Genomic DNA, 144,179 nt, shown 5'->3' on the forward strand with positions numbered 1-144,179 from the left:
AGGCCTTTCTACTTGTCTTGGAGCTGTAGCAGCTTCAGAGAAGGCTATAATGGCATCCAAGGATTTAGTAGGATACTCCCCACTCACCCTGCTGGTCCCACATGCTGTGTCTATGATGTTGTTGGAACAAAAGACATCTCATTTGTCTGCTGCATGATGGTTTCGTTATCATGCTATTCTGTGGGAAATGCCTAACATCACTTTGAAAAGATGTAATGTTCTAATCCTAGCTACTCTTCTTCCAACAGAAGGAGATGGTGAACAACACAACTGTGTAGTAACAATAACATAAGTTTGTTCCTCCAGACCAGATTTACAGGAAACACCTTTGCAGAATCCAGACTTTGAACTGTTTGTGGATGGATCAGCATCTTGCAGTTCAGACACAGGAGCAAATCAAGTTGGTTTCTCTGTGGTAACAGCACATGATACATTGATTGCATGACCACTCCCTGCTTCTCTGTATGCACAAGCAGCAGAGCTCACTGCTCTCATTGAAGCATGCAAGTTGGCTAAAAGAAAAATGGTGAATATCTACACTGTAGACCAGGGGTCAGCAACCTAAGGCACGTGTGCCATCATTGGCACGCGGCACCATAATCATTGGCACACAGGCGATTTCTTATTAAAGAAATGTTCAAAGGTTTTGCCATCACGCAGCCTGTATTATTTAGCTTGATTGATGTTAACACCTCCCAGCCACTAGGTGCCAGTAATGCGCCATAGGCTGGATGCCAATCGCCATTAAATAATAAGAAGAAGAAGCCTCCCAGCCAGCGCTACTCGCTTTTTCCCACATGAATCTCCGTGAAGTGCAGCCGTTCAGGTGTATTGGTGATGGCATGCCCGCTGGCATTTCAGCCCTCATGGGCAGAAGACTATGGCTTTGTTTTTCATAAGGACCATTCTGTGTGCACGTTATGTTTTGAAAATGTTGTGTGCCGAACGCTCAGTGTTAAGCGCCACTTTGAGACAAAGCACGAAAGAAGTTTCAAGGATCAGGCAGACAAGGGAGAATCAATCAAACGTTCAGTGTCCAGGTATGGGAAGCCAACTCTCTCAAAGTCTTTGCCACTGCCAAAAACCATGCGACTGAAGCAAGCTTTTGCAATTCTGAATACGAGTGTGGTTGGTGGGGTTAATGACAAACTTATTATTGCAATCATAATGAGATAAACATGGTTCTTTAAAGTGTTGTTCTATATATAGCCAATATGGATGGAATAAAATGACATGTCTGTTGGAAATATTAATGTGGTTCAATAATAAGACTTAATATAAAAAAATGTTGATATGGCACACTAATTAACAAGAAAATGTCACATTGTCAGAAAGGTTGCCGACCCCTGCTGTAGACAATAGATATGCATGTGGTGTAGTACATGATTTTTGCACGATTTGGATACAGAGACAAACCAATTGCACATCATGCTCTAGTGTCTCAGATGCTTGATGCTATCCTCCTCCCCAAACAGGTTGCAGTATGTAAATGTGATGCTCACACTTCTAATAATGACCCAGTGTCACAAGGTAATGCCAGAGCGGATGCAGCAGCAAAAGCAGCTGCTCGCCAGCCACTACTTGCCTCACACATTCTCTTACAGGTCGACTCAACCGCCCCCACTTACAGGAACTCCAACTTACAGGACCGTACCAGAACCTGCTAACAACACACACAGCAGTAGAGGTCGCTGAAATGACAACGTGGATTCCAGTCACTGCAAGAGAGTTTTGTCACCTGTGTGGGTTTACCAATGATGTAAAGAGCCTTTAACAACAGGCCCTTTTCACAGCAGCCATTTTGACATGTCATTGCAGGGCAAACACATATGTAATTAATAACAATAATTATTGCCCTGTTCCATTTAGGTTGGCCTGTGAAACACTCTTAATTTACCTTTAACCTAAAAGAGGGAAGTTTAACATACAAGAAGGAAAATTCCTTCACAGGCATGACTGACAAAAGTAAGTCTACAGCATTCATTAACACAGTACCACATCATGCACAAAGAAGACATTTAAACTCAAGCACTAGTGAAATAATTGACTTTTAGGGAAGAGCTTACCATCTTCTCCAAAAGGTGCCAAAAATTCAATGTTGCTGCCACAGGAGCCACAAAAACGTCCAATACGTCCAACGAATTCGGTTCCACAATATGGACAATACATTTCCTGGAGAAAAGGAAGAATGTGAATGCTAAGTGCTGTAAATTACTCACAAACGGGGTTGCTTGTTAGCACTGTTAATTCAGTTTAACAGGAAAAAACAGCATGTCTCTTGTCATGACGCTCGAAAGACAACATGATATTTGAGATCATATATGGCCCAGTGGGTCTCAGAGGGTTAACAGTAGACATCTGCAGTAATAAAGTTTATTATTTATGAAAATAAACCAAAAACACTTACAGTTTAGCTAATTTTCCAAATTCACTGAAGGACACCGGCTTTAACAACTCCAAACTGCGGCAGCAACAACAACCGGACGTGTTCATCACTTTTAGGTGTCCCCTGGAAACACTTCCGTTGTCGTTTTCTGTAATTGCAGCGCGTTTCTGTAATGTGTCGTGTTGTCAAATTGATGAAGATGTTTTCTTACTTTGCAAAGAGGTTTTCTTACTTTGCTTGTGTTTTGTCTACTTGCATGTGTTTTCTTAAAGGGGACATAGCATGCAAATTCCACTTTGTTAGTGCTTCTACATGTTAATGTGGGTATCTGGCATGTCTACCAACCCAAAAACTCTGGGGAAAAAACACTCGCGCGTTTTGTTATGGTTCCTCTAAGTCAGAAACGTCATGCTTGAGTGACTCGAATGAGCTTCCTGGGTTTTGTGTCGTAACAATACACTGGAAGTCTCCCTACATGGCCTTGGCCCACCCCCCACCTCACTTTCTCTCTCTGTCTGTCTGCTTGTGTGCTTGTAGTGGATGGGCAGAGGGGGACATTTAATTATGTGATTGGGAAAATTAAAACTCCAGGACAACAGAAGGAGAATACAAAGTATGGGATGCATATTTGATAATTTATATCATATAAAATATGTAATTTATATCGTTTAAAATCATGGGGGGAGAGGGGGAGGGGGGAGCTGGCTCATTAGCATTTAAAGGAACAGGCACTCAAAACAGGTCACTCTGTGGAGGGCTGTTTTAGACAGGGTAAAAAGGGTGCTGTTTTAAATTATCCTTGTGGTATTTTGACCAAAGTATGTTACAGACATTTCATTAAGACCCCAAGGAACCATATCAACTTGTGGTAAAATGGGCATGCTATGTCCCCTTTAAGTTGCAGTGCGTTGAGCTCTCAGGGCCACCGTACTGGTAGATCTGTTGCTATTGGTCACCCTGGGTCATTATAATACACACGTGGGTAAACCCCTCCCACACAATAATAATAATAATTAATATATTTATTATTACTAATAATGTATTTATTAATATTAATTATTAGTAAGCCTATACCAAAAGCATTGCAGTTACTGAAGACTAAACATATATTCATGTGATGCTTGATGTTATATGTTGTACATATTGTAGAGGGGAAAAAAACATTAACAAGGTATATGTTGAGTCAAAGCTTTATTTACATACAGCACAAATATTGTAAAAACACAACTGGCCTAGCCAGTGAAAAGAAATCAGGTGAAGCTTGAAATGTCTCTTTGCCACCTCTGGGTCATAAGTTCTTGGTGGCAGTCTGTCCAAATCTGCTCCGGTGTGTAGACGTCTGTGGTGTGTAGCTGTGAGATTCAGTGTAGCTTCCAGTCTTCTTTGAAGTGTGGCACACAGGTCGGTGAGCTCCTGGCTGTGGAAGGATAGATCCATGTCATCTGTCCCGCTTCAATCAGTTGTAAAAACAATCAGTACAATCAGCACTATTCAATGACAACATACACCATACGTGTAACTGAAAAATGATCTAATGAATCTAATCTTACCCTCTTTCTTCTGTGTCGACTCCTGAACTTTCCAATGCTGCTGCAAGAGCTGCAAGGTCCGGTGTACCGGAAGTTCCTTCATACTGGCTCATAGTACGTCTTAGTACGTCTTACAGGCAGCTGGAAAACAACATGAGTAACATGAGTATATTATTAATAAACGGAAATAGCCTCCCTAATTCATCGTTGGAAGATCCGCAGTAGAAAACACAATTACTAAACAGTTACTTACATACAATGGCGTCATTTTCCACACTACAAATCCGGACTTGCAGCAAGAGCTTCGGCCAAATGTGCAGTGACTGCCTGGTTGTGGGGGGAAGTTCAGGCTGTGAAAACACAATGATGAAATGGATCAGACTTCCGGTGACGCCATGTTTTGAGAAAGTCGCAAGGAGTTAACACTCGGTGTTAAAATTCAAAATTCGGTGTGGCTTGGCTGTTTGCGAGATTATAATAATATTCTGACGATAAATGGGATAAGTTTAGTCCTAGGGGAAGACATGAGCACGTCCAGAGATACAAGAAACACAGGGAAGCAGCAAAAATCCCAAGAAGAGGCAAAAGGAAAAAAAGGGCCACTGTTTAACGTTGCCCCAGGCGAAGCTAGCGGAGAAGAAGGAGCAATGAACATGGCGGAGATACTTAGAGAACTGAAAGAATTAAGGAAAGAAAATCAGGAGTCGTTTACCGACACCAAAGCCTCGCTGTCTAGACTGGAAACGTCGGTAACGGATTTAAAACAACGGATGGAGAAACTCGAACAGAGGGTTGAAGAGACGGAGACCAGAGTTGGCGCAGCTGAAGACACTAGTCAACGACATGAGCGGGTGCTCCGGCACCTGGTGAGATACGAGGCGGCCCTCACGGACCTATGTGATGACCTGCAGAACCGAATGCGCCGCAACAATCTGAGAATCTATCAAGTCCCTGAAGAAAGTGAGAAAGGAGATATGGCTGGTGTTGGGCCATGGTTTTGTGTGAAACCACACTTCGGCCTACATGTGCCATCAAAGCCGGAAGCAGCATGTCCCTCCAGGACTCCGTCTCCCAGGGGCCATTAAAAACCAGAGCAAGGAACTCAATGTCCCAGAGGGCATCAACTTCACACAGAGGGGTGGAAACCCCCCCCAGGGACACAGGTTTCAACTCCCATTGGTCACTCTGGACCCCATGACCTGTGAGGTCACCGGGCCAATATAAGCTAAGTTCTCCAGCTTCTCGCTCGATCTCTCTCTTTCTAAACTCCCTCAACGGAGAGAAGGCTGTCGAGCCTCTCCTGCCTCTTCCTACGATCCTTCCACAGGAGGGAAGGCTGTGGAGCCTCTTCTCCAGCTCACATCTTCTCTTCCCATCCAACTCTTCGAGAGGAGCACAAAGGTGCAGCTTCCAGCTCATCTCAGCAAGGAAACCTCCTCGCCCTCCAAGCTCTACCAACGTCCTAGCAGCGATGCGATGTCCTGCAGGAAAACTTCAGCCAGCAACTGAGCTATACCGCTCAACCGAAACCAGCAAGACGACACAAAACTGCGAACTGCACAGCAACTTCCTTTTTCCCCTTTCCACGGACTGGTAACACAACTGGGCTTAATAATTATACTAGGCTAAGCAAGACTGTTTATTCGATTCTGTGTGAGGTTTATAAGTTTGATTTGTGGTGTTGTGATATTTTGGGTACAAGTTATTGAGAAAGTAATGTTAGTCTGTTATGCTCTTCACAGTCTTTCGTTGCATCCAATCTAGTAACTTCCTCTAATTTGGCACAGACACAGACACACGCATAACTCTTCACCTCATTATCTCTACAGGTCGTAAACATTCCAATAGGTGGGGGACGGGTGTTATCTCTTTGGCCAGCCACCATCTTGAAAGCACGCTGACTCACACAGACACACACACATGCATACTCACATACCTATCTTTGTTTAGCAATTAGACCGTTAGTAATTTGTGTTTTTATACTTTATTATATTCATAATAAATGTTTTTCTTTCACAAATGTTTTTATTAATGTTGCATAAGTGAATTTCGCCAACCTCTACACTGTCAAGAACCCCATATCTTTCAACTTAGCTAACTATCTATATGGTAATTTTGGTTATAGTTATTAATTTAATTGTTAATCAGAGTTCCAAAATTTGTAGTTAGAACCTTAATCTATGAGACTTAATCAATAAATTGGCTATCTTTTCCCTTCCTTTGAAGGGTGGTGCCCCGAGGTAACTTTAATCAATTAAAGCTATTATTTAATATTAATAATAAAATATTAATATCTAATATTTTATTTTGATAACCAAATTTATTGAATGCCGAAAGGCACACCATTTTATGGTATCACGTTTGATGCATTATGGCACAACACTGGATTTGTTAAACAACTTATTAAAGCCACGCTGCAGCTGCCGCCTGAAATTAACGTACACATTGAGAGGGCGCACAGATCTTTGGGGCTAAAACCAGACAACACCGCACCTCCGCGCTCCATCATTGTGAGATTTCTGGACTACACAGTGAAAGAAGCGGTGCTACGACAAGCCTGGACGCAGAAACAAGTCCAGTTTCAGGGAAAACTCATATACTTCGACCAAGATTACTCTCTTGGTCGAAGAGAGTAAGGTCGAAGGTACAGAGGAAAAGAGCGCGGGTACATGGAGTTATAAAGCAGCTGAAGGAGAAGGGGATTCGGGCCGGATGTCGCTTCCCTGCGCAGCTGAGAGTCACCTTGGAGACGGGAGTGAAAACTTTTCCAACGCTGGTCGAGGCTCTGCCGACTCTTGGGGAGTTGGGCATCGTGGTGCAGGTGAGTGAGAGAGAGAAGATGGAACGGGAGCTTTCGAGGGTGACATGGCAAAGGCAGGAGGACGGGAGGAGAGGAAGAGGAGCCGCATCTCTGAGAGACACTGATTTACGGTCTTTTCTGCAGGATTGAGAAAATGACATCTGTGCTCAGGTAACGCTAACAGACTTTTGAAAGTCGGTGCTAAGTTTAACGGTCGACAGGAATAAGACATTATATCTATCCCCTCATATGACACTTGAAACAGCTAGCCACACTGAATATAAGTGATGAGTATATGTGAGTGATATTAAAGGTAAGAGGGAGTGAAGGGCTCCCATTTTCTTTTTTATGATAATACCCAAGATGGGACGAAAACCTCACCAAGGAATTGGTTATTTTCTTTGGTCTGTGGTTTGGTTGGCACTTTGTGCATATTCCCCAGAGAGAGTTAGAGGTCACAATTCTCTGCCTATTATACAACAGGGGCTGGTGGACACATTTCTTCAGCCAGCTGGGTTTTTGGAAGTCAAAGGTGTTTATTTGGTTTATTTGGTTCATTTAAATGTGTTTGTTCTTAGTTCTTATATCCTTGACATGTCTGTTAAGTCCACACAAGTACATGAGGTAATTTTTGAAGTAAAGCTTTTTATTTTAAACACAGGGGATTTTAGGGGAAGGGAAAAAAACGAGAAAGAAGATTATTTATGTCTGATTTAGGGGTTGTCAGTTACAATGTTAAAGGTATCAATCATCCCATAAAGAAGAAAAAGAGAAAAGAAAAAATTCAATTGTTCAATAGGGTTACTACAGGAAACTCACCTAAATGAGGCTGAACACAAGAAATTGAGAAGAGATTGGGTGGAGCAGGTGTTCTATGCATCTTATATCAAATAGCAGAAAGAGAGGAGTGGCAATTTTGATTAGTCGATCCAGCGGACTTGCAGTACATAGGGAAGTAAAGGATATTCAGGGCAGGTATATAGCAATCATAGGAAAAATAGGTGGAATAGACCTGACCATCATGAATGTTTATGCTCCGAATGAAGATGATCCTTTGTTTTTTAAGGACATTGCATCCATATTGGCAAGGGAAGCTAAAGGTACCATAATTTTAGGAGGAGACTTTAATTGTGTCTTAAATGCGAAATTAGACAGATTACCCACAGACCATGGACCCCTAGCAGGAAATCTAAAGCTGCAAAACATTTGTTGGAAGAGTTGGGGCTTGTAGATGGCTGGAGAGCCAAGAATCCAACGACAAAAGATTTTACATTTCTGTCTACGGTTCATGGGTCATACTCCAGAATTGATCTGATTTGCATTTCAAAGCAGAGCCTTCATAAAATTAAGGAGTGTGTTATAGAACCTATTACTCTATCTGATCATGGCCCAGTAAGACTGAAATTGAACTTGGGTTTCGAAAGGCATTTTAAATACTGGAGATTAAATATCTCTTTGCTAACAGACCCGATAACCCAAGAACAATTAAAACAAACTATAGAAGAATACTTTGCAACAAATGATAATGGAGCAGTATCCCCCTCCACCCTTTGGGATGGGGCTAAGGCTGTGCTGAGAGGGAAATTTATTGAAATAGACATTAAATTAAATAAACAGAGACTTGAAAAGGAGAAACAATTGGAAAGTGATATAAAAAGATTAGGACATGAGCATAGAGTAACTGGGGACAAAAATATATTGAAACAACTACAGGAGTGTAGAACTGCTCTGGATGAATTACTTACACGCAAAGCTGAGGGAGCGCTCAGATATACAAACCAGAGATATTATGAGATGGGGAATCGAGCAAGCCGGCTACTTGCCTTTCAGTTGAGAAAAGAACAGTCAAACCGTATTGTTCCTAAAATAAGGCATCCAATATCCTTAGCTGAGGTTTCACATCCAGTAGAAGTGGCAGAGGCGTTTCAAACTTTTTACAAGAATCTTTACGATACACCAGAGGAAGCACCAAGCACGGTGAAAATGGAGGGAATATTTAAAGATCTTAATTTAGTAAAGCTATCGGAAGCAGAGGCGGAGGAGTTGACAGCCCCAATTTTAGAAAGTGAAATAGAAGGAATCATCAGGTCTCTGAAAAATAACAAATCTCCGGGCACAGATGGTCTGCCTGGTGAATTCTACAAGACCTTTATGAAGGAGCTTGTGCCTAAGCTTTGTGGGGTCTTTAACTATGCATTACATGAAAATGACCCACCCAAGAGCTGGTCAGAAGCCGTAATAACAGTCATACACAAAGAGGGGAAGGATCCACTGGAGTGTGGCGCCTATAGGCCAATTAGTCTGCTTGGGAGTGATGTAAAGATTCTTAGTTCTATACTGGCGAATACAATGCAGAAATACCTAAGGAATTTAATCAATCCTGATCAGACTGGGTTTATACCGGGCCGTCAAGGTGCAAATAATATTAGAAGAGTTCTAAATTTACAATCAGTAGCAAGAGACTCTGCCTGTCCTTCAATGCTTCTCAGTCTTGACGCTGAGAAGGCGTTTGATAGGGTGGACTGGTCGTATTTAAATGATACTATGGAACGAATGGGATTTAATTTGACATTTATTAGATGGATTAACACTCTAAATAAAGACCCAATATCAAGAGTTAGGGTTAACGGACACTGCTCTCAATTCTTCAAACTTAAGAAGGGGGTTCGGCAAGGAAATCCAGTGTCTCCTATTTTGTTCGCACTGAATATCGAACCGCTGGCCGAGTTAATAAGGGGTAATGATCAAATTGAAGGTATAGCAGATGAGGGGGGCATGATGCATAATATATCGTTGTTTGCGGATGATATTCTTTTGTTTATAAGAAATCCATTGTCATCTATTCCAGCGGTTATGCATTGTTTGAGGAACTATGGGGAAGTTTCAGGACATAAGGTTAACGAGGGGAAATCGGAAGCAATGATGATTACAGGAAGCTGGCCTACACAATTGGACAGACTTGTGAGATTTAGCTGGTCGAAGGGGGGCTTTAGGTACTTGGGGGTGATTTTGACTCCTATTTCTTCTAAATTATACAGCGCAAACTATGACAAACTTATTTCCCAGATCAAAAATGACTTGGAAAGGTGGGAGATGCTTCCCCTTTCTTTGGTTGGGAGGGTAGAAACCATTAGGATGAATGTTCTGCCAAGGCTGTTATTTCTCTTTTGTTCTCTTCCTATTGTTGTCCCGGTATCTACTTTTAAGCTCTTAGATAGGCTGGTTTCCCGATTCATATGGCAGAACAAGAGGCCTAGAGTGAGACTCAAAGTTCTTTGCTTACATAAAGAGAAGGGCGGCTTATCTTTGCCTCATTTCAGAAGTTATTACTGGGCAGCACTTAGAGTACTGGTCTCCTGGATGAGATTGGATATGGATACAAAATGGGTACATATAGAGCAAAGTTCAGTAAACACATCACTCTCAGCCCTCCCCTATCTGACGACAATTGCATGGCGTAAACTCAGGATACAAAATGAATGGGTTAAGTATACTTTAAAGGTTTGGAAGAAAATAAGACAGGTATTAAACCTACCGTTATCTGTATCTGCCTGCTAAATTAGACAGTGGTTTTAGTAGATGGGCGGAGAAGGGTTTGACCACAATAAGTCAATTATTTGAAGGAACGACTCTCAGGGCTTTCGCACAACTTCAAGCAAAGTATGGTATTGAAGCTAATGATCTATTCCGATATTTCCAACTTCAGCACTATTTGACCACACACAAGGAATGGGACAAAATTAAGTTAACACCAGGCAATTTTGAACAGTACTGGGTGGAGATAGCTGAGTATCTAATTCAAACAAAACATATAATATCCTGTTTATACAGTATAATTCATATGGATACATCTATTGACACATTGGATATAAAAGGTAAATGGGAATTGGAGGCTAACACCATTATTGCAGATGATGAATGGGAAAGCTCTTGGGTGTCCTGGCACAAATGTTTAAGTAGTCCAACCTGGAGAGAATTTAGTTGGAAGCTAAGAATGAGATATTTTAAAACACCCATAGTAATAGCTAAGTATGACAAGAAGTATTCCCCTCTCTGCTGGAGAGGTTGTGGTCTAATAGGGGACTTTTCTCACATTTTCTGGGATTGCCCTAAATTGCAGAGGTTCTGGGAGGAGGTGAAGAGGGAGATACGTGAGATCTTGAACTTAGACAGTTCGATTGACCCACAACAGCTGATTTTGGGAACTACACCTTCAAGGGGGCTAGGGAAAAACGAATTGTATATGATCAGAGCTATGATGTTAATTGCCCACAAAATTATCACAGTAAACTGGCTCAGGCCCCACCCACCTACCGTGGACCAGTGGACCCAGAGGCTCCAGGCTGTGAATTGCATGGAAAGTTTAACTGCAAGCCTACGACTCCAGATGGACATTTACTTAGCAAAATGGACACCTGTTATAATGTATCCGTTAAAATGAACATTCTGTTGACATTTGACTGGACAAGCTGGATTGAATATGAAACTATGTGAACCCATTGGGATAACCCTTCTGCCATTTGTGTTTTCTTTTTATTTGGTCTACACTTGTAATATTGTATGACATGCTGTGTGAGACTCACTGTCAAGGAACTTGTTCTAATAAAAGTTTTTAAAAAAAAGAAATGGATCAGATAGAGTAAACTTAGAGAATGTTTTTTACACAGCACAGCGCGTCTCTTCTTTAATCTTACCCTTGCTCTGGTTCGTGGCGCCTGCCATTTGCCTCAGAGGTGTGAAGACGATGCAGTTTCCTATAAAATACAACAGGACAAAAAGTCACGTTTATGAAAAAAACTTAACGAGAACAAACTCTTAAGTCTCAGCAGTTCGTACATATTTAAACATACACTAGTTCTGCTCAAGCACTCATTGCTCTCTTCTTCTTTTAGCAACTTTCTCGCTAATCCCACAGTTGTATACACGCTATTCAGATACGCGCGTTAGTTAGCTTAGCAATTAGCAATGGCTTCTTTCTTTAGCTTAGCTCTTACCGTAATTTGGGGATTGTGCGCTCGTCTTTTCTGCTTTGACTCCTCCACACTGGGGCCGCGGCTTTGCTTTCCGACGCAGTCATCCCCTCCTCCAGGGAAACAGTGTGGTGTTGACTCCAGCCAGTGTTTTACACCGAAAACCGAGTTTTGCGTAGTTCGATGAGAACTACGCAAAACGACAGCCTGGAGTTTTTTGTTTGCGGGAGACAGACGCTTCATTCATGAGGCTGTGATTGGACGAGCCCTCTGATGTGGCATCTTCAGGAATGGACATATTCACGAGTGTGATGTTTTCAGAGTATGACCTTTTCACTTTTGAAGCAGCGGTTATAACAGTTTTTATAAACTGTAAAACATCAAAGCAGAAAATGGCTCTGAACAAGAGAATACAAAGATGGTTTTGGTTGGTTAGGAAGAACCCAGTCTGGTTCTGACATGTTAACCACATAACAGAGAAGCTCAGTGTACTTTTTAACCAACACATCCCGCAATCAGGGATTTAAAAACTTTAAAAGGATTTACAAGAAATCATAAAGAAAAAGGGGTTTTAAAATATGTATTTACATGAAAGTCACCTGTCACATCATGGATTATGGTGGAGAAGGGTGGTGTTTGAGGGACACACTGACTCACAAGGTAGTCTGGGCCAAACAAAACATGAACTGGCTTTAGAATGGCTGATAATTACCGTGTACAAATTTGAGTTTGTTACTGCTGATTATTCCAAGTGATATACTCAAATGCATTGAACAATTTATATAGGATGAGTAGGTGACTGAGGACCAGTTTACTCTTTCTGGTGTTAAGTTAATGTAATTACATGATTCTTGCTGATCTAGCTTTGTACCCTCATAGATGAATGCATTTATTGTAAGTCGCTTTGGATAAAAGTGTAGAGTTTTTTAATTGAATACTGGGAAAGTTTAATAGCAACAATAGGACAATTGAAGTCCAAATTATTGGAGTCAACAGCTTAGTATGCCATGGACATGTGAATATGGTGCTGAATTTTTTCCTGTAATTTTGGAGGACAAATGTTTGGGATTTTGTCACGCGATGACACAGCAGATATTCTTTATATGAATCACAGTGTTTTGGTATCAGCAGAAAGACTTCTTAGAAAACTGTACAGTGGTGCCACTCTCTCCATTCCAACAGATTTTCTTGGATGAGCTTGACAGACATGCAATGGTAACAATGTATCATCAGATGTAGCCTGGAAATTGTATCACTGATAACACTCATTATAGCATACTTACTTATATAAGGCAAATCTATTCAAGCTACAATTTATGATTCTATAATTATACTTGCCTGACGTATTTATAGGAGAGATTTTCTTAAAAGGGAGTTAGTACCTTTTAGAAAAAGGTGTAACCTCTGCACCACTGAGTGAAACTATATTGATTTGCATTTGTAATTTACATGTGAAAGCCTCCCCTAGACCTAGGAGCAGGGGGGGTCAGCTGCTTCTCAGGCTTGTAAAACTGCCCGAAACTGGAATCCAACGTCAATTTCCGGCAGTTTTCTGTGCTGCCTGCAGATTCCTGTGAACAGTTGTTAACCTGAACTTCCACAGAAATTTACAGGGGCATTAACTGACAAATTCTTCTTTTCATTCAGTGAAAATACTCTGAATGCACAACACAGAGCGGGTGAGAGCTAGAGACTACCACTGTAGTGAGGAAAACAATCTGGCGACGACTGGAAGGACGACCAGGATGGATATACTGCCGGTAATGACCGAATGAGCTGCAGTTGTGGTGACTGTAACGGTTCTGTACAAAGCTGGGACTCAGATGCAGAAGGAAACAACGGAGACCAAAAATTAAGTTCAAAATAAAACTTTACTTGAATAATCCAGGGGTCATACACGGGTAGGCAGTCAGAGAAGCAAACAAGTACATTCAGGGAAAAGGCACAAAATCCAAAGTCCGTAATCCAGGCAGAGTCCAAAGCCAGATAAGCAAACACAAGGAACTTAACGCTGGAGAGCATGTACACACGAAGGAGACGATGGCAATCTGGCAGAGGGTGAGTGGAAACACAGGGTATAAATAGGGCTAGCTTAATTACAAACAAGGTACAGGTGTGTGGGGAAACCAACAGGAAGTAAAACTAGACACTAGACACAAGAACCCTGACAACAAAATAAAACAGGAAGTGAATACAAATAGAAACAGACTGAACAGATTCTTACAGTACCTCCCCCTCAAGGGACGGCTCCAGAAGTCCCCGGTTGGTCCGGGTGATGCCGGTGGAAATCCTTAATCAAAGTTTTACCATAAATGTTCCTAGAAGGGACCCAGGACCTCTCCTCGGGCCCATAACCCTCCCAGTCCACGAGGTACTGAAGTCCACGGCCCCTGCGGCGGACCGCCAGAAGGCGCCTAACTGAGTATGTTGGCCCCCCCATCAATGACCTGGGGGGTGGAGGGGGTCTGGAGGAGGGAGCCAGCGGACTCGTCCTGACGGGCTTGACCTTGGAAACATGGAAGGTCGGATGGACCCTCATGGTCCTGGGGAGCTTGAGCTGCACCGCCACAGGGTTTACCACCTTTGTGATGGGGAACGGACCAACAAATCTGGGTGCTAACTTGCGGGACTCCAGGTGGAGAGGAAGGTCCTGGGTGGACAGCCAGACTCTTTGGCCAACTCTGTAGTGCAGAGCTTGAGACCGACATTTGTCAGCCACACGCTTGTATCGGCTGGAGGTGCGGAGGAGAGCCGCCCGGGCTCTTCTCCAAGTGAGATGGCAGCGGCACACCAAGGCCTGAGCAGATGGCACCGTAATCTCCTCCTCAAGCTCAGGAAACAGGGGTGGCTGATATCCATATACACACTGGAAAGGAGAAAGTCCTGTGGCTGAGACAGGGAGAGAATTATGAGCATACTCAATCCAGATCAAATTTTTGCTCCAAAGCGAAGGATTTTGTGACACCACACAGCGGAGTCCTGTCTCCAGCTCCTGGTTGTAGCGTTCTGTCTGGCCGTTCGACTGGGGGTGAAAACCGGAGGAGAGGCTGGCTGCCCCCGGTCCGACACCACATCCTGAGAGAGTCCGTGTAATCGAAAAACATAACATAACCTCTGCCGTCTCTTTGGCAGAGGGACAAAATGAGCCATTTTAGAAAATCTGTCCACAATGGTGAGTATAACTGCGTTACCTTCTGAAGGTGGCAGTCCAGTAACAAAGTCAATGGAGATGTGCGACCAGGGTCGCCGGGGAATGGGCAAAGGGTGGAGCAGACCGTAGGGCCCCTGCGAGAGGTCTTATTCTGGGCTCCTGGACATCCTCCCTCAGCGTGGACCACCAGAAACGTTGACGAAGGAGACTGATGGAGCGGGCAACCCCTGGGTGACAGCTGAAGTTGGAGGAGTGTCCCCACTGCAGGACCTGCGGACGGAGAATGGGCAGAACAAAAAGACGATTCTCCGGGCAGCCTGCCGGGATTTCTGCCCCCTCCAGCGCTTGTCTGACCCTTTCAGCAATCCCCCATGTCACAGCTCCAATGACGCACGTACACGGCAGGATGGTGGCGTGGGTTCCGGGGGTGTCTACACGCTCAAATTGGCGGGACAGGGCATCAGCCTTGATGTTTCTGGAGCCAGGGCGATAGGACAGAGTGAAATCAAATCGATTAAAAAAAGTGCCCACCTGGCTTGACGAGAGTTGAGTCCTTTAGCAGTCCTTATGTACTCCAGATTTTTGTGGTCGGTCCACACCAAAAACGGCTGCTCAGCCCCCTCCAGCCAGTGTCTCCACCCCTCCAGAGCCAGCAGCTCCCTGTTGCCCACATCATAATTCCTCTCAGCAGGAGAAAGCTTCCTGGAAAAGAATGGAAAATGTAATGTAATTCATAGCTCAAAATGCCCACGACAGTGAATGTTTTGCTATGTTACATGTGACTGAATAAAAACTAAATTGATTAATAATTACTTCTGAATACAACAGGCAGCTGGAATGTTCTATTGTTTTAAGACTAACATTCTATCTTTGACAAGCAGCCCTCCAAACACAATCAAATTGTCAATTCTCATTGTCTTCAGTTTTCAGATGCATCTGTCAGCAGTCCTAAATTCAATTTAGAAATCAGTGCCTTCCAAAACCATTAGAAATTACTGTTACACAAACGATTGATAGGTCTTTTATCCATCTAAGCTGTCACTGCTATGGTTTCGATTTGTAAAGGACCAGGTTGAGGTGGGGAAAATGTAATTGTTAAAAAAAAGATTGTTAACAAGTCAGGGTCCTGGTTTAATTACCAACTGCTGGCATGAGATGGGAAAGCTAAAATACGTGTGTCACTGCCGCTCTGAACAGCCGTTACTTGAACTAATCCTGTGAGATTTAAGAGTTCCATTGGCAGACTTTGGAAAATAATTAGAGGGTTTTAATTCATTGGGGAAGAGATTCTCCATCAATAGTCAATTTGGTATAGGTGTTTTGCATGTTTTAAACCTGTCTCCTGTGACCTCTCCAATAACTATCCATCCATCCATCCATCCATTGCATCAGGCACCATATCTTCAGGACATAGCTTTACGGTGGAATTGTAAGGTGAAATATGATTGAAAGTGGTTTGAACACCTGTTTGATTAATTTAAATGTTTCTGTGTCTGCAAACAGATCAGCAGTAATCCTTACATTAGATTCCTCATACAATTCATGTACATTTCTGATATGAAAATATTTTAGGCTGCACTGTTTGTGGTATCTTGAAATTTGACAACAGGTTTAACCGGATTCAAACAAATGTTTTGTTTGAGGGCATATAATGTTCATAGCCAAGATACTAATCAGAAACTACGAAGCAATATAAAGTATTATGTATTCAGCAGATACCGTATTTGACAGTGACAGTAACTAACCTAAAAGAGGTACTGTACTTATACTTGAACACCCGTGTGTTATTCATGTGGATTGTATTACTACATTAAAACAAAAATTGTAAAACACAACGTAGTTTGTCTTGTATTTGGTTTAATTGAACATTTTCTAGTTGGAGAAGACATGACAAAATGTCACAGATTTGTTAAAGCCCCTACAAGTAGTTTTTAACTGGTTATGAAATGGTCTAATTTTAATATTGCTGCCTCTTTATGACCTACAACAGCAAATGAGACAGTCAGGGAGAAAACTGGCTTTTTTTCTATATTATTTTGTGGCAGCTGTGGCTGAGCGGTAGGGTGGTCGTCCTCCAACCAGAAAGTCAGCAGATCAATCCCTGTCTTCCCCACCTGCATGCCGAAGTGTCCTTGGGCAAGATGCTGAACTAGAAGGGGAAAAAAAGTGCTGTTAATAGATGCAATGTATGAATGTGTGTGTGTCATCAAGACTAGAAAGGTGCTACATAAATACAAGGGGACAGAAACGGGGGGGAGCAAGCAGGGCTACTCACTTTGCTTAAGGCTAACCCATACTGACCAGTGCTCCCGAGTCTGCTCCTCGTCAACTCCAGGTCTCTTACAAACAAGATGGATGTGATCAGAATGGGATTACGCCTCATTTTGTGACTATCATCCCTCGCTGAACAACAGCATCCCGGACGATCAAAGTATCTGGCTGCTCTGTTTACAAAGCAGGCAGAATGAAGGACTCTGGGAATTGTGCGGCTTTAGGACAAAATGAAAGATTTATGAAAGCAGTCATTTTTTTATTTCCCGTAAAAGGGGCTCAAATTTCAACCCTCACCAACACCATTATAACTTTAAAAGGTATGAACAACTTTCCAATAAACAACTCAATGAATTATACACAACTTTTCCTCCTTAATATGAGACAAGGGCCCTGTCACGATATACAGTGCACCATCAGGCCACACTGGTTTGGCAATATGACTAACCTCAAAACCTCTAGTCGAAAAGGTCACCGTCCAATATACCAACCAACAGACACACAGAGGGGGAACTGATAAGTCTTCACATCTGATTGCTGCTTTAATTACAAACAGAAAAGTATTTCTCAAAATGTAATGTACATGATAACAAATTAATAATTTTGTCCCTTTTATGTGTTCATTCTGCTAGTGTATTTGTGTGCATATCTGCAGACACACTCTCTAATCCTCTAGACAATGTCAGCCAAATGATGTTTATTAATAACCCAACTGGAGCATATGGAGCGAAATAACTGACATCATCACCCTGCTGGCACTGTATCCTTTCCAACCCCAGGAGAAATCCAATTATAGGCATTGGAGGCCAGGTGATGGAATAGGGTTACAGCACATGGATTCCTTGCCAGTGTCACTTTGTTTTGTGTCTGTTCTATCAGACAACTTCTCACCCTATCACCAACACAGTTCATAGAAAATCAATTATTAAAATACGATGGAAAAACAGAACAAGAGCATCATGACAGATATTTCTTACATTATTCAAAAAATATGGTTTGAGTAATGAATTCCAGCACATTTCCTAAATCATACCCATTTGTCTTCCAAGGCAATAAAATAAGTAAAGAGGACTTTCATTTACTGTCAATTATAGAAAATATTGTCTTGTACTGTGAAATGTATAAAATAAGCAGCCTACGACAAACATTTTGAACTAGCTTTAAAATCTTTTTTTTTTTTTTATGAACTCTGGATCAAATGACCATGAATAATATGACTGCAATTCTCATACATACATGCAGTTTCTTCAAATACCACCAAACATGGAAAAAAAGACTGATGAAGATATTTTAATGAAGAAAACAAAGCTTAAAGGCACAGGGTTGAAAAACAGTCTGGCAAACTGGAACAGACAACAAAAGTCTAAATTGAAGAAACACAATGGAGCATTATTGGCAACAACAGCCGATGATCTGATGAAAACTTGGGCAAAGGGCTGGAAATAAGAAGTGCAACTCTCATTGGGAATGAGGAGCACGGGCAAGGCAGACAGGTTAATGGAAACAAAGAGAAAAGGAGATGAGCAGAAGGAGGCAGGGGCAGGTAGAAGAAAGACTAGATTTGTTTATTAAATAGATGAATCCATTATATTACACATGCTGAGATCAAAATTGTAATTGAAAAACCTTGCCTCTATTAACAGGGATCAACAGCAATAATGCTTTAATGTATGTTACTCTTAATTTAAATGGTTATGAGTCACTGAATGGCAGCAAACTTCATAAGTTATTCATGAGTTCATAATAAAATAAATAAATATAGAAAGATGTTGTAGTATATTACAAGTATATTAGATTACAAGGATTAGTGAATTTCTGTGAGATCTTTATAGGAATCAAATGTTCCTGGAACATGAAGAAAGAACATCAACTGAAATCTGATAATTACACTTTAGACTTGTGTGACCAACAACCTTTGTATGATTTGTTATTTGAGCAGTTTCTATCTGTAAGAAAAAGACAAAATACCTTTTTTTCATATAAGATAAACTATGTTGATCCATGCAGGGAAATGCAAGTTATCAGTCCTATACATTGTCATTATTTATTTTAAACCAAAATCAGAAGGAAAAAGCTAAGACTGTTACAGTAGATCTGCGGTAACGTCCCTAAGAATAGAAACACACAAACAAATTTTTTTAGCATGCAGGTTCATTTGTTAATGTGTGTGTGTGTGTGTGTTTGTGGGGGGGGGGTAGGGGCTCCAAAGTGGGAGTGTCCACTCCTCTGTCATATAAATGGTCTCCCTCTATCTTTGACAGAGTTTGGCATCTCTACCAGTTTGCTAGGCTATAAGGCCATTTGTCCTGCTCCCATTTGCCTCCCCCTCTCTTCTAATTGTGTGAGGTTGCAGAAACCCCAGTAAACAACAGCCAAAATGGAGGCCATCAAAAAGAAGATGCTTATGCTAAAGCTGGACAAAGAGAATGCACTGGACCAGGCTGAACAAGCTGAGGCAGACAAGAAAGCAGCTGAAGAGAGAAGCAAACAGGTGGGTTATGAACACAAGTGCAAATCACCTGTCAAAAACCTAGAAGAGCAAATTTTATCAACAAGCTTATCAAACTGGAGTAATTCTGTATATGAGTTTTGGAAACTGCAGACAGTGATGTTTTTTTTTTAGCCATTCATGCTAATGATGCCTTCAAGTGAGGCTTTTTCTAAAATTTTCAAATTAAACTCCTGTACTGTATAGATGCATTTAGAGCAGTTTGTCAGAAATTTTTTTTACGCATTAATTTATTTTGTGGTCAGAAAACTGACTACCTGATATATATTTGGAGAACTATCTAAATATAGGGTAGATTAATGTTCCTATATCATCTCTGGAAAGTATCTTCAAACTGTTTTACATTATCGCTTTGGATGATGACAATCAGATGATTCTAACAAATAGTTTTCCACAGGCCTAGAACTAAGACCTGAACCGAGTCTGTGTTTGTGTCTCTAAGACCGATCTTGACTGAATCCAACTGGTACCTCTGTATTTTAGATAGATTGTTTTATACTGGATATATAAAATCAAAACATGCACGAGGTTCAGCTTTAACTGTGTGAGCATTAGATGTTGCAAAATGGCAGGAAGTGGTTTCATGCACTTTTAAATCATTTATACAAAATATTTGGTCTTACTGTACTAATTGCTTTTACAGCTGGCTTTACAGCTAGATCTGTTCACACTAAAATCGGCATGTATTTAAATTTGGCATTATTATGGGGTCTGAAACTTCACTTGGATCCACTGGTCCACTTGACATATTGACACATAGACCTGTTTCCTGCTACAACAGGACTTTACCTGATTCATTCAGAATAAGAACAAATTGAACATGGCACAACTCAAATCCTAGGTCAGATCACAGACACAAGGAGCTGAGTTGACCCCTGAAGATTTCAGTGGCATGAGTCAAAATGTTTTCAGATCTGACTTAATTTTGCGCAACACAAAAGTGTAATAGCTACGTTTCAAAAAGTGTGTTCTTAGAGTTAAATGATGGTATTATTTTATTCATTTTGCTTGGAGTTTATTTAATGTTTAGAAATATTTGCACGGTGGTCATGACGCTTGATTTATATTATTTCACTAGTTTATACCTATTGCACTTTACTTGCTCTAGAAAGTGTTCCATTCAGATAACAATAAGTTGCATGTTATTATAGGCAGAGGAAAACCAAAGCAGTTTGCACTGATGGAGTGAAGATTGAACATACGGTCATATTTACCTCCTTAAGTAATCAATTGGGTTGAAAGGAAAGAAATAGAGGATTTCTAAGTTTCTAAGCAGCAGTTTCCAAGTAGCAGTCATTTTGCTACTAAATTCATTGTTCAAACAGAACAAGGACTGTGAATTGTGTCCCCTGTCTGTGTGACTGGAAGCATGTCACTAGAGAATAGTGCCTAATGGTCAATATGAAAACAATAAATAATTTCAGCAATCATAAACTGCCTAATTGAATATGGTATTGAGTTTAATAACTTTCTTACCATGTCTTTACCTGGGATACATTGACATTATTATAACAGAACACTACAATCCCTGCATTAAGTATTCAAAAATCTTTCAATACATTTTCAGTGTCATATTGCAGCCGTGCAAATTTTGTTTTTGATCTTCCACACCATCAGCATGAAGATGAAATTCTGCAAATGCAAAAGAAGCTGAAGGGGACGGAGGACGAGCTTGACAAATATTCTGAGGCCCTGAAGGATGCTCAGGAGAAGCTTGAGGTTGCCGATAAGAAGGCTGCTGACGTAAGTGACAATTCTAAAAGTGCAATATGCAGTAACTGTGGTTAATTCAGAGACTTTGACATCATATTGTCTATTCTTGACCAGTAATTCCAGAGAATAAAGCATACTCCGCATACAACAGGCCCAGATATACTGTAAAAGGCACATGACAGAGGGGATACAGTAGTTGGTTGTACACCTTTATTTCTTCTTACTATGATTTTAATATAAATTATTATAACTGCAGCACATGGTAAACCTCTAAATATCCCAGACTCAGTGCCTTCTTATACTAGCATACAGTATGAGGCTTGAACTGAGGCTCTGTTCAAAGCTGTGATAATGCCAGTGTAAACCAATCCTGGCTGATTCATCACTTCTCCATTGCATTCCATTCTCATCATGCCCTGCATGGACCTCTCAGCTGTCGTGGGGATTCAGAGCCCTATTTTGGCCATGATGTTTGCCATTCAACCTTGACTGTGAGCTTAACAATGGTCCAAGTCCATTTTAGGTATCATCCATTCCTCCTAGGTCAACTTACCCCCCCTTTGGAGGGTGACTAAATTAATAAATAATTCCCATTTGTTCGTTTTTATTCTTAAACACTGGGTTAATTCTGGGTCATCTGTCATTGCTGAAAAATTTACGTTAGGATTTACACCCTTCCATCATGTACTAAGTACAGCAGTAGGCATATAGGGCACAGTTCTGCCACTGGAGAATGTGTATACATGTCCAGGGCAAACAAGCTTACAACTAGTAAATGTAACACTCACCTACATATTAACTAATTATGATAGCACAACTAGAACTTTTGATTTTCATAAAATCATGTACAAAAAATAAAGGTGTATCACACCTTTGATACAACAGGAAATCAACAAAGCCAAACAGTAGGGGTTGGGATCACCCCTGCTGGAGAACAAGGCACTAAACTCTAACATAAAAAAGATCCTTACTGATCAAGTATTGTTTTTGTTTGAATGCTAATTTGAATGAAAAAAGATTACCCTAATAATAACGCTCTGTAAAGCATGCAGGTTTTATTACAGGAACATACGTAGATGTGACCCTTTCATTTTATTCCCTGATATTACCATGGATGTTACTAAAAGCTTATCTTATTTATTGTCCTACTATAGCCTAGATATTTTTAACTAATACACTTAAAGAAATAAGTGCACTGAATACCTTAACTGCTTTTGGCTCCAGCCAAGTCAAACAGCTGACTGTATTTACTGTGGGGCTACACTGACTCACTTTCTTAAAGTTGCAGTGTGTAGAATTCAGTGACATAAAGTGGTGAAGTTGCATGTTGCAGCTGAATATACCTCACCTCATCCTCCCCTTCCAAACATGAAAGAGAACCTGTGGTAACCTTCAGTTTTCATAAAAACCTAAAGGGTTTTTAGTTTGTCCAGTCTGGGCTACTACAAGAAACATGCCCCCCCCGATGTAAATATAAAGTATTTCAATAAAAAGGGCTCATTCTAGGGTAAATAAAACAACAATTTGTATTATTTAGATCAAACACACTCATGAAAACATCACTAGGATTATTTTATATAAAATTTCTGTCAATAGATCCCTTTCACCTAAATCTTACCCACTGGACCTTTAACGTTCTCAGTTTTGCTGTTGTATTTTTTGTGTGGAGTTTGTATGTTGTCTTTATGTCTGTGTTAGTATTGTCTGTTTATTCCAGGCGTATTACCACAGTCCACAGACATATACAAAGGGGTTGGGTTAAATGGAGAATCTAAATTGACCATAAGTGTGAATGTAAGCATGAATGATTTTATACCTCTCTCTTGATCTGTCCAGGGTGTACCCTGCCTCTTGCCCAATGTCAGATGGGCAGCTGAAATTTTACCTATACTTTACTTAATCAGTCAGTCAGCACCATGTTTATCTGTGTTCAGGCTGAAGCAGAAGTAGCTTCCTTAAACAGACGTATCCAACTTGTGGAGGAAGAGTTGGACCGAGCTCAGGAGAGACTGGCAACGGCTCTGCAGAAGCTGGAGGAGGCTGAGAAGGCTGCTGATGAGAGCGAGAGGTGATTCTTGGCTGTAACATAGAAAATATTAACAGTTTTTAACACAATCAGCATAGTAAGACAAGAGGTAAATGTACCCTAAGGAACAATCACACTGTATGTATATTCCATTAATCTGTTAACAATAGTCACCTATTTGCTCCAGGCCAGTTCAAAGCCATGTTGGGATAATAAACTTAGGGGTAACTTAGCAGCAGGCTGAAAGTTATGGTTGATCAGTGTTTAACCACATTAGTATCTTTACACACCTTGCAGTTGGATGGTTGGGTGTGGTCAGAATCAGTAACCATACCAAACATGACCTGTTAAAAACTCAAGCAAAATATAGGACATTTTTGCTCGAGTACTTAACTTCTTTATGTCTCTTGCACATCAGTCTCTGAATGTACATTATCCCTCTAGATAAAGAACTCCCGAAAAATACTCGAAAAGTTATGCTGTTTCGGAGTTTACTGGAAACATAAAAAGAACTGAAAGAAAAGCCACTGGAGTCGTCCAAAGTCCATTGAATGTATGTCCGAATAATGTTCGGACATACTAAAGAAAATATGTTAAAACTAGGGCTGTCAAACGATTACAAATTTTTATCAGACTAATCACAGGGTAGCTGTGATTAATCACGATTAATCACCATTTCTAAATGCCCGAAAAATCCCCATTTTCTCTGTATATTGTTGTGGGAACGGAATAATAAGTGACAGAAGGCGGATATATACATTTAACATTAGTTTTTTTATTGATGACAAGTCCAAATGATAGTTATTAAGATAAAAAAATAAAATAAAATAAAACTAAAACATACCACACCTCTTTGCTATGCCTCTGAGCAAACAAAGGATGATGTTATTAAGAACATGTTTATGAAATCAAACTCAAAGATATACAGCTTTATCCTAAACAATTGGGGCATCTGAGCCTTTGCTCTTTTTTTTTTGCAAATAAAGGATGGTCTTTTTTAAATCAAACAAACCACCAAACCTTTACACAATTAAATGTGAATGTGAAATATGAATCTGAGCCCATCTGTAGAAGCAGTGTTGAGCCAGTTCACACTTAAAAAGAATGAGTTCCAAGTTCAGTTCATGCAGATGAAAATGAACTAGTTCACATTCATAGTTAATTTTCTGTTGGGATGATTTAGGTGACAAACGTACGGTCATGTGTTCGGTTATGAATCGATGGTGTTGGATCATGTCTGCGTGTCCTGACTGTGAGCGTCACGTCTCGTGTTGTACTGAGCTGAAAATGTTGACGAGTCATTTTCATGATGTTTAAATGCAGCCTCAAAAACTCTGGAGCGAATCAAACAAACACTAAGTTACTTCATGTACTGATCAGGTCCTGATAACTAGTGATGAGTGTTTATTAGTTCAAGTGAGAGCAGAGTGGAGGAGGACACAGAGACTCCAGCTCGGTACAAACCAACTGCAGCTTCTGCTCTGATCATGACGCAGCGGCGCTGATCACTGAGCAGCTGTGACCAGAGAAACTGTGTATATCACTGTTCTTCTACAAAGTCACTGACCGGCTGCTTCACGTGAACGAGCTCTGATCTCACTGCATGTGTCGCTCTGAGCGAGTGAGTGGGGCGGGTATGGGTACATGGAGCGGGTCATTCTGCGCATGCGTTAATGCACAGAAGAATGTACAAATTAATCATCCCGCGGGTTAGGGTTAGTTAGTTCATTTTGACAGTCCTAGTTAAAACATCATCTTTGATGCAGGGGGACTCTTGTGGAATCTCCATCCATTTTTTCTCAGGTGTTATTGATTCGAGTCTCTCCTGATCGGTTTTGAAATCTGAATGGTTCTTTTGGATACCAGCATAATGTTATACTGCTGAGACAAAGAATTGGTATAATGTTACACTGCTGGGATGGGTCTAGTAGGTTTATTTTTTAGATCCTCAGGATGACCTTTGTTTGAGAAAGGGGGGACCATTACGGGGCACAAAGAGCATAGGGCCTCTGTTGAGCACACAACTCAGATGAGTCCCAAGGCCGTGCCGCCTCTGTAGATACATAGCACACGCTTACGCATTGGAGACACAGAAGAGGCGCATCATCTGCAGTACATAGCTTGCACCAAAGAGGCGCTTGAGGAGGCATCTACAGGGCACCCCGTGAAGTACACACCTGGGGGACATCGACTGAACACACTGCCTCTGCAGCATGTAGCACTCCTGAGGATGCCTATTACAGAGGGCCCTCACAAATGTCTTAGAGACTCCAGCAGAGCACACACAGTCTCTGCTGTAACTTTTTAGAACCCAGTGCAGACAATAAAGTAACTGAGTATAATGAGGTTTTATTACACAGTGACTGATGAGGTAAATTTGTATTCAATGACATATAGTATAATGGTGTAAGTAAAGAAAATAGAGCAGTAAAGGCTGTGGAGGATGTGAATGAGTTATAATACAAAAATTATCACAACAATAACTGCAGTTCAACTGGCTGCCTCAAGGATCGCTGCCGTCTGTCATTGTTATACAGAGACTAGTTTCAGTTCATGGATTGCCAACTCTGAAACAGAAGATTTATTCTTGGAGAAAATCTTTGCTATTTGGCAGCTTTTGTGTGTGGGCCAGTTTTGGATACCAAAACAGTTGACAAAGTGCACTAGTTTACTTCAGTACATTTGAAAGACTGTCACAGTGTAGAGAACAGGTGGGCCCAAAAATGCAGGAGCGAGTTCAGTATCAAAACTAAAAGTGTCCTTTAATAAAAGGCAAGGTTCTTACAAAGGCTAAGCAGAAAAAACACTGGGAAGTCCAAAAAACTGAAAAAACACGGGTAACTAGAAAAGACTCAAACAAAAAGGCTAAACAGAAAAACACTGGGATCAAAGGAAACACTAGGCACAACGGATAATAGAACACATGAGGAACAGGGACAGAGCATGCAGGCTCGGGTAGATAGCCCGAGGGATAAAGGCTGGTCCTCACGTGGGGCTGAGCAAGAGGGAGCTGGCAAGGACAGAACCTGTTTGGAGGGTGTGTAGGGAGCCTCTGGCGAAAACTGAGAGGTGAACCACAAGCCAGTGGTGCGGCAGCAGGTCTGGGGACTGGGGGCTGCTGCCTTTCTGACACAGAGGGCTCTGGAGAGGGCAGCTGCAGTTCTGATACAGGGGGCTCTGAAGGAGGCAGCAGCTGCACAGGGGAGACTGGAGACTGCTGCACAGGGGAAACTGAAAGGGGTGTTGGCCAGACCGCCGAGTGTGGAGCAGGAACTGGAAGGGGCGTCAGCCGGACCGCCGAGTGTGGAGCCGGAACAGGAGTGATGACTGCTGGGATCCCGCACGCTGGAACAGGAGTGACGTCTGCCGCGACCCCCACGCAGGGACAGGAGTGGTGTCTGGGCTGGAGGTGGCTGCGACCCAGCCAGGACTGGAGGTAAATGCCTGTTAGCCAGCCGAAGAGGAGATGGGTTGAGGCTGGGTGGAAAAAACCCTCTCCGATGTCTGACATGCACACCCGAGCTTTGCCAGAGGCTGCGGGGTCCCCCAAAGGCCAGACAGTTGCCGAGGTATGAATTCACAGAGGGAATTGACTCTGGGATGGCAGGCTAATTTGCAGAGGCTTGGATTTAGAAGAGTTTGGACAGGTGAGGAAGGTGTTCAGTCTGTTCTGGACCACCACTAGGTGCGGTACAAAATGGCTCACCCAACGTCTTTGTCAACTACAACTTCTTGAACCATGCATGTAGGATTGAAATCCTCCTGAGGAGCACCGCTTGTTTCTGGGTGTTCGAGGAAATCAATTCATCCACCACTGCCTCGAATTCACAGACCTTTTGGAAAAAAAGGCGAGGCTATGCTTAGTCCATGTCTGGTCAGTTCGTTCTATCACAGTGTAGAGAGCAGGTGGACTCAAAAATGCAGGAGTGAGTTCAGTAGCAAAACAAAAAGTGTTCTTTAATAAAAGGCAAGGTTCTTACAAAGGCTAAGCAGAAAAACACTGGGATTAAAAGGAACCACGAGGCACGACGAAGATGTGTGTAGGGGAATGACGATGAACAGGTGAAAGACGACAAACTGACGAAGACAAAGAGAAGCACAGAGACTTATATCCAGAGGGGAGGCACGGATAATAGAACACATGAGGAACAGGGACAGAGCATGGGGGCTCGGGAGGATGACCAGGGGGCCGGGCAGAGACAGAGCACGGGGGCTCGGGTAGATAGCCCGAGGGATAAAGGCTGGTCCTCACGTTGGGCTGAGCAAGAAGGAGCTGGCTACGACAGAATCTGTCTGGACGGTGTGTAGGGAGCCTCTGGCGAAAACTGAGAGGTGAACCACAAGCCAGTGGTGCGGCAGCAAGTCTGGGGACTGGGGGCTGCTGCCTTTCTGACACAGAGGGCTCTGGAGAGGGCAGCTGCAGTTCTGATACAGGGGGCTCTGAAGGAGGCAGCAGCTGCACAGGGGAGACTGGAGACTGCTGCACAGGGGAAACTGAAAGGGGTGTCGGCTGGACCACCGAGCATGGAGCAGGAACTGGAAGGGGTGTTGGCCAGACCGCCGAGTGTGGAGCAGGAACTGGAAGGGGCGTCGGCCGGACTGCCGAGTGTGGAGCCGGAACAGGAGTTATGACTGCTGGGAACCCGCACGCTGGAACAGGAGTGACGTCTGCTGGGACCCCCACACCGGGACAGGAGTGGTGTCTGGGCTGGAGGTGGCTGCGACCCAGCCAGGACTGGAGGTAAATGCCTGTTAGCCAGCCGAAGAGGAGATGGGTTGAGGCTGGGTGGAAAAAACCCTCTCCGATGTCTGACATGCACACCCGAGCTTTGGCAGAGGCTGCGGGGTCCCCCAAAGGCCAGACAGTTGCCGAGGTATGAATTCACAGAGGGAATTGACTCTGGGATGGCAGGCTAATTTGCAGAGGCTTGGATTTAGAAGAGTTTGGACAGGTGAGGAAGGTGTTCAGTCTGTTCTGGACCACCACTAGGTGCGGTACAAAATGGCTCACCCAACGTCTTTGTCAACTACAACTTCTTGAACCATGCATGTAGGATTGAAATCCTCCTGAGGAGCACCGCTTGCTTCTGGGTGTTCGAGGAAATCAATTCATCCACCACTGCCTCGAATTCACAGACCTTTTGGAAAAAAAGGCGAAGCTATGCTTAGTCCATGTCTGGTCAGTTCGTTCTATCACAGTGTAGAGAGCAGGTGGACTCAAAAATGCAGGAGTGAGTTCAGTAGCAAAACAAAAAGTGTTCTTTAATAAAAGGCAAGGTTCTTACAAAGGCTAAGCAGAAAAACACTGGGATTAAAAGGAACCACGAGGCACGACGAAGATGTGTGTAGGGGAATGACGATGAACAGGTGAAAGATGAAAGGGAAGCACAGAGACTTACAGTATATACACAGGGGAGGCAGGGATAATTGAACACAGGCGAAACACAGTTAAGCAGTTAAAACAGTTAAGAATGCTATAGACACACGAGGAGTAAAAACATCAAAATAAAACAGGAGACTGAGAACTCAGGGAGAAACAGCTTAACACAAACCTCAACGAAAGGACACAGGTAAAAGTCCATCAACCAAAATGTCCACAAAGAAAAGTGTCCAACAAAAAACAAAAAATCTTTATCTAAGAGTTCCAGAGTTGTGACATTCCAATTGTGCAGATGCACATGAAACATCTTTAAGATTGAAAGAAATTACTTTAGTTCTCCAATTTGCTAAATTTCCCTCCAGATCTTTTCCATACTCACTGACCACTAGATCAGAAACACTTGCTCACTTCCAATCATCTAATAAGCAAATCATGTGGCAGCAGTGCCACTGTTTTTTGAGTTTATTCAGAATGGTGCAAAACACTAAAACTAAACATAAAAAACATCCAGTGAGCAGCAGTTCTGTGGAAGGAAACACCTTCTTGATGAGAGAGGTCAGAGGATAATGGTCAGAACGGTTAGAACTGACAGAATCTCAGAATGAATAACACATTCAACATTGAGGGATGGTCTACAATACCAGAGACCACAAAAGGTTCCACTGCCAAAAATAGAAATCTGAGGCTGCAGTGGACAGTTGAAGACTGAAAAACAAGCCTGAATGTGGATTTCTACTGAGGCTGCGGATGTTACGCTTAGGATATATGAATCGTTCCATGGAGCCAACCGCCTTCTATCTGGGTGAACTTCTCCTGATTGAAAATTTGTTTACAGATTGTGATTCAGGGCATGTTTAAAGGGATATAAATTTAAATTAACTCATTATCTAATCACCACTATGCTGACGGAGGGTTAGGTGAAGTGTTTGAGTCCACAAAACACTTTTGGAGTCTCAGGGGAAAACAGCGTTGCAGCCATATAAAGTTTTACCATCCATCATCCATTCATACATTGCATCTATGTGCATTATATCTCTATCATACATCAGTCATACACTGCTGGCACAGAGGTCAGGGGCAATCTGGGGTTCAGTATAATGTCCAAGAACACTTTGGCACGTGAAATGGGGGATCAGCCAGCTGACCTTCTGGATAGTGGACGATCCGCTCTCTTACTGAACCACGGACAAAATTAGCTCAAAATGACTGAAAATGTCTTGCCTCTCCTTTTTTCCTGTTTCCTGAGATTTTTAAAATATATAATAATTTTTAAAAAGTTAAAACACTTTTCATGATTGTGTGTGTAGAGGCATGAAGGTGATTGAGAACAGGGCTTTGAAAGATGAGGAGAAGATGGAGCTCCAGGAGATCCAGCTGAAGGAGGCTAAACACATTGCAGAAGAGGCTGACCGCAAGTATGAGGAGGTAAGCTTCAGTTATTGGCCTCTGGCATCTGCAGTATCATTCTGTCTCAAGGTGCTGAATGGGAAGCTATAACAACCAAGTCTCAGAAAGGAGCTTTTTTCTGCACGTACTGCTGCAGTGCTCCCAGCAGTATTGACAAAATTATAGCCATATAGGCCTAACTGGTATTACTACTCCACAGGCCTCAAATAATTGCCATAGATAATTGTTAAGTAACATTGATAACTGCCCACATAATAACTTGGTGGAGTCCAGAGTGAGTGAAGATGTTTTTATATGTGATGTATGAAATCTAATAATATACATCATGCCTTTGCCCAGGTGGCTCGTAAGCTGGTGATTGTAGAAGGAGAGCTGGAGCGTACAGAGGAGAGGGCAGAGCTGGCTGAGGCGTGAGTATATCAAGCTGCTTGATAGCTATTGACAGCTGCTTTTGACACTTCAAGTCTTAAAACATGAGTATAGTAGGTCACAATAATACACAGACATTTTCTTTTTTATTTATATATTTATGTTGCTGTTTGCTTCTCAGTCACAGGTCAGGCTGTTAGTCTTCACTTTACAAAAGAAAATGTTTATGTTCTGCTCACGTGGGATATCTCATTTAAGATGCATTAAATGATTTGTTTAGCATTTTTTGAATTTTGTAACATTTTCAACCTGGGTATCATTTCCCAGTGTAGATTGCTCACCAATCCAGTGATTTGGAAGTGTTTGTGGGTGGGCACATGAAGGTACATGCCTCTGTCCCAGCTGCATGTATCTCCTAGTGCTTGATGTATGCATTTTTTCAGCAGTGGATAAATTGAGATCTAGTAAACACACTGGCATATTTTTTTTTGTGTCTATTTGCATGTATCATCTTAGTAAGCATTTCTTTATTAAGCATTCATTGAATGCTAGTCTACACTTCGGCTCCAATACATGTATATTTTACTTGTTACCCACTTGTCACTGGTTGCTAATCACTTTGCTGAACAGCTTATTAAAAATATTCTGAATCTGTCCAACAGTGGATAAAATAGTTAACAGCTCAACCAAGACCATTGCATTAAGATGCTGTGTACATGGATGTTAATGCACTGATAATAAGAGGTGTAAACTCGAGTCACAGAACTTGGACTTGAGTCGGACGCAAGTCAGGATTTTGATTACTTCAGACATGACTCGACAAATAATAAATGACTTGCAACTAGACTTAGACTTTAATATCAATGACTCGAAACTTCACTTGGACTTGACCTCATTTACTTGTCATGACTTGACATATTTCATAAGTAAAAATACAGTGGAAACTGGCTATAGTGATCCCAGATAGGGTGACAGAATTGTTTCTATACAAATGCTGTTTAAATGGTTATAGTAATCAACTAGTCAGCTTACAGTGTTCATTTGGAGTCTTTTCACACATGTTTGGACCGTAAAAATGAATTTTTACCAGCTCTGTCAGTAATTTACTGCTCCATTCTATGCACTGCCAACGGAATCGAGCGAAACCGAGCATGCCACGCCACCTCCTCTGGCTCTCCATACATTGCCCTAAGTTTACAAATTATGTTGTTTTTACCCAGTCTTAATTACAGATGTTTCTGATGACACTGTTTGTGTGTGTGTGTGTGTGTGTGTGTGTGTGTGTGTGTGTGTGTGTGTGTGTGTGTGTGTGTGTGTGTGCACGCGCGTGTGTATGTGTGTAGGGTTAGGGTTAGTATCAGTGCGAGAAAGAGAGTGTGGAATAGAGCAAGCAGAGTCAGGATGAGCTAAATGACTGAATAAAGAATGAATCAGTCTTTATGATACTTCACCAAGTTTGTTGTGCTACTCGACTTTGTCGACATCACTCACATTGTTTTTTTATCAACATCCTCAGTCTTCCCCTGGTCGTTTGCCTCGTATGCAAAATATCCCAAAGGCACTTATTCATTTTCGACTAAAACTGGTCTCAAAGGCCAATCAGCAGCAGCCATATTAAGTTAGCTTTATATGGCTGCTGGCTGTGTGCCTGCATGTCTGCAGCGGTGCTGTTGGTATCCATACTGTTGCTAATTAATATCTTATCCAATTCAAATTTGTATTGATTAGTATGTGAGTATTGATTTTTTTGACAACCCTAATGAGTAATAAAAAAACTGTCTAAAAACTTTACTTGTGCTTGTTTATGTGCATGCTTGCATGTGCATGTGTGTATGAATGCCTTTGAACTCTAGACTGAGAGAAGTCCAAATCCAAAAATGAACGTCTAATTGTACATTTGAGGGTGATTTGTTCATGTTTACATTTTTAGGCCATGTTTTGTGCATAACGTAAGTTAAAAAAATGTTAAATATCCATCCTTGCTCAAATTTTTCTCCATGGTGGGCAGTTTAATGTGACAGCTCTCCAATTCTATATATTTAGGAATAACTAAAGACTAGGATTTCCTCTAATTTCTGCTGTCTTCTCCTTTGCTCTGCATTTCCACCCCTTACCAACCTCCCTGTAAATAATATGCCTTTCAATAAACAGGGAATTCATAACACATGTCATTCATTCACTCACCCACTCTTCACTTACGCACCTCACTCACCCACCCACTCAAATCAACTTGCTTTATTAGCATGACTGTTAGGATAAAGTACCAAAGTACGTATTCAGTAGTGTTCAGAAGCAGTATTCTATTATTATTATATCTAGTATTATCAGTGTTTCATTTTTAGAGTTTATTTGAAAATTATACCCATTGTAAAAGTTATTCAATATTTGTGTTAATTCAGTGCACTGTGTCTTACTCTGTAGCCATGAATGCAAAAGCAATTAATTAGTTGAAGAGTGCACAATCACTTGTTTAGGACTTGAAAAAAAGGTTAAGCACTTGGACTTGACTATGGACTTGGTAATCCTTGACTTGGGACTTCTCTATCTTTACTTATTACTTGACTCAGGACTTCAATGTTACCTTACTTGTTACTTGACAAACAATGACTTGTGTCCCACCTCAGTTGATAATTATGATCATTCATTGCTACAAGCTGCATAACGAGTACATCTAGTTTTAAAGATCCAGTAGAGTACAGTATATATTTAGCTGTTATTCTTCTGTTTAGTAACATTTTGAAAGCAGGACTCTTACACGTAATGTACTTTAACTTTTACTTACTTTCACTAAGGACCTGAATTTTGCTTCCATCACAATCTGTTTTTACAGTGGTCACTTAAACTATACACTTGTCACAGCTGTTTTGAATATTTTCCAAACTAATCAGATGTTTTTTCTTCTACATGCACCCCCCAACCCTCCGCCAAAATAAAATAAATAAATAACAAAGTAAATGTGCTGAACTGGAGGAGGAATTGAAGAATGTCACCAATAACCTGAAGTCTCTGGAGGCCCAGGCTGAGAAGGTAGGACAAGGAGACCAGCATGGTCCACAATGCTTTTATTATTCTGTGTATACTGGTGAGGGACAAATTAAACAGTAAATAAGTGTATTCAATTTGAATTGAATTACCTGAATGTAATTTTAGCTGGAGTTATTTAGTATACATAACATTACATAACATTTCATTTAGCTTATGTTTTTATCCAAAGCGACTTACAAAAAGTGCATTCAACCATGAGGGTACAAACCCAGAACAGCAAGAATCATGTTAGTACACTAGCTTCAAAAAAGCCAAACCACAAAGTGCTACATGTAAGTGCAATATATAAGTGCAACTAACTTTATTTTTACTTTTTTGTTCAAAATCAAATTTTGTTATAACTATTAAATGGAGTTAGATGTAACCCAGAGAAAATATCAATCACTATGGTTGTATATGTGCCTAACTTGGCCAGTTAGGTCACATCAAGTGTTTTTGTACCAAATTTTTATGTTGGTTAAAAAAATCCTAAGAGATATGTTTTAATTTAAAAAATGATACTGTACATGGATTAATGTCCTGTGGCTAGCAACAAAGTATATATTAAGGATCTGCACAGTGCCTGTTTTACAATATTATAAATTAAATACAAATAAAATATTTCTTTAAAAAAATTAAAAAAAGACTTACAAGTTTATGAAAAGATGAATATGGACGGGACCAAGAATCACGTTCATATTGAATGCAGCACACAATTCGTGTCAAGTGCCAGTGTTGTATTTGTCAACAGAAAGTTGTGCTTTGTGAAGCAAGGTGTCAATGTCATTGTGTGGTGAATGGGTGTGTGGTGCATTGACCTGAATTTGTCAGACCAGAGTTCATGTCGTATTTGCTGTTTGGAACCAGAAACCTTGATCCCTCTCTAACCTTAAACTCATAATCATAATCCAGGGCTTTTCAGAATCATATGACATGAATACAGGTTACAGAGATGTAAATGTGTGTTTAATATAGAAATTGATATGGAGACTAGTGTGGAATTGGTTTGACATAGATTTGAATGTAAATACTGTTGTGTCTCACCACAGTACTCTCAAAAGGAGGACAAATATGAGGAAGAGATCAAGATCCTGACTGACAAGCTGAAAGAGGTGAGTTGTGTCACTCCTAATACATGTTTTAAGAGGATTAAAAAAAATGTTAAGAACATTTATTGAATCACTTTTGAAACTATCTATTTATTTCTCAGTTCATTTGAGTTCATTCAGTTGCAAGTAAATGCGCAGGGATATATTTACCCATTAAGTTATGAAGTAACTCATTCAAGTTATTAGATTGTGTTATGGGCGGATCAGGAATATACCGAGACACATGACTTAGACCACTAATGCCAGTATAATAAAAGTTTGAATGTGATTAAGTTAGTCATAGTTAAAGGTGACAGGCGCTGGAGATCTCTGGTATCAGGGCTGGATTGGCCATCTGGAACTTTTGCCGTGTTTTCATGAGTTTTTAACTGGTAATGAAACGGTCTTATTTTAATATTGCTGCCTCTTTATGACCTACAACAGCAAATGAGACAGTCACAGAGAAAATTTGCCTTTTCTATAAACTATTCTTAATGTCTGTGGTCGGGTCAGATTAACCGAAATCAGAGCAACGATTTACGGCAGTAAGGCTGGAAAACCCTATATTTAGGGAGAGGAAACAGAAGCGGGGGGAAGCGAGCCAGGCTACACGCTTGGCTTAAGGCTAACCCATGTAGACGAGTGCTCCCAAGTCTGTTCCTCGCCAACTCGAGGTCCGTGCGCCCAGGATTCGCTCTCTCACTTTGCATTTGGAGATGAGAGAGACAGTGGTCTGAGAAGAAGATGTAAAATTATGCAGTCCTTGTTTTGTGTTATATCATTCTATAGTCTTTATGGTTTTCAAACAACTATATAGAAGACTATAAAAGACAGTAGATGGCGGTAATGCATCTTGATGTTGGTTGCCACGCGCCAATATACCAAACAGAGAAGAAGAATGAGTAGATTACAGTAAAAACAATCCAAAGTGAGCTGCAGTGTCACAGTGTTTTCCTGGTGTGTGTCCTGAACTCGCTACATGTGTTTCTTTTTTTCACTCCTTCAAAAATAACAGACAGTGGAAACACTATCGCGTCATTAAAAAATGAATCTGAAAAAAAACCCAGTTAGAGGAAAAATGGAGAAGAAATGCAAAGGGGGCGCAGATAAAAGACAACAGGCCCTTCAGGCAGATACTGCCACAGTTTTGTGCCAATTCCCACTTAAAAAGAACGAGTTAAAAAATACCAACAATTATAAACAGAGTTTGGTGTGTTTGTCATACTGACAGCATGTCCAGTTTCAGAAGTCAGGGATCGTGTGAAATAAATCCACTGTTTGTCTTCAGAGTTAGAGTACTCATTGTTTGAGTTGCAGTCAAATAATTAATCATTCAGTGGATTCATTTCTTGAACACTTATTAATGAATTTAGTCTAGTGATTGAGGACACTAAAAATAACTGATCCTAAACCAATTCTATTTGCGCATTGGATAGTGAAAACAAACTTAATGGGTTTAAAGTCTACAATGTAAACCCTCAATTTATATTATGTGTTCTAAATGTAAATCCATCCTACACTCCAAATTTACACACTTTTGCGTATTTTGTTTGTATGATGTATTAGCATGTGCTGTGTTATTTCAGGCTGAGACCCGAGCTGAGTTTGCTGAGAGATCTGTGGCCAAGCTGGAGAAGACTATTGATGATCTGGAAGGTACAGCTTTGATTTGGATAGTTGTGTACCTGTACTTGACATAATCTATAGCAACACAACTATATATCAGAATTTTAGATTTGTTGTAGATTGGATGAGAGTGCAAGAAAAGTGACAAGTAATGTTGATAAATGGAAAAACATGCTGTTCAATGGCAGTTTAGTAAAATTCCTTTTTGCTAGTGAATGTAAATTTATTCACCTGACTCACCTGGAAAATTATAATTATAGTAATAATATAATGTGATGCAGTGGTTAGTATTGTCGCTGCACAGCAAGAAGTTTCCGGTTCAAATCTAGGCTTTCTGTGTGTAGTTTGCATGTGAATAAATATAAAATAATAACTTGAATTTATATATCAAGAGATCCAATGATGCTTTACATGTTCCATCTGTTACTGCAAGGGTTTTCTCCTGCTTCCTCCCACTGTCCAAAAACATGCAGGACAGTGTTATTTTGAGACTCTAAATTGTCTGTAGGTGTAGACGTGTGTGTGAATTATGGTATTTTGTCTCTATATGTTAGCACTGGGATACACTGGTGATTTGTCCAGGGTGTACCCTGCCTTTCCCAAAGTCAGCTGGGATTGGCTACAGCTCCTGCTGTGACCCTAAAAATATAACTGATGATTGGATGATATAGATCATTAGATAATTGGATGTATAGATGGATGGATTGATGAAATTGATTATTTTTACATCTTCCCTTGGTCTCTGTGTGAACGAACAGATGAGCTTTATGCGCAGAAGCTAAAGTACAAAGCCATCAGTGAGGAACTGGACCACGCCCTCAATGACATGACCTCTATGTAAGTAGTGATTAAGTATATGTCATTTGTAAGTGAGTAGCAGGCCTATTGAGCCATACATCACAATACCAACATTTTATGCCCATTTGAAGATGAACTTACACAAAAGTTAAAGATCTCTCTCTGGTTATATGTTGTAGAAAGGATGTGTTATTTCCATGCTCTGACCACAGACACACCAACTGATGTCACAGAGTGTCAGTACACACCCTCAGAAAGAAAAGTGTCTCCAGTAAACAATGTCAAGTCAATCAAAAAAAGTCGATTAAAGTTTATTGACTGGACTTTATTGAACTGCTGTATCTAAAAAGCTAGAGTAAAACAGGGCTCATGCATCTGATCTGCTTTGTACAGAAAAGAACAATCAGGAAAACAAATCAAAATTCTGTAGTTTTCAACCAAATCAGTACATCCACTGAATTTGAGGCAGAAGGGCTGATCAGAAATGTCCTTGTGCTGTTACGGTGTGATGTAAAGGTGTTATGAGTCGTGATTAGTTAAGACATAATCCTCAAGGTCACCTTTTCCTTCTTGTGTTTCCAGATAAAAGTCCTGACGCTCTACCATTCTGCCAGGTTTTGCTCCAAGACTCATCCTTTTACTGCTGAATGCCATCTCTTGGCTCATTTTGTTCTCAGTCTGCAATGTCCGCCCACCACCCCCTACCTTTTTGTCTCATTTATGTTGTTTTATTCCTCAACATTTATGTGTGCCTGTTGTAATGTTTAAGCTACTTTCTCAATGTCTCTGCTGACCTTGCTCCTTCTCTGATCAACTAAATGCTGTCATTCAGTGCATTTCTCTTCACTGTTCTGTACCAGTATTAAACAACAGAGAAAAGAAATGTTTCAGTTAATGAATCTCCATGGCTGTTTAGTTACTCTATATTTTATACATCCTTTTATTTATTTTTTTGTTACAATTATAACAGTAATATATGAAGGAGTATTGGGGCCATATTTAAATTTTTTTTTAAAAGGACATTGTCCACTGCCACCATCAGGATCTACTATCAGCTGCCACCTCGATCGTGGTCCACCACCACTATCAGATGCCAACACGATACAGGATCCACCATTACGATCACGATCTCTGATACGCGATCCACAGATCATAATCCATGATGTGGCCGCGGCCCAGGATCTGTGGACGATAAGGCAAAGGGACTCCGGGGAAGAAGTGAAGTTAGTAACATGTATTGATGAGACATTCATTTCTTTGATGTGATAAGGATTGAGAAGAGGAAGGAGAAGCTGGGAAGAGAAGCTCCGTGTGTCATGTGTCCCCCGACCTTCTAGACCTATAGCAGCATAACTAAGAGCAGGTCTAAGACAAGCCTGGACCGGCTCTAACTATAAGCTTTATCGTAAAGGAAGGTTTTAAGCTACTCTTAAACGTACAGAAGGTGTCTGCCTCCCGAACTGAAAGTGGGAGATGATTCCACAGGAGAGGAGCTTGATAGCTGAAAGCTCTGGCTCCTACTCTACTTTTAGAGACTTTAGGGACAACAAGTAAGCCTGACTTGAGGTACTGCAGGGGGGTCGCGAAATTTTTTATTTTATAAATGGAGGCAGAAGACGTTCTCTTTCAGTCAGTAATGCACACATTCAGCGACACACAATAATAAAAACATGAATATATGAACCTGTGTATTATTTGAATAGCTTAGTATTGAATGCACAATAACAGGGTAGCTATGTTTATACATGGCACTTGGCCCAGTTTAATATAAAACACAATTTTATACAATATATATGGTAGGGGGTCCCTGCTCCATCTCTCCATCAGTTTGGGGGTCCCTGGCCTGAAAAACGTTGAAGACCCCTGCTGTAGTGGGTTATATGGTACTATCAGCTCTTTAAGGTATAATGGTGTCATATTATTAAGGGCCTTGAAGGTGAGGAGGAGTCAGAAAATTACTGCTCCTCTCTGTGTCTCAATTATTTCGCGCTGCGCACTGCCAGCCAAAACGGGCCAAATAGAACACGCCCCACCATCTCCTCCAGCTCTCCATACGTTGCCCTTAGTGTACAAATTCTGTTGTTTTTACCCAGTCTGAGTTTACAATGTGTCAGATGATACTGTTTGTGTGTGATTGCGTGCGTGCGAGAGGAAGAAAGCATAAACGTCAGGACGAGCTAAATTAGTGCATGAATGCGGGTAGATATGAAGAATGACATGAAGATTTTATTCATTTAAGAAAAGTATCTATCAATATGTGGTGATCAATGTTGATGTTGTGGTGGTCATTTCAAACAAATTTAAACTGTTGCGCGTCAGAGACGCCAGCTTTGTCGGTGTGTGTGTCTGCGAGTCCGTGCAAGAGAGAAAAATAGAGAGAATTAAGTGTGTGTGTGCGACGGCACACATACACAAGGTTGCAATATGTTAACTTAAAAAACGGTTACCTTTCCATCAAGGTCTGAGACGATCATACACGCAATTCGGTTATAGTAATCAACCATTTATAGTCAATTTGGCCCGCACAAACGTGATCCCTGTGGTGGTTTCCACTGTACTTGCAATATTTATCTAATTTTGTGATAAACTTCATGTCAGCAGCTAAAAGAGCAGCAACTATAAGAGCCCACAGAACCACAAAAGGCAGTTAGCCTTTAACTACTAGTGCTAATAAATTATCATTTGGAGTTAGGACTCTAAAATATGTTATGCTATATCTTTGATGACATTGTGACATGACAGAGGCCCAGGAGTTCCTCATAACATTGATGGCTCAGTTCTGTATATTTTAGAAAATAGGACTAGATGGAGAATGTTTGAAGGTCTACCGCACTTATTAAGATGCCAAACACCAGTTGATGTTAGCCGATGTTTGCAACCACAAGCGGATGTTTGGGACATATCTTCAATTGTGTACCTTAGTGCCATCAGGCATCAGGTGTTCTGGGGTTTTAATCGCACGCATTCATGCATGTCACACAAGTGTGTGAGGTTCTCTTAATTTGATACCAGCAACAAAAAGTGAATTCCACTGTTAAGAAAGGAAGCACCGAAGGAGGTCATTGAAAACTATTTATTCAATGTCAATAAAAGATCCAGACTAAAAACAAAAGGTGTTAAGCTAAAATAAATGAAACACAAAATAATAAAAACTCAATGAACACATCAAAAAAGGTTTTAAAAATGGATATAAAAGTAGCTAAAAATCACTCAAATGTACCCGGTAGATATCAACCAGCTTCACTTTATCCACACAATTGATTGCTCTTTAATGTCGCTGTGCGGTAATAAAATAGTTTGGGAAGGGGAGTGTTCTACTTAGGTCATGGGGGGCGACCACTGTGGGGATCCCGTGTTGATGTTGCGCTGTTTCCTCAGTCCTGGATCTTCTGGGTCTCGTCCTTGCTCGAACCGCTGGGGAGGAGAAGGAAGCAACCTGAGTCCCCGGCACACACAACCACCGGCTCACACACACACACAAACACACACACACACACGTCACATTTCCTTTTTTAGTTTCCTTCACTTAGCTTTTATCAGGTGTTGAACTCTTTCAGCCTCTGCGTCACGTCTGACTCAGTGGTCCTCGTCTGGTATCTCGTTTCAGGTTTGGATATCTTTGCCATCCCGTTTCTCGTGAAAAACTTCCTCAGCGTCAGTCTTAACCTTGCGTATATATATATATATATAAGTGTGTATGTATATGTCTGTTTCGTTGAGAATTTTGCAAGTCTTCTATTTTTTCTTTTATCTCTCTCTGACAATTCTGACAGAGATTTAACAACACCCTGTAAATTTTTTCCAATACCTTTCTCTGTCTTTTCAGAGGAATTCCTTGTATTAAAGTGGATCTGATTAAATCCTTTCTCTATATATTTTGACCTCTCTGCTGTCCTGCCCAGATGTACAAACAAGTGTGAGGACAGGTCTCAGGACCCATATTCCAAACCCAACAGGCGGTCAGTCGTTTTGGATTAAGTGGTCACTTTTGGTGATTCATGAACATCATATTTTCACAAATTCCAGCTAGAGAATTAATCAGATCAACTTAAAATTTAGTCAGTCCAATCTAAACGACTTGATGATGAAAAGTTGTGTTCTTCCTGAGTTTTTGTCAGAGGGGGCGTGTCTGTGGTATGGCTTTGAATTTCAACATGTATGATAATCGGTAGAGTTAGGTTTTACATGTACAGCCTTACAAAAAAGCCTCTTGGACCCATACCATAAACTTAACAGGAGGTTGGCCATTTTGAATGCAATGTCCAATTTTTCCTTGTTTTTTGCCATTTCCATGCATTGTACTTTAATGAACTCAAAGAGGATTAATCAGATAGACTTTGAGTTTGTGAGTTCTTGTCAGAGGCCATGTCCGTAGCGTGGCATAAAATTACAATGTTTCACTGTGAAACAGGAAATTGTTGTAATTTCAGTGTACATTATCCATTCCGCAACAATCTTCATTTGTGTGATAAGGTCCCGTCTTGAATTCGTCTTTATACCAATATAATAGTCACAGCTTAAAGACCTGTGACAGGAATTACCATGTTTTATAGTTTGACATGCTACGCTTAGCTTTTTCATTTGAGTTTGTCGTGGAAATTTGACCTGTTGAGACTTCAGAAATAAAGAGATCTGAGAATAATAGTCTTTTAAGTATACTTTATTCCTTGCAAGGAAGGTCAGACAATCATACAGCATGCGAAGAGCAACCTGCAGAGGGAATGACAAAGAAACATTCCCAGGCATGTGCTTTTATGCAGATTTGGTGAAGGGGTGAGATGTGTGTGTGTGTGTGTTTGTGAACCGAGTGAAAAGTTAAATCCCAGGAGATAAGACAGACTGTAGGCCTCTTCGATGTCTTGGTGGGGGAGACGAGCACAGTCTCAGATTTGTGGCTCTGATGTCATCTTGGCAGAAATGGTATACATGAACAGAGATAATATATAATATATTACATTGGTATAATTTTCCATTACAATCCACCTCAAAATACTTCAGGGAAGTCTTGAGACATTGGTGATGCCATGTTTTGACACTTAAGCCTTTATGTTGACTGGCGATGGATTGACCTTCTATGGAACGCCAACAAACAGGAAGTACAGTCCCTGACAAAAGTCTTGTCGCTTGGGTACAAGTTGACCTTAAGTGCCCCTCAAATATATTTGTAATCAATTTTTTTTTACAAGAAATGGCTAATTTCAATCCCAACAGCTTTTGAAATAATGTTTTGGTGCCAAACGAAACTGCTGAAAAGCATTCTAACGTTCACAGCTTGGTAAAGCCCACTGAGTCAGTTTTTGCAAAGACAAAAGTCTTGTCGCCTTGTCATATGATGCACCCAATCCTAGATTACAGCCTCACCTGTGATCAATAATTGATCAATCAATTAGTGGGTGTGTATAAAAAGAACCCCAGCACACCAGACCTTCACATCAACTGCAACTTGACCTCTGACAACATGCCTAAGATTCACCCTGAGACCAAAGCGTTGATTATCAAGAGGCTGAAGACCAAATCCACTGCTGAGGTGGCTGACACCTTCAATGTGTCTCAGCGTCAAGTACAAAGAATAAGAAAAAGATTTGAAGAGACTGGAGATGTTTTTGACAAGCCCAGGTCCGGCAGACCCCGCAAGACAACTGCTCGGGAGGACCGTTTGTTGGCTCGAAAATCCAAGGCCAGCCCCTTTTCCACTGCAGCAGAGCTCCACCAGGCCTGGTCACCTCAAGGCCCCGTGTCAACCAGGACAGTTTGTAGAATTCTGTCTCGAAATGGCCTCCATGGTCGAATCAGTGCCCAGAAACCAGCACTAAACAAAAGGCAATTAAAAAAACGTGTGGCATTTGCCAAGGCCCATAGCCTGCTAAAAGGATGGACGCTGGAAAAGTGGCAGAAGGTGGATTTCTCAGATGAATCTTCGGTTGAATTACATCACAGCCGCCGCAAATATTGCAGGAGACCTATTGGAGCCCGCATGGATCCGAGATTCACCCAGAAAACAGTTAAGTTTGGTGGCGGAAAAATCATGGTCTGGGGTTACATCCAGTATGGGGGTGTGCGAGAGATTTGCAGGGTGGAAGGCAATATCAATAGCCTAAAATATCAAGAAGTATTAGCTACCTCTTACATTCCCAACCATACAAGGGGTCAAATTTTGCAGCAGGATGGTGCTCCATCGCATACTTCCATCTCTACATCAAAGTTCCTCAAGGCGAAGAAGATCAAGGTGCTCCAGGACTGGCCAGCCCAGTCACCAGACATGAACATCATTGAGCATGTCTGGGGTAGAATGAAAGAGGAAGCATGGAAGACGAAACTAAAGAATCTTGATGAACTCTGGGAGGCATGTAAGACTGCTTTCTTTGCTATTCCTGATGACTTCATCAATAAATTGTATGAATCATTGTCAAACCGCATGGATGCAGTCCTTCAAGCTCATGGAAGTCATACAAGATATTAAATATGGATCTCACAGCACCACTACTTAATTCACTGATGTTATGCAACATATTATTGTATTTGAAGTGAAGATTTGTTCAATTTTCACATTACTCTCTGTAGGCGACAAAACGTTTGTCTTGCCAAAATCTGACCTTTCTGTGTTCATTAAATGATCAATCTTTCTTCAGTGAAGCAAATTTATTTTAGTATATTAAACATAATTTGGGAGGGTTTTAGCTTTCATATGAGCCATTTCTAAAACCAATGGATAAATTAAAAGTCAGGTTATAAGCTGTTGTTTCTACAAAATGGATAAGTGACAAGACTTTTGTCAGGGACTGTAGTTGTAACGTTACTACAGATGCTTGAAAACTCACAAAAGTTCGCAGGTGCATCAGGTCTGGTGACAATGTTCATATATTGACAGTATGTGCTCAGGAAAGTGTGTCTAAAACTGGCTTGAAAGCTCCCCCTACAACTTTTCACAAAGGGTCTTCCAATTCATTTACTTTTGAGAATTGAAATTTGGCGCACAAAAAAAATCTTCTTGCCCTCTTCACCATTTTGGATTGAACATGCAAATTTGGCTTGATTGTTGGCATTTTCACATATGCCACAAATTCCTACTCCTCCCACAGATTTTATTCAATTGACATCACATTTGGTAGATGTCATGTTAGGGACCTTTCGATTGAAAGTTGTATTTTCTCGAGATTTCGAAATTCGATGACTCGCCAAAAAACAATAATATATACAGTATATATAAATATAATAAGTACTACTAATACAAAAAAAATCTATAATAAAATAAACATTTGCATCTATATGGGATACATATATTGGATTTAATAAAAAAAAATCTAAAATCTAGTAAATAATACAATATATATATCTAGCCATAGCTTTTTCGTGCAGAATGTTTAATCAAAGAGTTTCCCAAAATCAGTAAAAATCCAAATACACCCTTAAACAAGCATCATTAAAACCACATATTAACAGTGTTTACAGTCTATTTTCCTGAAGGTCTTTCACAAAGAAATACTCGTCAGACAAGGTCTTGCTCACTTCTAAAAAACTGTTTAATGCTTGGAAACATGCAATTGTCCATTTCACTAGAACAGAGTAAGAGAAAAACTTTTTCTTCCATCCTTAACCTCTCTGCTGTTCTGCTGCCTCTCTCTGCTCAGCTCTATGAGCTGCTGCTGAGTCTTCGACGCAGCATAGAGGCAGGCTTGCTCTCTGTGTCTTCCACGTCGCTTTCACATTGTCTCTGAAAAAAATTGATCATTACAGTACTCATTACAGTACTCACTCACATATGTGTGTGAATGGGTGAATGGCAAAAAACTGCACTGTAAAGCGCTTTGAGGGTCATCAAGACTAGAAAAGCCGGATATAAATACAGACCATTTACCATTTACAGTGGGATTTTGATCTGATGCGTGCTTACAAAGTGGCTGAGGGCAATGTGTGTATTGCCACTAATCCTCCTGCTTATGGACTAGTAGAAGTTTAATATATGTTGTACTAGTTGGGTTCTGTGCCATATTCTGTGTTGGTTCTGTTGCCATTGTCAGAATAGTTTTCAATTATTTGTGGGGAAGTGTTTTCAAAGTTGTACTAACTTTAACTTTGGAGAGGAAATAACAGAAATAAAGCCTCAAATGTAGCAGTGCCAAGCAGATGTGGCCGGGTCACATTGCAAGTATTTAACTTGCATTTGCCCCCCAAAAAAGATGTGTGCAAAAATAATTTAGGAGCACAGTGTGCGAGTACAGATTACAACCATAAGACTATAAGAAAGGCCAGAGTGCTTCTAATTTGAAACTGTCAGAGAAAAAGTCGGCCGACAAGCCAGTCACCAAAGAGTTTCGTGGATAAAAAGTTTTGATGCCCTATGATTGGACTATTCAACTATTGGCTATGGCTTTAAAATGTTTCTACAGCCTGTAAAGCCTGCAGATTGGCTTGCGTCTGCGTATGAGAAAACGAAGGTAAAGCAGCCTCTTTTTGATCTGCTCCTGTTCCAACACAGATTTTCTTCTCTCCGCCACACAAACTCTAATACAAAATTTGACTGAAGCGAAAAAAAGTAAAAGGCCAATTGAGAACTTAAAACCCCCTGTTCAACAAACACAGTGTGCAAGAAACATGATTTACACCAACACAGTGTGCTGGTTAAGGTTATGAAAGCTGTCTGTCTGTAATCTTAGTGATCATGTTAGTGTGACATCCTCTAGAAACAGTATTAAGTTGTCATGTCAGATCCTCCAAATCATGTTTTATAAAGTTAAATTGTTTCTCAAGGTTTTCTGCCCTCAGACACCCTACGATGCCATACTGTACATTATTGTGGGTTGAGACCCCTGTCATAGCTACTTCAATCAAAGCCAATGAGTCTTAAAGGCTCAACGGCATGATGGATTCGATTTTACAATGTTCATCTTGTTTTCAACAAGACAGTATTTACCATATTTACATAAAGTTGCTGCACATCATAAACTCCTTACACCTGATTATCCATAATACTTTATACACTGTTGTGTTGTAGTTAAGCCTAGATTTACAGGTTTTATGAGCCTATGAAGGTGAAATGTATATAAGTATAAGAAGTCTGCATCAAAGGGCTCATCGAATAATGTTGCCAGAATTTAGACAAAAGGACTAGAATCCAACATATTGTTTGATTATCGCACACGCACACGCACACACACGTTGTATAAATATGTATGAAATAAAAAGTAAATAGTAAATTTTGTTTATTTTCCCACTGTGCTCCTAAATTTCATTGAACACTCCTGATTTTTTGTTTTATTCAGGACCATGCAGAGAGAGGCGTAGATATGCAGAAACAGGTCATAACAAACCTATAGTCAGAACCTACATTACTATATACCTTAGGTACACAGTTATGTTATGAAGGTCATAGCCTTGAAAATATGAGTGTTTAATAGTTTGACCATTGGTGACCAATGTACCAACATTGTTAATCTGATGAAGATCTATTTAAAATTCAGATTACAATTTCTTGCCATGTTTTAAGAAATATAAAAAACAAATCACATGTGGATTTTTGTTTTTATCTTAGTTAAGTGAAGTGATCTTACCTGTAGTGGATCTGGATCTGAGCTGCCCTTACACAGCACTTTAAGCTGGATGAGCCGGTTACACATTAGCACCATGTTATAGGACATCTAGAGTGGAGTAGGGGAGTGAGGAGAGAATGTCAATACAGCTTGTCAGCTAGTCGTACAACCAACCAGAATGCTTTAATGTTCAAGGAAAGTACTTGGATGGAGCTGACAAAGACCAACTTTGTGATATCTAATGTTTCTATTTAACTTGTTTTCTAAATAGGACATGAAGCTGGTACGTATATAGCTAGATTTTGAGGAACTAAAAACAGGTTAAATATTTTGTAATGTAAAATTCATATGTACATGTGCAATGTGTGTTCTCAAGCTGTCTTTCTGAAACTGTAAAAGTGACCTACAATAATCAAGCCATGGCAGGTAAAGACCGGCTGCCGGTCTGAGTCAGCAGACCCCTGAAGTTGTGCACAAAATGCTGTTCACCTGTTAACTCAAAGTTTGGTGAACCTCAACCCAGCACGCAGATCCCCAAACTGGAGAATCAGTTTTTTCCCTTTTCGTGGACGTGCCCATTGTGAACACGCAATAGTTTTGATCGACATTACTTATATTGATGAGGCCCAGCCAGCACTGCTATATATTGCTGGTCGCCTGTTTCTTAAAAAAATAATTAATAAATAAGTATAGCCTGTCAAATTGCACCAAATTCAACCCTGCACTTCCTTTGGCAATTGACAATACACATGTCAAGTGTTAAGATGAACGGTTATTGGGATATGCAAGCCAATTTCAGATACAGCCAGAAACTCTTAATGATTAGACAGAGTGGTGAATATTTTAATCTTTTAATTATTTACAACACAGAGGCATTTACTTAGAGGTCCCATATTTTACACCTTTCTGGGTCTTAATTTGAGGTATTGGTGACCCTAAGATGATATATCAGTGGTTTAAAGTCGAAAAAACTGCTGCAATGTGTATTTCCATGTCCTCTCTTCTGCCTCTCTCTGGAGCTGCAGACAGAACAGGCTGTTTTCACCTGCCTCTTGAGCCCCTCCTCTGATTGGCCGACTGAACTTTGAGTGACACGCGACCAGTCTTATCACCGGTCTCATTCTGGCGCATTCACTCTGGTAAACACAGCTGAAAGACACGTTTTTATGTTTGGATACCGCTATGGAAGACCAGCCACATATTCACAGTCGGTTATAACAGGATGTTTCTGAACAGTAAGTTACACCGTCCTCATGTTTGTTCAAGTTTTAGCAGGACAGTCGGCCAATGTAGGAGTAACGTCCCAAGTTACAGTACGGAGTTTCACAATGGAGTTTCAATACGGAGTAATGTAGACTTTACGGGAGCGGGGTTGGTGGGTTTGGAGACTGTCTTTCCAGTTGAGTAGGATAGTTTTTGGCAATATTAAGCGCTAATAAGATGAAAGTTTTGGGATGCTGTGAGAGGAGAGATCGCCTAAAAGGAAGATGGAAGGAGAGATGGGGATGCTTAGATTAAGGATCTTGGACAGCTCTCCCATGACATCTGTCCAAATTTGCCGGACTAGTGTGCAGAGCCAGAATGCATGGAAATGGTTGTGGAAATGGGACAGTTTGTGCAGGTGTTGCTGTCTTTGACTCCCATGTGAAACATCTTGTGAGAGGTGATGTGTACTCGGTGTAATTTTGGAATTTAATGACAGAGAAAGTGTTAGGGTTATAACATATAGTTTGCCAGTCGAAGTCTTAATGGTGTATTTGCAAGTCGGAATTTCAATTTGTCTATTGGTATTGAAACTATATTGTCATGGTAAGACAATAGTTTATAAATCTGTGAAAGTAGTTTTTTGGGTTGGAGTTACAGATGGTTGCATGTGTAACCCTACACATTCCATATTTACGGGGGACTGACCCCAAGCCGGCAGCTGACGTGGATTACTCTTTAAGACACATCACCTGTGGTGGCCGCTTCAATTCCTCTGATTTCCACGGTAGCAGACAGTCAGAAGTCAAACTCAGTTGAGCTGTGAATGTAAATTGTGTGTGGGTTTTGACAGTGTTGTCCACTCACCTTGTGGGTTAGACAGCTGGTCTACAGGCCCCTCTCTGGAGTGTTGCACTGCCTTTAAAACACAAGCTGGCGAAGGCATGGCTTTTTGCCGGCCAACCAGGATCTAGCCTCCTGCATTAATTGTTTTATTCTACCAGCTAGAGTGAGGGAAGCTAGGGTTCTAGCTGTTTCTCGCAAATGGCCGGCCACTTTCATTGGGTAGCCTCAACAGAAAATGAAGCAGCCGAGAGTATTGGTGTGGAATGACCAGGTGATGTCTCAATCTATTCCTTATCTGGGTATCGCTGTCAGGAAGGGGTTGGCAATACCCTCCCCTGTGGCTGCCCATACCGCCCAATCCATGACCCAGCTCCCAATCTCCCCATGTGGACCGAGGTGGCTTCATAAGCACCACCCGTGCGTGGTTGCTTCAATTACCCTTCATTGGAATGCGTTCCTGAGTCTCTCCACTCAAAGAACCTGGGTTACACATGTAACCATCTGTCAAGACTTGCTCTCCACCCTACATATTCCATATATACAGGGACTCTGTAAGACACCAGAAAGGAACCAAGCATGCCCAGCTGCGGGAGCTTAGAATGGCAGTTGAGTTAAAATTAGTTGTCAGCACAACTAAAGTTATCACCCATGCGCCTGAATAAATCTGGCGCCAAGGATGGCTGCCACCACATGCACTGTGGCTGCCATCAACCCCAAAAGGCAAAGACACAATTTCCAGGTTACAGGACTCCCCAGACAGAACTAGGACAAGCAAGCACTGAGGTTGACCTGTCTTCCAGGAGTTAGGGAAAGAGTTCCTTCTCCGGCACAGTCAACAACTTGCAACGTAGGGTTATCAAGAACTTGTTGAGCCCTCTATAATAAAAAATCGGTCTGAGTCTCCCATCTTTCTTGGGAGTGAGGAAGTACTGTGAATAGAACCCAGCCTGCTGATTGAGACCTGTATGTTGGGCTTTTTGGTCAGAAAAGTGTATATTGCTGGCGCCAGAACCCCCTTGCGATGAGTGTCTGCTACCACTGAAAAAGTGAGTGACCTTATCAGTCGAAGACGGGCGCTGAAACTGCAGACAATAACTGAGTCATGCTGGAAACCACCCAGGGGTCCACCCCAAGAGTCTCCTGTGACCAGTGTTGTCCCGAGAGGCAGCGAAGGGGGGCTGGGTTTTCTGAACTTTCCGGACTGTGGGGAAGCATTGGATGGCCCCCGGCCTCGCCCTCTCTGTTGACCGCGTTTTGCCCTACCACCCCAGTTGGTCCAAATGAACCCTTGGGTACCAGAAGCCACAGGCGCTACTGGGATGGCCCAGTCTGTGGGACTGTCAAGATGTGCTGTCCAAGATATCTCCCGAGCACACAGGTGGGAGTCCTGGGCTTGCTGGAGCATTTTGTGTGCATTTGGCCCAAACATGGCAAATGGCACCACCTGAGACAGCCAGAGGGAGGCCAAAGCCCTGACCGTTGCCAGCACTTGCTCCTTTATCAGCCTTGCTAGAAGAGGGGACACCTGCTGTACCTCAGCAGCCAGGTCGGAGCCCCTGTCTTTCAGCTGCTTGGCCAGCTGGCACTGATAAAAGCTTAAAATAGCCCCAGTGTTAAGCAGTGGTACCTGGATTGCCACAGCACCATGCAGTCTGTTGAGCATACCATCCCTTATCTAATGTCCTGTCCCAGTTCCACTCTCTTAACTCTACCCCTAGATATGAAGTGCCCCTTGCTGGGAGTGTCCCTCTCCAAAGGGAGCCACAAGGAGTGGGGCTAGAAAATCTTCCCCTTGGAATTGGGACAGCACTCACTACATCATCAGCAGCCAACCAATGTTGTTACAGTGACGAACATCATCAACTAATTGTATTATGTTAACAACCGTTGACACATCTGACAACTGCAGGACAGATAGTACAGATTGATCTATTGATCAATACATAGTTGTTCAGTGTGTTAGTTCTGTCCATAAACGTCTGCCCTGCACTGAAATGTTATAACATGAGCGAGGACGTTTTTTTCAAACTTTATATACAGGATACGGGAGTAACAAATATTACTTGTTACTCTCACTCAGACACCTGCTTGTTTTGATAGCGTGATTTTCCTGAAACACTTAATTTAATTACATTTTCATTTGCTACTGGATTTAACTTAAGACATTCTGCTGGATTTAAAAAAAAAAAATGTCATTGTTATTTTGCAAGATTTTCTACTCACATAAAAAAAACATAAGCCGCAATGGTCGCGATCTTGAATTTCTTTATCCATTCATAAAACATTCAGGAGTTTCAGCCTACCCCTTTCTTTTTAAGAGGGTCCTGAATACACTATGGTTGAAGAGGTGTTTGAAGGACTAGATGGCCACGCGCAAAACAAAGGGGTATGGGTTAGGGGTGAATTGGGATAGGGCCTCAGTATTCCTGCTTGTGCAGCTTGGCTTCCCCAAGACTAACTTGATGGGGGATAACAGGGGCCCTCAGGTCTGATCCATGGGAGGTCGTGGTCAACAGCCAGCCCGCTGCATGCTAGTTGTCTACATAGACCCGAACAACGAAGAGCTTCTGATGGATTGGCAAACTGTCTCTGTACCAGTTCCTCTAAATCAGGGAGAAGTGGCACATCAGTCCTGCCCATAGACCAGCTTTCTTACCCACGAGGTTAGCGGACAACACTGTCAAAACACACACACACTTTACATTCACAGCTTGACTCAGATTGACATCTGACTGCTTGCTACCATGGAAATACAGGAATCGAAACGGCCACCACAGGTGATGTGTCTTAAAGAGTAAGCCAGTTCTGCTGCCCCCATACATATGGAATATGTAGGGAGGAGAGATAGTATTGACATAATAGAGAACATAGTTATAGAAGCAAGTGAAATTGTTGAAGTTGTGGATATCATTTTTTTAATAGTTTCTTTCAGCTGTATGTACTGGTTTTGACAGTGAAGGGGCAAGTTATATGTTTGTTTGAGATGGTCAAAGGTCATGAGCTGTCACTCAAAAGGTGCCCCAGAGTAATTATATCTTTCTGTTTCCATACAGGGAAGTTAATTGGTTCCTTGTTGATTGTGGACGTAAGGTAATGCCAGATAGGGGTAAGAGTGGAAGAAAAAGTAAGTACATTTTTTGTTTTCCATCAAGAAAGTGAGGGTGGTACTTATGGTGTTAAATTTGAAGTTTCTGTGGGTTTTGACTACTTTATCTACAAGTGCAATATACTGAATCGGTAGGTCCTTACAGATGATCTGTTTTATATCATGCCAGGAGGAATTAGAGTTATTTCTCCAGTGCTGGTTATACTGAAGTTGGTGGGAGAGGATGTAATGGTATAAATTTCGTATGTTGAAACATCATATTGTTTGGGTTTTTGGAGTGTGGTTATTTTCATCCTGGGCCTTTAGTTTTTCCTGTTAAATGTGCTGATGGTTGAGTTCAGAGAGGAGAACCAGCCCAGAGATGGATTAACAGGGATCATGGAAAATAAGTGGAATTTCCATTTTGACTGTAGTAATGCGGCAAATTAAACAGTTAGGTCAGGTTAGGTTACTTTATTTGTACCCGTAGGTAGATTTGTTTTGCTGCCAAAAAAGGAGGAGGCATCCATCCAGACACAATTCAAAATTATAACACACTGACAGAAAACATGACCACAAAAACCATGACAAAAAATGTGAAATTGCTTCGCTATCAATAAATAATTGGATAACATCAATTACCATATCCTTGGTTTTTGAATCTTTAGACTCCTGCACTGAGTGAAACTGTGTTTAGCGCAAATAGATGACCTGTGTACCCTCCGTAAGATCTCCCCCCAAACATCATTCCGATTTATTTCAACCAAATCTGTCTCCCACGTAATTTTGACGACATTAGAGGAGCCCGAACAGAGGTTTTGTATGTTTGAATAAATAATAGAGATCGCCCCCTACAGTGACGGAAGAGGTTCCAAAAAGATATCAAGAGCTGAAATGTTAGGAATGGCAGGAAAATTTGGAAATGAACTGTGGATAAAATTACGAATTTGAAGGTACCTGTATAAATTTCCTTTAGGGAGTGAAAATTTGTCAACTAGTTGTTGAAAAGATGCAAAAACCTAGCCTAGATAGAAAAGGCATTATCCAGTAAGAAGGGGGGAAAGATATGATTTGCCTCTAGTGGTGCCCTAATAGAGAGCATCTAAATTGAAACCAAATTTTAAGACAGGGGCCACAATCACATTTTCAGTGAAACAAGAGATAGAAGAAAGAAGAGGCGAGTGCAATAAGGCTTTCAATGTTACCGGATGAGCAGAGTTTGCCTCCATAACCAACCATGATGGAGGGGCCTCAATATCCTCATATCATAGCCAATAGTTCAAGTTTTTAATATTTTTTGCCCAATGATAAAACTAAATGTTTGGTAGCGCCATTCCACCCAGTGCTTTGGGCCTCTGTAAAATCTGACATCGCAATCTAGGAGTCTTCTTATTCCAAACAAACTCCATAATAAGACTATCTACTTTGCAGAAAAAAAGAAAGAGGAAGAAAGATTGGTACGCACTGAAACAGATATAGAAAACGTGGGGAAATATTTATGTTGATAGTGTTGATTCTAGCAGCAGGGTTAGGGACAATCGCTCGAAATCTTGTTTAATCTGCGTGAGCAAAGAAACAAATTTTTTCCTATAAAGGTTGTTTAATGTGTCAGCCACAAATATTCCAAGATAAAGAAAGCCACAGTTAGAGGTCTTAAATGGCAAGCTGTTGAGTGGATACTCTTTGGCATGTCTGTTAACAGCAAATATCTCACTTTTGCTGAGATTAAATTTATTTCCAGAAATCTTACTAAATGAGTCTAGAACTGAGAGCGCTGCAGGAATGGAGCGTGATAAATCAGACACAAGCAACAGAAGATCACCTGCGTAAAGGGCAGCCTTTAGCTCTACACCATTTCTAATAATGCCACATAGATCAGGGTGGGACTGTAAAGCAATTGACAAAGGCTCCATTACTATAGCAAATAAGAGAGGGCTTAACAGGCAGCCTTGCCTAGTGGAGCAATATAAACGGAAGTATTCTGAATTAGTACTATTAGTCCTAACCGAGGCCTTCGGAGACGCATATAATAATTTAATCCAGGAAATGAAATTTGCCCCAAATCCAAAAAGTAAAGTAAAAAACAAAAAAAATCTCAATCTACAGTATATTGTGACAAGATAAGATCATATTCTGTCTGCAACTTTGAGGTTGCAAACAAAGAGTCCAAGTGAGCTATACGTTGCAATAACTTAGCTAAATTCTACTTCTGTTAAGTTTCTTTTTATGTGCCACATATTAAATAATCTCCCCCCTTATAAAAGCCTTCATCGTTTCCCACAACATGGAAGCTGTTACATCTGGAGTTTTATTAACCCAAAAACTGACGAAATCCTCCTCTAGCAGTAAATGTGTGTTCAGACGCCAAGGTGGCCGAGTATTAATAAACTTCTGAAAGTAGATATTCATAGAGACTGAAGCGTGGTCTCATGAGACAATTGGATCATCTTTACAACTAGAGACAGATGAAAGCAGCCTGTTGTCAACCAAAAAGAAATCGATGTGAGTGAAAGTGCGGTGAACGTGCAAAAGAAATTATTTTAACAGGATTAGAAGAGCTCCAAGGATCGACCACATTAAACTCATCCATAAAGGCTTTACATTACCTTGGCTGACTTGGATTGAGCAGCTGAAGTAGAGGAAGAGCGGTCTAGAGAAGGATGAACAATGAAAAGACCCGTCTAAAAAAGGCTTCATCATCCCAATTAGGAGCATATGCATTTGCGAGGATTACCTTAACATCATAAACCTGCCAGTCGGATCAGAGTTTGTTTTAACATGAACAAAGGGAAAAGCTTTATGTAAAAGTTTAGCACACCCCTCAATCTACTGGAAAAGGAAGACAGATAAACTTGTTCGACCCAGCCACATTTCAACCTGGGATTATCCATATTTCTCAAGTGAGTTTCTTGCAAATATATTATATGAGCTTCAAGATGCTGTAAATGTAAGACCTTACTACGTTTGATTGGATTACTCAGGCCATAACAATTCAGACTAACAAATGTAATATCTGCCCCTACTTAAGCTGGTGATGTATTAAGCAGGGCCATATGGAATCAAAGGTTTTAACAGTGGACGAAAAGAATACGAAAATAGAAATAGAAAAAAAAAAGTATAAATCTGGAAAATACGGGATATGTGCCACCCCATCCCCCATCAGAATCGAACAGATAAACATCTTCAGCACAGAGAAAAGCTGCTCACACAGGTATGCAGTGTTGTGCCAGTTCACACTTAAAATGAACTAGTTCACGTTCATAGTTCATTCTTAAAATATTTAACTAAATTCACGATTCCAAAAATGAACTAGTTCACATTTTTTATGTGACGATTTAGGTGACAAACTTATGATCATGTGTTTAGTTATAAATCAATGGTGTCGGATCATGTCCGTGTTTCGCTCCGGTCATTTTAACACTGAGTCCTGACTGTGAGCGTCACGTCTCGTGTTGTACTGAGCACAAAATGTTGACGAGTCATTTTTCATGATGTTTAAATGCAGCCTCATAAACTCTGGAGCGGATCAAACAAACACTAAGTTACTTCATGTACTGATCAGGTCCTGATAACTAGTAATCAGTGTCTATTAGTTAAAGATAGAGCATATCAGAGTGGAGGAGGAAACAGAAACTCCAGCTACAAACCAACTGCAGCTTCTGCTCTGATCACTGAGAAGCTGTGACTAGAAAAACTCTGTGTTTTTACTGTTTCCATTGTTCTTCAACAAAGTCACTACTGGCTGCTTCACTTGAACGAGCTCTAATCTCACTGTGTGTGTTGCTCTGATCGAGTGAGTGCGGGCGGGGGGGGGGCAGAGCCCCGGGGCTGTGATGATCATGATGGCCTGATACGATGATGATATAAAAAATGGACGTGAGTGACGTTCAGTCTCGCTGCAGTGAATGTCACTCACGTTCACGTTCATCATAGGAAAACTGATTTGTTCAGTTCATCGTTTCACGATGCGGGCCAGTTAAGATAGACATATGATATATGTCTGAAATCATGAAGGTTTTTGGAGTGTTTATTTTAGGTACAGGGACCACAACAGCATCTTTCCAGACCGTACATGGAACATGCTGTGTCTCTTAAGATTTATTAAAAATGGAATTAAAAACTGGGCTGGTCTCTTTTGCACAATATTTTAAATTGCGACCGCAGATATTGTCTGGCCCATGGCTCTTGTTCACCTTTGTAGAGGTTTGTTTTTGGTGTACAATGAAGTGCTGATTTTAAAGTTTAAGACACAGTTCTTGAATTTCATTTCTAAAATCAAATATGTCAAAACGATCATAAAAGCAATTATGAGCATTGGCAAAATAAAAGTCTCAAACGACCTCCTACTCTCCTCCAATGATCCCTCCCTCAACATCCTTATCCTCCTTGACCTAAGTGCTGCCTTTGACACCATCAACCACTCCATCCTCCTAATCTGCCTTGAGTCCTCCCTCCACATTACTGGCACTGCCCTCTCCTAGTTCAAATCATACCTCTCCGAACACCACCAGTTCATTAGCATCAATAAATCCAACTCCACCACGGCCCCAGTCTCCCAAGGTGTCCCCCAAGGTTTGGTACTTGGTCCCCTCCTCTTCATTCTCTACAGGCTCCCCCTTGGTAACATCATACGTCACCATGGCCTCCATTCCCACTGCTATGCTGACGACCCAACCCTCTCCTTTGAACACACCATCAACCACATTACAAAAATATCCTTCTTCCACTTAAAAACATTTTAACGAATACGCCCCTCCCTCTCCTCCTCAGCCGCTGAAACACTCTTCCACGCCTTCATCACCTCACGACTCGATTATTGCAATATCATCCTTTACGGCACATCCACCAAAATCATCAACAATTTACAATACGTCTTAAACACAGCTGCCCGCCTGCTCACCCACTCCCGCACCAGAGACCACATCCCCCCCGTCGTTCAAAACCTTCACTGGCTCCCCATTCAATAAAGAATAAAGTTTAAAATTCTCCTCATCACATACAAATGACCTCCTGCACTGAGACAATCCAATTTTAATCTGTGATTTATTTATGCAATTTATTTATTTATGATATTATTTACTAATGGTTTTTAATGTAAAACTGTCTTTTAACTGCTATAATGTTACCTTGTTGTTATTGTTTCTACTGTCACTGTTTTTACCATGTTAAGTGCCTTTGAGTACCTTTTAAAAGTGCTATACAAATAAAATGTATTATTATTACTATTATTATTATTATTACTAATTTGTCATCCATTTACATGACCACACTCACCTTCCATTTCCTTTTAGCATTGAACTTTTTGAAGTTTTTCATATTGATTGAGGATCGATTCCTATTGGCCACCTGTTTACGTGTGATGGGCTGAAAAAGACAACAGTATTTAGACTCATTATAAGCAACATGCAGTGACGCTCAGCAGCATGATACCACAGACAAAGGGGCAGGTTTTGGGTATGAAAATAGTAGACTAATTGTAGTAACCTTGATCCATGGATGAAGCAGACACTCCTCAGCTGTCATTCTATCACTGCAACACACATCAACATATAACTAATGGCAACAGGACATAAGAGTAGTAATAATTAATGCTAAATACTAATTATCTTTGCTTATGTAAATACATGTGCATATATACAGTATATATAATGATGGAAAACAGGAGCATTAAAATCACCCATCAATAAGCAGCTTGTTGAAATAAAAAATCATCAGTAACTGCAGCATGATAAGGTCTACGTTTTGATCTTCAATTAAATGATCCAATGGAATTATGAAACCCCAAGATCAATCTTTTGTTCTTTAGAGTCCCTTTCCATTCTATAGCTCTTTCCTATGGATTTGTGAACGTTTGACCTCATTTGTCTCACATGGACTGCCTGCTCATGCAAAGAGATCTGACCATGTGACCATTTATGCCACATGGTGACAACTATGGATGTTAATTTACATCCATAGTCCCAGGTGAGTATCATATTACAGGTCACATATCAGACCTGTGTCCACAACACTGTGTTGTCTGACTGGACCCAATTTCCTTCTGCTATCCGGAGGAAAATGCTGGGGCTTTTTTGTACCTTTTTAATCAGCCACAATCATCATGGGCAGGTTGTAGCAATGATGCCCGTGCAAAACAATGTATTGGACTGACACTTGGAATAGGAATACCAACAGATTTTTGGAACTTTATGGTTGCCATGTGACCATTTTGGTTGATGTTGCTCTCTATCTTTTAGTCCATTTTGTGCAGGACACACAAATTAACAAATTAATCGATCAATCGACATGGTTCAATAGATAAGATAAACAACAGTAGGACAATCGGAAAAAAAATTGTTCACAAGAGATAATTCTGGTGACCTATTTCATTTAGCATGTCATTATCAGTTGCATGTGACAGCCCCAGAAGCACCAGGGGTTACTCAAACAAGGTCTTGATTAAAATGAGTTAATTCATGTTCTGTTAAATAACCATGGACACTGTACAATAGTACTTACTTTGGATTATTCATCAAGAGTTTCTGGATAAAGTCTTTGGCCATGGAGCTGGTAGTGCTGAAATACTGTGAAAAGAACTCGTACTTCATGGCAATGATATTCTTCAGAGTATCTTCATCAGTCTCACTTTGGAATGGTGACAAACCGCTTAATCTGAGGATAGAGTTCACAGAGAATGTATCATGTCCACATCTAAATCCATCCATACATACAAAGCAGTTTTTGCAGTAGTGTGACATCAGAGTCAGCAAGGTAAGCAGTGCTTGACTTGTTAAAGCATAAAAAAACATTTTAGACAATAGCGATGTGAAAGCATATCTCTCCCAACAGTTTATGCGGTTTAAGGGATAGCTCAGTGTGTAATTTGTGTGGGTAGCCATGGGCGTCGCGTGGCTTGGGCATCCGGGGCTGTACCCCGGGATGTTTTTTTCTTTAGCCCTGAATAATTTGCCAGTCGCCACTTTCACCGGTACATCACTTCGCAACTGAACATCATCAACCAGCGATGAATATCGGTCACACTGGCTGAGTATCCAAACTGCCCGCGTGAGTAGCGTGGCTCAGTCCAGGCACAGAATGGCCATCGGGTCACCGGGTAATTTTTCCGGTGGCCTGACGCTTGTTCTGGCCTACTGACTTGCGCCGCGCAACTGCTGAGCAGAGCCCTGCATTCATCACAGCAGGGCGCTGTGATGAACGCTTAACTCAGGCTAAATCCCAGTGGTCAGAGCGCTTCGGTGCCTCATGAACCTCCGCCACACTGCATAGTGGAAAGCCCTGCGCGCCCGCACACTGAACCTAGCTGAGATCACAGTGCGAGCCGCATTCTGAAAGTGACGTCAGTCAAAATGGACCGCAGTCAGCAGCAGAAGAGGAAAGGTGGAGGAGAGAGCGAGAGAATGAGAAAAAGAAAAGCCTTGTCTGCAGAAGCAGCAAAATACAGTATAATTATGGACATGTTCGCCAGTAAGGGAGCACCGGTTCTTTTAAAAACACTTAATAAAACAGACCCACACAACATACTCAGTATGGCTAGCTAGCTATCATTAAATAAGTTCCACTTTCTGGAAGCTAATGAGGATCCAAAATTTATCCAAAAAAAAAAAACGTTTGAAGTTTAAAAAAAGAAAAAAAGCACAATCTTAGCATATGACAAGCTAACACAATCATTTAGAGATGGAGATACAATATATTTCAAGTCCCAAAATATGACCAGAAATTCATTTGTGCTGTATGTTAGGTCTTAGTGTACCCTAAACTACAATATCAATGTTATTGTCTGTTGTCTTAAGCATATAAAAATAGGAATTGGGTAAATTTGAATGGCAGGCTAGCAGACTCAGTATTCAGATAGATTACTTGTTGGTCAGTCACATTTTTTTTGGTATTTTGTAATCTGGATAAATTTCGTCCCAGATGAACATAGAGGCCAAATTCATTACTAGTCTGGTACCCGTTACATCAACAAATAGGTTTAGCCGGTAGGATTAGTGGTCTGGTGGTTTAAGTGAACAGGGTTGCAGTGGTCTGGGATGGAGTCAAGTTCCCGGCCTGAATTATTGTTTCAGTCCGCCGCTGGTTCAGTCTGTGTTGTTGTTGTTGTTGTTGTTGTTGTTGTGAACCTGTTTGAGCAGAGAATGTCCTACTGCGTTGTTTAAATGTGAAAAACTAACTTTGGGGAAAGTCTGGACCCAATTGTGCGCATATTCTCTGACAGTCATATGTGAAAACGGCTCTTACTTATCACCATCGCTCCTTCGTAGTATCTTCTGTTACTAAGCAAGAACTGCATAGACAATCTGCTTTCGTACCATTTTGCTGCAGTCTCTGGGCTGAAATATTTAAATTTAATTACACATGACACCCCTGTCAGATACAGGCTGTGTGCTCCGTGTGCTGTGTTTCTGTTTAGTACGGGGTGCTCCCGCTTTGGCTTGATTGTACTTTATATTGGGTGGCTGTCCCGGTCCATTGTTTGTCGTGTTGGTGATCGCTTGCCTTTTATAACATTCTTATTCCAAGTTCTTTGTTCCAAGAGTGGGTTTTTTACTTTATGTTCCAAAGGAAGTTTTTTGTCAAAATAAACTTAACAAAAAGCCACTGAGGCACCAGTATAGTTGGGTTGTAATCAGGCAATTAAAGAAGTCCATTGTCCACGCTGAATTCACGGTTGGGTAGTTTTATTTTCCTGTCCATGTGCTTCTTCTCATGCTCTGGTAAAAAAACATTTCCTTTGTTCTGGAGACAAAGGAGAGCTTCCAGAACTCAGTCTCCCAGGGTGTATCAACTTGACACCTAGGTGTTAACCTGACCCTGGACCCAACTTTCAACCACTATGGGTCACTTTGGGCCCCATGACCCATGAGGTCACCAGGCCTATATAAGCCCAGTTCCCTCTCTCTTCTCTCTCTTTCTACTCACTTCTCTTGGAGGAGAGGTGTAGCTCTCCAGCTCACCCAGCCAGGGAAACTTCCTCCCTACCCAAGCTCTACCAACCTTCAAGCAGGCCTGCCTGGAGCAGACTGCTAAAACCTTCCAAAAGGCAGCGACGCGAGAGCCTGCCTAAGAACTTCAGCATGAGCTGCTTCTACAACGTCTTGCCAGCAGAACCACAACAACAGGAGCCAAAACCAGCAAGACCACTTCACTGGACTTCAAACAGCACATTAAAAAGGACCTTTCCCCTCTTTCATGGACGGGTAACACAACTGGGCTTAATAATTACACTAGGCTAAGCAAAGACTGTTCAATTCTATTCATGTGATGTTTATAAGTTTGATTTGTTTTGCTGTGATATTTTGGTAATAATTATTTGAAAGCAAATGTTATGCTCTTCACAGTCTTTCTTTGCATGCAACTAACTACTTTCTCTAACCTGGCACCAACACCTCACACACACATTTCCCCAAACTTATTGTTAAAGCTTGTTAAAGCTGAGGGCCATGATAAACATGACGGAAAAAGAGTTCAAACTAGTAAGTATACACTGCTGTGGTTGGATTTACCCTATGTGAGCCCTTTGCTTATTAAATGTGTGCAACAGCATATCTAATGCCTACAAGTATTTACATATCACATAACACATATTTACAACTTACAGTATGTAGGTAATAACTCCGATGCTCCTGGAGGAGAAGGAAACAAGGCATAAATTAAGTCATGTGGTGTGATATTAAGCTTTTCACAATTGTATGACAGATGTAAGACTAATATAGTATTTAACTGTCTGCCTATGTTGAATAATTGTTTTGTTTCAAAAAGTGTCCTGATAGCTAAAGATGTGCACTGAGTGGGGCTTAAAGCATGCTCCAACATGCCACTAAGTGAAGAATTTACCCTCCGTTATACAGAGAAGCAGCAGTGAAGAGATAGTTGCGAAATTTCAAGTTTATGTGTGCGCTATCATGAATAACAGTTTAACAGTTACTGTTGTAGATGTGTAAATGTGCAGTCCACTGCAGAATAGACTGTGTGAATAGACAGTCACTAGGGAATCTCACCACATATCTGCTGCCATGCCGAGAGGTTCATTGTTTATCACCTCAGGGGCTGAAAAAGAGAGACGAGAGTGTAATGAAGGAGTGGTGGTCTGTAAGGCTAATGTGAGCATGGTATATTATATTACCCTCTTTTTAGTAATGTGGATATGCTCCATATCCAACATGAAAAAATGCAGTTGATTAAAATGGCAAATGGTTTGATTAATATAGTCTTAATGACTACTCAAAGTGCTTTACACTACAAGTCACTTTCGTCCATTAACACAGCTCTTCCTTATATGGCACAGCCGTCAGGGGCAGTTTGGGGTTCAGTGTCAAGGAAACTTTAACATGCAGACTGAAGAAGCCAGGGATCAAACCGACAACCTTCCATGGATTGGTGGACGAGGACGTGCTCTACATCCTGATCCACAGCCGCCCAAAGAAAGTTAATCACTTATATATATAACTCAGTTCTTAAAAATAGAAAACCTAGACCATATAAATATGCAAATACAGTGGAAACCGCTTATAGTGATCATGTTTGTCCCGGGCCAAAATTATAACTATAATAAGGACGATATCAGATTGCACACTTGCGTAAGCCCACATACACATTATCTGTATTACAGTCATTTGCAACTAATTTCAGATTCAGATATCTACATTTTAATTCTGACTAGTCATAAACCATGTTCAACATATCTTTGATCCGACTTGAATTTAGTTTGAACTTGTCAGAATGGTGTTGTAGATATCATGAACCTGAATTGGGAGTAGTTAGAATCAAATTGCAGATATCTAAAACTGGAATTAAAGAACATAATAATTCAACTGAATTGTAGAAATCGATAACGAGAAACCACACACATATGAATGATAAGAGTAGTTTTAATCAATTTGAAGAAAATTGGAATTTTCAGTGCTTAAAACTGAATTAATGAATAAATTATCTAATACACAAATTCTTACAAGTCACAGTAAAAGTCAAAATGACATTGACTATCCAGAATTAACTTTACAATATCAACAAACTTGATAAAGAAAAGTTAAAACGGCTTGTCCTGCTGAATGGACCTCTATACAACAGGAGGTGTGTCTCTCACTCACATCACACAAACTGCACTGAGTTGATTTCAAATCTGTATTTACATAAAACTTAGCAATGAAACATCTTCCAGCAGGTTGTTTTTGTGCTTTAGAATGTAACTGCTATGGAACAATCAGAAAATTATGGTTTGTGCTTTTGTTTCACTGCTTTGTGTTCACTATGTGCGCTCCCTCTCTACATTCAGCCTCTCTCTCTCTCTCTCTCTCTCTCTCTCTCTCTCTCTCTCTCTCTCTCTCTCTCTCCTCTTTGAGATAAAAAAGCAATAGTCGTAAAAGTGTGAACATTTTACGTTAAACCCTCAAAGAAAACCTGTGTAAAGCTAATTTCAGATGACACAGCAGCACAACATCACGTCCGTAGGAACCTTAAAGTTGTTTATGATTCACCAGTAAACCAGAGAGAAAACGAAGAAGAAGCAGAATGTCACCAACATGTTTTCTCTTCAGGTTCATATCACAGGGATGTTCTGCTGCTGTTACATGTCAAATCGACGACTTGTCTGTGCTGTATTGTTCAAGGTGAATGTAAATCAGGGCAGTAGTCATAATAGTCACGTCCCCCCCCAATGTTTAAATATTGTCAAATTGTCCCCCCCAATAAACTGAATTGTAAACTGGTCGATGACGATAATAATAATAAAACTGTTATGCTATGACTACAATTAAAAAAGCACCGCTGTCCAAAATAGTCACTATGAAACTTTGAACGATTAAGGAATTATGGTGTAGTGCAGCTCATATACTGTTTCTGTCAGCTCTTCATGCGGTTTGTCCAATATCCCTTTTCCACCAACGCGGACCAGGTTCCAGTTCCGGGCTGGTGCTAGTGCTGGTCTGCAGTTGCTTTTCCACAGGCCAGTGCCTTTCAAAGAGCCACGTCATGACGTCACTGTATACGGCTCCGCTCTCCCAGCTAATGCAAGTGCTTACTTAAAGCACAACAACAAAAACAGCGGCAGATACATGTTGCTTGTGGCTTTGCTTTTCAGTTTTCGAGCATACACAGACATCCAAACACAACTGGTTCAGCATATTTTTGATGCTCGTCGCGATCGCTACGGACGTCAATCGACCCCTTAGAACTGTTGGCGGTCATTTATGTAGAACGCCGTTTTACTACTTCCAGTTTGAAGATGGTGTGCACAACTGTTTCCGGTTCAGGATGCCGGTCAGTGACAAGACAAAAAACTAAATTACTTTCTATACGCGGTGTCTCGAGATCTACCAAAGATCACGCTTAAAAACAGTCATGTTTGCATAAGTCATGTGCATAAGTTAAAATATTAACAGTCATGTGCATAAGTCATGTGCATAAGTTAAAATATTAACGTTGTTTTTGTTGGGATCTAGTATTTGTGACCAATAGTTGGGCCTACATGTGTAGCCAAAGCCTGCAACCACATGTTTCCTTAGTTCTGAAGACAAAGGAGAGCCTCGAGAACTCAGTCTCCCAGGGTGCTGCAACTTCACACCTAGATGTTAAACCTGCCCCTGGACACAACTTTCAACCACTAACCAAGCTCTTCCACCTTCAAGCAGGCCTGCCTGGAGCAGAATGCTAAAACCTTCCAAAAGGCAGCCACGCGAGAGCCTGCCTAAGAACTTCAGCATGAGCAATTGGCCACGACAAGGTCTGACCAGCAGATGCACAACCGCAGGAACCAGCAAGACCACTTCACTGGACTTCAAACAGCACATCAAAAAGGACCTTTCCCCCTTTTCATGGACTGGTAACATAACTGGGCTTAATAGTTAAACATAGTTAAGCAAAGGAATGTTAAACTCTATTTTGTGTGATGTTTATAAGTTTGATTTGTGTTGCTTTGATATTTTGGTAATAAGTTATTTGAAAGCTAATGTTAGTTATGTTATGCTCTTCGCCGACTTTGCATGCAACTAACTACTATCTCTAACCTGGCACCAACACCTCACACACACATCTCCCCAAACTTAAAACATACATGTGACCTCCACCACTCCAGGGGGTCTTTTGTCTTCATAGTGGCCAGCCGCCATTTTGAACCTCACACACACACACACGCATATACATCTGTATATAGTAAGTACACCTTTAGTTAGTTTTTGTGTTCATACTTTTATAACTTTCATAATAAATGTTTTTCTTTAACACAAATGTTGTCTTCATTAATGTTAAGTAAGTGTGAATTTTGCCAACCTCTAAACTGTCAAGAACTCTTTACTTTACTAACTACATATGTGGTAATTTTGTTTGTTAGTTCCAAATTTGTAGTTAGTACTTTTATGAGACTTAATCAATAAATTGGCTATCTTTTCCCTTCCTTTGAAGGGTGGTGCCCCGAGGTAGCTTTAATCAATTAAAGTTATTATTTAATATTAATATTTATAATATGAATATACAATATTTTTCTGAAAGCCAAATCTATTGAATGCCCAAAAGCATACCATATATTGGTGTCACCATTGAGGTATAATAATCACAACATTTTTATCAAAGATTTAAGTGAGTGCCATGATGTCGAAGAGATATTCAGACATTTTTGGGCCTCTGAAAACAAGAAAAGTGAGTTGAGTACAGTGTGTAAATGAGTACCAGTAAGCGGATTACTAGTGCACAAGATGTATCAATGCTTCTTGGTGTAACTTTAATAATCATTGCTTTTCAGATTAGAAATTTTAAATGATTCATTCCCGAACATAATTCCCGAAAACACCACCTCTTTACTGATAATATTTCTTTCATGTCCACTGTAGTGAGTTCAGAGTACAAAGAGAGAGACAGAAGGAGAGAATGAGGATGCTGTTAGGGTAGGTGACATGAGGGTGAGTGAGAAAAGGTTCATGTTGATGATTATAACCAAATAAGGACATCATACCAGTCTAATCCGAATGTACAGACTTGGCCTACATGTATTTGTATCTCAATATTTTTTGTAGTCAGTAGTTTGCTAATAACAGACGATACACAATTATATCTCCCAGTGAAGCCAAACAACCTGTCCCGTTTAGTTAACTGTCTAGCAGATATTAAAGACTGGATGTCAAATAATTTCCTTCAATTGAACTCTGACAAAACTGGAATCCCCATTATTGGCCCAGATCACCTACATTCCCAAATTCAGTCATCTCTGGGTCCTCTATCCAACAATGTTAGGTCTGTCACCAAAAACCTTGGTGTCATATTTGATCCCAGCCTACACTTCGAGAGCCATGTTAACAAACTTGTTCAGACATGTTTTTACCATCTCAGGAATATATCCAGGATCAGATCGATCTTGAGTTTTAAAGACACTGAAGTCATCATACATGCTTTTATTTCTTCATGGCTTGATTATTGTAATGGTGTTTTAACATGTCTTTAGCAAAAAACACTCAATAGGCTTCAAATCCAGGAGAAGAGAGCATATCACTCCTATTTTAGCTTCCCTACACTGGTTACCTGTCTGTTTTAGGATTGATTTTAAGATATTATTGATTACTTTTAAGGCACTTAGTGGCCTGGCCCCTAACTACATCTTAGAATTATTAACCCCTCCCGAGCCCGTGTGCAGCCTGAGGTCCTCAGACAGGAACCTGCTGGTTGTTCCTGAGTCAAGGATGAGGACAAGGGGTGACCCTGCGTTAGCGGTCAGGGCTCCTCGACTCTGGAACGACCTGCCTGAGAAGCTCAGGCTTGCTAAATTAGTGTCTTGTTTTAAAACACTTCTTAAAACGCACTTTTATCGAAAGGCCTTTCCATAATTTAAAACTTTGATATTGTATTTAATTTTCTAGGTGTTTTAATCCCACTGCATTTTACATTTCAGACATGTTTTATAGTGTTTTTATTCGCTGACTTTATTATAATTTTTTCTCTATTTTATGTAAAGAAGTTTTGATAAGTGCTTTATAAATAAAGTTTATTATTATTATTATTATTATTATATTTCATTCATATTCACTGTTGTGCGTTCAGAGTAAAGAGAGAGAGGAAGAGGGAGATAACTTGGTTGCTGCAGGGAGAGCAGGTGACATGGAGGTGAGTGAGACAAGGAACCAATGGGGATGATTATAACCAAATAAGGACATCATACCAGTCTAATTTGAATATACAAACTTGCCTACATGTATTTGTATTAGGGCTGTCAATTGATTAAAATCTTTAATTGTGATTAATCGCATGATTGTCCATAGTTAACTTGCGTTTAATCGCACATTTTTTATCTTCAAGTCTTTAACAATCTTATCAACATGGGAGTGGATAGATATGCTTGCTTTATGTTAATTATTTTTGCAACAATCCAAAACAAAGACAAATACTGTCCAGAATATTCTCCAGAATACCCTCAAAGGTACTGCATGCTCAAAAAATATGCTGAAAGCCTAACATGGCAAACTCAAGCCAAACAAGAAACAAAAGATGGGAATATTGACAATGTTAATCTGCCTGCAAGCTGTAGTCACCCATTTAGCTATTGCTGTTGAAAGTTTGTTGCTTGTGGAGTTGTCCATGTGTCTCCGTTGCAAACTATCCAGCATGGTCTGCCTTTGGCGAGGGGGAGTAGGGCTCTCTGCATCAGCTGTATGCTTGGCCAGCAAGTGGTATCTAATACTCGACGTACTCCAGTGGTAACTCATTTCACCTCGACAGTAAATGCACATAACTTTGGTCTTGTCGAGAGAACCATCTGGCTTGGCTTTGAAGCTGAACTTGCCATTCAAAAGACCCTTTTCTTTATCCATTTGAGGCTTGTTTCTGCTTATCATCCACAACTTTACTGCTCCATCGCTTCCTGATTTCACAAACTACGGGGCGGGCTGAGGGTCATAATCACAGAAAGTGCACGTTAATCGCCCCTTTAAAAAATTTGTGGCGTTACAAGGAATTTGCGTTAACTCATTATTATAGTGTTAACTTTGACAGCCCTAATTTGTTTCTCAATATTTTACATATTTATGTATGTTTTATCTAAATGGATATACTTATGTTATTGTATTTTTAAAAATATAAAAAAGTTATATAAAATACACATAAACATGTTTATATCACCAAGCACACATTAGACTTACAATATAGTATTAAACATCGTTTTAAATAGCAAAATACATAAACATTCATCTTGTGTGTTAAAAAAATCAGTTGTGAGTTTTTGTCCCCCCCCCCCCCCCCCCCCAAATGTTCACTTCATGACTAGATGATTATATAGCGCTTTTCTATTCTTGATGACCACTCAAAGAACTTTACAGTACAGTTTGCCATTCACCCATTCTGTGTAACAGGATCTTGAGATCTATGGTGTCAAATGAAGCACTGAGATGTAAAGAGACCAGAGGTGGGAAGTAACGAAGTACAAATACTTTGTTACTGTACTTAAGTATATTTTTCAGGTATCTGCAGTGGCGGCTCCTGCCAAATTTCTCAGGGGGGGCAATTGTAATTTATGTTAGATACTGTCTTTTCTCATGAATGTTTTAAAAAGGGGTTGAACGATATGGATTTTTCCGGCCGATACCAATAACCGATAATAACACACTTCACATGGCCGATACTGATAATAATCTTCTTTAAAAGAAGTTCATAGCCTTTAGTTTATACACACCTGAGGGTAAAATTGCAAAATATAGAAAGCAAATATTGATGAATTCATATTCCATTGTTAACACAACAAAAACAGTTCTGACTAAGTTCTGAGTGTTCGTTTAGTTTTTTTACAAAGTACAACAGAAAGCTTCAAACAACTTAAGGTGGAGGAGGAAAATGTATCTTTCAAAAGAGTTTAAATTAAATATTTTGACATATCAAATAAGACATTTCACTGTAATAAAATAGTAATTCAGATAAAATACTGAGCTGAAAAAGCTAGTCGCCAGCAGCTTTAAGTTTAAGAGTTTTTAAGTTTATGTTTTTACCTGGTTAATTTAATAATGATGCTGAAAAGCACCAGTACCGTCTCTGGCTGTGTGTGGGAGACCCCGGTGGCATGGTCTATCGCCACAGTGGCGCCCAATATGGGGCTCCATGCAGCCAGAGACATGTACTGGCAAGCGGAGATGGCGCTGGTATGGTTGGCGGAGTACTTTGCAGCTGCATACTGGGAGCAGGCAGCGGAGAGCAGACGGTGGCTGAAGGCTCTCCAGAGGAAGGCAGAGAGGAAGACGGGGATGATGGAGCATTTGTCTGGCCCAGTCGGGGCCCTGCTCCTGCCTGCCGCACCGCGTTGAAGCCGGGGGCGAGCGCAGCTCCGATTACGTATCCCCTCGCGGCAATGCTGCACTGACACTCTGCAATCGGCTTTGGCCTTTTTTTTCTTCCTCACTAACGCTGGCTGCAAGCGCCTGGTATTCTCGCCATACATTGTCGTCGTCATGACGAACTCTAAGGTGACTAATGAGATTGGTAGTCTTAAAATGTTCCTCCTCTCGGAACCTTTGCACATTTGTTGCAAATTTAAATCCTACAGTCACTCTCAGAAAGTGTGAAAAACATCCACAACGGCTACACATGTAAAATTACATTTGATTAGACAAAATTGATGATTTCTTTGCTACTCCATGCTGAGGATCAAAATATCATTTATTGCTCTTTTATTTGGTTGTATTAAAAAAGCTATTTTGAGTGTCACATATACCGTACCTGCCTTACTTAACACAGGTAACTTAAAACCGACAGAACAGTGTCAAATGAAAGACTTCATCCTCACCGATGTACTGTGGGGTGCCACTTGTGCTGCTGTAGTCCTTGCCTTGTTGAAAACGGTGAGCCAAGCCAAAGTCAATTAGTTTGATGTTAGGGTTTGGTGATACTTTGTTTGACAGCATGATGTTTTCTGGCTAAATGGAGAGAAACATTTTATTATGGTGTAGGAATAATGTAATGTAAAAAAAAACTCAATTCCAAAGTTTCTAAACATCAACAGCAAAACGAGCCATGTAAAGCCAAAAAGCCGTGTAGGTCAATTTACCTTGAGGTCAAAGTGGGCAATTTGCTTGCTGTGCATGAATCCCAATCCCTCCAAGATCTGCTTCATGAACTCAATTGCCTCACTCTCCAACAGGTTCTCCTTCTCAGCAATGAAGTCAAACAACTCCCCTCCACTAACCCTGAAATTTCAAACAAATCTCAGCTGTTCATTCGGAAAGTCCAATGTTATTATAACTGACAGTGAAGGACAAAACAAATCACATCTTTGGAAGCTGTCACCTTAATTAGCATTCAAGCAAAAGGCATATTCCCCAACCAAAATTTACTAGGCCCAGTGACAATACAATATTTATTATATTATTTCTCAACCCAAACCAATCTAGGCATCTATATCAGATGAATGAAAGATAACATGTTGACATGCGTCTGTTTGGAACCTATGGATATGATCAATTATGAATATGCACTTTTTAATTTAGAGGTAATAAGAGCACATCCTGTCCTTCATCGTCCTCAGTTAGTTTACATACTATATATCATTTTGCACATAAAACCAAATCACCTTGTGCATTGAAGAACGTACTGGTGGCAGTGTAAGGACATAGACTCTGCACATGAATGACCAGTGGAATTGATGAATGTGTGTTAAGATATATGTAAGTGCACCACTTGGCTCAGGTGTATCCAGCTGCTGTTCCAGAGCATGCCTGTTTGAGATGCATGATTATGTTTATATATTATGAACAATGAGACTCTTATGTTCGGCTAGATCATCAGGTCTTAATTAAAAACACATCAACTCACAGCTCCAGAATGAGCACCACTTCTGCCCGGCTCTCAAAAACATCTTTGAGGATCACAATGTTTGGATGGTGAAGAGCCTGGAGGATCTCCACCTCATGCTCCACACTGCTTCTGTCCACGCCCAGACGGCTGCCGGCCATCTTTCTTATCTTCAGGAACTTGCCTGCCCAACAAGTCCCAGTGGCCTGCTCACGAACTTGTCGAACCTGACCAAAGTGCCCACTGGAGGGAAAAGGACATAATTCACAGTGAACACTACACTTGAGACATAAAAAAATATTTTTGACAATTTGCAAAAATGTTTTCTTTTCTTTACTTGGGGTAAACCTGCAGAAGCTCTGACGGTTTCTACACCTGCTACAAAATGGAAATCTTTTCCAAATGTAGTAAGCTTTGATGCTATGTGGCTTAACATGTATAATCACATCAGACATTCCCATACTGTAAATAATTATTTCATCTGTAATGTAAACATCTGAAAAAAAGAATAAAAGAAGACAAATATGTTTAGATTATTGATTGTGCCAATACAATAAACAAGCTTACACGCTCTGTCTGTAAATTTGTGGCCACTCGTGCATTTTATATTGTTTGGCACTGTGCTCTAGCCTCTATAATCAGTGCTTAATCACAGCTTTAAAACTGTGCAGATGTGGTCACATCCATATAAGAGAAGAGTCTAGGAATAATTTTTCAGCTAAACCACTTAGGGCCTGATCTAATAAAAGTTTGTGAGTGTAAAAACGTGGCCAAACTGGATTTCACCCACAAACATGCAAGCTGATATACTAACGATGCACACTGAGGATTGCGTGCAGAATAACACACGCTCTCCATCTAGTACGCTTGCCTTAATGAATATGCAATATCGGGCGTTTCTACCAGAGTGCGCAAAATATTGGGAGGAGTAGATGCAAATACTTAAATTTAGAACACACATTGTGATTTACAAAGCCTGAAAATAATTGCGGTGGTTGTGACTGCGTCTATATTTAATATGTTTGAAAGGTAGGTGCTAATTGGCACAGCGTTACGCACAGATGGCTGCAGTTATTGTGGTGAGGAGGAGACGGCATGGAAGAAGGCGTAGAGACCTGTTTTTTTCAGAAAGTGAACTGCGCCTGCTGCTCAATATTGGTCAGAGGCATCTCTGTTTTATTTGCCGAGGTTTTATTATGAGTTTTTTTTTTTTTTGTTGATCTTCTTATGTCCTGACATCTTCTCTTAATTTCATCAGTTGTTCTTTTTGTTTTACCCACAGCATTTACTTTCTTGCAGATACTCTCCCATATCGTGTTTCCTTGAGTTATATTAATATTTCTTTGCTTTAGCTCAACAACGTGTTTATTTGCCTCTTACACTAACACCTCAAATTCCATGGCATTAAATTTCACATTGCGCTTGCGGTCACTCTGCTCTCCATAATGCTCCATGGCGGAAACCAGTAACACACGCAAAACACTCATTTAAATACTAGTTATGTCACGATATGTGATTTTGATGTCACGATTATTGTTAGAGTAAATATTGCGTTTTTTCGATATTCACGATTATCGATACTATAGGAAAATGGAAAACTACAAGCATTTTTTTATTAAATGTTTTATTGTATTTCGCACACAACATTATAACAGGTAAGCCTACCCTTTTACATTGAACTTTTTAAACATATACATTTTAGCATTCACTGTATCTGCCTTTTGAAACCAAACTAAAACACAGTATCTACCTTTTGAAAATATAATTAAAGATTATATATATATATATATATGTATTGAATGAAATGGGTCACAGGCGGCAGGACCTATTTTTCTGCATCAAGACTGTTGAACTATATAACAGAACGATTCCCAGTCCATATCTTTTCAGTCAATGGTTTGGTGCAGAAAAGTGAGCATGTTCAGATATTTAGTGCTCAGTCTTGACCTCCGAGGGGATGAGATGTGGCCACTCGAACTGAACACCCCCCTCAGAAGGCACACTTGTAGCTGGGATGCACATGAACTTGCTGGCATATTTTGAAAGGAGTGGCATTTCTTCCACATGTTCCTTCCACCAAGCCAGTGGGTCAGTGTCAGCACTGATTGCAGGCAAGGACAAGTACAGTTTCACCTCAGAATCTACACTTTCTTGTGGCGATGGAGATGGATTTGCTGTTGCTGCTCTGTTCTGTCTTGCATTGTTGATTTGCTGCAACAATCCAGATAGACTTTTGCCTTTCTTCTTGGTGATGGAAAGGGTGCTGCTGCTCCCCTCTCCTTCTCTATTGTCATCACCTTGTGTGGTGGCTGCTTGAGGCTGTTCTGTGTGTGAAGGGTCTTCTAGTGCAAGTGTCACAACTTCATCCATGCATGCCTTCACTGTGTCATCAAGATTCTCAGCAAAGTTTCCCTTAAATCGAGGATCCACAAAAGAGGAGATGTTAAGCACCCTTTTCCTTCCCTCTGTGTACCTTAGCTGTAACAGGTCTTCTCTTATTATCTGCTTCATCTGTTTGGTGAGAGTGCTGTCTCCTGCTGGATCTCTGTGTATTTAACTGTTGATGTGCTCCATGCCTGGCTTCTGGGAGGACAGTGTGACTCGTTTCTCAGAGGCCAGGACATCAGTGAACTCATGGAGACAGCTCAGGAGCTGGTTTACATCTTCCAGGACACTGATATAATTTTCTCTGGGCATGAGATGCCATGTGTTTCTGTCTCCTGCTTGCACTGCACATACGGCCAGCTGCTGCTCCAAGAATTTAGAGATGTGACCACATCATGAATCAGTGCATGCTCAGCGATGTTGTCTGCCTGTTTCCTCTTCAATTCTCATTTCTTCTTCCAGCTTCGAGAAAATCCCTTGACCATGTGGTGGCATGCTCTCACAGCAGATTCCACCCTCTGGACTTTGAGGACTTTTGAAATTGCTTGCTTTAAATTGTGGCCAAAACAAGAAAACCAAACACAAGGGAAATTTCCAAAGGCCTTCTTCATGTTTTTGGCATTGTCAGTTCTAATTCCTGAGAGACATTCTGTCTTGATCTTCCAGGCGTGGAGCATGTTTTCCACCATTTCAGCAATATTCTCTGCTGTGTGGTCATCTGGGAAATACAGCGTCTCAATGCAGTGATATTTCAGTTGCTAATCAGAGGTTACATAGTGAACACTAAAGCTTATATAGGGTTCTCAACCACAATCACTGCTGGTCCACAGATCTGTTGTTGCACAAAACCATTTACCTTCTTCCAGCTTTTTCTCCACACTGGCTCTCACCTCCCTGTACATCCTTGGGATTTCTTTTGTGGAAAAGTAGCTTCTTGCTGGATATTTGTATTGTGGTGCTGCCTTTTTCATCAGATGAAGAAATCCGGGTTTTCCCACAATCTGAAATGGCATAATGCCCTAGAGATGAAATATGGGGGGGAGGGAAGTGTGTGTGTAAGCATGTCAGCCGCTCCTTAGGAACTGGTCAGAAGCTGAAAGTAAACAAAGATTTCTCCTCTCTCTGTGAACTCCTCTGATGGAGATTTTATGCCAGCATACATTAGCTAGTTTAATTTTTTAGCTTGATTTGGGCATACAGGGATGGATGATCCCGCAATCTGTTATAATGCAGGAGTCGATAGGATGGAATAGTCGGGATATTTCTCGTTTGCTGCACCTCTCGATGCGTTTATTTACAAACTTTTCAGGTTAAAGAAAACTTCTGGGTGTCATCAAAACATCCGCTTTTAACCCCTCCCTTGTTGCCATGGTAACCCCACAGCTCCTTACAGGAGTGAGTAATAGTGCGAATCAACTAGTGCAAATCAAATACAGTGTAAACCACATCAACAGTCTTTGGTGAACTCTGTCTATCATATCTGTCCACTACACACACGCAATTTAGCAGTCTTTATTTGGGATCTTAGAACATCAGGCCCTTAGTGTTTAGGCAATGCAGGAGGATAATGACAATACAGTTCCTGTATAGCTGATGCTGTATGGGTGTTACAAGGCCTGCTGCTCTTCTGGCAACAAGAACACATTCAGAATGCACATCTGGAGACAGAAGTGGATGCACACATATAAACTGGCATTTATAAAAGTCTGAATGTGTGGTGATAATGTGAATGTTAACACTAGTCTGGTCAACATGGACCACATTGTTTTCCACAGTGAGCAGTGTGATGTGATAAGGGAGAAATTAATAAAATAAAGTGTTTAACAGGGTAAGTTGTTGTTTGATGAAAGATTTTATCCCTCTGTTATTTACACTGGAATCATTACATTTCCCTGAGCTTCACATGTGTAAATTCATTGTGAAGTACTTTAAAAGAATGTTCAGTCAGGACCACTTTTGTCAAAAGTATCTAAAAAAAAATCCTAATTAATAAAGCATACTATTTAATTTAATTGAATTAAACTCATATTTGGTGGCATGGCTCTGTTCTAGGACCTACCTGTTCTTCCAGTTGCATATAGGGAAAGCCTAAGGTAGGTAGAGCACATATCCCTACCCTTCCATGAGCCTTCATGGAAAGTGAGACAAGGAGAGCAGCAACTAAAAGACCCCATACCAGGCAAACCTCTCTGCCCTTCCATGTGCATAGATAGAAAACCTATGGAAAGGGAGAGCACAACTCAACTCCCTCTGCCTGTTTTGCTGACGTTCAGTTCCAAGCAAGAGCTGACACACCTCTCAAACTCCTGCAGAACTGGTCCATGGTGCTGTGAGGGGCCTGAGAGCGGAGACAAGACAACTGTGTCGTCGGCATATTTAACCAGGTGACAGTTGGTCTGTGTGGATCTGCATTCATCAGCGTAGAGGATGAAGAGCAGCAGACTTTTATGCATCCGGGACTGAGCCATAGCATTTGTCCATTGTCTTCCCCAGGCGAGTAGAACATGTGATGTACTGGTGAAAGCCTTTTAGTGATTTGTCTCACTTCATCTTTGAGTCCAAATGACAACTGATAAAACTTCAAAAGTTGGTAATGAGATATCACATTCAGGGTGAGGCCACCATGACCTTTGACAACCGAAATCCAATCAGTTAATCAGGGAGTCCAAGTGAACATGTGTGCCAAATTCCCTTCAGATGTTCCTGGGATATTCCATTCACATGGCAAAACATGGGTTTGAGAGGTCAGTGTGAACTTTGACCATCAATTCAGGTCATCCATGAGTCATAAAGTGAATTTTGCCAGATGTAATGAAATTCCCAACGGGCAGTCCTGATATATCACATTCACAGAAACGTAAGGTCACTATGATCTTGACCTTTGACTTTCAGGCACCAAAATCTGATCAGTTCATCTTTGAGTGTAAGTGAATGTTTGAAAATTGAAGACATTCCCCGAGCTGATCTCAAGATAGCATGTTCAAGAACATACTTCAGGCCACCATGACCTTGAACCTTTTTTAACACTTTTTTATTCCTTTTTTTTAAAAACAACACACATAACTGTAATGGTGTGTTTTTGTGTATTTCAATCTAGAGTCTGTGCGATTTGGTTTAAATTCTGTGTCATATGCAACCCTTGTAATTATTTTAAACTGTGTCCACAGATTTAATTGTTTAATAATTTCAAACCAAGTATGTAAGGTAAACGAGGTGAGAGTGTTTAAGTGGTCTTGATTAATTTTCATAAATTTATAATCTCCAATCATTGCTTGTACTGGGATACCTTTACATTCTACTTCTATCTCCTTCCATTTCACCTCATATCCTTTATCACACCAAAGAACAACAGTTCTTAATTGGGCTGAGTAGTAGTAGTCCTTAAGATTAGGAAGCGACATATCACCTCCCTCGTACTAATGGTTAGTGTACTATATTTAATCCTTGGTTTCTTTCCTTTCAAAATAAATCGTGAAATCTGCTTGTCCAATTCATGAATTTGACTTGTTGGGACAGTAATTGGTAGGAACATAAACAAATATAGTAATCTAGGTAAGATTGACACTTTAATCATATCAATTCTTGCATGGGCGGCTGTGGCTGAGGGGTAGAGTGGTCGTGGACCTGAAGGTCGGCAGTTCGATCCCCAGTCTTCCCCATCTGCATGCCGAAGTGTCCTTGGGCAAGATGCTGAACCCCGAATTACCCCTCATAGAACAACAAAGTGCTGCTAATAGATGCACTGTATGTGTGTGTGAATGGGTGAATGTAAAAAACTGTACTGTAAAGAGCTTTGAGTGGTCATCAAGACTAGAAAAGCGCTATATAAATACAAAACCATTTACTAAAAGTAGGAATGCTGACCAAATATGAAGATCCTCTTAAATTTTCTTATTTACTGCTTCATAGTTTTTCTTATATAAATCTCCAGGAGAACGTGTGAGACAAACCCCCAGATATTTATTGTGTTTTGATACCAGTCAGTTTTTTTATTTAAACTCAGATAATGGGTTCTAAATTAATGTTAATATTTGTGTTTTTTGCATATTAAGTTTATATCCACAGTATGTGCCGAATGTGTCAAGGAGATCTAAAAGGGGAGGAAGGGAGATATCTCGATTGCTGATATACAGCTAGATGTCATCAGCATACAACGATTTTTTTCCCCCTATTACAGACCATAATTCCCTGAACTTTCTTGTGCTCTCGATTGCTTGTGCCAATGGCTCTATGTAAAGAGCAAAGAGTGTTGGTGTTAGGGGGAAGCCCTGGCGAGTAGATCTTTCAAATTGAATGCGGTCGGTGAGACGCCCATTTATCTTTATTCTTGTTGTAGGGGCAGAATATAAGGATTTGTTGCTATTAATTGCTTGTTCAGAAAAACCAAATCGGCAAAGACCAAAAACAAATAGTCCCAACTCACACAGTCAAAAGCTTTTTCAGCATCAAGACTGTCCAAAACCGCGTTCATTTTCATCTTTCTGATGTTTTGTAGTATATGTAAAGATTGTCTAATATTGTCCTGTGTTTGGCGTCCTTGAACAAAGCCAGTTTGGTCATTATCAATTAGTTCAGGAGAAAAGGAGTCTAGTCTCCCAGACATAATAGATCTTGATCTTGATATAAATTGAGATTGGTCTATAGGAGTTACATAACATTTTGTTCTTGCCTTCTTTGTGGATGACTGAAATGATTGCTTCATTCCACAAAGGTGGAACTGACAGTTTCTCACGTGTCCAGTTAAAGGAGTTTAAGAGTACTGGGGTCAGCTCCTCCCTAAAGATTTTATACCATTCCGCTGGTAGACCATCACTTCCTGGTGTCTTATTATGTTTTAATCTGTTCAGTGCAATCTCCAGTCCTTTATTAGTTATCTGTGATGTCAATATCTTAAATCTGGCATTCTCCGATCGAGGCAAGGTCTAGGGAGAAATGTTTTTATATTTTCTTTACTTTATTGTTTTGGTTGTGAGTAGAGAGTCTTGTAAAAGCTTTGAAATGCAGTGTCAATTTCATCTAGATTACTATATACCTGTCTCGTTTTAGGGTCTAATATTTTGTATACAGATTGTGTGATCTGTTTCTTCCTTATTTTCTTTGCTAATAGCAAAGTTCCCTTCTCTTTCCTCTTTCACCCCCCTGTCTCCCAATCAAGTTCTTACCTTGGTAACCTCTGCCCGCCCAACCACCTGCCCCCTTGACCCCATCCCATCTCACATTTTCCAGTCTATTGCTCCTGACCTTCTTCCTTTTCTCACCCATCTTATCAACACTTCCCTGTCAACTGGCTGTTTCCCTAACTCTCTGAAGGAGGCAAGAGTAAACCCTCTCCTGAAACCCACCCTCAACCCATCTGAAGTAAACAACTACAGACCCATCTCTCTTCTTCCCTTTCTTTCCAAAACTCTCGAGCGAGCTATCTTTAATCAACTCTCCTCCTATCTCCACCACAATAACCTTCTTGATCCTCACCAGTCTGGTTTCAAGGCAGGCCACTCAACTGAGACGGCCCTCCTTGCTGTCTCTGAGCAACTTCACACTACTAGAGCAGCCTCTCTCTCCTCTGTCCTTATCTTTCTAGACCTCTCTGCTGCATTTGACACAGTGAACCACCAGATCCTTATTTCCTCCCTTCAGGACCTGGGTGTCTCAGGCTCTGCTCTCTCCCTGCTCTCATCCTACCTCAACGACCGCACTTACCGGGTAACTTGGAGAGGATCTGTGTCTGAACCTTGTCCTCTCACTACTGGGGTCCCTCAAGGTTCCGTCCTGGGTCCCCTCCTCTTCTCTCTGTACACCAACTCCCTTGGCTCTGTCATTCACTCACATGGCTTTTCCTACCATAGCTATGCTGATGACACCCAACAACTCTCTTTTCCCCAATCTGAAAAACAGGTAGCAGCACGAATCTCTGCCTGTCTGACTGACATCTCTCAGTGGATGTCCGCACACCACCTGAAAATTAACCTTGACAAAACTGAACAACTTTTCCTTCCAGGGAAAGACTCTCCCATCCACGACCTGACTATTACCTTTGACAACTCTGTGTTAACCCCCACTCAGACTGCTAGGAACCTGGGTGTGACACTCGACAGTCAACTCTCCCTTACTGCCAACATTACTGCAATAACACATTCCTGTAGATACATGCTGCACAACATCAGGAGAATACATCCCCTTCTCACTCAGAAGACGGCACAGGTTCTGGTCCAGGCCCTTGTTATCTCACGCCTAGACTATTGTAACTCCCTCCTGGCTGGTCTACCTGCTAGGGCCATCCGACCTCTGCATCTCATCCAGAATGCAGCAGCTCGACTAGTCTTTAACCTACCTAAATTCACTCACACTACTCCGCTCCTCCGCTCCCTTCACTGGTTACCAGTGGCTGCCCGCATCCGTTTCAAAACATTAGTACTTGCATACCGTGCTGCGAATGGATCGGGTCCAGTCTACATCCAGGACATGGTCAAACCTTACACCCCAGCCCGTTCACTCCGCTCTGCATCTGCCAACCGGCTTGTTGCTCCCTCACTGCGAGCTAAACACTCAACAAAATCATGACTGTTTGCTGTCCTGGCTCCTAAATGGTGGAATGAGCTCCCCAATGACATCAGGACAGCAGAAAGTCTATACATCTTCCGCCACAAACTAAAAACACATCTCTTCCGACCATACCTTAAATAAAAAGTTTAAACAAAAAATTTTGTGGCACTTAAAGGACACTTACTTGTAGCCCTTTGTAGTTTGGTTTCTTGAAGAAATTGTACTTTCTTGATTATTTTTGTCCTGGGTTTGTACACTCATGGTTTAATGCACTTATTGTAAGTTGCTTTGGATAAAAGCGTCAGCTAAATGAAATGTAATGTAATAGCTTTGTGGCTTTAGGGCCTATATCATAATATGACTGTTTTAGAAATTCGTATTTTTTCTCTAATTCTTCTTTATAGATGTCCAAGATCTGGTTTCTAATGTTTTTCATGTCCTTTATCACATGAGGGTTCTGATTCTTAGCATGTTGTTTTTCCAACTCCTTTAGATTATTTTCAAGCCCTTTAAGTCTGTTTTCCTATGTTTTCTTTATTGCTGTGCTAAGAGATATTAGTTTACCCCTGACAACAGCTTTCAAGGTATCCCATAGTATATTGGGGTTCACTTCCCCATTGTCATTGAGTTCGAGGAAAGTCTTAATTTCAGATTTAACTTGTTGTACAACTATTTTATTAGTAAGCAAACTTGTATTAAGCCTCCAAACAGTTTTTTGGGGTCTGCTGTCCAGGTGTAATATCAAAGAGATTGGTGAGTGATCAGAAATATCCCTAGTTCCAATATAACAGTTCAGGATCCTGTGTCTATCATTTTGAAACATAAAAAAGTAGTCTATTCTCGATTATTCAGAATGAGGAGCAGAGTAAAAAGAATAACATTTGTCAAATGGGTGTACATCCCTTCAAACATCCAACAACCACATATCATCTAGTCCCTTTTTCAACATCTTTGTCTGGAGAGATAATTTCCTTTTTTTATTTGATGTGTCCCATTTGTTATTTAAAACTGTGTTGAAGTCTCCTGCACAGATTAATGTGCCTTGGGTTTCAGTAGAAATCAGGTCAGGTTCTTTTGTTTAGCTGACCGGGAGAGTTTTCGGTTTATTCCGCCATCTTGAATCGCAAGCCGGAAGTTCCTCCATGACCTTGACCTTTAACATTTGGCTACCAAAATTAAATCCAAGTTCAAGTGTGTGTGCCAAATGTAAAAGGATTCCCTCAATGCGTTTCGGAGATATCGTATTCACAAGGCAAAACATTTGCTTTGTGAAGTCACACCGACCTTGACCTTGGACCACCAAATTTTATTTGTGTCATGCTTGAGTCCAAATGAATGTTTGAGCCAGATATAATAGAATTCCTTCAATGTATATTATAATTTGGTACTATACAGATAAAATTGAATTCATTTGAATTAAAACACTCATATCCATACCTTCCCAGAACGTCCCCAATCTCATAGAAGTCTTCCACATTTTCAGGCTTGAAGACTGCCATGTTGACTGGATTTGATCCCCCTGGTCCTTTGGTAGTTCACTCCTGGCCTAACCAACATTAAGTTGTTTATGATCCTCAGAACTCCGTACCTAAGTAACAGATGACAGAGTGGGTATATCATAGCAAAATTTAGTTTTTTAATTAAACATATTAAACATATAACATAATTAAACAAATGTTATTAGATAGATAAATAGATATTAGATAAATAGAGATAAAAAAGACTGGATTTTGACTTTCCAATCCAAAAGCTTGATATTCAAAAGGTACTTAGACTGTGAAGCTTGCATTTAAAAGTGTTTAAAAATATAGCTGCCAGACCTTCCCCTTTTTCCCTCATGTATTGTGTGTATATAGCTAAAGTTTGGGGTGGAGGCTTTGTTTAAGAGAGCAGCTCCAAGTCGGATTATGTACTCGACAACGCCAGGACATTACAGTATGAAGCCATGCATCTTCTGGTCTTGCAATTACAATCAAAGCCTTGTGTAAAACAAATGAATGGATTCAGTCAACAGAAACACTGCAGTGCTTTTATTTAGAAATGGGTGCAGGAAGGATATGTTTATGTTTGTGACATATTCGACAGATAAACATTGCTCGCGGTCCACAGCTGAACTGCACCGGAGTTAAGACCAAAACCCATTTCACCCCTTGGCCCTACCCCTTGGCCCTACCCCTTCATTTTGCGCCTTCACGTGTAGGGGTAGGGTGTCCCAATACCTGTTGGGACGGAGGGGTATGGCTTTATACCCCTCCAAAAGGAGGGGTACCCAGAATGCCTTGCGAATCACTGGCAAGCTGGGAGAGAGACCCACAAAGGTAGTATTTTCTCCATTAGTAAGGATTTAAAATTGTGATAATGATTGTAATATCTTGGTTTAATATGTTGTAAATGTATTATGGTCACTTTTTTCACAACAATCTTAAAACAAAAGGTTGCGACCGCGCTAGCATGCTAGTGATCTTTTTTTTGCATGATAGTCCCGTATTTTCACATAATTTTAATTCGTATGTGCGTACAAACATTTTGGAGACTTGAAAATGACGATGCTGACGTGAGGAGGTGAACTAAAGCCAGATTATTGATCCACTTCCTCATTCACATTAAAACCAGCAGCGTTACTTGTGCTCGCGTGATACTGTTTCATAAGAACATTCAACTAAAAAAGATATAAAAGAACCTACAGCAAATTACGTTCAGATACCAGAGATACAGCAGAGTTATAGAGCCAAGTCATTAATAGTTTTTAATATTATCTTCTAACACTGTGGGTGTATCATCAAGGACGATTGTGTGTTAAATCACTGCAGTAAATGTTACTGTGGCATCAGGAGCACAGAGCGCACTGGAGATCACTCACAAAAATAAAGAAAAACTATTCATTTTCAAACTTCTATATCGAAATAATATCCCAGAGTGGAGGTTAGGATCCCACTGATGGGTGAAGTAATCGGTCCTATTGCTCTAAATATCTAAATATCTAAATACTGCGCTGACGTGCGTAATGCTGCTTGATGAATCCACGCCAATGGAAGGATGAGGAGAAAACGAGTGTTCAGTGATCACATATATTTTTTGTCCCATGATGATGATGATGACTGACTCATTAACTTATATAGATTCTATAGATGTGTGATCTTGGATCTTTGTGCTGAACTGATTCCAGTATTATACAGATCTGTAAAGGAACATTTTAGATCCAACTGTTTGACCTGAATATGCTCAGTGAGTTCAGTGAAAATAGCCTGAATCAGCATTATGCTCTACTAGGAATGTTTGCTTAAGTGTAATATCAAGAAATGTTTGTGTTCTATGAACCGGTGAACTGTTTGATCAAATACGCAGAGTCTTTACACTTAAGAAAGAGAGTTCAATGACCACCTCTTCCAACATGCAGCAGGACGCGTGATCATGGATTGATGGGGACGTGGCTGAGGACAGCTGTGTGTTCCTGACTTTGTGTATAAAAGCCAGCTCATCATAAGAGACATTTGTCAAATTCTTGAGCCTGCCGTAGCTTTAAGAACTCTGTCCCTATTTGGCCAAATAGACACACTGTAACTTTGTTTGTTTTCAATATACTCTGTGTAATTTTGCTTCCCCACCAGTATTGAATGCCTTGAAACTCGGTTGAGCGTTGATTTAATCATTCACTGTAATTGTTCAATTCCTCACCAGGGGATTAAATGCAAATTCCCACCACAAGATCGACCCGACGGAACCAAACCATCCCTGTAGAAACACAAGTACTTACCACTCCGGTTTATTAGCCAACAGGTCTGTGTGTGGTATGATTAACACTAATAATATTTACCTTTCTATGTAGAGCCTCTTTTAATAATTAAAATAATTCTGTTAAATTCTAGATTGGGGACATTACTATGGAATGCCGTTTGAGTAAAAAATTAAATAACGAAATAAATAAATAGGTAAGTAAATAAAGAAATATGGCTATGAAATAAACCCTGAAATAAAAATATATGGCAAGAAATATATAAATATAGCATAATATAAATATATAACTGAATCCATTTACTTAAATAAATAAATACAATTACTTATTTCAAAATGATGTTTTTCAAAAGACGACATGTTTTTATTTCACGGTACTTTTATTACATAATGCCACATTTAATTATTTCATGGGACTTTTATTTCATAATGCCACATTTATTTCACTGCTCTATTTATTTCCAATCTCGTTTTCAAATTCGGGGGGTGTGGTTATCTGCAGACCAAAGCAACTGCACCAGAACAGCACTGAGTCAAGACTGAATGGGAGGGAGAATAACACCTGAAGGTGGCAGTAATGCAATACAACTTCTCATCCAGGGGTTCAAGGAGCAATGACTCAGAGAAGAGCATCTCAGAATTATTTAGAGAGGCTGCAAACCGCCTCGATGGGATCGCGACGCGGAAGCCACCCCCTACAGCTGCCGAAGTGGGCACCCAAAGCCCAAGAACCCCTGTCCAAGGTAGGCTAAATTACGTTAGTTAGCTACCGATAATCAAAAGTTTGTGTTCTCCAGGTAAATGTAGCTAGTAAACTGACTGCCCGTTAACACCATTATTTTAACGTTCGTGATTATTCATTATAGATGGCACTACATTGTTCGTGTGGATGACAAAATTTGATGAAACATTCTGTGACAGCGTGATGCCGTGATGTCCTAATCACTAAGTGGTTGTGGTAGCATCACGTCAACTTGCGCAATGTTGACAGCATCCCAAGACTTAGTGAGTTCTGTTGCTGCATAGCTACTCAGCCAGTTTGAATTGAGTAAGGTTTAAAATTGTGCATAATAACATAATAATTAAAATAGGGTCAGACGTTAGTGCTGCGTGATAAGCTGCAACTGCCCATGTCACGACCGACACACCAAAGATAAACTACAAGGAATTAATGTTACTTTATACCCAAATGTAAGCAAATAGAAGGGAGACAGATTTCTTTGCTTACAAAGTGAAGTCAGTCAGCAGTGGTGGAAGTACTCAGATCTTTGACTTAAGTAAAAGAACTAATACCACACTGAAAATACTCCACTACAGGTTTAAATAAAAAAAAAACTAATTAAGTTAAAGCAGCGAAATGTACTTACAGTATCAAAGTAAAATAAGTCGCTGTTCAGTAAAATCCCTGTCAGTGTTTTACTATTCTATATGATGCCTTAAACACTGACGGACTTGGCTGGGACACACTAATATTAAGCAAAAGGCTAAATAAGGAATAATGCGACCAGGATGTTAAGATAAAACAAAACAACTTACATTTCAGCTAATTTCTAACAGCACTGTCGAGTAGCAGACTCCTATAACTTAAAAAGCACACAAAGCATTAAACAACAAGCATGTCCCAACTGATCCGTCATTCTTTAAGGTCCCTTGAAACATGTCCGATGTCATTTGGGGTGCTTGCAGCGTGTTTCTTTATTTGCTGGTGTTGTGAGTTGTTGTTTTTTGCAGTGAACGTGTTGTCAAATTGATGAAGATGTTTTCTTAATTTGCTAGTGTTTTGTCTATTTGCATGCGTCTTCTTAAGTTGCATTGCGTTGAGCTCTCAGCCACCGTAGAAATGTCAACATCTTTGATCTTGTGTGAAAATCAAAATTTTTTACCTCTTAAGCGTTTTTCCTTTTAGACTCAGAATTATTTCACAAAATAGGCCATTACGTGTTTGTGTAATTGCTTGGTATATAATCCGTTCTCATATATACAGTAGTGCTCAGTGGACACATGCCCTTAATCACTTCTTAGCTATCTGTATGTTTTCTTTGATCATTAAAATCATTAAATTAATACTTTATTATTATTATTATTTAAATTTTTTGCTGCTTTTTCGGGTGGTGATTTAGGAAGGATCATGGGACATTCATTTCTGCACAATGGGCCACGCTTAGTTGGCCTAAGTCCTGCCATTATCCATGTCCTGTTTGGGGGGTTGCCAGACACCACTACAATCCAAATTGAGGATTGCCCGGACATTGTGTGATTATTTTTCAAATAATAGAAACAAATTGATATTTTACTGAAAGTTGGGACGCATGATGTTAAAAAATGTCATGCATCAATTTGATCATAATCAAATATAAAAGTAAGTAAAGCATTGTACTGGAAAATAGCTAAGTGTGGTGGAAAACAGATTATTGATCCAGTTCATCATTAAAACCAACAGCTTTCGTTGTGCTCGCGCGACATATCTGTTCTATACAAACCTTTAAATTGATAAATATATAAAACAACTTACAGCAAATTACATTCAGATTCCATTAAACAGCGGAGTTACAGAGCCGAGTCATTAACAGTTTTTAATAATATAACGCGACTGTGCCATCAGGCGCATAGAGCGCACTGGAGATCACTCACAAGAAATGAAAAAAAAACTATTCACTTTCCAAATAATATCCCAGAGTGGAGGTTAGGATCCACTGATGTGAGGTAATCGGTCCGGTTGCTCTAAATAAATAAATACTGCCATGACACTGGTGCGTGATTCTGCATGTTGGATGCACGTGAATGGAAGGATGACGAGAAAGCGAGGGTTCAGCGATGACTGATCAGTTGATATAGATTCTATTGATCTGTGATCTTCGTGCTTAACTGAGTCCAGTATCACACAGATCAACCGACGGAACCGAACCATCCCAGTACAAACACAAGCATATAATGCTAATTCTGTTAAATTCTATAGATTGAGGACATCACAGCTGTCTCTGAATTTAATAATCCTGCAGTTTTGGATGATTAAAATACAAACAGCCAATACAACAAGTTCCCTCAATTTCTGAGAGTGTGTTTTTTTTGCCTCCACCTTTGAATTGGATCTTTTTTAATTTCAGGCTCTGTTCTTTCTAGCGTCTTCACTCTCACTCACTGTATTATCAGCAGCAGAGTATCAGTGTATTTCCTTTATTAGTGACATCACTGCTGTCCCAAAATCGCTCTTCACCTCCACCTCACTAACAAACACCTCGATGTCAGTGTCAGAAAGTTTCGCTTCCTCTTCTCATCGCTTGATGCCGTGACTCTGTCATGACTCACCGTGGAAACCCATTGGTCAGCAGCATCATTTAATATTCATGACGTGCTTTGCATTGATCATTTATGGTTGAAAGGGGTCGTGTAGAGGGCGGAGTATGAGGCAGATCCACGTATGAACGTTTCCAGGTGGACTGTGATTTATAAAGTGGACGTTGCGTTCAGGTGTTCTTGCGCATTGGTTTTATAAATCAGAATTTTCTTTTGCGTACGCCATTTCCGGGTTTTGTGCGCACGTACATTTTTAGTATGAATCCCACGCACTGTTTTATAAATGAAACTCCTGGACCGGATGGGAACTCCTTCCAAGGGAACTCACTGTCAAAGTGGTCAGTAACTACTTCCCAAAGTCTTCCAGTGTTTTGAGACACTCTGTCTTCCTTCACACTATGATAACTATGATGCTTTTGTGTCTGACATTATGGCCTGCCTCAACTCCACTTAGACAGGCTTTGGTCTCGTTTATGGTGGTGTGTCCTCACAGACCATTTAGGGTTTTATTTCTTGGGTGTAGTTCAGTTCTATAGATTGCCCAATTTTCTCTGCATGTTTTGGCCCACTGTTGTCCAATTTATGTTTGGGCCAGCGTATTACAAATGTTTTAATGTACACAAACTGTATTAGGAACCAATAAATAAGCAATGTACAACTTTGACAGTACTTCTGTTTATTTTTAACAATTAATTACAGGGATGCATGTATATAATTTCAGAACCAATGCTGTACTAAAATGATTTTTTATCAGCTTTCTTAGTTGGGGTTTCAATAATTCAAGCATAAGACATATTCGTTTACCTAATGAGCCGAAATAACAGAAAAATGCATATATTTCTTTCAAATAAGGTAAGGTAAAGACTCATTGCCTTTACTATACACAGACTGATCATGGTTAATGTTTTGCATAGTCACCCCTTAAAGACACATTCTAAACCCTGATAGCGGATGCAGCTAGTATTGAGTCACTCCAGAATTGGTCTTGAGTTATTCCTTAAGTTTTGTATGTCCGACCTAAGGTTAAGGGTTGAACATAACTTTGAGGGTCTGAACAGTTTCAAGGTAAACTGCCAATGCTTGAGCGAATAGAACATCGGGGTTTGGTAAGGCCGCAAGGTCTTGTTCACTCACTCGAGTGTGGTAGCTGGATCTCAGGAACACTGACATTTGATGCACAGGGAGTATGCGGTCCTTCCTAGTCCACACCATAATCCTCACTAACCTGAAATAAAGAAGAAATACAGCTGTCCAGAATGCAAACCATTTTGCTGTGGGTAAATCATTAAGCATTAACAGCTGTGCCAGTGGATAACATTACATCATCTAAGAAATGTTTTTACTTGTGAGAAATCTTGTCCCTCTTTGTGGTTTAGCAACCACAACTGCAAAGGTGAATGGTGGCTTGCAGTCCTTAGTCCGTGATGGTTCCATGCCTCCTTGAAACACTGAAGACTACAATGAATATGTGGCATGAAGCATCTGTGTAGTGCATACAGGTCAATCTCGTGGTCAGGATTGGGTTCTCCTTCTGCCTTCAACTGGATGAATATATTGTAGTAGAGATCTAGAACATTTTCATAGACATCTCTCCAAAGGCACTCAATTCTGTAAAGATACAATGAAATACAGACTAAACAATATGTTGTATTTTTGGCAGTTCACATTATTTTTAAGTTGGCAAGATGGAAAAGTTGTTCTACATCCTTGAAAGTAATTTCTAAATCGACACATAAGTGGAGATAGCTGAGACAAGAGGAGTGTGAAGACACTAATAAGAAAAGTGTGAGCTGGATTTTAGATAGAGACGGCCAATTAAATTTATGAGGAACTGTGACCTCACATCCGTCCTATTCTCCTGAACGCGATATCTCAGAAACACCCTGGGGGAATATCTTTAAATTTGACACAAACATCGACTTGGACTCAAGGATGAACTGACAAGACTTTGGTGATCACTGTGACTGCACAAAACACCCTTTTGGCCATAACTCAAGAATGAATTCACTAATAATGACAACATTTCACACAGATGTCTAATAGAATAAAATGATAACTGTTTATATTCAAAAGGTCAAAAGTCAACTTCACACTGACATCATAATGTTCTGCAAAAATTCCCTCAAAGTCTTCACTATATCATATAAGTCTGGACAGTTAGTTCTAATTTGTTCCTGTTGAAAGGCTTAATATGGCACAGAAATATCTAATACTATTTCATCAAAATCATATTGAATTACTACCACTTTTTAAAAAAGGGAATCAAAATTGTCATATTTGCCTGAATTATAGATCGAGTTTAGGGGTTTATTAAAGCTACTTGGAAATGCTGTACTATCTTCATCTTTTAGATTTGTGTCAGATGCAGACCCTCAAAAATGGGATGAAACACATTGTGATAGATCTTTGTTCTCTTACTGGATAACAAAGTTTTGTGGGTATCTGTGAAGTTTCAAGGCCATAGATGGAAACTGGCCTGTAAAGATGGTTCCAGAATAAAAAAGGTCAAATCAAATCTGGTACACAAGTAAACAAATTTCATATCAATGCCTATACAACATACAATCTCACCTTTCACCTAAAAATGTATCCTTTAAATGTAAAAGCAATCTTTATAGGACAGTTTTTGCCAGATCAAACCACCTATTGGCTTGAGACTGCACATATCCCCACACAAGTTTTTGGGGAGTAATGGAATATCTGTATTTAGAATACGTGCTTAGAATTTAAAATATGAGTGACTGTATTTTGTAATAGTTACAATTTAAATTGGTGGTGTTCAGAATACAGTTACATTCTTCAAATCAATAGATTACTTAAAAGGATTACTTTCTATTCACTCTGAAATTTAAAAGGCATTGCTATTTTCCCATCCGTCTCTTATTCAATACAAAGTGCATACGTGTATCTGCACTATAATAGACTATGCACGCAGTGTAGTCTACCTATCCACACACGACACAAGGATGGAGATTAGTTAGCACTACGGTTTAAATGCCACATTCATTCACAGTGTTACATGACAAACACATTTCAAAAGTAACCCTCCAAACACAGTATGTATATGTATTTCCAGTGGGTACTGCCTGACAAAATCCCAATAAATGAACAAAATAAAAAGAATTGTGGTTGGGAACTTAACAATTTTTGGGGGGGGGTTTACATGGAATAGCCCTTTTTGTTCTCCCTACCTCTGGTTATGAACACTCCTTCCGGTAATATGAGAGTTTCTGTTCTCCCCTCTTGTTTGCACCATGAAATGAGCAACCATCACATTCTCACCCCCCTTGTCAGATCTGTAAAATAAGAGAAGAGAAAATTTACATTTCTGTGAAGATGGAAATCCAACTGAATTTTACCTATATTATAAATTAATATTTGAATGGGGGCTCCAAGTCCAAATCACAGCTGATAGAGGGACATCTTGTTCGTTGATCTACGTTTGGGGTAGGGTTGGAGAGGTATGGTTAAGTCAAGTTGTGGAATAATGTTAGATATTATAATGGCAACATATCCTGCAATATTACACAACCTGTTGCCATTGCAGTATCTTGCATTAAATTGCCTATTTTATCCTTATTGTGCTTACTATGCATAGTAGCTAGATTCTAGCAAAATTCATGAGATCACAAGATCATACAACAATCTATCTTGCCAGACTTCAAGCAATGAGCTTGTGGCCGAACAACAGTGGTTCGAACCAATCCGCGTCCTGTGAGGAACTATTGGCAGCTATGGGAGTGTTTAAGGTGTGACGATGGTCTATCGTGACAACAATGAGAAGATTTTATTGGTTGAAGTTAGCTTGTGATAGACGGTGACAGACAGATGATTTAGCCTGCTTTTTCCAAACAGTTTCCAAGGACAACTTCCCAGGTGGTTCTGTGTAACAAGCCAGCTGACATGTCAGGTTATTATTGAGCAGCCATAATCATAAAATTAATATTCACTCACATGTTGATCTATAAGCCAATTCAAAATGTGATTTCAAACTGCAGGCTGTTAATTTCATGGTCCTGGTTGGAATTGAAAGATATTCTGGCTTGTGTTCACACCTTTGAAAATGCTGATGAGTAATTTAGTATGCAAAAGCTTACACAAATTTGTTCACATACATCAGGGATATCCATACGTAGGGCCAGTGTGGGTACATTTCAACCAAGCAGAGACATACCGGATTCCAGTGTGCCAATTAGTTACAAGGCCATGCATCACTGCTTGGTTGAAACTCAAGCCTGCACCCACATCAGCCCTTTGCAGATAAGACTGGACACTACTGACTATCACAGCATAGAGTTCATTTTAAAGTATCATATGATGTATGATGTAGGATGTTCAGACAGGGTGACAAAGTAATGGAAAAAACGGAATCCTCGATCCAGTGACACAATCCAGCGACTCTGTTGTGCTGTGGGGGCATTCTGCTGGAATGGTTTGGGTCCATTTGAACACTTAGAGTAAAGGTCACTGGAAATCAATACAAAGTTGTTCTGACAGATCACCTTTATCTTATAATGAAACATTTCTATCCTGATGGGAGTGATCTCCTCTAGCCTCCTGAGACCCAAGCTTTTGTTTTGGACCTATTGAGTATGAAAACTAAGCATTGTCTTTAAACAGGAAGCAGTTTTTGTAAAAAATGATGTCCTCATATGAGGACAGTAGGATTATTTTTCTGTATAACACAACAAAATCACCAGTTTATAACAATGGATAAAATTGTTTATTTTAATGCCTGAACATGGCTGTGCAAAACAAGTATTGCAACATCTCATCAATATCCCTGGGCTGTAAGGACAGTCTGTAATAACTTCTGGCCTGTGTGAAAGGCTGCATAAACTGTTGTGTTCAATTTGAAAGCACGACACAATAATAACTGTTCAAATGGCTGCATATAAACAAAATTGCAAATAATGCAACATCTGTCCAATGTGTTACTATGAATTTTCATAATCCATAACTATGAAAGTTATTTTTGTAGCCATCTTGTTTTCACACTTAGGCCCAATCCCATTTCACCCCTTGTTTTCGAGGGTTATCTTGCCCCTTGAAACGGAGTCACAGGGGTAGTCCTTGAAATCGTCCCCTACGAATTGGGACAGCCCTTCAAGAAGCCGTTACATCGTCAGTAGTCGTCGCGAAAACCCGACACGTCATCAGGAGTGGATGCGGAAATACGGGCTTATCATGCATAAAAAGATCGCTAGCATGCTAATGCTAGTAAGCTAACGCTAGCGCGCTCGCGATCTTTTTTTTAAGGTTGTTGTGGAAAAAAAGACCGTAATACATTGAAATTATATTAAACTAAGATATTCCAACCATTATCGTAATTTTAAAATCCTTATTAATGGAGAAAATACTACATTTGAGGGTCTCTCCCAGCTTGCTGGTGATTCGCAAAGCATTCTGGGTACCCCTAGGGTTGAAGTGAGAGTCTGAAAAATCTTCGTTTGGAGGGGTATAGAACGTGCAAAACGAAGGGGAAGGGCTAAGGGGTAGCACCACCTAGTGGTAGTAAAAGTGACCGAGGACAACAGGTCTAAGTTAAGTAGAATGAAGTATGAGGTGCAGCAATGTGCATGTGAAGCATGTGCTCATATGAGGATACAGGGTCTCAGGAGGCTAGTATGAACATATCCCCATCCATAGGGCATGAGGGGTCATTGAATGGGTTGATGAGTATGAAAATTATGTTATCAAATGTGCTTCCCAGTCGACTGATTTCAACCCTATAAGACACCTTTGAGATTTTGGACCGACGTGTTAGGCAGTGCTCTCCACTATCATTATCAAAACACCAAATGAGGGAATATCTTTTGGAAGAATTGTGCTCCATCCTCCAGTACAATTTGAGAGAAATCAATGCAGCAAGGAAGCTGTTTTGGTGGCACGTGTTGACCTCACTAAGACACTTTGTTGTTTTTTCCTTTAATTTGTCACCTGTCTGTATATTTGTACGTACCAGTGCAGTCTGGCAGAAACTGGCCTGTAAAGATGGTTCCATAATGAAAATGTCAAATCAAATGTGGGACACAGTACAAAAATGTCATATCAATGTCCATAAAAAACACAATCTGACCTTTTACCTAAAAATTAATCCAACTCAATAAACAACTGAGGTGGTTGCTAATATAGTCCTTACATGTGAGCCTTCAACATTGGTCTCAAAGCAATCGCACTGTCACTTATGTTTTGTCACATAAGGTAACTACTTAGTAATTTCTGGTGATGTGGTGCAGGCTTGTAACAAAGCCCTTGAGGACAGGAGTTTGAAAGCAGTGGCCTACTAGATTACAATGCTAGTAGAAAAAGCAGCAGGAAAAACCGACCTGATCAGTCTGTGATTACCATCTATATGCCATAAACTATTTGGTGCAGGAACATTGTACTGACGACGTCTTGCAGTCTGGATGGTTAATCTTCGCATCAATAGTGCTTCTGGATCAACTCGCCGCATTGATGCCCTTAATCGATGCCCTGATTGACAAAGAAGATCCACATACAAAATGAAATAATAACGGAAGAAAACATAATTAGATGGATGGTATTACTAGAGTAGTATATACTATGTATTGTGAACTGATACAGTATAAAAGTAAAGACTGGGGAGCATGTGTCATTACCCGATCCATATCATTAGAAAAATTGATGATCCTACAATCTGTCTTCATGTAATGTTAAGGTTAACTTTGATGAACATTTTCTATTACTTGATTAACACTCCCCAGACAAGATAAGCAAAAATTCCCAAATCCCTGGATGTATACAGGTAAAATGACATTAAAAAAGACACTGCACTTTTTAGGAGACTGTCTCATAATTTATAGCTGGTAAAATCAGAAGAGCATTGAATCCTATATACACTGGCTGGCTTAACTTTGCCACTGGGGCTGCTTATTGACATGTTTATCATCAAGGCTACAGTTAACATTGGTTAGGTGAAACAGTTACCAAACATGAAAACTACCCCTGTGGGGGGTTAGGGTTACAGAATGGCTGTACCTTGGCGTGTATCAGGAAACACGTGTTGAACTTCATTACAAATCAAAACTGACTTTATATTCGTTTAAGTGACTTACCTTAGGCCTTCTTCAGCCGATCTCCTCTGAATTGTGCTGGGTGACACATCAAACAGATTAGCGATTTTTCGTGTTGTTCTGTAGAGCACTTATTCGCCCAAGTACTTCTACAAAATCTTCAGTGCGTGCCAAAATGGTGTCCCCTGACAAGCCGAGTTGATCAGTTTGAACAGCTAAGGCCAGCATGTGGTCTCTGACGCCATTAATATCTTCCATCTTATCTGCACTACAGCTTGTTTTTTTCGCATCATCTTCTGATATCACGAATCCAGGTGCCCCACAAGGTATCTGCCTATAATCTGGTGCAGTTGCTTTGGTCTGCAGATAACCACGGCCCCCTCATTTGCATAGGAGATTGGAAATAAATAGAGCAGTGAAATAAATGTGGCATTATAAAATAAAAGTCCCATTAAATAATTAAATGTGGCATTATGAAATAAAAGTCCCATGAAATAATTAAATGTGGCATTATGAAATAAAAGTCCCATGAAATAATTAAATGTCATCTTTCGAAAACATTATTTTGAAATAAGTAGTTGTATTTATTTATTTAAGTAAATGGATTCAGTTATATATTTATATTATGCTATATATATATATCGCATATATTTCTATTTCAGGGCTTTATTTCATAGCCAACTTAATTAATTAATTTATCTATTTATTTACCTATTTATTTAATTTGGACTCAAACGGCATTCCATACATTACAGTTGTCGCTGAATTTAATAATCCTGCAGTTTTGTATTATAAAAATACGAACAGACGATAGAACATTTTGACAGTGTTAAGCGATACATTTTTTTGCCTCCACCTTTGAATAATAATTTTTTTTTCCCATCATACTCACTGTATTATCAGCAGCAGCAGTGTATCAGTGTATTTTCGTGAGTTAATGACACCACCGCTGTCCCACAAAACCGCTCTTCACCTCCACTTCACTAACAAAGCCCTCGATGTCAGTGTCAGAAAGTTACTCTTCTTCTTTTCATCGCTTGATGCCATGAGTCACCATGGAATCCAATTGGTCAGCAGGATAATTGAATATTCATGAGGAGCCTTGCATTTACCACTTATGATTGAATGTTGGTGTGTAGAGGGTGGAATATGAGGCAGATCCACGTACGAACCTTTCCTGGTGGACTGTGATTTATAAACCGAACATTGCATTCAGGCGTGCGTGCACACCGTTTTATAAATCTTAATTTATTTTTTGCCTACGCCATTTTTGGCTTTTGTGCGCATGTACACTTTTAGTATGAATCCTAAGCATTGTTTTATAAATGATGCCCCAGATCCTCAGAACCTTGACTGGAAAATCCTGGTCACCATTACTCTTTTGCCTAGACTCAGGAAGAGCCAGCAGAGCCCTGTCAGAGGATATGAGGCTTTGCTCTGATTCATAGGGGATTGTTAATAGTTGAGCTGTGTCTAGGGGCTGAACCATGAAGTTCTTTTTAGGTGATCAGTAAAATCTATTGTAAAACAGACTAATAAACATTTTGAACCAGCTCAAGGTGTGAGATACTTTTATGGCTCAACCCTGATTAATGAATAGGGTAATGAAACAAAAGCATGGATGACCTTCTCGAGCTCACTCCATGAGAGAAGAAGACCGGGGGGCTCATTTATAAAACAGTGTGTAGTAGTCATAAGTTTACGTACGCACAAATGCCAAAAATGGCATACGCAAAAAAATATTCCGATTTATAAAACCGTGGGCACGCACACCTGCAGGCAATGTTCCCTTTATAAATCACACTCCACCTTGAAACGTGCCTAAGTGGAATTGCCTTAAAGTCCGCCCTCTACACGCCCACATTCAACAATGTATGTTCATTGTAAAGCACCTCATGAATATTAGATTTTCCTGCTGACCAATGGGTTTCCATGGTGAATCATGGCATCAAGTGATGAAGAGAAGAAACACAACTCTCTGATACCGACATTGAGGTGTTTGTTAGTGAGGTGGAGGTGAAGAATGACAGATTGTTTGGTGGCCACAGCAGTGATTTCATTAATAAAAGAAAATGCACTGAGGTGGAGGCCAAAAAATTCTCCTCATCATTGTTTAAATTCAGAGACAAATGCGATATCCTCAATCTATGAAGTTATATATAAAATATATATTAAAATCATGAAAATAGGCTTTACATAGAAAGATAAATATTATACAGTGTGTTTGTTCAAAGATGGTTCGATTCCATTGGTCAGTCTGTGTAATACTGGACTCAGTTCCTTTAGACCAGAACACAAAATAATTTTATGGAAAAATTCCCACCACGATCACCATGTGGCACCTTAGCGTACTACTAGTTTCAGTCATAAATATGAATAATCTCAGATAAAAAAAATCTGTTTAAATGTATTTTAGATTCGCATCATCTGTTCCACATTTGACACTACAAGTAGTACACAGCGCTATGTGACATCAGTGTAACACAGTGACACAGTGCAGGTTGAAGGCTTGCAAATTCCAGTATTTCATAAAATATAAATACGGAAACAGCGACACATATTGTTTGCACAATGTCCATCGAAACAAACACACACAGTTGTCGCATCAACTTGTCGCATGTGGAATGGGACATACTCACACGTTGCTCCGAAACTGACAGATGTCCGCATAAACTACCGTCTTGCCAAAAGACGTGAACCGGTTCTGCTCCGGGAAAACGTCCAGAGGTGTACAGGCTGCTGGAGGAACTCACTTCGACTCAGAAATGCGGAAAACACCCACATAGACAGATTGATGTCACTTCCGATTTACCGTAAATACGAGTTTAGCAACCTGTAGAGGCGTTCGTGGCACTTCCAAGAGACATCGAAACATGACTTTAGATTTTTTTTTAAATGTTGTCCCTTTCATACCAATCAACTTCCAGCAGGCTATCAAGTGTTAAATGTGCGTGTTATTCAACACGACTCCTGCGTGGACAGATCAAGTAATTTAGGGGCGGCTGGTTTGACTACGGAAATACAAATGGGAGGATTTCAGTTCAGGACCATCTCACAAGAATTAAACAGCTGCCCTGTTTTTATGTATTTAAAGGAATCTCCCCAGGTGCAGCTACAATGTTGCATTACTTTAAATGTTACAATGAACTGTGAGACGGCATTTTCTCCTTTCCTTTCAAAAAAGATGGTCTGGTGTTTATATGCTAAAGGAGATAAGATAGAAAACATTTAAACGCCTCAAATTATCATTTAGATAATTAGAATAGCTCTTATTATGGTGGCCACTGAACTAGTTACAGTTCCTTTTACTCAATTAGGAACCTACCTATAAGCTAAATAGTTTAGTACACTGAATAAATACGTCACAACTATGAATTGAGCAAATGTTCCAACAGAATTCCTGACAGCTTCTATGCTGTACTCTTAGTCTATCACTGCAGCTCAGAATAACAAACGGAGAAACTACAAAAGCCTCCAATATCTTTTATTACAAAATGATCCACTGTGGGGGGTGAAACATGCTCTTACAGAACAGGGTCATTGTAAAGCATTGTAAGTCTGCCTGCTGTGAACTTGTCACATGCATAGTGAAAGCAGTTCCTCAAAGTTTTATGCTGAATGCCGCCAGCCTGTCCATGAAGGTAAAAACGTTACTGGCCACAGACGTGGGTGGTATTTTTCAGTCTGATTCTGACAGAAAGTCAAGCAAACTGTGTGGGCAGCTAGTAATATTGAAAGGAGCAGTGTGAGTGGGTGCTCGGACTCTGTCTCTGAGAAACGGAGCTTTGTGAATGTAATCAGGAATGTAATCAACTGGGACGTTAACTTTCCGTGATGAATAAATTAAATCGATTTAACTTTTGGGTTCTCTGAGGCTTGCTTCTCTGTGCAGCCAAGAACCATTTGCTTGCTTGGCTCGCTTTGAAATATATCAAATTCTTGGCTAATTCAATATTTCCCATCACTTGATGTCATTTGGGGCCCTAAATCTGAAAAGCTCACTGATTCACATGTTTGCACCCGTTTGTGATATTTTGGCCTTCCTGCATTGACAGGCACACCAGAGAACCAAATAAATGTTAAAAAGTACTGAAAAGTGATATTTTGTTTTCTGTTTGCTTGGTCCGTGGTAATGCTCTGGAGCTACTTATTATTTGGGTGCTGGATGTTGTGTACAGAGCTGAACCCTGAATTGCCCCTCATAGAACAAAAAACAAAAGTGCTGCTAATAGATGCACTGTATGAATGTGGGTGATTGGCAAACTGTAATGTAAAGAGCTTTGAGTGTTCGAGACTAGAAAAGCGCTATATAAATACAAACCATTTTAACAATTTACCATTTACTGGTGTGCATGTTTCTGACCAAAGAGTCTCCATGAGGTGGCATGAGGGCCCAACGACCACTAGTGGGACCTGTACTCACAGCCGAGCACCGTGCAGCTCGATTGGCATTTGCCACAGAACACCAGAATTGGCAGGTCCGCCTTTGGCGCCCCGTTCTCTTCACCGATGAAAGCCGGTTTACACTGAGCACATGTGACAAGCGTGAAAGAGTCTGGAGAAGGTGTGGTGAACGTTATGCTGCTTGTAACATCATCAGCATGACTGGTTTGGCGGTGGGTCAGTGATGGTCTGGGGAGGCATAACCTTAGAGGGTCGCACAGACCTCCATGTCATAGCGCCACAGACTGTGCAGGAGGTCACTGATGCCCTGATCCAGGTTTGGGAGGAGATCCCCCAGGATGCCATCCACCAACTCATCAGGAGCTTGCCCAGACGTTGTCGGGTGTGCATACAGGCACGTGGGGGCCATACACAGTACTGAGTAACATTATGAGTTGCTGTGATAAAAGTCACGCAAGTTGGATCACCCCTTTCAGTTTTTTTCTTTCATTTTCGGTATGATTTTGAATCCAGCCCTCAATGGGTAAATGATTTTGGTTTCCATTGACTGTTGTTACATCATTTTGTTCTCAACAAATTATAGAATGTACATCAGTTAAGACTTTCAACTTGAATAATTTGTTCAAGATCTGATATGTGATGATTTAAGAGTTCCCTTAATTTGTTTCAGCAGTGTATATTAAAATGTTTTATACATATTTACGTGTGTGGTTTATATATCACTCTATATAACTTTGAATGATTTACTTAACTGCTGTTATTTTTACATACATACAATTTTCAGACCTAAATTCACAACTTTTCTAAATAAAAGAACAGCAATTCATCTCAATACAAAGCATTGCAGCAACAAAACAAACTATGTGCTTTTACTTTGAAGACTAATTGCCAAACAGTAAGTAAATTTGAGTGAATCTTGGAGCAGTATTAGAAATCAGCACCTGATGCACCCTTTACTGTCTGTTTTGTCTCTACTCTGGTAGGGTATTTGACCTGGGGCCCAAATGCTACTGTAATCAAACAGAGGACGTAGAGGAAAGTCCAACTGGGTCCACGGACTAACCGTTAACGTCACAATAAACAGCAAACTGATTCCACTTATCTATAAAAATATGTTGCTTTCTTATTTCTATTACTTGCTCTGGTACAGGTTAGCGGTTGTTAATTATTTCCACTTGTTTGTATAATTTCTCTTTTTGATTTACATGTTTGAAATAAATTAAAATGAAAGAATGAATATGCGTCTGGCAGTGAAGCTCATCGGTGTGATTGTATTACAAAGCATCTTTTACTTTCACTATTTAAGACAGTTCATTTCTTCTTCCCACTGACAATTAATGCAATACCTTTTAGTTCTATATGTCAACACTTTGTAAACAGAATGCTTTCTTGTTTGTTAAAAGTAGCTTTCTTTCTGGTGGTGCAAAATGCGTAGTGTTTAATCATTCCAGTCAAATATAAAATGTTGCAGAAATTAAGTCTGACTATAAAACATCAGAAATCAGACATAGCTTTAAAAAAACAGTTTGTTTTTATTCATTATTTTGCAGTTCAACAATTGGCTATGAATCTGAAACCTGAATTGAGTTCCTTACATACACAATTACAAAACTGTAAAAAAAAAAAATATTACAGGACAAACTGTTAGTGTAACTGTGCTGTCACGTGAACCCAATTGCAATATTAAAACTAATTACCAGCAGTTGGTTGAGCTCATGCCATTAGCTGTAGATGAGTACAGAATGTTTATGTACATGTCCATCGTATGGTAACTGAAACATTTCACCAGATCCAAAGTTCATTCTCACACTGTTTCTTTAATTAAATCACAGTCATGTTTCATGGTCACTGTACTTGTCTTTCAACTTTCACCCCCAATATGGGTTAAGTTATTCTGAGATTCTGTGCCCAATAAACCCTTTGACTTCCATTTCCACCCCGTCCCCAGCACTGCCTTTTCAGTTCTTCTTGGCCTTTGGTGAGTCGTACTTCCTTTTGCTGGAGTACCATAGGAGCAGAGGAATGCCGATGGAGGGCAGAGTCATTACACCAAATGCAGCCCAGTCCAGCTGGAAAGGGTCAACAAAGGGGAAGTGAGGATTCAAGGGACAGTCCAAAAAGGAAAAACAATTATTGTCCTTATGAATTTCAGAAGTGCTATATCAATATCAATCTGCATTTATCATTCCTAGGTATAAACAAATAAGATATTGAAGCATTACTAAGGATCAGGTGCAACAGTGGTTGTATATCAATTCTATACCACACTGTCTGCACTTACACCCGTTTAGAGTGGACCCATTGTAATCAAGGATGTGTCTTTACTGCAGAGCATTGAAAAGTAAAGAGTAGTAGCAAGATGGTGGATAGCATTGATAACCTGTTTATCTAGTTATTACAGGTATTGATTTATCTGCAGATCACTGCACTCTTTTTTGACAATGTCTCTCATGCCTTTTTCATAGTTGCCTTCCTTATTCTCTAAACGTTTTGGTTCCAGCTGGGAACATACTTTTTGGGGGTCAATCAATTTCATTCTTTGTCAAATTGTTTGAACAGTTCAAAATGAATTGATCAAACCGGAGTAGAACCCATTTCATGTTGGTGGAAAAGAGATCAGTCAGTGTTTTGTAAAGTTGCTTCCAATGCAAAGCTGAGTGGAGCTCTCTCCCTCACAGTCAGACTGACCATCAGCAGCATCACTGTGCACACTTTCACTGTGCATGTTAACACAACAAGCAAACAGTTGTTAACAGACAGACAGACCTACAGCTGCTCTGTAAAACAGCTCTCAGACATGTACCGTACTCTGGAAAATCTGAGCTGTGGATGGGCTATATATGAGAATAAACATTTCCAAGTGAGAGCCTTCAGACATTCTCCAGAGTTTCTCCTGCCAGCTCCTGTAAAAACTCTGGACAATGTCCGAATGAGCCCATGAAAGAAAACAACAGGAAATCCTCCAGAGATTCACCATGAGTGAGTGGGCATGTCACTGAAGAACACATGAGATTGAAAACTTTAAAAAAATAGAAGGAAGTGGTGCCACACATGAAGGAGACACTAGTATCGATGAGTTTTAAAAATATGTGATCTCCGCAGCAGATAGTGGTGAGTAGATAATGTGAATTAGTGAATTTTCGTTTTTGGGTGAACTATCTCTTTAAGCAAATAATGTTTTTTATGATGTTTCTTGGTGACTGGGTTTGAACTCCGGACATAAACAAAATCAATAAACTCAATAAAGAAGGCAGGATCCATTACTGGTTTGACATGGAGAAAAGAACAGGTTGGTTGCTCAGGAGTGTTATCCAACATGGAGTCCATCAAATGTACCAATATGTTTTTAGTGAGCTGAAGAGCTCTTTTAGTGACATACTTGTTATGCCGTACTTGTTATGCTGGGGTGCTCGTTCGAGAGATTTAGGTAGTGCTTTGTACCTGCTGCTGTTAAGTTTTTGATGAGCATTGTCATTGACTGTCACTGATGATGATCTGTTAATTAGGAAGATGTTTGTACTGAGGATTGTGGATATTTATGTTGATATTTATTAATATGTCACATGGATGGGTACCTTGATGATGTGCTTTCCACTTATCTTCTCGCACTGCCTTGAGACATGTATGATTTTCTCTTGCCTGTTGTCTGTCCTATGTCTAAAGTGACATTCAGTTTCCCCTTTTGAGGGATTAATATAGTATATCAAATCATCATTTTACCTTTAAAGATTGATCAGTTAATGGTCTTGTGTTTAAAGCAGAACTTTAGTTTCAGAATGTTGCTTCTACGTGGATCACTACAGTTGAGTCCACTCAGAAACCTGACAAGAGCAAAAACCTTTTATAATGCCATACTTACATAATGAGGAGAGAAGCGGCGGTCAAACTCCCTCTGAGCCAGGATGCCTCCCTGGCCTGGGGCACTAGTGAAGCCAACCTGGCGGATGGATAAACAATTCAGCTTCCTTCATTTCACTTTACACCTGAACGACTGTGATCCATGATGATAATAAACAGATTTTACCACGACTTGTCCGCCCTCCTGGGCCAGGTAGCTGACAGACGCAGAGGTGAAATTAAAGTAACCAGCCTTCAGCGGGCGCAACACCACTGTGTGAGAGACATTGCTGGCTCTGACAGTTCTATGGTTAAAGTTAAACTTGAAAAAGATAAAGAGTCAAGCTACCATACTAGAAATCAATACAAATTATAACCTATCTTGTGGCTGAGGGGTCAGCTGTGGCTGAGGGGTAGAGTGGTCGTCGTCCAACCCGAAGGTCGGCAGCTCGGTCCGAGTCTTCCCCATCTGCATGCCGAAGTGCCTTTGGGCAAGATGCTGAACCCCTAATTGCCCCTCTTAGAAAAATAAGTCCTGCCAATAGATGCACTGTATGAATGTGTGTGTCAATGGATTAATGACCAACTGAACAGTAAAGCGCTTTGAGTGGTCATCAAGACTAGAAAAGCGCTATATAAATACAGACCATTTACAATCTATCTAACCTAATCTGACTTGCTCTAAGGTTTTTTTCAGCTGTATTGGAATAGAGGCGTCAACCTGTACAGGCTGCTTATGCACGGATCTCTGCTCCGTGCTCTGTGATGGATGTGTATTTACAGACACTGTTTTTTAAACATGAGTACTAAACCTTCTCTTATAACCGTCTCAGTTTTATTGTTTAGTAGGTTAAGCGGTCTGTGATATACATGCTCAGTTTCAACAGGGCTTACTAAATGTTTGAAAGTGGATGAAATCGGTCCAGGATGAAAGTCAGTGATAGTAAATTGAGATACAGAGGTGAGTTTGATGAGCTGTCTGGGAATGTTAAGTTTTTAAACTACCACTAACTAGATCGTCTTATAGCACCAACAACCACTGCTGTGTAGGCATGGTAAATGGTCTGTATTTATAAAGCGCTTTTCTAGTTTTGATGACCACTCAAAGTTCTTGCAGTACAATTATTTGCCATTCACACAGTGCATCTATGAGAACAGCACAGCTGTCAGGGGCAATTTGGGATTCAGTACATAAACACACTTCAGCATAGGGAATGGGAACGAACAGCTGACCTTCTGGTAAAGTGATGACACCCTCTACCCACTGAGCTACAGCCGCCCGAAGGGGAGAGAAGAGATTACATTTAAGTTAAAGGATACGGTGCAATCCTGTCCCATTTGACATTCAACATTCCTGAAACAATTCCAAAGTCTTCAGGGGGAAAAGAATCATCTGAAAGCTCCACCTCCAGAGCAACACTGTAGAGATAGACAAGACTGGTTAATTATTTCTTTATTGCCTGTCAGTGTTAAGACCCCCTTTTTCCCCAGAAAACACTTATCTTACAAACCTATTAACCACACTCAAACTAAAGATGGGAGATTTATTTTAATAATACATGGTGTTGAGTCTAATTACAATTGTAATCTTCACACACCTCAAGAAATTAAGGATGTGTTCCACCATAGTTTGCTGAATTTGTTTTATCTTTACTGCCATGTTTTTGATTGATCAGTATTTACAAATTGTGACTTTTATCACTGACATAAAATTGTAATGTGATATATGCATGTGATACATACAATTACATACGTAAATTATATTATGTCCAGTTTGCTCCGAAATGTATAGATAGAACAAGTTTGAATAATCTCAAATGTAGGTTTAGAAGAGTCCTGACCTGGAGCCAACATTGTAGATGTTGTACTGTAGGGTGAGATCACGGCCCTCCACAGCATATCGGTTCAGCAGGGATTTAGAGGCCAGCAAACGGGCCCCCTCTTCACTTGAGCCCAGACTGACCAGGGCCAGGACCACAATCAGGTGCAGCATCTTCCTTACCTAAAAAGAAGAAAGACCACATTGGTTTGGAAGACATTCAAAAAGGGGAAAAGACTCGATTCAAACACACTTTGATTAAACCTGACTAAGACTAAGTTACATCAACCCAACAATCAAAAGACAATGTTTAGAAACGCATTTGTGTGTAGAAACAAGACGAACATATTTTGGTGAAATTAGTAGATAGCTGGCTTTAACTGAACGGTTAAAGGTAAGAACATTCATGAAATGGTGTAGAAGAAACGTTTACATTTTTGCTGTGCTCAACACAGACTGTTACCGACGCTTACGTGGACCAGATCAGCACATCTATGTTAACTTTCAGCAACCGAATGGAACTAAACCATGGCCCTCTCCATCTTTATCTACAGTCAGTGCTAAGCCGTTTGGGACTAAAACAGTAAATTTACATATGAGTACCGTGTGTGTAAGTGAAAGAAGGAGAAACAATTAGTTACCGTTCGCTTGTCTTCCAACCGTAGATGATGAAAAGAACTTAATGCGCATGCCCACACACTATGAACTGCTGTTGGATGACGTGTACCGACAAAGCTAGACGGAAGTCTTCGCCTGGTAAAGCGCCCCTTGTGCTTGGGAGGAGCTGATTATCATTTGACATTTGAGTATGGCTGCGTTCGGGAAGTCCTAATAATCTCCTTTCCTAACCACTATTCCTTGACCCCAATGGAATATCTCGCGGGGGGAAGGAAAGATGTGAAGCAGAAGCCGTAAGGGGATAGGAAAAGGAAATCCACTGAGCCGAGAAAAGCCGACTCCACTTACTCTCTGCGTAAATATTATTGTTTTTATTTATAACAAAAGATACGCTCAAAATATACGGTGCTACATTAATAATAGTTTCCTGTCTAAAATAGAATACGTCTTGAGAAAAGTTTATTCAGAGGGAACATTCAATCATTACTTATTCACAGGAAATAACAACAAAACAGATTTAGTTGAAAATAAAAGTAAAACAAACATGACTGAAATGTTGAAATAATATAATAATTTGAGGAATATACCTGGAGAAAACCTTATATAAGTCAAGAAAAAAATGATTGTTGAAATAACCTTTATATTTGCATTTAGTTGTGTGATTGTGATGAACTATAAGTTCCTTATGTTTGTTGTTTATTGTGACTCCTGAATGGACAGATGTGACAGAGAAGAAATCAGGAGCTCGGACGATCATATGAGGATTCACATCAGTTCTGGATCATGTCATGAGAATAAAACAATCTGTTGTGCACGTGACAAAGAAGTCTCTACTTTAGTAATGGGTCAAGTCCTAAACTTTAGTTTTAAATCCTAAACATGTTATAATGCCTGTAAAGGTGTCACTTTTGGTTATGGGTAATTGCGACAAAAGTTCTCACTTTATACCTACTATTAATAATAAATATAACATAGATGTTGAATTCACTAATTGTAAGTCACTTTGGATAAAAGCGTCCGCCAAATGACATGTGATGAGGTGATGATAAAATTCCCTGTCGGGACGATTCGGCACCCACGCGCAGCGCTGAGGCAGGTGGAGGGCGCAGCTCCGGTTCCGGGTACGTCGGCTGTGACGTCAGCGAGTGCTCCGGTCTCCACGCCCCCTGTCCCTGCACCCAGGCTGGCGGTGAAGCCAGCGTCCCCTGCAGCCCCTGTTCCCTCGTCGGCGGCAGGATAGTTTAAAGGAATGAACGTGCATTTGAACAGTTATAGACCCACATTACTCTATCAAAATTGAAACCCCCCTGTTGAGGTGGAACTCATAATTGACCACAGCCAGGTCCCAATAACCACAATAACTGGGTCACCCAACAGTGTAAAATCTGAGAAATACCAAGTCTATGCTGGGGGTGGCTGTGGCTCAGTATGTACAGTGTGTCGTCCGTTAAGACTAAAATACCAGTATATTAATGTGGGAATCTATATGACTGGGTCCTGTGACGTGGATCCTGTGACGTGGCTCACGTGACATGGTCACATGACCAGCCGGTTAACAGGAAACAATAAAATTATACCGGTTTCAGCAGAGAGTCCCTTGACTATGCTGCATGTGGATTGTTGCGGTGGACATTTCCCTTTAATGCAGTTATGCGAATTGATTGTGACAGCGTTCGTTCTGGCAGCGTTATAATGAGCGCAGCATGAGTTTGATTGAATGACTGTGATAGCCTGTTGACAGCGTCCCATCCATAACCGAGGGAACGGGAGCAAACGTAACTGATCGTAATGTTTATAGCACTGTAAACTTCTTTCTATAGCCCTGAATAGTTGCGGCTGGTGCTATCCAGCTAATGTCTCGCTACGTGACTGTTCGTTCGGTGCGTCGTGGACGCTTGACATGGTCACAGCATTTATTTAACCTGGGTTTATCAACACCAAAAATTGGTATTGTGTCAAATCATATTTGTATGTTTCAGTGACGTGACCACCGACAAGCTGCCATGGCGATATAGAGACCCGGAAGTATCGTAGTAACACTGGAATTCGGCCCCCGTCCTGCATTACTGTGCCACAGGGTCTGTGTGTTTTGAAAGTAGGCTGATATTTTATTTCGCCTTTTAAGAATGTTCTTTTTACATGAACAAACCAATGCAACCTGTGGGGCTGGCAACTAACGTGTTTTGTTTGTCTGTTTCCTATTGTTATTTTATGGTTGTTTGTTTTGTCTTATCGCTTAACAGCTGTCTGCTTGCTGGGTTATGTGGACGCCCCGCATGTAGATACTTTTTAATTTAATAACCTCTAGTGAATTTGAATGTAGTTAATTTATTTTAGTCGTGGTTGATCAGGACTGTTTGGTGTCCTGGCTCCTAAATGGTGGAATGAGCTCCCCAATGACATCAGGACAGCAGGAAGTCTACACATCTTCCGCCACAAACTAAAAACACACCTCTTCCGACTATACCATGAATAAAAGTTTAAACTAACAATTTAGTAGCACTTTGTAGTTTGGCTCTCTTGAAGAAATTGTGCTTCCTTGGTTCTTGTTGTTCTGGGTTTGTACCCTCATGGTTGAATGCACTTATTGTAAGTCGCTTTGGATAAAAGCGTCAGCTAAATGTAATGTAATTTTCTTTTATTGGTGATTGCCTGTAACTAGTCTGTTCTCCTCCTCTGTAGAGGATACTTTAAAAGGCCGGGTCCCTACCTCCGTTCTGTGGTGAGGCTGCACTGGGTGACAATCTTGTAGTGGTGTGTATTTTCAAACCTCAATACTGCATGAACTTATTATTTATTTTATGGTATCGTGCATGTTGTCGTAGGCTCGCTGTCCCCTCCTTTCTGTCTCCCACAATTGTATGTAGTGATGTGTCCTTCCGTGTCGAGGCTTCGAAGCGTGGGTCGAGTAATCCAGGAAGATATTTGTGACGCGCGTATCGGCTTGTGTTGATGACGTATGTGGTGACGTTCAAAGCCTCGCGAGCCGGCCGTACCACGTGACTGAGTCAGGAAATGGTTCGCGGGTTTGGCGTGCGATTCGAAATATAAGGGGCAGCGAAACACAATAACTGATAAGGAGTAGGGGTTTTCCTGCCCCTGGCATTGTCTGGACAGTTTCCGGAGACCAAGGTCACCACATTAAGAAAGTTCAAAATAATTTACTAATATATCATGTTAGGATTTGATGAGCAGGTGGATCCAAATGCAGGAATTTCATAGGTGTTCCAAATCCAAAGAAACTACATTTTATTGAAATTAATTAAATAAAATAAGGAGGTGAAACTCAAACATTAAAAGCAAAGCAGGAATAGGAATACACAGCAGGCAGAACAAAACAAACGACTCGACAAAGACCGAACTGAGGAGTTGACTTAAATACAAACTAGAAACAGGTGGTACAGGACAAGCAGGTGAAACATATCAAAGTGGGGCAAACAACCAGTCCCACCCCCTGCAGGACGCCATCACAGCACAGGGAACCTATCCAGCTATTGTAAACAACCCAATTTCCCCCTGGGATCAATAGTGTTTCTGATTCTGATAGAGGTATCGCAGGTCTTTCCTTCCTGCAGCAGTAAGACTTACAACCAGCTCTGCTCCTAGTAAAAACTTTTTTTTTAAATGTTTTACTCTTGCTGCTGTAATACTGCAAATTTCCACATTGTGGGACTAATAAAGGACTTCTTATATTACAGAATATTTTTGATGGAACATGGTTTGAGTGTGATATATTGACAAAGGAAAAAACACCCCACATGCACATTTCAGAAAATGTTTTTTTATGGTATTTGTAGCCCCAGAGGACATAATGTTTTTTAATAAAATCCTTTAATGTAATATTCCAGAGATCCTGATGTAGCAGATTCTCTCTATACATATCCCAATGCACCTGAACATTTCATCAGTGATGCAACCTGGGGTCATCAGACACCCTCCCTAGTCGTGGTTGATCAGGCGACGGCTTGTTGAACACTCGCTTGTCCCCATGGACCTCCTGTCCGCATCCAGTGTCACCTCAAGGCTTTCTCAGCTGCGTCTGCGGTGTTCTTGATGGCCCTGCTCCTTGCAATTCCTGTGATGCCCAGCCCATCTCAGGCTTTGTGGAGTGAGTGCCCAACAAAACCTCTACAGCTTATTTATGGGCCAAACAGGAAGTTGGTTATTTTAAGTGTAACAGTGGCGTGGCTTCAATTTTTTATGATTCGCTAAAAAAGAGGGATTTATTATAACTCCTCTGTGCATGGTCCAATCAGCCTCAAACCTCTTTTACATGATCATAATTCCGCCCTGAACAGATCCATATGTCAATATCGACTCATGATCACAGCGCCACCTGCCGGGGACAGGAAGTGACATGTTTTATACTTTGAAGCACTGCTGCTGGCTAGCTTACAGAATACAGCTCAAATTTGCTCAGAATATTCATAAAAGGTTCATCGTACTTCATGGTCTGAATTGTGACTTTTCCTCAAACCGATTAGCCACAGCGTCGGGTGAAGGTTGCTGCTTAATGATGTCATATCAAGAGGATCGAGCTGTATTTGCAAACGTTCGTCACTAGAGGGCTGTGTGAGACCATGGTTTGCTCAAGGGACAAAGCTTCTTCCTCAGAGAATTATTTCTCTGCTGTCTTTCACATTGTTAATGTGTTGAAAACTCTATTAAACTTACTGATGTGTTTCAATTAAAGTTGAGACACAACTTTAGTTCATGTTTAAGAGTAACATGAGCCGTGAAAGTTTATCATGTGTTTCTTCTTTGTAACAGTTGGTATCAATTTAAAAGAATGAATGTCCTTAATGTATGAAATTCCTCTCTTTATGAAAATGCTTCATTCCAAAGCATTTAAATTCAGGAAATCCATTTATGAAAATAGCTCACTTTTCTCAACCACAAAAAAATCATTTTAGGAGTGAAATGCCACTTTATTGAAAGATGTCCAGTTTTGTCATTGTAAGAACTGTCATGCTTTTTAATGTTACAAGGTGATAGCATTTAGATGAGATTCTTCACCAAATACTTTCACCAAAAAGGAAAAAATTATTAAAATTAATGATTTATTTTTTGTACTTGTATATAATGTGGAAGGTTATTTGTTTCTGAATCATTATTTACACGAAATGTAATGTATTTCTTTGTCACTGTGTGGTCTACACTTGATGGCGTGGACCATAATGCATGATTAGTGGGCGTGGTGTAGTGTTGCATGATGGACATAGGAAGTGACGCGTTTATCCTTCCCGCGGTGCACAAAGCGCAGGCAACTCGAAAGCACCCCTACAAATTTTCAATGACGGTCTTCCTATGTATTTACTTTCGACAAAATTATTGAAAATCGGCACACATGTATCATGCCCAGACGTACAAAAAATCATCTTGACACTCTTCGCCACACCCAACAAGAAGACGGCCATTTTGCATTGAACTGAAATTTGCCGTGATTTTTGGCGGTTTGAGCCCTGCTACAAATTCGTACTTCTCCTACAGATTTCATGCGATCGACTTCACATTTGGTTTATGTTATGCCAGAGACATTATGATTAAAAGGTATATATACTATTATATTTCGTCAGGGGGCGTGGCTGTGGGGTGGTGGCGAATTTCAATGATTCGCCAGAAAACACTAAGTTCCTATTACGTCCATGTATATTGTCCAATCTGCCTGAAACCGCACATGTAAGACAAAGGCTCCGCCCTGAACAGCTCCATCTGATAACATTCAAAGAAGGCATAGCGCCCCCTACCTGTAACGTGAAATGTCATGTTTTACATTTAAGAAGTCCTTATAAGGTCCATGTATATTGTCCAATCTGAGTATGTAGGACAAAGGTCCCACCCCGTCCTAGCCCGTTCACCCGATTTATTTGAAATTTGGTCAAAAGAGCCTGAAGGAGCTGGTGATGCAAAAGAATCAAACTTGTGAGTTTTCATCAGGGGGCGTGTCCTTGGCATTGCAGCAAATCTCAATGTATCACCACGAACCTTCAAGTAGCTGTAACTTCCATGTTTTATCTCCAATTACTGTCAAACTGTATATGTGTGATAAAGAACCCGCCCCAAAGAGTTCTATATGCAAATACACTTTAATAGTCAGAGCGCCTCCTAGCTGTGACAGGAAGTATCATGTTTAATACTTCGACATGCTACACCTAGATTTTTTTCAGGCCGTAAGGTCTCTGTCCTGTCAATAACCGCATGCAGCTCGTCCAGGGTCTGATTTGTCTCAGCATGTGGCGTAATATACACAGCTGTTATAACGACCGATGTAAACTCCCTCGGGATATAATAAGGTCGGCATCTGATCATGAGGTGCTCCAGGTCCAGAGAACAGCCCGAAGAAATAATCTCCACATCTGAGCACCACAGATTGTTCACCATGCAGCAGATACCTCCTCCTTTGCTCTTCCCCGAGTTTATTGTCCGGTCCTGGCCAGGACCATCATGCTCCGAAGTTCGTCCAGCTTATTATCCAGAGACTGAACATTAGCCAGAAGAATACTTGGTAGTGGAGGCTGGTTCTCACGTCACCTCACCAGGACAAGGACGCCGACCCACGACCCTTGTTTCCTTCGTCGCCTCCGTGCTCCAGGTACAACAGATAAACATCGCCATGGGTAATCCCCTTTGTTTGCTGGTGGCGGTGAAAAAGTGTTTTCCACCGTCAACCTGATGTGCAGAAGTTGTTCTCTATAATATTGTATGAGAGGGCTCGCTTGGTCAATGTGCACAATGCAGAATAAAGCAGAATAAATAACAAAAAAACTGAAACAAGAGCAGAGCTGTGGGGGAGCTTGAGACATGGCAACCATCCTCGGTGCCATCTTACTACAAATGCAAATGCATCTTCGTGTGGCCGATAGGGAGGACGCGGTGCCTCTATATTAAATAATAACTCAATAATTGATTAAAGCTACCTCGTGTCGTGGCCAATTGCTGGTGCTGAAGTTCTTAGGCAGGCTCTTGCGTCGCTGCCTTTTGGAAGGTTTTAGCCGTCTGCTTCAGTCAGGCCTGCTTGGAGGTCGAAAGAGCTGGGGTAGGGAAAATGTCTCCCTGGCTGGATGAGCAGGAGATACCCACTCCTCCCGGAGCCGATGTGGTCAAAGGGTTGTGTCCTGAAACCTTACCATCCATATATTTACAAGTTCTTGACTCAGTCTTTGCTACTGTTCAGGATGAGGGGTACCTCTTTGCTCAGTCCTTAAATACACTTCAAGAACCTGGTGAAAGATACTCTGCGTACATCCAATGATCCAGTATTCAGCTCACCTTGAATACACTGTGGTGAAAAGGGGAGGCATCCTATTAAGTAAAATGGAAAAAAACCTTTATTAAACAATTCTGTCGGGGATGTTGGGATAACGCAGTCATCACAAATTTACAACTTGGACAGAAGAAAGACAATCCCCCATCCGTCTCTTAGCCCTTATTTCTGTTGAGCAACGAGGAAGACACACAACTAGCAAAGGAGAACCGCATGAAGAAACACATCAGCTCATCCAAGCAATAAGTTAATTTGAAATCACAAAGCACTTGCGCTTGTGGTGGAGTATAAATTCAGTGCAATTGATGATCTTAGGAAGCAAATGAATAGGCTGCAGAGCCAGCTAACATCTCTGCTTTCTCAGAAGAAGACACAGTTCACACCTAAACATAATCCACGTCAAATGAATGCCTAAAAGTCTCAACCTGTGAGTACTGCCTCACCCCCCACATTTAACCAAACCTAAACCTTGGTACTGCTTCAAGTGTGGCGAGGATGGCCACATTGTTACATCATGCAGTAATGCAGCTAACCCAAATCTGGTGATTGCAAAACTGAAGCAGTTACAACAATAGCAACAGATGTGGGACTCAAAGAACCCTTCAATTAAGCCATCAACCTACGTGCAGTCTCTGCAGAGGGACAAGCAGGAGCTCCAGTAAATCGTTGCCAGCACCAAAGCCCATTTCTCACTGATTACCAAAAGGGCTCATCGGTACCAAAAGCCCAGCCTATGTGATTATAAAAGGAACAAGGTTCAATTGGATACAGGTTCCCAGGTGACTACAGTCCTCCATTTATTTTACTGCAGTTATCTATCTAATCAAGAAATCCATCCCTTAACTGACATTCTTGAAGTGGAGGGGGCTAATGGTCAAGTGTTACCATACATGGGCTACATTGAGCTTGATGTAATTTTCCATCTGAATTCCTTGGTACAGCAGTGGACATACATATTCTCACTTTGGTGGTTCCTGATGTCAACACTTTGTTAACTCATGTGCTTATTGCCACCAACACACTTGACATCCTATATGGGAAATACCTGGAAGATAAACTGCTAATTAATCATCCGCTTCTCCATGAATACAGAGAAGTACCGAAGATCCTTGAACTCAGACATAAGCAGGCAAGCAATGGCTATATGGCATTATCAGAATGCATGAAAGAAACCCACAAACTATTCCAGCAGGAAAAACTGTTTGTTGAACATCGATCCTCTTTTTCATTACCTGGCGGCTTGACAGTCAAAGCATGTCTCATCAACGTTCCCAAAATTCAGCCATGCCAGTTGCCTGTTATCATAACCAATGAATCATTGTCATCCCTGCTCAACCACAGAGTTGAGTTTAATTCAGACCATCATCTCAAAGGAACAAAGTGTTACTCATTCAGTTCCAGCCTCTGCATCAGATTTTTAAACCTCAATGACACAGATGAGTTTCAATTTTGGTGACTCACCACTCACCTGAATGGAAAGATTGCATTACAATAAAACTGAACAATTTAGCTCGGTGGTATAATTCTCAAACACGTGTTTTAAACAGACATCACGGAAGTTGGAGAGGAAGTGGCGTACCACCAGCCAAGATTATTCTCACCTAGCCTGGAAAGATGGCCTGATAAATTCCAAGAAAGCACTCAGAAATGCTAGAACCTCCTATTATTCATTATTAATAGAAGAACATAAGAACAACCCCAGCTTCCTCTTCAGCACTTTAGCCAGGCTGTAGGATAGTCACAACTCTACTGATCCATCTATTCCTCTAACTCTGAGGAAGCAAGGATTTCATGAGCTTCTTCACGAATAAAATTATAACCATCAGGGAAATAAATCACCACCTCCTCCCCATGAATGATATGCACAGATACATTGTCGAGTCCACAAACCATAGAACCAACTGTACCACCAGATTTATATTTGGACCACTTTTCTTCAATATATCTTTCTGAACTGACCTAACTAGAATATCAGTCACCTAAATATGTTTTATTGTTCTCACCAAAATTTTGTGAGAAATCAATGGAAATGTTGATGCCCTATCTTGCTGTATTTATTTTTTGGTACTGGATCTGCCCCATGATCCAGATCTGCGCCGAAATTTAATCGGTACCTCCTTGGGATATGCCATATACTTTCGCAACATTTCATGGAAATCAATCGAGTAGTTTTGGGGTAATATTGCTGACTAACAAACAAACAAACTGTAATGGTTTTGTATTCTGAGTGTGTTTATTTGTCCGCCTCTTTATTAAGAGTGTTTTCTGTTTAATTATTACCTCGTGTTTCTTGTATATCCTTGTGTTTATGTTTGTTTGTTGTTTCGGTGTCGCATGTTTTCCCTGTGTTCTGTTTCTTGTTTTATTTTGTAGGCTCTGTTCCTAGTGTGTTTTCTTCACTTCCTGTCTTTGTGATTGTCTGCACCAGTCCTCATGTGTTTCACCTGTGTTCAATTGCCCCTGCCTTCCCTGTGTGTGTATATAAGTGTCTGTGCTTCCCCTTGTCGGTTCGTTGTCTAAATGCCTGTCTTATGTCCTGCCGTAATCGCCTGTGCTTTTTGTATCCCTTGTCTCCTGAGCTCCCGTCCTCTGCATCTCCTCGTTTATTCTTATTTTTCTGTTGGACATTTCCATTAAAAAGACTCTTGTTTAAAACTCTGCATCCTGGGTCCATCTGCTTCATCAAACTTGACAGTATGAACTGACCACAAACATGGACCCAGCAGAGATTCGGGTTTTTTTTTCCATCAAGTTTTTTCGTTGGAGTCCTTGGTGGACAGATTGTGCTTCTCGGGCACCCAGTACCAAGCAGAGACCCTGGAGAAAATCTCTGTACTTGAGGCATGGCTGAAGGACCGACCTTGGGTGAGCCATTTTGTCTGTTGGACATTTCCATTAAAAAGACTCTTTTGTTTAAAACTCTGCATCCTGGGTCCATCTGCTTCTTCGAACCTGACACAAACGCTCACAGGGCTCCAGCTATGACTCTGTCTTGTGTGAGTGTTTCTTTGTGTGCATAGGCGTGGATGTAGGTGTGGCCGCCGTTCGTGCTGGTTAGAGGATCAGTGCGGCTGTACACAATGGACAATCAATCAACTTCACTCTCCCACAGAATGGGAGACTTACGAAGACTTATGATTGGCAGTATCATTACTATCATCATTAGATTTGTCATTGCGGCTCTATTCATCTGTCAGTCTTTTTCATTTGTATAACTTTATACTTTTCTACTCATACCTATTATACTGTATAATCTATCCTGTCCTGAGTGTAAGATCTCATTCATCCCTCCCCGTCTTCAGAAGGTAGAAAAGAAAGATCACACTCTGTTCCCCTGTGTTGACCTTTGTGCTGTAAATGAAATAACTGTTGAAATCAATTGTCAACTCCCTCTTATTGACCCAGCCTTCGAGCCCCTCCAGTCTGCCAATGTCTTCTCTAAACTAATTTCAACATCACCATGATCACACATCTTTATTTTTTCAAATGAGTTTAGTTAAATGCAGTAAATATTCAAGTATTTGTTTTTACCTCTGCCAAGCAAAATAATCTACATTTCACACAAAAAAGTAAAAGAGATGCATACACAATCCCTGGAATTGTTGTTAATAAAGACAGTACAAAATAAACTTTTATTTGAATACAGGTCATGGAGTGCCTATCATGTTATTACACTAAGACCATCACAAACCTAGCTTGATCTTAATTAAGACCAATGAAATTCTTTGCCCAAATTATTTTACAATCAACAGATAAGAAACCACCACCTGTTATTGGCCCTGAAATGAAGGGTAGAGAGTTTGCTTTATGCAAAACTGTAAATTTGCGATCCCTGATAACCTGGTATTTGTGTGGTCTAACTCAACATGGACCATTTGGCAATATGCCTGTTCACACTGCAAAAATGTTCTTCTCTCCATTAGAGAAAGTGCTAACACCAAGGCAATTTAAGAAAGAAATGCAAGTTCCATTAAATTCAACAACCCACTTGATTCCCCCCAGAGGATGCACACAATTATTTCCACATTGATGATTCTGATCCTCACAAATTACTTACAGCCAAAATATTTATTTATTTGGTGAGGCACAAAACTGAGAGGGCAGGTTGAGTTTATTGGAGGGGGGAATAATGATTTGTGATTTATGCAAATAAAGAAAAGAGTTTAATGTTGTCACAGATCTGAAATTAACATTTGCCTTTATTTATCATAATGCTCAGATATATTGAAAGTCAGAATTGAAATGTTGCTGGATGTAATTTGATATTTTGCTGAATCAACCAATATCATTGTTCATCTTTTGCAACGGAATCAGCAACGGATTGGTCTCTGAGTAAGGATTGGGTGTATGAACAAGATTCCTGCCACTGTTTTTCATTATTTCTTTATGTCTTTGTTAGAGAGTGACAATAAAAATTAATTATGGGCAAGAGATCGAGGATTTTACCCTACAATAGCACTGCACAACTAGCTCTCCAACATCCTCACTGGGCTAGAAATTAAGGATTTGTCTCTTCCTCTGTTTGTTGACCTATTTTGTTTTCTCAGTGCAATACGCATAATTTAACATTACAAATATAATCTTAAAAATGTACACAGTGAAACATAGGAGAAAAAGGAGGTCAATTGACCTTTTTGAGATGCCACAATGTAAACATTTTGTAGGTCAAGTTTATAGACATCCAGATGGTCTCCTTAAAGGGATAGTTTACCCAAAATTTGCTGGCAACAATTTATCCTGTTATTTTTAATTTGATAAGTAAATACTATTACGAATGAATACTAACACTCTATCTTTAGCAGCTGCCATTGTGTAAAGTTACTACAAGCAGGTTTGTATCATGGCTGATCTAAAACAATGTAAAAATATACAAGGAGGATGTACCCTGCTGACATGGTTTCTGATCAGCCATGGTTCCCCATACTTTTGTGAAAATCCTAAAAAAAAAGATTAATCGATGAAGTAGTTTGGTTTTCCTGCCTCAGTCTTGGGTGCTGGATGGCCCATCAGCAGAGGTAGAGGTCCACGCAAGCAGCTCTGCAGGACAGCATCCAGCAGCAGCAACTTTCTCCTCTGCTCGCAGACACAGCTCCTGCAGGAAGTTGGTGGTCTCCATCACCAGGTTGCTTTCATCATCTAACAGGGAGTAGAGAAACACTAATTATGTCTATTGAACACAAGAAGGCACACAAGTAACTTGATACATCAGGCTGGCTAAAGCAGTGGTCAAATGAGACAGGATGACAGGAAACACATGTAACACAAACATGAATGTGAATCTGGAGTGAATATGAACTTACAGTTCCCCTCTAATAACCCCAATACATGCACCATAGAGTTACTATAGCTATTACCGCATAAGGCACATATCTTTACACTTGATATTCTTCTTGAATGTTACATGTTACTGAACAATTTTTCCACAAACTAACTGCCATTGATAATGAGCCTTAGTGTTGTATTTATTTCAATATTAGACTCTATTGGTTTCAGTCAGTGTGTACACAACTCACTCATTGTTGTAACCACACACTTGACCTTGTGCCATATGGCATCAAAATTGAACATCTACTGCCACATATTCCTGTTCTATCAAACCATAATTTAATAAACTTTTATGTCTTATTACTAGAGTACATGTGATGATCAATAACTCAGATGTCTATCTAATAGTGCTGTAACAACATATAAGGCAATAGTCCATTTACATTTAACTCAGTACCATGCCTCAATATAACTGAATTGTAGACTCCCTGGTATAATTCCAACACACGTGAATTTAAAAAAGGTTCAAGAAAATTAGAAAGGAAGTGTCGCGCCAACAATCGTGTTGAAATTCACCTAGCCTGGCAAGATAGTCACAAAGTATATAATGACGTACTCCACAATGTCAGACCTGCCTACTACTCCACATTAATAGAGGGAAAATAAAAACAACCCCAGGTTTCTCTTCAGCACTGTAGCTAAGCTGACAGAGAGGTCACAGCTTCATTGAACCCAACATGATACATGAAGCTTCTCTTTACTCTTCTCCCTATTCATCACATTAATGTCGCATCAATACATATTTTTGACTTGTGATTTATCGTTTCAAATCCAGGATCGCTGCTGTGGGCACATCCTAGATCCTGATGGATGATAGTACATTGTGATCGTGGACCATAGATCATGACGGTGGATCACGAATCAGAGATTATGATCGGGGTTGCAGCTAATTGTGGATCATAATTGTGGATCATGATGGTGGATCCTGATCATGGATAGTAGTGGTGGATTGTGATGGTGGATTGTGATCGTGGTGGAAGCTGATCATGGACTATGATTACAACAAGATTGCTTAATATACAATATGCTGACTCACATATTCTACCCTTACTGGCAATAACTCATTGCTGCTCCCTTCAGCTCTTTCAGACACTTTCTTATGTATAAATAATTTAAACACTGACACACCTTTCCATTACGTTAACAGTTTCTTCTAATCACTGTTGATGTGTTCAGCTACATGCAGCATCTATTGCACTTCTGTCCTGGGAGAGGGATACCTCACATGTTGCTCTCTTTGAGGTCTCTGTTTTTTTTACCCCTGCTAAAAGGGTTTCTTTGGTAGTTTTCCCTTACTCTTGTTGAGGGTTTAGGACAGAAGAACTTGCACCTTGTGTAAGCCCAATGAGACAAATTTTTTGTTGTGAATATGGGCTATACAAATAAAATGTCATTGATTGATTGACACCTGAGCCACGCTGGCTGCGTGAGCAGCGCATGACGGCTGCAGCGCTGATCTGTTGCATGTCACAGGCAGTGTGTCTGCTGCATGTCTGAAGTGGAGCTCCTATGTGAGCTTTCTAGTATGACTACTGTATTTCCTCGAGTAATGGTCATAAGATAATTTATATAACTTCGGTGTTCGCTGGTGTTTGTGTATCGATCTCTTCTGTTCCTCATCTCTCCCAATTCTGCTATTATCTGATTCCCTCAGGCTAATTTGGAGTCACATTCACAGTTGTACTGTTCTTCACACTCATATCTCTCCCTCTCTTAGCGACTTGTTGCTAATTCATGGTGATTTACACGCTACTCCTGTCTAGTGTTAGCTTAGCAATTTAGCTCCCTCTCACTCCCCTGCTCTCTCCTGCTCAGTGTGCTTGATGTTGAGTTACTCCTCTGCCTGCTTTAGCGATAACGGTATGTGTAGTAAATGTAGCTTATTCGCCAGGATGGAGACGAGGATTAGCCATTTGGAATCGCGGCTCTGCACCATGGAATGTAAATCTTTAGCTGATATAGTTAGCCAGTCCCAGGTAGCCGGTGCGAGCCAAGTAGCTGTAGCTTCTCCAGCCCCACAGCAGCCCGGTGGTGACTGTGCGAAATAAGAAGCGTAGTCCTACACCCAAGCCCCCGGTTCACCACCAACCTGTTCACGTCTCTAATAAATTTTCCCCACTCAGCGAGACACCCGCTGTGGAACAAACTCTGGTTATTGGTGACTCTATTTTGAGAAACTTGAAGTTAGCGACACCATTGACCACAGTTAAATGTTTTCCTCGGGCCAGAGCGGGCGACATAGAGTCATACTTAAAACTGCTGTCTAAGGGTAATTGTAAGTACAGTAAGATTGTTATTCACATCGGCAGTAATGACCTCCGACTGATGTAGTCACAAAGATCTATATTGATTCGGTGTGTACACATGCAAGGACAATGTCAGACATTTTGTCCACAAAACAACGTGGGCTTTGTAGATAATTGGCAAAGTTTTTGGGGAAAACCTGGTCTGATTAGGAGAGATTGCATTCATCCCACTTTGGATGGAGCGGCCTATATCTAGAAATATGACAAAGTTTATGAGACACTCCACACCATGACAATCCAGAGTTAAGACCAGGAGGCAGAGTTGCAGTTACACACTTCTCTGCGCTTTTATTAGAGCAGTCACTCTCACAGTATCCTATAGAAACTGTGTCTGCCCCCAGACCACATAAATTAATTTAATCAATAGAAGTATAATATGCGGTTTATTAAATATCAGGTCGCTCAATCCAAAATCCCTACTTATTAATGATCTGATTACAGATCGATTTACCATGTCTAACTGAAACCTGGCTGCAAAATGGTGAATATGTAGGTTAACTGAAGTGCCCCCCACCCATTTTAATACTCATATTCCTCGAAGCACAGGCAGAGATGGAGGGGTTGCAGCAATCTTTAAATCTGATTTATCTATCAAACCTCGTCCTAAAGGTAGTTCTAACTCGTTTGAAAATCTCATCATCAGCCTCATACATCCAAGCCTGAAATCACAGTAACAAAGTATTTGTACTTGGTTATTATATATTGTCCGCCTGCCCCTTACTCTGAATTTTTATCTGAATGCTCTGAATTTCTATTTATAACCACTTTTCTTCAATTGACCTTCCTGAACTGACGTCACTAGTTTTGTCCTCTAAACCAACAACTTGTCTATTAGACTCTGTCCCAACTATACTTTGTATGGAAGTTTTCCCCCTAATTGACAGTTCCATATTAAATCAGATTAATGTGTCTTTAGCTTTTAAGGTAGAGGTAATTTATCCTCTGCTTAAAAAGCCCACTCTTGATCCAGAGGTTTTAGCTAATTATGATCCCATATAAAACCTGCCATTCATTTCATTTCCAAAATCCTTGATAAAGTTGTTGCTAACCAGCTGTGTGATCACTTAGATAGTAATGGTTTCTTGGAGGACTTTTAGTCAGGATTTAGAATCCATCACAGCACAGAAACAGCACTGTTAAGAGTTACCAACAACCTTTTCATGGCATCAGATAATGGACTTGTCTCTATACTTGTCCTGTTGGATCTTAGTGCAGCATTTGACACCATAGATCATAAAATTTCTGTTACAGAGGCTGGAACAACATGTAGGAATTAAAGTAACGACATTAGGCTGGTTAAAACTCATATTTTTCAGATTGATTTCAATTTGTTAATGTTTACAATGACTCTTCCATACTAACACAAGTTAGTCATGGAGTTCCACAAGGTTCTGTCCTTGGACCGATACTCTTCACCTTATATATGCTCCCTTTAGGCAACATCATCAGAAAGCACCATATACACTTCCATTGTTATGCAGACGACACCCAGAACTTACTTCTAAATTCAGACAAAACTGAGCTCATTGTAATTGGCCCTAAACATCTCAGAGTCTCTGTCTGACCAGATATTCAACTTGGATGGTATAAGCTTGGCCCCTTGCTCCACTGTGAGGAACCTTTGAGTTAAATTTGAACAGGACATGTCATTTGACCCACATATAAAACAAGTCTCTAGGACAGCTTTCTTCCACCTGCTCAATATAATGGAAATTAGGAACTTCCTGTCTCAGAAGTATGCAGAGAAACTCGTCCATGCATTTGTTACCTCTAGACTGGATTGGTGTAATTCTTTATTATCAGGATGTCCCAGTAAGTCTGTGAAAAGCCTCCAGCTGGTACAAAATGCTGCAGCATGAGTGCTGACAGGAACTAGAGGGAGAGATCATATTACTCCTGTCTTAGCTTCTCTGCATTGGCTCCCTGTAAAATCAGAATAGAATTCAAGATCCTGCTCCTCACATATAAAGCCCTTAACAATCAAGCCCTTTCATATATTAAAGAGCTCATAATAATAATATAATAAAAATAAAACTTTTTTTTTATATAGCGCTTTTAAAAGGTACTCAAAGGCACTTAACATGGTAAAAACAGTGACAATAAAAGCAATAACAATAAGGTAACATTATAGCTGTTAAAAGAAAGTAATTTTATATTAAATACAATTATAATACATAAATAAATCACAGATTAAAAGCAGATTTAAAAAGGTGAAGGAGGTGAGTGATGATATTTAAAAATATGAAAAGTGCCCTTAGTGTGTATATAATGATTTGGCGCTATACAAATAAAAATGAATTGAATTGAATATAAAATAATTGTCACTGTCTATTTTTCTGTGACTCCAGCAGTCTGAAAAGAGCAGTGTGGCTCACACATAGTTATTATGGGCGCCTAAGTTATACACTGCCAGTACTCTTCCTCATATATATAATGTTAATATATATATATATATATATATATATATATATATATATATATATATATATGTGTGTGTGTGTGTGTGTGTGTGTTTGTGATGAATCGGTTTGAAGATTCTGTTGCATGTTTTTCTGTATATTGTCTGTAACACTCAAGGAGATACATTAAATGTTGCACAGCTATGCAATGACAGTAACGGCATGCTATTCTATTCTAAGATCCACTGTAGGTAAATACTATCCAATATTTTTGTGATAGCGTGCCGATAGGTGAACCTTATAATAGCTTAATAGGCTTATTTGCTTACTTTCTAAGAAAGATAACATTTGATTGATATTGCCTGTCTACTGACTCAGGGCAGATTAGAGATTAGCCTAATTTAGCATCCAACAGAGAGAGTTGAAGGGTTCTACAGGTATCAGGCACAAGCAAGATGTCCCCAGATGAAACTCTGTGAGCCACAGATAGACCATTCATCAATTTAGAACACTTAAAAGATTAGCACCTTTTAGTTCTTTCAACCTTGGGGTATCCTTATCCAGGTCAACATTCTGCTCTTGTAGAGATCTGCACATCTTTTTATGGGTGAACCAGTGAAGCTTTTGGCAGGTCAAACTGCAGTACATCACCTTGAAAACAGTTACAGGAGAACATGATCCAAAAGTAGTTCAATATGTACATTTTTTAAGACATGATTTAATTATAATATAGAAGGGAACTTTAAACAGATTTTGACTTACTGCTTTACAAAGGGAGCACCTCTTGTCTGCTTGCCTCTCCCCACATGTAGCACAATAGTCAGCATCTACAAATGCTATCTGACCTGTCAGGGCCTGAGTCAGCACTGAAAATGCTGTAGGTTCATTGCCCTGGAAACAAATCACAAACGTGTAAAACGCAATTCAATGCTCAGCAGCCTATATCATTACTACTACTCTTCCTAAAAATAATAGTTTATATGTTGTGCTTCAAATCTCTGATAACTTCTTCATTTACAATCTCTACTGCTGTAATGCTCCTCACCAGCTGCTGAAGGAGTGTGGCCTCACAATACGGAAACCTCCTGATGCAGTCCCGAATGAATTTCTCCTGGTAATGTGGGAAGCCATCACTGTCTCTTCCCTTCAACAGACTGGGACCCAGACCCATAAAAGCGTGACAAGAACAAAATAAAAAAGAGACATTTGTCATTACTATGATTCCAATATGTATTTTCATCTTTGACTCTCCATGGGTTTTCTTGTAGCACAACCAGACTCTGGATCGAACTGCAGCAATTTCAGCATTTGTTGAAACTATTCAGTGTCCGAAGAGGATGAGCTTGGCTTACAATCACATACAATAATACAACTAATACAACCTACACTTGTACGAAAACATTCCATATAGAGCAAAAGCTATTATGCTCACACTGTTTGGTCTGATTGACTGATAACCAACCAATAACATTAGATGCTCTCACATAGTACCCACAGTTTAGGATTTTAGGATTATAAAATGTTTCACAATTGTAGGTTATTGAGTGTAGAGTGATGATGTAAATGGACATTTTAATCTATTTAACCTTAAATATACGACAGTAAAGTGAGTGAAACATGAGGGATTCTGAACACTCTCTGAAGCCACTGTATAGAAAGGATCAGCCTCACCTCTTGACAAGTGCATCTAGCTTGTCATCCTGTTTCTGTAGAAATGCCAAGCATTTCTGCAGCACACAGCTGATGTAGTGCATCTTCATCGCCAAGATCTCATTCATATCTTGTTGCTTCACACACTGCTCACACAGCAGGTCCATTACCTGGTAACACTTCTCAAGAGCTTCCACATCCACCAGCACAGGGTTCTCCTTCACCAGCATGACTATCTGACAGATTGGAGAGTTTATTAAACAAACTTTTGTGGGCAAAAATAGCGTCACTGACTGAGACAGGTAGGAGAGACGATATGTATAGGTGATATGGGTGTGGTAAATATAGTAGCTCACCTCAAGATTTTCAACAATTTAGCCCTCCTGGTAGATTTTACATTGATCTCATTTTTTTTTTTGTAATGTGTAACATATTTAGATCTGCAAAAAAAAGCGTGTGAAGACAGCCATTTTGATGTTATTCTACATTTTTTGCCATTTATAAGGATTGTACTTCAAATCAAGTTTGACTTGAGTCAAATTTTCTTGAATGGTGTGTCCGTTACAGCATGTCAAAGATGATTTGCCACTAAAAAAAAAGTTATATGTATTCACAGAGTTCAGATCTTTGATATGAGTCCTGGCTTGAAGACATTTACATGCCATTAGTCATAGGCCACAAAAAGTAACCCTTGTGTAATAATCTCAATTCTTCAGTTTATGTAGAATGTTCAATTCAATTTGATTCCATATTGTTTGTAAAGCACCAAATCATAACATCTATTATCTCAACGCACTTAACAAATTAATGTCAAGACACATTTCAAGAGTCTATGTAATGCATGCTCCCAAGCCCCACATAGTGGACACAAGCAATAAAATGTGTTCCATATCATATGTGCAGCCACACACTCCATGCAGAAATTAGCACGTTACTCATTTGTGCAGTGTATGATGGGTTGTGAAAATGCACAAGGTGCATCAACCGGCATGCAGCTAGCAAGAGTCTGGTCAACACTGCTATAGCAGCTTTGCTGCATTATTATTTTTTATAATCACAGTCTATATTTCACTGGCAGGAAATGTACTGAGTTACTTCATTGGCCTTCTCTGTAGAACAATCCTCTAACATTTTAGCTTGTCAACTGAAAGCAACAAAACATACCTTGTACTTAATGAATAGTCAGTTTAACACATATGTAGTCTGAAGAACAAAAATTGTAAGGGGAGGATACAAAATTAAATTGAAAATCTATTACTGGAATCATGCCAGTGAACATTTGATTAAATGAGCATGGTTCAGATTGTTGGCAATTCTCACCTTGACTGGGTTGAGGTTGGTGGTCATGATGATCTTGTGCAGGGGCCCTGCCAGCCTTGGGGGCAACTTGGGCTCCCTTTCCAGCCCCTTTGGTCTGGTGTAGTACTCTAGCCTTGACCGAGAGAAGAAGTTGTTGATCACTGTCACACAGTCATGCTGGCCTGGAAGGAGAATGTAGAAGATAAGATGTCAGCACCTCACTGTCACTAAATAACAAGCAGTTCAGTCTTTGCCTGTCTTACCTACAAATGCGGACATCTGAGCAGCAGTGCGACCTACAGAATTCACTAGGTCTGTCTCTGCTCCTGCATCCAGCATCATGGAGGTAATATCTGTCTTCCCTGGAGGAGGTAGAATCAGTGGAATAAGTATAAGACCAACAAAAATGGAACTAAACTACAAAGAGGGGCATTTCAAGAGAAAGCATATGAAAGCACACATATCCAAACTTGAATTTGGTGCTGGACAGAAGCAATGAAAACCAGAAGACAAGAAATGTTTGCACACCAGTTGAAGCTCTCACAACCAAGCCGAAGAACAGCCTGTGCCCGAAACGTTACCTGGGAGGTTTGTGCAAGCCTCAACTGTGGCCTAAAGTGTTTGGGGACATTTCTTGTCTTTAGGCATTTCAACAGGACCTTGCAACAGATGCTGCAAACCTGAGACACACCATTATACCTGACAGGCCAGCAAACATGAGAGGAGTGTATCCATATTCATGTTGATTGCAGTTCACATCAGCACCATGCTGCAGCAGCAAACAACACATATCTGCTTTGCCTTTATAGGCTGCATGCATCAGTGGAGTCATGCCATACTTAGGAAACAAAGCAGACAATCAACATTACACGAGTAGTCAGTTTATGCCAGTGGTGGATCTAGATTTTCTTTTACAGAGGGGCAAAATACATGTGGAATGCAGTCACGATTCCTGATTTAGTAACATGCACATTAAAGCCATTCCTTGTTAACTTTATATGTATTATTCTTTCTTCAATTTATTGTAAAATAAAACCACACATTAACTTGTTGGTATTATTATGTTTACCTTTTAAAGCTGCCCTGGCTCCCACACTACTTGATAGGAGACAGGAGGAGAATAAGAGAATCTATTTATATATCAAGTAGAAACAGAGCAACAGTAGAATTCCTATTGAGTGGTGTTTATGCCTTTTGGCTCTATGTTTGGTCTCTACTAACTCCTGAGCTTTAGCTGCTCCGCTATGTTCACCAGCTGGTTTCTAACTGTCTGTCTGCATTGTTTGGAATTGAGTAGGTAGTGGAAAATCAGTTTCAGAGGTTTCTTGCTTTCTATTGGCTATTGCTGGATCAAGGGCAGTGCTTAGCAGGAATTTGGTCAGATCTCAACATAAATCTTGGTAGATATTATCAAACCATATTTGGAAATACACCTGTTTTGGGGTGGTTGTGGCTCGGGGGGGGGTCATCCTCTAACCAGAAGGTTCGATCCCAGTCTTCTCCATTCTGCATGTTGAAGTGTCCTTGGGCAAGATACTGAAACCCTGATGGCTGTGCTGTTCTCATAGAAATAGAGAAGGGCTAGCACTGTTTGACTGAATGGGTGAATAGCAAAAACATGTACTGTAAAGCACTTTGAGTGGTCATCAAGACCAGGCAAATGCTTTGGAGGCAAGTGTTGACCAAAATCTGAACTGTCATATTGATTGATTAATGTGGGTGTGACTATTCATCAGTATCTGCCATTTTATGCCGTTAATTTGCCACAAGGTGGAATAAGCTAGAGGTGTGAAAACTGCAAAAATGATTTGCTTATGTTTCCAACTAAACATTATTTCAATTGGCCTGATGTACCACTATAATTAATGGCGAAAAAAACAAACTGTTAAGGGCCATACTGTTTACTGTGAGTCTGTATTGAAATGTTGCACATAAATAACAAAAAACACCATTGAACCACGTACATATGCATATTTGGTCAACATCAATCTAAAAAAAAGCAAAGGGTTTATCAGGAATTTGGCCATGATCCACGTTGTCTTAGAGAAATTCTGATTAAACTCAATGAGGACATCTGACACTGTGTCCTGAACATACATACTGATGTGCTAAATACTCAAGTGTATAACCTGAGTTATACACTTGTGAAAATACTAATAATTCAAACATACCCCGGAAACTTGATCAACTGTAGCTGAAACAGGGCAAAAATAGCTCAGCATTAAAATTGTACCTACATTGCCTTAACCCTTTTGTCTAATTTATAATCCTGTCATTAGCTGTAAGTATTTACCCATGTTGATTCTGTTTGGAGCAAAATATTCATAAAGAAACACAAAAATAGGTTACATCTATAAGCTGCCCCATGCATTATATAAGGTAAATATAACATACCAATTGGTCTGTATTGTACTGTAAAGTAAATGGTTTTGTATTTATATAGCACTTTTCTAGTCTTGATGACCACTCAAAGCTCTTTACAGTACAGTTTTACATTCACCCATTCACACACACATTCATACAGTGCATCTATTAGCAGCACTTTGTTGTTCTATGAGGGGCAATTTGGGGTTCAGCATCTTGCCAAGGACACTTCCGCATGCAGATGGGAAAAACTGGGGACAACTGCTCTACCCCTCAGCCACAGCCGCCCCAAGTAGATATTTGCCATTCACCCATTCATACATTGCATCTTTTTTCAGCACTTTCTCCGTCTCTATTACACTACCAGCACAGCCGTTAGGGTTAATTTGGGGTTCAGTGTCTTGACACTTTGGGAGAGACTTGGATAAACCTGTAACCCCCTGGTTAGTGGACAACCTGCTCTACCTTCTGAGCCACAGCCTCTCTATGTTTTTATGCCTCTCAGAGGCAGTTTGTTTTCAGGTTGTCCGTCCATCCGTCCCATTCTCTTGAATGCGATATCTCAAGACAACCATGACAGAATGTCTTCAAATTTGGCATGAATATTCAATTAGACTCAAGGAGAATCTGATTTGATTTTGGTGTCAAAGGTCACCCTGGCCCCACAAAGCACATTTTTGCCTTCTGAAGGTGATATCTCTGGAACGCTATGACGGAAAATCCTTTCCGCTTTTATCACAAACATTCAATTGGACTCAAAGATCAAGTGATTTGATTTTGGTATCCCAAGGTCAAAGGTCAAGGTCACAGTGGCCTCACAAAGTATGTTTATGTTTTTCTTAAGCGAGAAATAGGTGTAAACTGATGAACATGTAAGCAGGTCACTAAGGATGGTAATGTCAGTTCTGAGAATGAAATGTCAAGCCATCATAAATTAACAACTCTGGTCTAATATACAAATAATATTTCCTTTGATTATTTTCAAATATTTTTAAAAGGTGAATCAATGGTTTTATTTAACAGCACTTGAAGAATACTTGAATCAGTCTGGACAACACCAGGAACTCCCCTAATAAAATAAAATCCTGCGGGAATATGAACACACTTTGGATTCAACAATAAATTATATATATGACTTTCCTGTGTGTACCTTAAATCACATTCACAGAAAACACTTTTGTTACATATTGTGGTTAGAGTTGACTGTGTGGGCAATGATGCAAAGCTCTGTCACAGCACCTGATCCTGACAGTCAGTCTGAAGGAGTCTGTAAGCTGCATGCGGTGGCGTGACGCTATTATCAAACACGCTTGAGGACTGCACTTGCCTCTCAAAAGTCATCTCCATATGTCTCCATCACAGTTAATAACATATGTTACAGTAACATACTGTTGCATTATGGGTTGAGCAAGTGAGCTGGGTGGATTGTAAAGTCATTTTCATTAACGTCATTTTGTAAAGTGGCATATTTTTCTGCCATAAGTCACATCTGATTTTGTAGAACATTGAGCACCACAAAAGTTTTGCCACTTAGCTCTGCTTCATCAGCAAATTACATTTTTTAAAAGGTCAAAGTTCTCAACCTTGGGTTTGGGGGCCCACAACTGCTAATTTGATTAACAAATAGGGTTCTGTAAAATGTATAATATTTACTGCATGGATTTGTTCATTATTTACATATAAATGATTGTGTTCTTGAAAACCATACACAAAAGTAAATGAGTTTAGAATTTACAGGAAAAGGTTTGCTAGGAGTGATGATTTGAAGTTGTAAAATATTATCACAATTTAGAAACCTTTTATTGTGATGTTAGAAGTAAGCCATGTTCATTTTTTGTTTCTTCAATTATGTCGGTTTGAGTGTATTAACATAATACTTTTAACCCAAATGCATAAGGTTAAAATTAATTAGCCTACATTAAATATAATTGGTTAAGCCAAAAATGTATTCTTGACATTTGAATACAGTAGTTCTATTTGTTATTAAAACTTTTTGTGAAACATAACTAACCTCATCCAAACAGTTGACTCCTACTTTTTTGCTGACAAGCAGCTGGGCAGCCTCCTGTACATCACCTGCAAACCAAAAGTACCACTTTAAAAATGTAACATAAAGAGGTGAGGCTTGGACATTGAGAGTAAGAAACAGCAGCAACAATAAAAGCATATGCCTGGAATTGTGATGGACTATGTAAATTTGTACAAAGATCTATAAAAATCCATGCACCTTATCCTGATTATGAGCTTTTATTTAGGTCTGCAATATACGTATGAATAATCTTCTGAAATGTTTACTGTCAAAAGCTATGTAATCTGTACTTCCATAAAAGAAACAGCTCAATTTAAAAACAAATAAATATTAGTTTGTCAGTCTTTTATTATTAGAAACTTTTGAACTGTACACTTTATGTAAGCAAATTTAAAAATGTTGCGTGTGAAGCTTTTGTCTATGTCTCAGTGCAGTAACTAGAAAAAAGACTAATTCTTTGCAGGGGCATATAATTCAGATTCTGTAATGAAAAGAAAGAAAGTAAGAAAGAAAGAAAAAAAGACAGTTACAACAGAGTAGGGCTACTAACCTGCAGTGATTACTTGGAAGATCTTCCTCTCAGATGCTGACAGATCTCCTTTCTGAGGTGCAGCCATCCTCTCTTATCAACTCTGCTCTACTGTAAAAGAAGTGACTGGTTCTAACCTGACCTGTTTAGATCTGTTCTGTACAGCTGTCGCTTTCAGATGACAGATACACCTCTCAGACTTGGAACATACCACAATAACAAACAAGGGGGAACACACCTGGTGTGTAGTAGTAATTATTCTAAATATCACTTCAAAACTTGTACAGGGGTCCTTAGGATTAAATCACAGCAACAGTTCACAAAAACATGTCAGAAGATGATGACACTCTAGGCATGTAGTAAAGTTGAATAGAATGGTCAGCTACAAAGAAGTCCCTTAGACTTTAGATACCTGAGCAATCATTACCTCACAGACATGTTTTTGCATGAAAGGAAACCTCATAGCTCTGTATCCAACCATCTGTTCTATGAAGGACAAAAAATGACATACGTATAAATGAATAAATAAATAAATGCACGAATAGCCTTTTAACATATTATTATAATAATAATAATAATGATTATTATTATAATAATTATTATAATAATTGCAGGCAAGGGCCAATAGAGGGCTTCAGCATTATGTGTATAGCAGATTGGTATGCAGAGTGTACATGGCAGCGCTGCAGGAGGCTGCACTTACATGTTGGCCATTTTGTATGGAAATATGTGTTCCGGTAAGAAAGCCAGTTAAATTGAAGTTGAAGTATCAGCATTAGTTTATTGATATTCTGAGATATCAGGACCTTTTCATATTATCTTTCTTATTGTTCATGTGTGTGGCTCATACATAAGTAAAATAATCATACATGCGTAAATTATTTTCTTCACTTGTGTTCACTTTGTTCACACATTGCATGCCAAAAGTCTGTTAAGCAACCAACACTAACGTCAGACCCATGTTTACATTTTCTAAAGTCCAACATTTTGTGTGCACGTTTAGTTACCACCCAACACTAGACGTGCACAGCGAGGACAGTGTTGAAGGTATCGGAATGATAAACAGCAACATCGATTGATTAAAGGGGACATAGCATGCCCATTTTACCACAAGTTGATATGGTTCCTTGGGGTCTTAATGAAATGTCTGTAACATACTTTGGTCAAAATACCACAAGGATCATTTAAAACAGCACCCTTTTTACCCTGTATAAAACAGCCCTCCACAGAGTGACCTGTTTTGAGTGCCTGTTCCTTTAAATGCTAATGAGCCAGCTCCCCCCTCCCCCCATGATTTTAAACGATATAAATTACATATTTTATATGATATAAATTATCAAATATGCATCCCATACTTTGTATTCCCCTTCTGTTGTCCTGGAGTTTTAATTTTCCCAATCACATAATTAAATGTCCCCCTCTGCCCATCCACTACAAGCACACAAGCAGACAGACAGAGAGAGAAAGAGAGGGGGGGGGGCTATGAAGACCATCATTTACCCCCGAACCCCGACATTCAACGGGTACAACAACAAGCGGAGAAAGCAGAATCGCGGGCTGACCTTATATATACAGTCTATGGGGCTGACCAGCGCGGAGAAATGCACGTCCCGTGTGAACAGCCAGGCGGCTGCGTGCTGGAGAACGGCGCTGCGCTGCCTCACAGCCGCGCTTCCGCGTCCGGTGTACCCCGGCGTAACTACTGTAACCCGGCGTAACTACTGTAACCCGGCGTACAGTAGCGCTGAACACTGCTGGCTGTGTGGAAGACCGCTGCGAGGCAGCGCAGCGCCGTTCTCAAGCGCGCATCCGCCTGGCTGTTCACACGGGACGTGCATTTCTCCGCTGGTCAGCCCCATAGACTGTATATATAAGGTCAGCCCGCGATTCTGCTTTCTCCGCTTGTTGTTGTACCCGTTGAATGTCGGGGTTCGGGGGTTACAGTAGCGCTGAACACTGCGGAAGTCTTCCACACTGCTGGCTGTGTGGCGCTGACACAAATTCCAGCTCACGCACGGGAGAGCGAGCGGTCGCGCCCGAGCAACTGCTGCAGCCTCCCAGTCCCAACGATCCAGACAAATGCCACATGTGAGTGAATCGCGGGCTGACCAGCGGAGAAATGCTCGTCCCGTGTGAACAGCCCGGCTGCGTGCTTGGGAACGGCGCTGCGCTGCCTCGCAGCCTCGCTGCCTCCGGTGTAAACCCGGCGTAGCGAGTGTGGGGGGACGGGGGGGGATGAGGTGGGGGGTGGGCCAAGACCATGTAGGGAGACTTCCAGTTCCTTGTTACGACACAAAACCCAGGAAGCTCAATCGAGTCGCTCAAGCATGACGTTTCTGACTTAGAGGAACTATAACAAAACGCGCGAGTGTTTTTTCCCCAGAGTTTTTGGGTTGGTAGACATGCCAGATACCCACATTAACCTGTAGAAGCACTAACAAAGTGGAATTTGCATGCTATGTCCCCTTTAAAACAAAATAAATGTGATTGTCTGTTTCCGTTTCTCCTCCTCACCTACAAAGCCCTTAATAATATGGCACCATCATACCTTAAAGAGCTCATAGCACCATATCCCCCCACTAGAGCACTGCGCTCCCAGAATTCAGGCTTACTTGTCGTCCCTAAAGTCTCTAAAAGTAGAGTAGGAGCCAGAGCTTTCAGCTATCAAGCTCCTCTCCTGTGGAATCATCTCCCACTTTCAGTTCGGGAGGCAGACACCATCTGTACGTTTAAGAGTAGCTTAAAACCTTACTTTACGATAAAGCTTATAGTTAGAGCCGGTCACGGCTCGTCTTGGACCTTCTCTTAGTTATACTGCTATAGGCTGTAATGGAAAATTTTACCATTATACCACACTATATATTATCTCTGCATATGCATACTATTTCTGCTTGTGTAACTGCCAAAATGACATCAGAGCCACAAATCTGAGACTGTGCTCGTCCCCCCCACCGAGACCTCAAAGAAGCCTTCAGCCGGTGTCTGGGTTTTGGCCTGGCCAGGAGGCCTTCAGCATGTGTTAGTGTCTTACCTCCTTGGATTTTAATATTCATTCAGTTCACACACATAGTTCTCACAACACAAAGTTCTCACACACACACACACACACACACACACACACACACACACACACACACACACACACACATACACACACACACACACACACACACACAACTTCATGCTATGAGATGTGAAAAGAGCTCATGGGACCAAAGCTCGGTTCTAATGAAGCAGACCCCCCCCCCCCCCCCCCCACCCCCCTGTGCTCCCCCTTCTCCCCCCCTCTTTCCTGCATGGTCCTCCTCACACACTGGCTGCTTTCACACCAAGAGGACAACCTCTGCGACTCATCTTCTTATTTTTTATTCTTTTTTAACAGTTGTGACAGAAAATGGTTACAGAAAACATTTCATGCAGACTTTTTTTTTTGTTTGGATGTGGTAAACTGGAGCTCCCAGAGTGAATCCACACCCCTTCAGTAGAAGACATGTATATGCACGTCCTCATTTAAAGCAATAGCATTTCTACTGTTTAAAGAATCTGCTCAAAGAGGAGAAGAATCTGGACATTCTGCCGGGTTTTTTGGACATGTGGCTTTCCATAGAGGCGGCGATTCTTTTCTCGACCTCTGGTTCTTTTCGATAAATGGAAAGCAGCAGCGTTTCTGGACAGTCCCACATCTTACACAGGTCCTTGAACACGGCCTTGTGGAGGACATTGATTATATCTGGGGACATGTCTAAGTCAATGTCTTGGACTTCGGCCCATGTTTTTTCAAACAGGTATTGAGTGAGGTGTATTGATTCGTCACACAAGTTCACTTTGGACTTTGCATACACTCGAGTGACGAACTGGTCAATGACGAGATTGACATACATCTTTTTGTGGGGCTCTGCCCGTTCCGTTGCACTGTTGATCTCTGAGACCGGAGATCCTACGATGGGCTCAATCTCCATTAAAGCGGAGGTCACCCTCTTGGTGTAGTCACCGGCCTGTTTTGAGAACCACCAGTTCATCAATGGCAGGAAATTGATCACTCTCTCCTTTATGTCCACGTACATCTTTCTGTGGGACTTAGGAACAGACACTTTCGTCACTTCAGCTGGACTCGCCACTAAAATGTCAGTTGTGATGTACGTATAGAGGACATCGGTAAGGACGGGGGCGTTTGCAGGTGAAACTCTGTCCTTGGTCTCTGTCAGAAGCAGAGACTCCACACTATCCATCAGAGACTTGACTGACTCACTGCTCGGGACTTGGGTCTCCTTACTGAACTTCTTCCTGACTTGTGTCCCCATCTTGAGCATCGATGCTGTCGCCAAAAACTTTGCAAAAAGCTTCTTGATCCTCTTCCCCACTCCTTTCCAAAACTTCTTGTGGCTCTTTGAGGATTTGGAGCCTCTACTCGAATCAGATGATCTGACGCTCTCCTCTTCACTAATTATCTGATAGATTTCATCTGCAGCAGCTTTAAACTCCAGAGAAGATTCAGATATCAGCCCACTCAGGTCAGATTCTGACATTTCGTCCACAAGGGGCTCGATGATGTCGCTCACCTCCTTCCCGATGATTTCCTGGACGGCCTCACTTGTCCTATAGTCACTGCTGCGGACTGATGATTCTGAGGATGTTCGTCTGTCAGAGCGAGAACTGCGTGATGAAGAGTCAGTGAGTGAAGAGGTTGGTTTCCCCCTAGGAAACTCGTTTATCAGCTCAAATGTCTTTTGACTGCGTAGTTTTGGCTTGAACAAGCCCTCGATGTCGCCGGCAGATTTCTTCAACACTTTGCAAACACAATTGACCATTTTCTCAAGTTTGTTGGCTGTGGTCTGGTGACACTGTGGCAGTCTGGTGGAGCATCCGCTGGTGGAGCATCCGCTGGTGGAGCATCCGCTGGTGGAGCATCCGCTGGTGGAGCACTCAGACCGGCGGGAATTGACCCTCTCTGTCATCTCCTCTGCAACCAACTCAGTGAGTTGATCCAAACTCACAGACTTTTTTAAGCTGCCCGGTGCTAAACTCTGACGGAGAGCGTCTCCCAGACTGGACTGGATACTCTCCGCAGTAAAGGGAAAGTCGTTGTGTCCATGTGCTGTGATCAGGTCTGAGGACACAGACAAAGTCATGTTCAGAAGAAGTTCTGCCAACAGAAACCTTGTGACGTTGTCTGGTGTTTCTGATTTTAACAGTTCCCACTGCTCCGCAGTCAACTTGGTATAAAGATCCTCAATCTTCATGCGAATAGTTTCAACTGTCATGCTGGGAAGCTCCAATGCATTAGATGTATCCATGGTGAATGTCTGTATTGCAGTCTCCTCCATATCTGGGTTTAGGTCTATTTGATCCGTTTCTTTCCACTTAGCGCTGCTGACCAAGGTAGTACAAAACGCCCTTGATATGGAACATGAAGGGTATCTTCTTCCAACCATAAGTCATATAGACACATCAAAGACATGATAAAGAACCAAAGACAATTTTAAAGATCTCAAATAATGTTGAAGATCAAAGCCACAAAAAGATTGTGACTCTAATAGAAAGCCCGGCCTCTTGTTCAAAGACATTGTTATTTTAAGAGCGTTTTCAATCATGAATTGCGGAGGATGTCCGAGCCTCTTCTTCTTCTCTGTTTGGTTTATTGGCGGGTAGCAACCAACGTCAAGGTGCATTACCGCCTTCCACTGTGTGTTGAACCCCCCCGCACAAAATATTTTATAGAAGAGTCAGTGGAGCATGTAATGCTTCACTTTAATAAGTGTGTTCGAGAACGAGAAAAGCTCAAGAGGAAAAGTGCAAAGCAGAGAGGAAGAACTAAGCTTGGAAATAGTAGTTACCTTTGGAATAGGGAGTATGTTCCATTAGCTGAGGGAGACAGGATTGGACAGACTGATTTAATATGAGTTAGATAACTCTGATATACACTCCAACACAGGAGGTTGTCACCCGCCACTCAACTGAACGAAGGAGAAGCCATCAAATATCAACGGTAATAAGAGATACGCTACCGAATGGGGAAGAAGAGGAAGTAGGATATTGAAAGGAATAAAGTATACTTAAAAGACTATGATTCTCTAGTCTCTTTATTTCAGAAGTCTCACCAGGTCAAATTTCCATCACAAGGCCTAGAACAGGGTATAAAGTTTCATATATAGTTATACTCAGTGTTGTGCCAGTTCATACTTAAAAAGAAGTAGTTCAAAGTTAAGTTCGTGCAGATGAAAATGAAGTAGTTCACGTTCATAGTAAATTTTTTCAAATTCTCAACTTAGTTCATGTTCATTTGTTCTATTTTTTATTGGGATGATTTATATGACAAACGTACGATCATGTGTTTAGTTATTAATCGATGGTGTCGGATCATGTCCGCATGTTGCTCTGGTCATTTTAATACTGAGTCCTGACTGTGAATCACGTCTCGTGTTGTACTGAGCAAAGAATGTTGATGAGTCTTTTTTCATGATGTTTAAATGCAGCCTCATGAACTCTGGAGCGAATCAAACAAAACTTATTTACTTCATGTACTGATCAGGTCCTGATAACTAGTGATGAGTGTTTATTAGTTAAAGTGAGAGAAGGTCAGAGTGGAGGAGGACACAGAAACTCCAACTCGGTACAAAACAACTGCAGCTTCTGCTCTGATCATTGAGCAGCTGTGACCAGAGAAACTGGGTGTTTTCACTGTTTCCACTGTTCTTCAGCAAAGTCACTTGCCGGCTGCTTCAGGTGAACGAGCTCTGATCTCACTGCGTGTGTCGCTCTGAGCGAGTGAGTGGGGGAAAGGTGGTGTTTTTTTTCCTTACTGTTGAGGGTTCAGGGCAGAGGATGTCACAAATTGTCAAAGCCCTATGAGACAAATAAAATTTGATTGAATGATTGATTGTTTGTGTGAAGAGTGACAGAGACAAGCACACACACACACACACACACACACACATACGGGTCTATATGGTATAGGCGGACTTTTTCTCCAAACCAGCCCGGTGGTGGTTTACGGGGACTACCCTTTCCCGAGGTCTTAGAGCAGGGGTGCCCACACTTTATAGGCTTGTGAGCTACTCTTGAAATGACCAGCTCAACAAGATCTACCGACCAAATAATGTTGGTATCCACCGCCGCCAAGCCCCGCCCCCCCCCCGTACAAAAATGTACTGAAATAAGAACAAATGAAGGTTACACTACATTGTTTCAAAATCAATTAAGAGATTTATTAATAAACTAAAGGTAACATGGAGCTATAGTTGTAACTCTTACTTAAATTACTATGTACAGTAGGCTCTCTCTCAAAGTTCTTTGCTTTTAGCTGTAAAATAGTTTGTAGTTCCAGTCCATGTGTAGAAAACACAGGTGTGATCTCTCTGTCCCTCTCTCATAGATTCAGACTGTCCATTCACTTCCCTGCATGTAAAAAGCACAAGAAGCAATCGAGCTAAGAAACCAAACTAACCAATAGAGCTGTACACAGTCCTGAGCACACATACACAGCAGAAGCTACAGCACAATAGAATACATTTCAATAGATTTAGAATAGCACAGCAGCAGCACAGGCACCCATACACCAGCAGAGCTATCTGTGGTCCTGAGCACATAGCAGAAGCCACAGCACATTTAGCTTACATTTCAACAGATTTACAGTAGGGTACCTACCTTATTCTGACGATTTGCACTGAATGGAGTCAGCCAGGGATGCATAGTCCGGACAGTAGCTGCTGATATCCAGCCTCAAGCACACTTCCAAATGATCATCAGTCAAGGTGGAACGGTATTTGGACTTAATAATCTTCATGTGGGAAAAGGCTGACTCGCATAAATAAGTGGAGCCGAATAATGCAGTCAAGGAGGTAGCACATTTCCTCATGTGGGGGTAGTTTTCCTCTGTGAGTAAGTTCCAGAATTGTCCATGAGCCCTGGACTTAAGCTGAATGTCAGCTTGTAGTGTCAAAATCTCATCCTCCACTCCAGATGAGTTCAGGTGAAACAGTGTTGCAATTTCTGATTGGAGTGAATCAACCTCAGCATCTTCTCGAAAAGGGTAGCACATGAATGTAGCGACTGGCTCCAGTAAAACAAAGTCTTGAAAGCGTCTGTCAAACTCTGACAGACAGTTCTCAATCTGCTCTATGTAGCGTGCACTATCAAGTTGCACACACGCCTTGCCTTGCGTCTCCAGCTCTGATGCAAGGTTCTGGAAGTTTGCCAAATCATGGCGCTGCATCTTTGAGGACAGATGTTGCATTTTCCGTTTGAAAGCATTAACTGAGCTGATCGTATTGATAACGGTTTTGTCTTTTCCTTGCAGCTCTACATTAAGGTCATTCAACATGTTGGTCAGATCGGTTAAAAATGCTAAGTCTAGCAGCCACTGATCGTCATTTAGTTGGTTGTATTCTGCATGTTTAGCTTCACAGAAAAACTCTTTAATCTCCGGACAGAGGTCTCGAAATCTTTGCAGGAATTGTCCTCGACTAAGCCATCTCACGTCAGTGTGTAGCAATAACTCAGAGTACTCACAAGTCAGCCTTCTCCAGATGCGCACGGGAATAGCCGTCTTTGAAGAGATCTGGCGCGAATAGAACAGGCGATCTTCATCGCCACATCCATTATCTCTTTCATGTTGAGCATTTTTGCGCATAACGCTTGTTGGTGTATTATGCAATGGTAATTGAGGAAGTCCGGGAAAGCATCGTCCTCCCGGCACTTTGCAATAAATCCATTTGAGGCGGCCAACCATCGCGGGCGCTTCCGTCCGTGGTGATGGACACCAATTTGCATACTGGAGCTGGGTTTTCTCTTTAAAGTTTTTGAAGACTGAAAAATGTCCTCTCCTCGCGTGTGTTCTTTCATGGGCAGTAATGTTAACAGCTCCTCTTTTGCAGTCATATCGGGAAACACCATCCGAATAAAATGCACAACTGGGCTGTGTCACTCACGTCTGTAGATTCGTCAAATTGCAGTGAGAAACACTCGCAGTCCGCGATATCCTTCCAAAGTTGCTCGGTTAAATCCACGGCTATGGCTTCACTGCGCCGTGTAACTGTACTTCTTGATAGCTGGAGAGCTTTGATTGAAGATAATATTTCTGCTTTGTTTTTAAAGTCTCTGAACAACGAGTCAGCTGCTTCACGAATGCCTCTTTTACCATCTCTCCGTCTTGGAAGGACTTCTTGTTCTTAACAATGCAGTGACTCACCCGGAATGATGCTTCGGTGGCTGCCTTCGCTTTGTGGTCAGCTGTGAGAAAAATGACTGCTGTCCGGACAACTGGGATTTTAGTTCCTTCACCTTTCTCAGCTCGCTTTTCGGAGGGAAGTCAGTGTCGTAGTTTTTGTGAACCGTCCGAAAATGCCGCTCCACATTTCCCCTCTTCGGAGTAGCAATGGTAGACTGGCAGATGAGGCAAACGCACTTCGAATATGATGATGTGAAAAAAAAGTCCTCCTCCCATTCCGTATGGAAGTGGTAGATTTTTGACTTCTTACTTGTCCAGCTCATTTTCCACCCCCACAGTCAATTTTATACCCTTTCTTAAGTTTAGAAGAAATAAATCGGTAGCTTGCTAGACCCTGTGTCCGAATTCCCAGTGTACACACTTGTAAGTGTGGTTTTAAGGGCGGTACCTCAGTGGGCGCGTCGGTAAATTAACTCTGAGAGAGCCGGAGCGTCCACGTGACTGCCTCATGTCCAATCGTGCATGCGTGAGGCGATCGCGATCGACGTATTGGGCACCCCTGTCTTAGAGCAATGGGAGTCAGGTCAACACACTGCAAAAAAATCTGAAAAAAAATTCAGCTCACTTTAGGCTGTAGATATGAGCTACAGAACTCTATACACACACGACCCTGACTGGGTTGTGGTTTTTGCAGACAATCTCTCTTTTCGAGAAATGTGTGACATTTGAGGACACAACAAACAATGTTGGGACTTTAAAGGGACAATGACTTCACCTTTTAAATATCTCTTCATTAACATAAACACACACACCTGACAGAACACAGCATAAGGGGGACCATCATTTTATTACCATAAAATGAGGTTAAACCTTAGATATTTCTTCAAATAAGAACATATGTATATAAATAAAACAAATCAATTAAAAATAAGTGATCTCAATTCTGAGCTTAACCTCATGATGAAGAATAACAGAACTGGAGTTTTTTTTTGCATTTCTTTGCAGCGAACTTTAAATAACTATTGCAATTTTAAACAGGATTTGCATAAAGCAAAAACATAATTTCTTAGCAGCCACACACGCTACAAACAAAAAACACATCCACTATGAACTTACATTAGCTTGTCTGCTGAAGTATTACTTGTTTCCATTTTACAATAACACATTTTTAGAAACATAGTGCCTTCTAAAACGTTAAGGCATCAGCCAAACCACAATGCAAACAAAAACAAATGAACAGAAGTCAGTGGATTTACAGCTTTTGCTGCTGTGCCTGCTCTTTGCAGTTGTTCCCCGGTTTCTCACAAAGTCCCTTATATTTTGCACTGTTCGTTGTGCTAACACGGAGCCTTCGACCATCTTGCAGTGACTGCATTCATTTTTGGAGGCTAGTCTTCCTTTGATTATGTGACTTTTGAAGTGCCGCATTACTGCAGCCACCTCAGCCTTGGACCAGATCTTCTTTTTCCCTTTTCTGGAATCATATTCTTGATGAGTTTTGCCTGGAAGATATACAGGAAAATATGTAGAAAACATTTGTCACACAAACAGAAAACAATTGTCTCTTTGATGAAAATTCTTGATATCGTTGTTGCCTGTTGACGGTTCACTTGATATGATTTTCCCAACTAGATTTGTCTAACTCGGTTATTCATATTCAAACAATGTTATTCATTCACCCGTCAGTGGTTTTTATGTTGTGGATGATTGGTGCATATTGTATATACTGTACTCTGCACAAGTTTTAGGCAGATAAATCTGGGATGCTTATAAGAGTAATACCATTAATAGTTTGAGAATTATTTATATATTAACTGTTAAGAGAAAAACCCCAAGTCAAATCAATATTTGGTATGAGCACCCGTTCTCCTGTATACTTGGCAGGTAGGTTGTTCAGCATCCTTGGGAACTTTCCACAGTTCTGCTGTGGATTTAAACTGTCTCAATGTCTCTTCTGGCTCTGCATGTAATCCCAGATTGACATCATTATGTTGAGATCAGGGGCCACATTTATAACACAGTGCGTAGGATTCACACTAAAAGTGTATATGTGCACAAAAGCCCAAAATGGCGTACGCAAAAAAAAAAATCTGAACGCAATGTTCACTTTATAAACCAGAGTCAACCTGGAAACATTTGTACGTGGCTCTGCCTCATATCATGCCCTCTGCATGCCAACATTCAACCATAAATGGTCAATGCAAAGCAACTAATGAATATTAAATGATCCTGCTGACCAATGGGTTTCCACGGTGAGTCATGACAGAGTCACTGACATCAAGGTGTTTGTTACTGAGGTGGAGTTGAAGAGCGATTTTATGGGACAGCAGTGATTTCACTAATAGAGAAAATACACAGATACACTGCTGCTGCAGATAATATAGTGAGTAAGAGTGAGAATAATAGAAAGAACAGTGCCTGAAATAAAAAAAAAGATCTAATTCAAAAGGTGGCAAGCAAAATTATCGCTTCACACTGTGGGAACTTGTTTTATCGCCTGTTAGTATTTTAATCATCCAAACTTGCAGGATTATTAAATTCATAGCAGCTGTGATGCCCCAAAACTATAAATATTTTGATATGCCTGTGTTTTTACTGGGCTGATTCAGTTCCATCGGTCGATCTAATACTGGACTCACTTCAGCACAAAGATCCAAGATCACAGATCTATAGGATCTATATTAACTGATGATACATCATGGGACAAAAACTCTGTGATCACCGAACCTTATTTCCTCCTCATCCTTCCATTCGCAGCTTTAACGCACGATGTCACTTGATGTATTTATTTATTTCGAGCAATCGGACCAATTCACACATCAGTGGATCCTAACCTCCACTCTGAGGTGTTATTGTAAATAGAAGTTTGAAAGTGAATAGTTTTCTTTATTTTTGGAAGTGATCTCCAGTGCACTCTGTGTGCCTGATGGCATAGTCTCATTCATTGCAGCGATTTTACACACAAACACACTCGTCCCTAATGATACACGCAGTGTTGGAAGATATTATTAAAAAACTATTATGACTCGGCTCTGTAACTTCGCTGTTTAAATGGAATCTGAACTTAATTTGCTGTAAATTGTTTTATATCTTTTTCAATTAAAGGTTCTTATGGAGCATTATGTTGCGCGAGCACGAATAAGCTGTTGGTTTTAATGTTAATGATGAAGTGGATTAATAATCTGCTGTAGTTCACCTCCTCACGTCAGCATCACCATTTTACCATCTCCAAAATGTCCGTACGCATGGGTCAGAGTTAGTGTGGAAGTGCACACATTCTCTCGTCAAGATAGTTTTATAAATCCCAACGTTGCGTGAGAAGTGGCGTACAAGTTTCAGGCCCTGTTTTGTGCTTATGCAACGGTTATAAATGAGACCCCGGACTGTGTGGCCATGTGTTGCAGACTTCTTGTTCTTCTTATGGCAGAGGATAGTTCTTTGAGTGCACATGAATTTGGGACAGATGCCTCCCTGATGGTATTGGGTGATGGATAAGATTTTCAACATCTAAATGTCCAAACGATTGCACAGTACTGTATATTTTTCTGTATAATCTTTATATAATTAATTAGGAGTAATTTTTGTACAAAAGCAATGAAATTTGCCACTGCCATTTATAGAATGAAATTGAAGTACAATAGAGAAAAATTGAGATGCACAGATGCAGGAGTAGAGAGGGAGTATGACATGATACAGAGGTCCTCACCAAGAATCCAACATTGCAGTTATGTAGTATGCTTCTTAACCAGCAACTGTATATTTTTTTTGTTTTATACCATTAAAATCATTATATTTATCTGCTGTGTCTTTATTAGGGCCAAAGCCTGGGCCCTGAGAAGGCAGCACTGTTTCTGAATCTTGTTTATATATGTTTTTATGTTCTTAATTTGGTGGATGCAGTGATGAACGGTCTTCACTGACAATTGTTTTCAGAAGTGTTCCTCAGCCCATGCAGTGATTTCCACTACAGAATCATGTCTGTTTTTAATACAGTGCTGCCTGAGGACCTGAAAAATCGCAGCAAGTCTATTTTATTTTTAAAAGGAACACATTGGAGGAATTACTGTGACTCAATAGGAAGCAAAAACACAGGTAGGAGAAGTGTGGTGGGTGATTAAGAAGATGGGAGGGGACAGGAGAGAGTGGAGTTAGCCTGTTCTGACAGATCGAAGTATCACCAGCAGTTACAAATAAAGAAAAGGGCAGAAGTGATGCTAAACAACCTTTGATAAGGTACATAGTTATAATAACTTATCAGGAGAAGGGAAAAGAGGCAGAGAGAGAACAACTGTGCTGTGGCCTGTTAGACCTGTCTGGCTGTGTGAGAAGCGAAGCGTAGATTTTGAGGTATGGCATATTAAGCGCAGTTATAAGAATCCAGATCTAATAAGTGAATTATATTGCCATATGGAGAGTAGATATAAGGAATGGATGCAAATGTTTACAGATGGATCAAAGGACCCACACAGAGATGCAAGAGGAGCTGCAATTGCAGTACCAAGTGTTCAGTTTGGACGCAGTATTTATAGTTATATGCAGTGACTCTGCATCAAACAGGTATCAAAACAGGAGAAGCAAAAAGCCATCAAGATTTATTGCTTGAAATATTATTTACAGTTACAAGAATGGGGAAACAAGGAAGGGATATAATGTTCATGTTGCTGCCAACTCATTTTGGCATTTTAGGGAATGAGAGGTTGGATTAATTAGCAAAGGAGGCAGTTAAGAGAGAAGCTGTTGAGGTCAACATTAAGTTGTCAAAGTCAGAGGGCAGAGACATAGTGTGGAAGAAAGCAATGCAGGCATCTACATTCAGTACAGAGCAGAGTAAATCAGTTAAGAAGCAGGGGAAATAAAAGGAAGGAGCAATAACAATAAGCAGACTAAGGATGGGGCACAGTAATTTGAACGGCACACTATACATTATGGGGAAATACCCGACTGGATTGTGTGACTATTGTTAGGAGGAGGAAACAGTAAAACACATAACTTATGTCATGTGTGAAATTTTGACAGGAGAGACAAATAATGATGGATTATCTAAAGGGAATAGGATGGGCTGAGGGCAGTGTACGGAGCATTTTAGAATGTACAGATTGTGCACAAGGGAGGAAAGGCAGTAATGCAAAATTCTGGATGCCAGCTGCCGAAGAAGAAGAAGAAGAAGAAGAAGAAGAAGAAGAAGAAGAAGAAGTGACGCGGAGGCTGGAAACACTTGGTTCAACGCCTTATAAAAGCTAAGTGAAGGAAAGTGACGAAAGAAACGTGACGTGCGTGTAGGAGCCGGTGTTTGTGTGTGCCCGTGACTCAGGTTGCTTGCTTCTCCTCCCCAGTGGCCGGCAGCGAACCAAGCGAGGATGGGCAAGCGGCACCGGGACGAGACACGGAGGATCTGGAACCGAGAGAAAACAGCGCGACGGCGACCCCCGCTGTTGTCACCCCCCAGGGGCATAAGTAGAGCACACAAGTAGAACAAATGAGGCCAATTGGGCAACTGGAAAATGTAAACACACACCCTTTTGATGCATAGTATATTAAAACTCCATTTATTTAAATAAAAATAGAAGATAGACAGCAATAATTTAATGAACTAATACATTGACAAAATGTATTAATAAACTATGAAATTGTCGCCCCTTTCATCCTCATCATCTATAAAAACCTGCTGAATTCATATTTATGTTTCTGGCTAAACGGGGCATCGCTTCTTCTGCAACAATG

General features: G+C 40.5%; 5 protein-coding genes and 2 long non-coding RNA genes across 12 annotated transcripts; 3 read left to right on the forward strand and 4 right to left on the reverse strand.

Moving 5' to 3' along the window:
- The first annotated feature begins 10,460 nt into the window (after window positions 1-10,460).
- On the forward strand, window positions 10,461-11,323 carry LOC117771162. The gene is made up of 2 exons (XR_004615523.1): window positions 10,461-10,756; window positions 10,908-11,323. It is a non-coding gene; the product is annotated as an uncharacterized LOC117771162 (long non-coding RNA).
- Window positions 11,324-13,753: 2,430 nt separating this feature from the next.
- Window positions 13,754-16,956, reverse strand: LOC117770697. The gene is made up of 6 exons (XM_034600349.1): window positions 16,916-16,956; window positions 15,368-15,538; window positions 15,191-15,311; window positions 14,961-15,106; window positions 14,651-14,760; window positions 13,754-14,574 (listed from the first exon to the last, which is right to left on the reverse strand). Exons 1-6 carry the CDS (start codon window positions 16,954-16,956, stop codon window positions 13,922-13,924), a joined length of 1,242 nt encoding a protein of 413 aa, XP_034456240.1. The 3' UTR covers window positions 13,754-13,921.
- Window positions 16,957-19,353: 2,397 nt separating this feature from the next.
- On the forward strand, window positions 19,354-37,942 carry tpm3 (tropomyosin 3). The gene is made up of 10 exons (XM_034601228.1): window positions 19,354-19,598; window positions 21,234-21,359; window positions 23,264-23,397; window positions 30,043-30,160; window positions 30,482-30,552; window positions 33,463-33,538; window positions 34,585-34,647; window positions 36,210-36,279; window positions 37,008-37,086; window positions 37,630-37,942. The coding sequence occupies exons 1-10, from the start codon at window positions 19,485-19,487 to the stop codon at window positions 37,631-37,633; spliced, it is 855 nt and encodes a 284-aa protein (XP_034457119.1). The 5' UTR covers window positions 19,354-19,484; the 3' UTR covers window positions 37,634-37,942.
- LOC117771164 lies at window positions 28,879-29,985 on the forward strand. The gene is made up of 2 exons (XR_004615525.1): window positions 28,879-29,313; window positions 29,380-29,985. It is a non-coding gene; the product is annotated as an uncharacterized LOC117771164 (long non-coding RNA).
- A 6,449-nt stretch (window positions 37,943-44,391) lies between the features above and the next one.
- si:dkey-240h12.4 (death-associated protein kinase 2) lies at window positions 44,392-96,374 on the reverse strand. Of its 5 annotated transcripts, XM_034601206.1 has the most exons (14): window positions 96,089-96,369; window positions 93,492-93,527; window positions 89,604-89,708; window positions 80,824-80,974; window positions 70,480-70,701; window positions 69,716-69,854; window positions 69,455-69,584; window positions 61,707-61,755; window positions 61,305-61,331; window positions 58,207-58,359; window positions 57,193-57,238; window positions 56,983-57,072; window positions 46,596-46,682; window positions 44,392-44,758 (listed from the first exon to the last, which is right to left on the reverse strand). In XM_034601206.1, the coding sequence occupies exons 4-14, from the start codon at window positions 80,883-80,885 to the stop codon at window positions 44,678-44,680; spliced, it is 1,086 nt and encodes a 361-aa protein (XP_034457097.1). In that variant the 5' UTR covers window positions 80,886-80,974; window positions 89,604-89,708; window positions 93,492-93,527; window positions 96,089-96,369; the 3' UTR covers window positions 44,392-44,677. The 5 variants fall into 5 exon arrangements, with proteins under 5 accessions (XP_034457097.1, XP_034457099.1, XP_034457096.1 ...); XM_034601208.1 differs by lacking the exons at window positions 89,604-89,708; window positions 93,492-93,527 and having other exon boundaries at window positions 96,085-96,369; XM_034601205.1 differs by lacking the exons at window positions 89,604-89,708; window positions 93,492-93,527 and having other exon boundaries at window positions 96,089-96,368.
- Window positions 96,375-99,365: 2,991 nt separating this feature from the next.
- ssr2 (signal sequence receptor, beta) lies at window positions 99,366-108,114 on the reverse strand. 2 transcript variants are annotated; one of them, XM_034601244.1, is made up of 6 exons: window positions 108,102-108,114; window positions 103,532-103,692; window positions 103,011-103,109; window positions 101,878-101,986; window positions 101,713-101,790; window positions 99,366-99,922 (listed from the first exon to the last, which is right to left on the reverse strand). In XM_034601244.1, exons 2-6 carry the CDS (start codon window positions 103,681-103,683, stop codon window positions 99,812-99,814), a joined length of 549 nt encoding a protein of 182 aa, XP_034457135.1. In that variant the 5' UTR covers window positions 103,684-103,692; window positions 108,102-108,114; the 3' UTR covers window positions 99,366-99,811. The 2 variants fall into 2 exon arrangements, with proteins under 2 accessions (XP_034457135.1, XP_034457133.1); XM_034601242.1 differs by lacking the exon at window positions 108,102-108,114 and adding an exon at window positions 104,151-104,271.
- Window positions 108,115-116,372: 8,258 nt separating this feature from the next.
- LOC117770698 (ankyrin repeat and MYND domain-containing protein 2-like) lies at window positions 116,373-129,380 on the reverse strand. Its single transcript, XM_034600350.1, has 11 exons — window positions 129,314-129,380; window positions 128,746-128,810; window positions 125,070-125,208; window positions 124,634-124,732; window positions 124,392-124,552; window positions 123,093-123,307; window positions 122,440-122,575; window positions 122,184-122,312; window positions 121,966-122,072; window positions 120,157-120,227; window positions 116,373-116,527 (listed from the first exon to the last, which is right to left on the reverse strand). Exons 1-11 carry the CDS (start codon window positions 129,378-129,380, stop codon window positions 116,373-116,375), a joined length of 1,344 nt encoding a protein of 447 aa, XP_034456241.1.
- Between the last annotated feature and the right edge of the window lie 14,799 nt (window positions 129,381-144,179).

Source organism: Hippoglossus hippoglossus, chromosome 11, assembly GCF_009819705.1.
Source record: "Hippoglossus hippoglossus isolate fHipHip1 chromosome 11, fHipHip1.pri, whole genome shotgun sequence".
Lineage (NCBI taxonomy): Eukaryota > Metazoa > Chordata > Actinopteri > Pleuronectiformes > Pleuronectidae > Hippoglossus > Hippoglossus hippoglossus.

Excerpts from the sequence above, each read along its gene's own strand:
- LOC117770697 (XM_034600349.1), bottom strand. The coding sequence starts at position 16,956 with ATGCAGGTGGGGAAGACAGGGATTGATCTGCTGACTTTCTG. Across the intron at positions 15,539-16,915 it reads ATTGATCTGCTGACTTTCTG|GAAGCTTTCTCCTGCTGAGA; the intron begins GTTGGAGGACGA and ends ATTCTTTTCCAG. Across the intron at positions 14,575-14,650 it reads AGACAGGACTCCGCTGTGTG|CCACAGGACTTTCTCCTTTC; the intron begins GTGTCACAAAAT and ends TCCCTGTCTCAG.
- tpm3 (XM_034601228.1), top strand. The coding sequence starts at position 19,485 with ATGGAGGCCATCAAAAAGAAGATGCTTATGCTAAAGCTGGACAAAGAG. Across the intron at positions 19,599-21,233 it reads CTGAAGAGAGAAGCAAACAG|CATGAAGATGAAATTCTGCA; the intron begins GTGGGTTATGAA and ends CCACACCATCAG. Across the intron at positions 34,648-36,209 it reads TGACTGACAAGCTGAAAGAG|GCTGAGACCCGAGCTGAGTT; the intron begins GTGAGTTGTGTC and ends GTGTTATTTCAG.
- si:dkey-240h12.4 (XM_034601206.1), bottom strand. The coding sequence starts at position 80,885 with ATGGCAGTCTTCAAGCCTGAAAATGTGGAAGACTTCTATGAGATTGGG. Across the intron at positions 57,239-58,206 it reads CTCTTGATGAATAATCCAAA|TGATAGAATGACAGCTGAGG; the intron begins GTAAGTACTATT and ends TGTGTGTTGCAG. Across the intron at positions 46,683-56,982 it reads ATGCTAAAAGGAAATGGAAG|ATGTCCTATAACATGGTGCT; the intron begins GTGAGTGTGGTC and ends ACTCCACTCTAG.
- ssr2 (XM_034601244.1), bottom strand. The coding sequence starts at position 103,683 with ATGCTGCACCTGATTGTGGTCCTGGCCCTGGTCAGTCTGGGCTCAAGT. Across the intron at positions 101,987-103,010 it reads AAATGGGACAGGATTGCACC|AGCCAGCAATGTCTCTCACA; the intron begins GTATCCTTTAAC and ends TAGAACTGTCAG. Across the intron at positions 99,923-101,712 it reads GCCGCTTCTCTCCTCATTAT|CTGGACTGGGCTGCATTTGG; the intron begins GTAAGTATGGCA and ends GACCCTTTCCAG.
- LOC117770698 (XM_034600350.1), bottom strand. The coding sequence starts at position 129,380 with ATGGCTGCACCTCAGAAAGGAGATCTGTCAGCATCTGAGAGGAAGATC. Across the intron at positions 124,553-124,633 it reads TCAGATGTCCGCATTTGTAG|GCCAGCATGACTGTGTGACA; the intron begins GTAAGACAGGCA and ends TTCTCCTTCCAG. Across the intron at positions 122,073-122,183 it reads GGTGCTCCCTTTGTAAAGCA|GTGATGTACTGCAGTTTGAC; the intron begins GTAAGTCAAAAT and ends ACTGTTTTCAAG.